Genomic DNA, 144,179 nt, shown 5'->3' on the forward strand with positions numbered 1-144,179 from the left:
TCTAGGACTAGCTGTGAATATTTGAGTATTTTATTAATAATTATATGTTTGTGCTTAAGGATAGGCACTGAATCTTAATCATTTTTGTATTCCTAGCTCTTTTTACAGAACCTGACACTTGACACACATTCAATAAATGGTAACTAAATTAAAGCGCGATAAAGACTAATACTGGCACATGCACTAATTCCCAGTTGACAATTCAATTGCTTTCATATTTATTATCGTCTTACTTGATGATGAAGATAGTCCTCATAGGAGGGCTATGCATCTTATTACCCCACTTTAAAGATAAGATAGCTGAGGCTCAGAGAGGATAGGCAGCAGTCCAAAGTATGTAATTAAAAGCAACAAAAGTGGGACATGAGCACTAAATCACATTATCTCTCGCCATGATTCGAAACTACATTTCCCACAAATGTCTTTCCTATGGTTAGTTCCTGAGCTAACCCTGAACTCTGTCAGTCTGTATCTCAGGATTAATTCCAGCTAGACTCTATCTACCACCATCTCATGCACATGAAATGGCTGAAAGTCAATGCATATAAGAAACATCCTCTGGGTTTAGAAACAACTGCGTGGAATAAAAGTCTCTGTCAATTTTCAGATGTTAGCAACACATATTTTTCACCTTTAATATGTTAAAACAAGGATCGTTCAGCATTAACTGAGCACAGTAGACACTGAATGAAGACTCTGATAGAACAGACTGCCAACTACCCAGGGTATTTATATACATATGCAATAACCTAGAACTGTGAAAAGGCTTTCGAATTTAGTGGCAGGTAAGAGACTTAATTACTTGTCAGTTTCTTGACTGTTCATTCTACTATGGCAAAACTGTAATTTTTTTTCCTCTATGGCTTTTGTCACTCTACCAGACACCAATTGTTGACCAATTTTCATTCAAAGAGAACGTGTTAGTTTCTCTCAATGGAAACATACCCTGCCTCTTAATAGATTTTGCAAAGTGCCAAACTTGCTTTTGGCTCACAGTTGAGACCCTGGGAAGTCAGACTCATTATGGAATGAAGGTTTAAGCAGCTTTTTAACTACTGGAAGTCTCTAGAGGCAGAGCCATCACTCCATCTAATCTCCTCCCATCATCAGTGACTCATGGGGTCTCATTATCTTGTTTAGTACTTCAAATCTGAAGCAATTGTGCTCATACCAAGGACATTGCTCTTTGCCACCAAGTAAAAAAGATAGCAAAAAAAATGTGCTAGTGTTAGCAGGCAATGCAGTTGTACAAAGAAAACTGACACACAAATCATTTATCATCATCAATAGGACCTGTCAAAATGGAGTGAAAGGGAAAATCTTTAGAAATTTCTTCCAATGTGCTAATGATACTTCTGTCCAAGATTGAAGGGGAGCCTAATGCTCCTAATATTAATTCGATTTTGAAATTTGATGCAATTTGGTTAACCACTCAACTCAAAGGTTCAGAGAAGGTGAGGTTTTACAAATTTGCTAAGCACACACAGATAATTTACTATGTGCCCTACCCTACAGTATGGAATTTAGAAAAATTTAAAGTATTTAAATTCAGAAATTCTTCATCCCTTTCTTTTCTTACAGTTTCTTCACCTTCTCTTTCTCCTTTCTTGTCTTTATTTTTTTTTACATAATATTTATATAAATCTCCAATATTCAGTTTTTACTATAAACAGTACTTTACAACCCTACCCTTACTCTAGGGGATGTTTAGGGAAAAAATCCAAAACGTATTTATTTTTTATCAAAACTTTAACAAAATCGATTCTAAACGTGTTGCCATAAAATATTATTCATTGAAATATATTAATTTCTGCAGAGAGGCAATTATTTCAACTTTCAATCAATTTTAGAGTTCTTCCTTTATATATGACACATCTTTATTGGTATGTTTTCTGTACTATCAATGAGAGGGAAAAGAGTTGCTGAAACAACCATTATAAAAATAGTTTAAAACAGTTTATGTATTTGAAAGAGTCCTGCTTATTAGAAGAAGAAGAAGGCATTAAATACCCTTTTCCTCCAATAAGTGATTCTTCCAGGCACCTGTGAGGAGATAAAGAAAATGATTTGTGTTTTTCCTTTTCATCTATTGACATCATCCTTTTTTCTGACTGGTAAATATAAACAAGTTGGAAAGCAAGGACGAATTATAAGAAGGCTGGTCTAAGCCTGCTCCCCAAACTGCAGAAAAAGAGCTTGATACTGAAATGAAACTATAAATCAAGGAGGGACAGTGTTCTCTTTTTTGGAAGACTTAGCTTCTCAGATAATATGTCCTGTTGTGATGAAATTTGAATATGACAAAGTGACTATTATTCCTGCTATTTCTAAGGGAAGATGTCAGGGTGGAGGGGAAAGGGTGAGAGTTTGTAACGCTGTACCACTGTAGCGGATACTCCTGTCTTCTTGTACGTGAATGTATTGAATTGTAGTGACACAGCTGACAAAAAGAGTTATGTCTTTTCATGAGCTTGTATGTTTTATTGCTCACATTGCTCTTGAAGAAGAAGAAAATACAGGTGAATTCAATAAGCTATAAATTTTCCCTAGCATACAGTATGATACTGTCTTCTGCTGGAAGAGAAGGCAAAGGGGGCACAAAGTGCCTCCGTACTATGAATGGAACATGTATCTGGGAGAGAAAGCGAGTGTTAAAATACCTAGACTTCTATCTGTCCTCCCCAAAATGAGACTCTCCCTTTACAGTTCCAAAACATGCCAGCAATCTACAGAAATAATGATGGCCACCAATATCACTGAACCAATAACTCTTTCTTCCTAAGATGTCAATTTTGTTTCCAAGTAAGCCAGCCACACTAGGAAAAGTGTGCAACGTCATGTTTACATTATTTTTAAAGAAGACAAAAACAGCATCCAAAAGTATTGGAAAATAAATCTAGTTTAATACAGAAGCACACATATTTCTCAATACACCCGCCTATAAATTGCCTTTAATATACTCACAAAGATATAAAAAAGGGCAAAAGCTAACAACTAGACTATAAATGAAAAAATAAGACCATAATGCAAGGTGTAAGGGGAAATCTCGAATAACAACATAATCAATAAAGATGAATTTAGAAGAATATTTTAAAATTATACATGCAAAAACTATGCATGTGTATATATATATATATATATATATATATATATATATATATATGTGTGTGTGTGTGTGTGTATATATATGAGTTTTGAGCCAGAATAGCCCAGATGGCCATAAGAAGCTCTAAAAGTAGTTTTATTCACTGTCCTCCCCCACAATTCTGCACTTCCCTAAAACAAATTTATATATCTATATCTATAATATATCTACCTACCTAACTATCTACACACACACCGCATACACACACATTACATACACACACAGGTCTATACACAGATACACATATATGCATATATACCCATATATATTTATTTTTCTGTTGTGTGGAAAGTAATTTCTGAATAGCCAGGTGTATTTCATTCTGTCACTTGCTCCAGACTACTTTTCCTATTTCCCATAGGTTCCTGTCTTACTATGTACATCTATTAAGAGACTATGTATTTATAAACTTTGCTTTAGTAACAAATGGCCACAAAATCCCACTGGCCTAGAACAACAAAGATTTATTTCTCACACATGTTACATGTCAGCTGCAAGTTGATGATGGCTCAGCTGCAGCTCTTTTCAACTCAGCTGTATTCCAGAGATTTTCTTTATAATAGGATCTTGCTGAAGAAGCAGCTTCAGTATGGAGGATAATATTCTTGTGGCACAGGAAAAGGGTGAGAGTTGAGAAGATTTAGCACTGACCTTCAATTGACATATTGCAATATGAAGATGGCATATTTTTTTCTCTACTAAGCCCCTGAGATTTTGAAATCACTTGTCAATATTTTAAAAATTGACTAAATAAAAGTTTGTTCTTAGATATGGGAACCTGTTAAAAAATAATTCCCAAAATATGTAACATTGGCTTCAGCGCTGGATGTTGAACAGGGAGGAAATTGTTAATGAAGATTAGCAAAATTATTTGTGTTGGACTCTATTCCTTTCTGTCCCCAACTTAGAGTGTTATGCAATGGAAAAATATTTTACATGATTTCCTAAGATAATTGGGAAGGCAAATAGCATTTCATAGCTTTAGGCAAAGGAATAGCAAAACTGAATTTTTCCAGTTTTCCTTAATTTTTATTAGGTGCACTTGTTATTCAGCACTAGAAGACTAACAGTAACAGAAGGCATTATAATATTTATATGTAATTTGTAAAATGTACTGAGCTTGGGAAAAAAAATTTGTGTAAGCAAAGGACAGACTCAGAGTACTCAAGGAATAATGTATGAAAACAGGTTCATGCCCTGAACATAATGTCAAAGAGACCAAGTATCATTTCTTTGAAACTCCTTTACACACAGAACGCTGTATTTTCCAGCCTCCCTTGCATTTAGATGTGGCCATGTGACTAACTTTAAGCCAATGGGATTTTGAAGGAAATGATTTACAACACTTTAATGCTTGGCCTCTAAAGCCTCCCCATGGATGACCTGTGTCATCCATGAATGACTGATCCTGAATGACTACAGAGAGCAGCATCCCTTGTCAATGCCTGCTGATCAAATTTCATATCAAGATAGATAGACTTCTATTAAATGAAATTATGGAGACTAAGAGTTGTAGCACATAGCAATACCTTATCTAATGTTCATATTGGAAACATTATAATTGCCTAAGTACTTCACAAGTGACTGGGCAGTTGACTATTTTTAACTAATAACAAAATCAAAGTGTGGGAGGTTCTTAAAGGAGCAAGAAGTATTAAACTTAGATTTTTCCTTCAATGTTAACTAGAGTAAAAGGGAAAAAAGTGTACATTAATTTTATGTGATTCTCTACAAAAAAGATCCTGAAGCCAAGAAATTTGTAAAAGATGGCCTCTCTGTGAGCTGTCTTAAAGATTAAACACTCTAAGAATCCAGGTGCTCAAAACAAAACCAGGTATCTGCAAACTACAGCACAAGAACCAAGTCTGGCCCACTGCCTGTTTTTGTAAACAAAGCTTTATTAGAACACAATCATACTTATTTATTTATGTACTTGCCTATGATTGCTTTCACACTACAACAACAGAGGTGAAGAAGTTACAACAGTCTGCATACGTCGGAAAGCCAAAAATATTTACTATCTGGACCTTTATGGAAAAGTTTGCTGATTCCCAAATACAACAAAACAAAACCAACAATCTGATTAATATCCTACCTTATTTGTCCGTGAAATATGTTATTTTATGTTAAATATGCTTGTTTTTACAAGAAGGGCATTATTTAAAAATCCCTATCTTTTGAGGGGGAAAACGCTTTGATTTAAGAAACGTAAACCCAAGTAAGTTTCTACTTCTTTGTGAAGGTAAGAAAAAGTTGTCATCTGATATTTTATGTGTCTGATAATTGCAAAAACTCCTGAGGAAAAAAAAACTTGATGTATCACAGGAAAGAAATAATGTAGTATTTTGGTTATATACATAGGATTTAGAGATAGCCTGACTTTGTAGTACAGATTACTCCATCAGCTCTATAGTTCCTCGATGTCTTCATGTCCAAAATAGGTTTAATAATAAAGAAACAATGTGTATTAAAGTAGGTAATTCATAAAAGATACTTAGAACAGTGCATATCAAAGAAGAAATGATCAATATATTTGTTATTTTTTTAAGAGAGCAAGAAAAAATAATGCACATCAAAATTCGAAAGCCACAAATCATAACATGAAAATTTTTAAGAGCAGTGAAACATAGTACTCAATATGCAGTTTATCATTAATAACCTAGGTAACATTGGGTAGAAGACTGAATGCAAAAACAGTTCTAAATCAGAAGTATTTGATATATAATATAAATAATAAAATCATTCCGTAAGCTTTAAAACAATTAAATTGTAATATAATGTGATAATAGAAAACAGAGAAAGGAAAAATGCCTGAAACTATTTTTAAAATTCTGTGTCTTTCTTTCTCTCCCTCTCTATCTATCAATCTATCTTAAGCAAACATTTTTTTCTAAAACAATATTCAGTGCTGATGGCATGTTGATAAAGACATATTAATTAATATATATTTATTAATTTATTAACAATTACATTTAAGTCTGTAATCCACCTTGAGTTAATTTTTGTATAACATGTAAGGAAGGGGTCCAGCTTCAGTTTTCTGTATATGGCTAGCCAATTTTCCCAGCACTATTTATTAGATAGGGAATCCTTTCCCCATTGCTTGCTTTTGTCAGGCTTGTCAAAGTTCAGATGGTTGTAGATGTGTGGTGTTATTTCTGAGGTCTCTGTTTTGTTCCATTGGTCTGTATGTCTGTTTTTGTACCAGTACCATGCTGTTTTGGTTACTGTAGACTCGTAGTATAGTTTGAAGTCAGGTAGTGTGATGCCTCCAGCCTTGCTCTTTTTGCTTAGGATTGTCTTGGCTATACAGGGTCTTCTTTGATTCCATATGAAATTATAGTAGTTTTTTCTAATTCTGTGAAGAAAGTCAATGGTAGTTTGATGGGAATAGCATTGAATCTATAAATTACTTTGGGCAGTATAGCCATTCCCATGACAACAACGATATAAATATTTATATATTTTTAATTCTTACATATATAAGATATGTATACATTCAATTGAATACATATATTCAATTCTTACATATATATGTGTATATAGATACACTATATATATGTGGGCATATATATATATATGTATAAAATACATAAATATTTGTGTTTTCTGGTGCTGCTCTGAAGAAATTATTTTCCAATTACCATGGCAATGACTGGCTAACTTTATAGCTGGGTATGAGATTATTTAGAGAATGGTTGCACTGATATTTATCTTGAGCTGAATAGCTGAATAATTGGAATATGCCGTTTTGAGTAGTTCAAGCCAGCTGACTACAACTTCTCTTCTTATTTTTCACTAAAAGTCTTGGGTATTTCATACTATCATTGTTATTTTATTTTTAAACCAAATGATTTTGCAAAATGTCTGGCACATCTCTTCTCCCATCTGGAATCAAGAGACACTCAAAGGTTAAAAATTAATCCTACTTGAGCAAAAGATGGGTTTGTTATTCTGGTTACTCAATCTTCCTGATGAAGATGTTTTTTTCTGGACAGCTAGATCATAAGATAAAAATAGCCATGAGATGGTATTGACCAGACTTTTTTCTCTCCTTTGAGAAAAAGTTGATTTTACTTTTAGAAGAAGCCTATTCAGGGACTCTACAACTGCGTTGTTTTTCTAATTCAGTATCCTTTTTTGTTACTTTGATGTAAAATTTTTCTGCAAGAGGACTATCCATAATTTAATTATTATTTTTTTCTTCTTATATCTAATTATATTCAGCAGGAAGGAATCTGCCGGCAGAAATAAGCATAGTAACCTTCTCATCTGAGCTGAGAATTGGGAGTATTGGGAAACATACTCTAAACATACTTTCTTTCATAGATTCCTCAGCCTCCACGGTATGCGGCTACTACATTTATATTTTATGTGTATAGATGTATGTTGTTTAATAATGTATAGAGGTGGATACACTTGCAACAAGGCAATGCGATGTTCTCATTTGATCTACTTTGGTAGACTCACTCTCTGTCAGGAAATTTACTGCGATAATGTGCACAATAAATATTTAATAGCATTGGAGACATCAGAGTCTATTTTTCTTTGAAGAGTGCTTAATTATGTCAATTTCCCGTGATGAGATGCTAAAGTCAGTATTATTTGAATTTGGAGTAACTAGGTAGAGATGACGAAATCCTTGCTTGTGGCTCCCCTTCCACAAAAAGTCAATGTGCGTATAAGTTTAAGCAGGCAATATAGCAGAACCACAATCTCGTTAATTTGGGTCACACTAATTAAATATTTGTGATACTTCAGCTGTGCTTGAGCTAAAGTTTACTAGTACTATCAACGAAGAGAGGGTTGGTTAAGCTAAACATGAGAATAAACAACACAGGATTTTAAAAGTTACATCTATTTTTACTGTGTCCTCTATATTCATGTAATTTGATAGCTTTTTATTTGCCTATATAAATTTAGATATATAGATTATTTGCCTCCATGTTAGGTTGAATCATAGGTTGACATTTGATAATTTTGGCCTAAATATGGGCAATTTTATATGGGTCAATTTATAAGCTTTAATCCTCTCAGTACAGAAGATCTGATGACAGACAAAGCAATATTTCTGTCAATTCCTTGTAGATGATGACAGACCATGCTATATTCTTGCTACGTTTTTCTTACATTATCACTAGAACATTCTAAGCCAAGACCTTAGATGATGGAAAAGTTGATAGGATAAGCAACAGAGTTCCACTTGGCTTTCCAAATAGTTGCATGCATTTGGCCTTAATCTTGAGAGTTATAACTTGTAACTCTCAGTAAAGTCAGAACATATGGCATCACTATGAAGAAGAAACTACAACGTGGCTCTCTGTGCATGATGACAGTTTTGACTCAAATATCTCATTGCAATGTTATTTTTACATCCTCCAAAGAACAAACTTTTTAAAGTATGTATTTTCTACTGGACAAAATAAACAATATTAGACTTTCAGGAGAACTTTTCTTTGGAAAAGTCTTTTTACAGAAATGTAGTAATGATTAGAATAGAAAGCAAAATATATAAACTATGTATAAAAAGAACCGCTTATATTACTGAATACCAAACATGTCTTATTTTAATAATAATAATTCGACACAAGATTTTCACAGAGTTATGAAGTTTCGCTTGAAGATTTCATGAGGTATACCAAGTAAAAGATTTTTTAAATCCCTAGAGTAAAGAAGTGGATACTATCAAATTTAACCCATGCATATCTGAGTGTTACAGGTAATGATTTTTACCTGGTGGTAGATTCTTTGAAGACAGAGAAGATATCATACACATCTGCAGATCCCCCAGAATATCTTATAGACCATCGGACACAAAATCTGTGCTTTAAAACACATTTATCAAATTGTATCCTTCTCTGTATCATGTCTCAGAGACATACCTGGCCCATCTGTGTGTTTCATCCCCTATTCACAATGTTGGTGCAATGATAGACAAGTGAGTCATACCAGGTCAGTGGTACCTAATAATGGGACTTTTGCTCAAATTATTGGCAAACATGGAAGAAGAAATATTCTTCCATATTTTTAATAATACAGCTCATCATCCCTCATCCTTTCAAATAATATCTGCGGACACCCATCGTGTATCAGACTCTACAAACCACAAGTGAAAAATCTCCCCAGAAGAAAACTGAGAGAAAATGAGAGCATGACAACATCATTTGAGTATCAGAATGTAGTTCTAACTGAAAGCTATTACTAAAGTTTATAGTTTATTTAATTTAAGGCAGTATTTTAGATTGCCAGCGGCAACAAAGAAGACACCTGAATAGCATAAAACGTTTTCCAAATTGAGGTTTCTTGGGTTCAGATATCATTTAGACAATGTTAGTATACCTTACACCCAACTCATATAGTTCTGGGGAGATAAAAATTAGTAGTCACATTACACATGCATCCTTACATTTAAGTAATACAAATCAAATTATTGGCACATAGACATACCCCTACAGACATAAAAGCACATGTAAATTTTATACATATATACATACATGCATCAGTGTATATACATGCAGGTATGTATACAATTTAAATTGTTCGGATACTTCTCTCTGTACTTCTGCTATTTCCTCAGATGATTTTAGTATGTGTATTCTTTTCATACTGTAGTTTATGCTGACATTTATAAGTTTAAATGAGTATTTTTTATATAATAGACATAGTTTCCTAGGGAATTGTAATTTTAAAAATACCCCGAGTCACTGAAATGTTGTTTATAACAGTTAAAGAATGCAGATCTATAAATTCCCACTGCATTAGTGTTAAATTACAGTAACTCTGTAATACAGAATATTATAAAGTAATTAAAAATGAGAAAGGGTTACAAAAATTAAAAATATTTCATGAATAAAACCTACATGTTAGTATGTTTTTAAAATCTCATATTTCTGAAAAATAGAAGATATATGTATATTTATAGTCATAATATTCACATATGAATTAACATCACATAAATTCACACACACATACACACACACACACACACACAGGTCCAAGAGTCACTATATACATCTTTTCATAGTGATTAGGCATGGGAGCCTAACTGTTCAATATTTTAAAAAGTAAGCAATTGGAATTTGCTGTAGTACTCACTTAATTTACCCTTTAATAACAAGAAGAAGAAAATCCAAGAGACCTGACCTTACCGGTCAAAATCCACTGACCATCAATTAATAATCATCAGTGCAAATTGGCTGCCTATTTTGTGTTGTGTCATTATCTTCTGCATGTGACACTTTCAACTTTTATTATATCGACAGTAATTAAAGTCCACCTATAGCAGGCCATCTGCAAAATGTGGGCAGTAGAGGCAGTGAAATAAGACATTTGGTTATGTTCAAAGTGTGTCCCTTTTCTCATTGTTTAGACAAAACTCTTACATGTCTTGGCCCTAAATTTTTATTATGACCCCAGTTTAATTCAGGCTTAATTCATCCTGCCCTTGGCTCTATTCTGTCTTTTTGTGATTGTATGTGGCCCTATTTTAAAATATTATTTTAAATTGATAAATAATAATGTAATTTATGTAGTACAATGTGATATTTTGTTATACATATACAATGTGGAGTGATTATATCAAGCTAATCAATCAAGCTAAACACATCAATCACTTCTCTTACATGGACATTTTTTGTAATGATATATTTGAAATGTACTCTCAGTTATTTTAAAATATACAATATGTTATTTTTGACTAAAGTCACCCTACTGTACAATGAGTCTCAAAACTTACTCTTCCAGTCTAGCTGAAATGCCGTACACTTTGACCAGTCACTCCCCATTCCATCACCCTCCCACCTCCATCCTCAGTCTCTAGTAACCACTATTCTACTCCTACTTCTATGAATTCAACATTTTTAGATTCCACATATAAGTGGGATCATGCAGTATTGGTCTTTCCATGCCTGGATTCTTTTATTTAGCTTAATGTCCCTGTTTTGATCTCTGCAGCCATTGTAATGTTAGAACAGTCTCGTTCATTCTATTCATTGTAAGTACTCCAAGATTCCCATCTTTGGGGGCTGCAAATAAAGCCCTATGTAACAAATAATCTGTTTCAGGAAGAATTTTCTAGCACTAAGAAATGAGACTATGGAAGCAACTATTTATTCCATCTATGCACAAGGTTTTAAGTGCTTCCAAGAAATCTAAATTTGGCCTCCTCATTTAAAAGATAAACAACTCCACTACCATCTATGTTTAAAAGCACCCATAAATCTGAATCACCATCTGGTCCTTCTTCAGTAAAAGAGCTAATTATTCAACTGCTACCTGAACATCTCTACTTTAGAAAGATGCCTCCCCCATCTACAACTCAAATGCCAAACTGAACTCATGCTTCCTCTTATTGCAAATTAGCCCAATCCTTTCTTGTGTTAGATATTCCAATTAATGATGTGCCATTAATTCTGTCACCAAACCTAGAATCTGAAAGGTGGCCTCTTCTAGGTGCCCTTTCCCCTCATAGACCGCACTATGCTGAGTCCTGTTGATTCATCCTCCCTTGACATATCTCAAGCCAGTCTTCTACTCTTCATTTTCACTTTACTTACTTTCTTTCAGAAATGCACCATCCTTCACTTTTATGTTTGCCAGTGTTCACTCCACTCCATTTACCCTTCATATTGTCACCAACTCATCTTCCTCAAATAGAAAATCTACATTATTACCATCTTAAAATCAATCGGTTGCTTGATGATTCCAAGATAAGTGGTCTATGATTTTTTTTTTTTTTTGGAGTTTTGCTCTTGTTGCCCAGGCTGGAGTACGATAGCCCTGTCTCAGCTCATTGCAACCTCCGCCTCTTGGGTTCAAGCGATTCTCCTGCCTCAACCTCCCAAGTAGCTGGAATTACAGGCACCTGCCACCATGCCCGGCTAATTTTTGTGTTTTTAGTAGAGATGGGGTTTCACCATGTTGGCCAGGCTGGTCTCGAACTCCTGACCTCAGGTGATCTGCTCGCCTTGGCCTCCCAAAGTGCTGGGATTACAGGTGTGAGCCACCTCACCAGGCAATAGTCTATGATTTTTTTGTTGTGTACACCATAAGTTAAAAATAAAGAGTAATTGCTCCTAGGAGTCTATTACTTAATTATAAATGATATATCTCTGTATTATGTATACTGTGTGTGCTATAAATCGTACACAAACAAAAATAAATAATACAAGATAACAATAAATGTGTATAGCTGTTCTCTATTTTCCTCTAGTATCCCAGTGAATTGTTCTGAACATCCCTGATGCTGGCTCACTTTCGTTTGAAGTTTATTGTTTCAGTGAATAAAATCCACTCGTTTTCTTTGGTCATTTCTTCCTTTGGCCCACTTTGAATCCTGTTCTTCCTTCTACCATAGACCTTATAATGAAGAGTTGTGATTTATAGTTTATGTGTGATAGGGATAAGATATAGGTAGGGTTAAGATTAGGTTTAAGGTTACAGGCTGAGCTTCTTGACAGCTGAATATAATACGGTCTTTGTTTTCACAAACTGAGTACTCAGCACATTACTTGGAGTATGTTTGCTAAATAAATTAATGAATTAATGTAAATAAGTGTTAACATATGAATTAGTTTAGATTGAGCTTTCTAAATATAAAATGGATTTGATTGGATTGGCCCTGGTCTGAAGTTTACTTTTGCACTTTAATACAATATACACTATAATAATTGATATTATCTTAAAAATTTCTGCTTGAAAGGATAAAAAATTATCTAGCATTTAGGAGACACCTGCTACCTAAAAATGCCCTAATTATAGGTGACTGTTATCTATTTATTTGTCAGGTCCCTTGGAATCTCGAATCAGAAATATTTTCTATACAAGCAATACATACAACCGTGTGTATTTAGAAAAGTAATAAAATGGAATTTTATTATAATTCTATGTTTTGGATTCTGGTTGTCTTCAAAGTAATATGTTTTCATTTGTTTATGCTCTTAAGTTTCTGGGAAATAGATGCTGGCAGGAATTATCATATTTTAAGAAAGATTACTGTTGTGTTTTCAACAGCTTAAATTGCTTGAGTTAGAAATATTGAAGGACTTGAAAGCACGTTTTCATGATTTCCTTCAGACACATTTCTTTTATCTGGATGCCTACTGATTAACTGCCTTCGCAGAGATAAATAAGAGCCTTCAACCCCGGTTTCAGCACTGATTCCACTGGAAGACACAAGAGGCTATGCATTTTGCAAATTTACATTAGCTGCACAGTTTCAAAAAATGTCCTCCTGAGGCAAGCTACAAAAAGTTCTCAAGATAGAGGTAAGATTTTTATCATCATACATTTATGATCGTGAATTTTTTAATTGGCTTTAGAAAGAAAAAAATGTTCATTAAGCATGAAAAGGAGGTAAGCATGGAAAAAGAAAAAACACTAACATAAATCTAAATTAATTGCTCTAATATTTTTGAAAGCAAGCCAAAATTAAACCGAGATACGAACTTTTTAATATAATTTGTTTCTCTTCCCCAAAGCAGATGTCACTGCCACTTTGGCCAGAGTTCTACAAGGAAAAATCATTATCCTTAGGGATAACCTCAGAACCAAAGGAGACTTTGCCATTTAAAAATTTCAATACCAGTTTCTACTTTCCAAGTTTCCGAGTGTGCCACACAGGATCTCTGGTTGCCGTTAGTTCTCTAAGACATTTTCCATGAAAGTAAATCATTAATAATAGCAATTAATATGTTCAGGGAGATTTTTCCTTTCCAAAGTGCTTTACAAACATTCTTTAATCCCACAAGCTAAAAGCACACTTTATTCACCTGAAGTTTACAGTAAGGTTTGGAATTTGTTCGAAGATGACATTGTTTACTGACCCCCAATGGGGGCTTGATTATCAGCATGTAAAACAGACAAAAGAGGCAAAAAAGGGGATGAGGATCACAAAAAGAGAGAAGTGAAAATAAATCATATTCAATAAAATGTGATGTGTATTACTGAGAAGCTTTTATGCATCAGACGTTGATTCAGACATAGATGACCAATACAAGATGACTATTATTAGGACCAAGCTGGAAGGCTTTGCCAAATTGAAATTTTCTATACCTATGGTTAGATAATGGAAGTGCAGGGTCTTATGAGACTTTATAGACTGGAGATATTTTATCCATATTTGGTGTGAAAAAGCATAATTGAGAAGGTAGTATTTGAAGAGTTCTGAAGGATGGACAACATTTCAGTAAGCACAGTTGGAAGCACAGAAGGCATTCTCCATAGAAAGGCAGATGTGAGCCCAGGTATGGATCAATATTCAGGAAAGTCTGTCCTGGAAAAGAATACAAGGAACCGTTTGGCTGAAAGTATTAAAGTGCTTGGGGTATGAAGTGGAGGCGATACTGAAAAACATGTGTCTGGCTAGATTGTAGTAGACTGTACTGTAGCAAAAGAAGGCAAGGCACAATTCAGTAGGTGGTGAGAGTCCTTGAATGTGTTTTAGCCCAGGAGGAAAGTGATCAGATTTTTGCATTGTTAACAGCATTCTGCTAAAAACAGAACTTTACAGCAGTGTTGAGAAATGTTGAGGTTTCATGTAAATGTAACATGTATCCTTCCTAAGGCCTGTAAAAAAAAAAAAGTCCAACGGAGGTGTAATACAAATGTATCCAATTCTGCCCCGGAGCCATGGAGAAAGCCCAGTAAGGGGTTTCATTCAAGACCCTCTGTCTATAGTGAGGGAGATGGTGGGGCTTGCTCTCTCTGGAAGCTTTTTGAATGACTGATGTTGCTGAGGCATCTAATTTAAACTTACTTGGATTTATCTGGCCTAAGGGAGTTGCTGAAATCTTTTAACTGGCAAGGTGGGAATTAACTATTAAAGAATGATAGAAAAATCAGTCAGGCGTCTTGCCTGAGAGGCACCAGGGCTTCAAGCTGGTGAAGGGAGAAGCATCAGTCATGGCTCTTAGAGTACATTCCTTAGGGCCCCTACTCCTTCCGACGGCCTAATCAGAAAGCAGTAGACTTCCTACCTTAGAGGGACTATTAGAGTGACTGCAGCCATCAATGGACTGGTGCTCTGTGCTTTGACAGATCTGATCTCAAGTCACCTTCCCACTGCCCTTTCCTTAAGATGCAGGTACTGTGTAATTGGAATAAAACAGCCCAGTCTACAAGACCTGCTCCACTTTGAGATCAGACCATATCTCTGAAAGGGCTTTTGGGAAATTCTGGAACTGCCCCATCCATTAGCTGTCTATGACTTTACATGCTTGGCTGATTCAAATCTCCTCTTCAAGTACCACCCCCATGTCTGCTGTCGACTCTCATTGAATTGGCTTTTCTGTCCAAGCATTTCAGTAATGATTCTAACTCTGGTGCTTTCTAACTTAGCCTTTTTTCCTCAATAAAAGAACCCAACTTTCCCACTAAGTGCTGCTAGAGAGATTTCGATTCAGTAAGCAAATGTGGGTCCAGATTTCTACATTTTTGACAAATGCTTTACCTTATCATGATGCAGCTATTCACAAAACAACTGCCCTAGACTGCAAATCACATATAGATAAGTATCAGGCCTGTTTTTTTTAATTTTAATTTTTATTTTTTTGCCACCATGATCCAATGTCTAACACAGTGCTTCTTACAAAGAAGAGACTCAGTATATGTTTACTGAGACCCTGAATGAGTGGGGGAATGAACACACCGGCTGCAGAGCTCTCTGCCACTTCTCAGATCTTACATATTAGAGATCCTAGCCTGAAACTAATTGAAGTTTCAGACCTATCTGTGTATATCTAGTAAAATGAATGGATAGACATTTAGAATTTGGTTGGCTTAGGATGCTTTTGTCAATGTGAGAAGAGAGCGATGGTCAATTCTTGCCTAAAAGGAAGAAACAGTAAAGGGCAAGGGGCAGTGAACCAGGCCTGTGGTCAGCGGGGTCTGAAAGAGAAGGCGAAAGTGCTGTTTGTATAATGGGCATAAGCAAAAGGTGAGAAAGAGGAAAGAAACCCTTAGTTTTCTGCAGTAGTTAGCGTGACTCCATAAGAGGAAAACTGCAGCGAACGTAGGTTACTTCAGCATCACGCAATTAAAAGTTGGAAACATCAGAGATTAGCAACTTGGGAATGAACATAAATGAGATAATAGATAACAACAGTAGTAGTGGTAGCAATGAGATACAAAATGGCCAAGCAAAGTTAGGCAATGATATCAGGCAAGAGTAACATAATAGAGGATTCCCCCAGGAGACCCTTAAGGCAATTCATTGGGGATTTTTGGTGGACTTCAGTTAATCAAATAGGGGTCATGTCATTAACCTGAGTTAATCAAATAGGGGTCATGTCATGATTTATGTGTTTTATTGTACAGCATCATTAGCATTCGTAGCAGGTGTGGCCTGGTAATATGTGGGTTATGTATGTAGTCATTGGAGAACAACTATCTCTCTCACTTTCCTTGACTTCTTCAACTATTGCCGTTTCAATCTCCACTCAGTAGCTCATGAGCTTAGTTTAAGTAGTAAATGTGCAAAAATCCCTACGTATCTTATATATACATACTCATTTTCCCACATATACCCCTAAGTCTTCAAGATTTAGGGAGAGGTCTACAGTTCTATGTCAGGCTCCCCCCAACAGTCTTCAGGACTGTAAAAATTCCTTCAGTCAATCTGCTCATTTGTTTCTATGCTATAAATAGTTTTCTGCAAACCACAGTGTTTTGTTAATCTCCTGGGTAGGAGGGAATAAAAATCATAGCATTGTGACGTTTTGAGGCATAAAAACAAAAGAAATTTTACTAATCAGTCTCAGTGCTACAGTCTCTATGGGTACTTATTTTTCTCAATTCAGGTTTTAGAGTAGGCACATAGCTAGGAATCGTATTATTACTTAACATTACTACCACTTGCAGTTGTCTTCAGAAACAGCTTGTTTGATTGCCTCCTTTTCGCCCTGTTAGAGAGAGGGCTGTCCACCTGACTCCCAACACTGATGAGATCGAGAATAGTTTATTAGTCTTTTAAACTCATAGCCCAGGAAAGCTGGACACCATATGCCATACAAGGCCACACACAGGGAGTTACACTCAGGAACACAGAGAACAATCAGGGGCTGTGGGAGGCAAACTTTATAGTAACAAGGGGATGAGATGACCCCTGCTTCCCATGAGAGGATGTGAGTGACTTATTTGAATCATTCTGCAGTGAAAAACCCACTACTCAGTGATAAGCAGCCACTGTACATGGTCTATACATGATCTATGTTGATAAAGAGACTACACATCGTCTCTGTGATAAAGAAAGTTGATTGGTTAGGGAACCTTATCTGCAGGAATAGAGTTAAGGAGAAGAGCTTGCAGTTAGGCCATTTGAGAGACTCTTAGTTTCAGATGTCAAGGCAGCATGTAACATCGAAACTTTATTTCAGGCCTTGCGCCATACAGTTGACATTTAACGAATGCTTACTCTGTTACATGCTGGTAAAGAGCTACAAAGAGATTTCTCATTTTGTCTCTACATTTTTCCCCACAGCAACACTATACCTATGAGAAAGTGCTATGAATTCTCTCCTTTTTCACACATGTGGCAATGGTATTTAAGCTCCCACAGTTAGGGATAGAGCCAAGATTGGAGGCCCTTCTGAATGCTATGTGCATTGCCTTCTATTAATATCAATAATTGTGCCAAGTTCATTAGGGCTTTTAAATACAAATTTAATTTTAGGATCCTTGAATTTTAGAAGTATAATGGGTCACAGAGATCTCAGTTTACCCTGGGAAAATTAAATACATACATCTTTTGAAATGGAAAATTAGGACAAGATGTAGAATAAAGCCATCATAGACCAAAATTGAGCTAATGTTAATTAAATGCATGTATTTTTTAAGGACCTAGGGAGTAGTGATATTGCCAACATGAAAATCACATGAACTGTCAAGAAGATGTCCTACAAGGCAATTAAGATGCACCTAGATGGTACACTTTAAGATTTACGTAGCTCAAGCTTTGCTGACCTCAACCATCTATGGTATCAATGCAGTCACATTAATATGAATAACCCATGTTTACGTATCTCTTGTTCCCATTTATTTAGTCATCTGTAAAAACAATTTCCCCAAATACTCATGATATTACTCAGGGGATGTCTCAAGTGTTTTCATGAACAAATCTTCTTTGTCAGAGTAGTTTATTGAGCACTACTTCCCCTGCCATTTAGTCCCGGGTTTCCTGCATTCACCTACAAGGGACTAACCTTCTGTCAGAACCTAAGTCACTCCTTGCTGAGCACTTCCTCATTTCTGCTGCTTCTCCAAGCAGAACACCAGTGATTCTCTAGTCCAAAGTGTTCCCTAGCTGCTATGCGAGGTGTGCGAATAGGGGAAGAAAACGACCCTATTTTTTTAGATTTTATTCATTTGGGATGATTCTAGATTGGTACCATTTCTTTAAGTTTGTCATGAAGTGAATCTAATGGCTGGTTTCTGTTGTTTCTGTTTCTTGTCCTTTCTTAAGAGGGTAGGTGCTTCTTTTATGTTTTCTTTATAATCAAAAGTCAAAAGAAATGACTCCTTCTAAATTCAGGTTTCCACCAGGGTCTCCTAGCCTCACTACTTAAAAAAAACGAGGTATAATTTTCATAAAGTAAAATCCACTTTTTGGTGCAAGGTTCTGGGAGCTCTGACAAGTACATACAGTCATGTAGCCGACATCATGATCAAGGTATAGAACAAGTTCATCATCTTCAAAAATTCCCTTGTTCTCCCCTCATTCATCTTCAGCCTCTGGCAGTTACTAATCTGTGTTCTGTCGGTATATTCTTTCTTTCTTTGAATGTCATATAAATATGCATTCTGGTCAAAAATATATATATTTGTTTTTATTTGTGACAAAGTTGAATATGGTCCCCATTTGTCTGGGACTATTTCAGTTTATGCATAATTATCAATAAAAACCACTTTTATTCTCAGGTGTTTTTCAATCTGGATAATAAATTAGAGGATTCTGCTATTTATTGTAGTATGCAGACACACACACACACACACACACACACACACACACACACACACATCTCCATGGAGGATGGGTTTGAGGCCACATGTCAGAAAAAAAATAAATCGCCACCCTTTTCTCAACTATTTCCCTAATCCCTTCATCTTCACACAAAAAAGAAGAATAAACACAGACAACTCAGCAAATTGGAATCTTTAACTTTTGAATACAGTTATTTTTCCCAACTTGATTTTCAAGTGCACGACCCGGTAACACTGGCTATCCAGATATTTAGCAAATAATCCAGATAAGATACATATACATAAATGCATCACATTTCATAACTTAAAAATTGCTGCTATAATATGCTAATTTTCCTAATATATGAATATATAAAGAGCTTGTCACTGGAAGTGTCCGTACATAGGCAGGTCAACCACTTGTCACGCAGGACTATAAAAGAGATAATTCAGGACTCAAAATGGACACAAAGAGCATTGGACTTCCTGCTATCTGAGATACATTCCAGCCTAAGACAGTGGAGCACCATTGTTTAAAAGAATGCAAACTTTTGATTACGATAACCCTACATACCAATTCTAGATTTGCCACTTCTTTCCTCAGCTTATGTTTTCTGATGTGTCAAATGGGAGTAACACTTAATATAGTTGTTAAAATTAAATAGAACAGTGTAATTTGTTAGCATAGTGTCCAGCATGTACTAAGAGTTCAAAAAAGGTATTTATTATTAAATTAAACCAGAGGTTTTTAATTAGTTGCTTTTTAGAGTTTATTAGCGCTTAGGGTAACATAAGCCAAAATGGTCAGTTGAATCAGGCTTGATGAAACATAGCAATTAAATTTGTATTTTGTCTAATAGAAGGTAGCTATTTTAAGTTTCCCCTTCCTCTTAGAAGCATGCAAGGTGAAGCATAAAATCACACTGGTTGTCCACTGTGGCAGACACTGCTAGAGCTCAACACAAGGAGCTTCTCCAATATTTTGGGGGCCCAGGCCAAGGGTACCCGTGGATGGCCGCCTACAACACATCTCAGTGTTTAAGAATAGTGAATCAAGCTGGTAACCTGCTAAATGAAATATATTCCAGCTTTCCACATTGTCCAATACATTCATAGCAACATGGAAAAACACATTTAAATTTAGATTGCTTAGGCTCCTTGGAGTTCATACTAGAAAATGGCAGCAGGGGAAGACCTGAGTCCAGGCCCCTACTCCTCTAGTGTGGCCTTTCTCTTCTCACTCCACTTCCAGCTCCATCTTGCGCTATGAATTACATCATGCACATCCAGCCTGCTCAAGCAAGTTTTGTGCCAATTATTCACAAACATCCAGCCTTTGGACACCTTTGGGACTGAGCAATTCATATACAGGAGGTACCTTCGACCTTTTTGGAAGATGAACCTATGGACGAGCACCAAGCTGCACCTGGAAATAATCACAATAGCATTTTTTTTTTTTTTTTTTTCCAGTAAATTTCAGTATCCAAGGCATCCCTGGACTTTAACCTTATATTCTCATTTCTTGTTGGGGATGGTATATCTGAAAGAAAGACTGAAAGTATCTGTCTAAAAGAATAGGCCCACAGCAGGGGCTTCTCTCACTCAGGGTCTGAGGGCGGCACTCCTCTTTTTTACTTTCTGAGTGAGTGTCTGCATAGGTTTTATACCGTAACCTCCAGGCAAGCTTAGGTGCTTCTATGTTACAGAGTACTGAGCCATGGAATGTGGGAAGAAGTGAAGCATGCCATCTTAGACCCTGGCTTTAAAAGTTGTCAGGAGATCCTTTCATTCTCTTTCATCATTCATCAGATGGCCAGATGCAGAGGATCCCGCAAAACACTCTGGGGTGTAAGGAATGGCACTGGGGTCTAAGGAATGGCAGGAATCATTTGATAGAAAAAGCCCAAGTTATTCAGTATCTGTGTGAAACCAAACTCCTTCCTATGCCCAATCTAAATAGGATTCTAATAGATAAGAATAAAGAGATTTTTATTTTAAACCATTGTAGAGAGTGTCTCTGTGTGTGTGTGTGTGTGTGTGTGTGTGTGTGTGTGTGTGTGTATTTATGTGTTAGCAATTAGCATACTCTGCCCACATCATTCACTAACCTTGAGATTTACCCTGGATACATTTCTTGCTTCCATGCTCCTATCTGCTTCTAATTCTGTATCCCATAAATAAATAAATAAATAAATAAATAAATAAATAAATAAATACATACATAAATACATAAATAAATACATAAGACTTTCAGAATGAATGAACAGATGAATGGGTGAATGAATGAATAAACAGAGGAAAGATGAAATTAATTAATTAACATTAAATAAGTCTCCGGATATTCTTCCAGATAGACTAATGCCACATTCAAGCATATATTGCTTGACATAAGAAATTAACTATTGAGTCTTATGCCTAAAATATTACTTCCTATGCGCTTCTTGTTTTTCAGACTATTAGTTCACAATCATGACACAATTTGTCATACGGGTACTTATTGCTTTGTCTCTAACTCCCTGCTTTCCAGCACCTACTTTTCAGATAATTGTCCTGATTATTTTTCTTTATTTTTCTTCTTCGCCTTAGCCACATAATTGAAATGGGAATTGTCATCATTTTTCAGCTTAACTTTCACTCCTGGACACAATTTATAGACAATCGAAAGACAATAGACACTCCAGAATAGATTAATCACAAGTCTTTCCTGGAAATTTAAAATTGAGAAAACATAAGAGTGTCAGTCTGGCTGAGCGCTAAAGTTATAAGCCTACTTATCTTTGTCTGGGCCACTATAACAAAATACTATAAACTGGGTGACTTTAAATAGCCAAAGTTTATTTCTCACAATTATGGAGTGTAGGAAGTCTAAGATTAATTTGTGTCTAATGAGGGGCCCTTTCTCCTTCCCAGATGGCACTTTCTGTGTCCTCACATGGTGGTAGGGTCAAGGCAGTTCTCTGGGCACTTTTCTGTAGGAACACTAATCCAAGTCTTCAGAGCTATGCCCTTGAGACCTAATCACTTGTCAAAGGCCCCCGCCTCCTAATAGTATCACCTTGGGAGTTAGAATTTTTATTTTTCTTTTTCTTTTTGAGATGGATTTTTGTTCTTGTCACCTAGGCTAGAGTACAACGGCACGATCTTGGCTCACTGCAGCCTCTGCCTCCCGGGTTCAAGTGATTCTCCTGCCTCAGCCTCCTGAGTAGCTGGGATTATAGGCACCTGCCACCACACCCAGCTAATTTCTGTATTTTTTGTAGAGATGGGGTTTCGTCATGTTGGCCAGGCTGGTCTCGAACTCCTGACCTCAGCTGATCCGCCCACCTCAGCCTCCCAAAGTGGTAGGATTATAGGCGTGAGCCACCGTGCCTGACCTAGAATTTCAAAATAAGAATTTTGGAGGGCCATAAACATTCACACCATAACTCTATTTTGGCTGGTAGTCACGCCCCATCATGAAGAAAGGGAAAAAGTAACCTGGTAAGACAAAGAAAAATTAAAGCAACAACAGATGTGCAAAGACAAAGACAGATGAGAGATTAAGAAGAGGTCTTCCTTGGCTTCCTATCATTTCAGAGTCCTTGGCATCAGCCTATTCTGGATGTTCATTTTTATCCTTCTCCTATCTGAGGTTTGTGAAAACAACTTGTACTTTTATGGAAGAGCACTCTTTTGAATAACCTAAATGCATACATTTTATGTTACCAGCAACCAAAATAGGCCTATAGGCAAGAGTACATGACATCTGAAGGGGTGATACCCCACATTCCTTATCCTGGACCTTTTCTATGCCAATTTTGGTCCCAAACCTTCATGTCACCTTGAAACTATTCAAAGCACTCAGCCCCTTTTGTCAGAGACAAGAAAGGCAGAGCACTCTGTTTGAAGTTATACTGCTTTTACCATTAAAAAAAATACATCTACTAAAGATTTTTTTTTCCAACAGAGCAACACAATAAAAGAGTAAGTGGCTTTGTAGTAAAAAATAATATAAAAAGATAATTAAATCTCAGGGGTATTTTTTGGTCTAATGCAGTTTTTCCTCAGAAAAAAAAAAAAAAAAAAAAAACAAGCATCAAGGCTGCCCCTAAAGGCACTTTTTGACTCACCGTTGCCACTAACATGAAGTTGAGTGTGAAAAATCTCTGCTTGATTTGTTCTTTCTTTTCAAGAAAAAAGAGGCTTAATATTCATTGCAGAGGGTGAGTAGAAAAAAAAATCTGTGCTGTTATTTTTGAGGGGTTGAAATGCTTGTTCTCACCACTGAAGGTGTTCATCTTTACAAAAAATGGTTGCTAGGGAGCTAGCCAATTTGAGGGAATATTTTTGAATGTTTATAAAACTAAAGAGCGGCATCATTGGCAATACATTTATTGGCAGAACTGAACCAATTAGTCAGTGCTGCTAAAGTGACTGCATACAGCTGATTTCACAGAAAGGGCAAATATATAATGATGCATGCTACTGGAGTACTTTTTTTTAAAACTACAGATTTAAGTCTCAGATAAAGGCAATAACACTCCTTCTACTTCAGGAAATTTTGAGTGTTCAAATATGTGGTTATAAAAACACATAAGAGAGCATTTTTAGGCCATTCTGACACATTCCACACTCATTCTTAAATAAAATAAATCACATGATCAGCTCTCCTTGAGGCTGGAGATTGGTTTTTGTAATAAGGAAAGGCCTAGCAATGTCTCCTCATTTCATTCATTCCAACTATGCAATTCAACTACAATTCTCGTTTTAATTTCCTTTCATGTATTTCTATCTGTAATTTTTAAAGACAACTATGATTTATATTTATAAGGATAATGAGAATAAAAAAGGAGAGCAATACCCTTTTAGACAAAGACAATCCAACAAACAAGCAAAACAAAACCAACAAAAACTTTTCGTGATGTGCAAATATAAGGTTCACTAAGTCCTGCTGGTTGTCACTTTTGATTGTCTCTCCTCTCATTTCATGTATATCCTCTGCTCCCCTCATGAGTGGAGAAAAAAAATGTGTGATTAGTGAATGTCAGCAGTTGGACTCTCTGAGATTCAGACTGAGGAGTTTAGAGTGTAGGAGGTTTTGTAGAGCACGGTCTTGGGATTCATATCTGCAGAAGAGAAAAGAAAGAAGCAGGGTTGGACAGAGGGAGAACTTGGGCTGCCAGGAAGTCTTAATGGAGGTCATAAGTAACTCTACAAAAGACTTGGAAGAATGCATGACGCTTCTGAGTTCTGAGTGGAGCAAAGGTGCCGGACTTTAATGCTGCCCTATAAACTAGTCACGGATGCTGGCAACTCAGGAAGGGGAACCCAATCTTGAGCAAGGTGGCTCTCTTCAATAGAGGCATTTTCTGAAATGGGACAGTAGGGCATAGCACTTTGTCCACTGCATTCTCAGCAGCTGAGGGAAGAAGTTCATCATTCCTGAATAAGGATCCAGATACCACATCACAGCATCTTTCACACTAACAATGAATAATTGTTTTTTATTTAAAAACAATGAATTGCATGAGGCAGTATAGGTAGCTATTAGTGTATTATTTACCTATAACCTGTTGACTGCCTAATACTGGAACAGAGCTAATGGGAAAAAATGCCCAACTTGTACAGAACATTTTGTTCAAGAGGGAAATTGAATCCATGCAACACTACTAACTTAAAGGCAGGCAGAACATTATAAACTGGTAACTGGGGAAAAGAAAATTAGTACCACAAACTCATAGAGAAGATGCTAATGAATATTAAGGGAATCAACAGGGATAAAGGGCCTGGATATAGGTTGTATCTTTGAGAGCAGTGTTAGGTAAAACAGGCAAGTGGGAATAAGATGGTTGTTGCCGAAGACAGAAGCTTGTGCATGCTATGGATAAAACAGGCAGAAGAGTGTTTCCCCTAAAGCAGAGGGAGGCAAGTTTGAATAGATTAAGAGGCATAAAATGTCAGAATGAATTGGATGCCAGATTGAAGAGACTGAATGCCACTGAAAATGAAATACAAAACTAAATATCTCAGTATGGAAGTCATACAATAAAAGGGGAGCTTTCAAATATTAACACGGTGGGGGGATATAAGATATTTTTTAGAAGATAAGACTGTAAATCACCATCTTCTTGGTTAGTTTGCCAGAATGGGAAAGGTAAAATTTCTGAAGTTCCCATGACACACACACACAAAATGAGAACTGAAAGATACACTGTAACATAACCTGTCCAAAGTCACGATGCAAAGAAATGATTGAGCTGGCAATCAAACCCATAGCTGTCTTCAAAGTCCCTTTTCTGCCACCATTCCACGCTGCCAGAATGTTAGAAAACCTGCCTGCAAGCTGCTTTTCCTACCCAGGATTGTTCTGAAAGTAAGAAAATCAAAACACTGGCATTGATTTGGAGTACAATATAGGTTTCACATCTTGACACTATTTGGGAAATTAAATGGGATCTGTCACCATTTTATGATTAGCATAAGACAGAGCCCCATTTTGCATCTAAGAACACTTTCTGAGACAAATTGCTATGTCTTTAAATAATGGATTCAATAAACATTTAACAACTGCCTATTCTGTGCCAGGGAGTAGTCCTGGTGTGGTGGACAAAGCAGAAAATAAGACAAAGTCCTTTTGTCATGAAATTTATATTTTACTAGACAGAAACAAGTAATAAATATAAGAAGAAATAAAAATTTAAATATATTAATATGATAATTTCAGAAAAGTAAATATTTTAGGAAGAAAAGCACAGGATAATTTTATGGATAGTTATTGATAAATGATAGGAAATGTGTTCATTGGTTTTGTTTTTGTTTTTAATGTTCCACCACTTAACTAGCTGCACACTCTTGGTTAATCGGTCTGTGACTCAGTTTTCTCACCTATCTTAGAGATCTGATGCTGTGATTAAAAGATTAAATACACAAAACGTGCTTTCACCAGTGAATAGAATAAGAGTTCAATAAATGTCAATGCATTATTAAATGTTATTCATATTTCTGAGAATGAGAACTTCACGTTTCCCATCTCTTCTTTCCTGTGCAGAAGTAAGAAGTCCCAACTGCACAGAATGCTTCCTGAACGTAAAATTTCCTGTTTCAGATTATTTATGCCCCATAACCTTGATATGATTTGTCCTCCCCTCACTCAATAACCACTTATTAAATGGCCACAGCTTGCTAGACATTGGCTTTCTTAAGGTGAATTTAATTCAGAAATTACTAAATTCAATTCTGTGGGTTTGTTTTGTTTCTCCATAATCCCTTACACTGGTTTATCAGCCTGCCAGAGAAGCAGAAAGATAGCCTCCAGGGCTATGTCAGCCAGGCCCAGCCCAGACATCAAAGAATATTATGAATGTGTAAAATTGCCTTTGGCAAAGACTATTTACAGACCCTCTGGCACAGTTATGCTGAAATGATAAGAAATGTCACTGCAGCCTACTGCATTGAATAATAAACATTTCCTGCCTTTAATATCAACTACCCACTTATCCGGAACCCAGAATGGCTCGCAATTACAATCAAGGAAAAAAGGAAAGGTTAGGTGTTTTTTTTTTTGTTTTTGCTTTTGCTTTTTATTAATATGCCGCAATGCTTACTATTAATTAAATCAGCAGTATAGCCAGGAGTGGAACTTAGTGAGATTATCTATATTATGCACTCGAAATATAGTTTATCCATTTTAATTAAATGAGTTCTAAATATAACCATTTTTAATTCTTCTACACCCTACAACTAATTAAAAATAAAATTAGTTAACATTTCTATGTGACATCATTAAAAAATTGTTCATATAAAGATGCAAATATCCCTATAGTATCCTGTGTATTTACTTGCATCCCTCTATGCTGTTGATGACAAGAGTATTAAAGCTTTGCATGAATACAAACCTGTGGGCAAGGCTTTTTTTTTTTTTTTTTTTTTTTTTCTCAAATTTCTCCCCATGTCTAGTCATCTGCCTTCTGCTTGTCTCATCTTGGCATGTTCTGGATACTGGTTATAGCTTTGGGAAGCCTATTAAATTTCACCTCCTTGGATGTTCTGTTTCAGAGAAACTTCATGTTAGGCTGACATGAACACATCCACATCTACTCTTTATTTCTTTTTATTTCTTTATGTAGCATATTAGGGCCTTCTTAGTGTGCTAAGAGGTCTCAGTCGTAAGAAAATACCATTGTACAAAGTGACTAAAGAAACCACCATGAGAACTAGAAATGAGGTAGAAAAACCTGAACAAATTGCTGGAGGCTCAGTGTGGACAAGTCAGAGAGTTAAAAACTCCATAGGGACTCAGTCTTAGCAGCCCTCCAGACTTTTGTAAATTTTACCCTCTGGAGCTTGACCAGGTTCTCATAGCAAATATCAGAAGAAAATCTCCACGTGCTTCTGGCAGCTGGAGAGGAAAGGACACATTTTGAAATACGCCAGAGCACTCTTTTCTTCTTAACAAGGCTGGCTCTCAGGACAAACTATTTAACCAAAGCCTATCATGCCAGGATTTTATCAGAGCCTAACTGACCAGAGGAAAACGAATACCCAACTCTAGTCCACTCTCATCATGTTGTCCCACCTAAGAGGTTGGGAGGACTGAGAAATACTTGTGAATTTCACAGTCCAGAGGCATAGGTTCACTAAGACCTAGTCATAGGACTTCAGAACTCTTCCCTTCCCTCAACACCTTGCAACCACATGACTAAATGCCTATTTACAGCAGTTCTTTTTACCCAGTACATCCTGTCAAGCTATTAAGGAAAATTACAAGACATATTGAAAGGTATACCTTGGAACAAACAGAGAAAGCATTAGAAGCAGACATGACAGGAATGTTGGAATATCAGACTAGGAATTAAAGCAACAATGATTAATATGCTAAGGGCCTAATATGTAAAGGAGACAACATGCAGGAACAGAGAGGTATTGTGAGCAGAGAGATGGAAATACTAAGAAAGGACCAAAAATAAATGCCAGACAAAAACACTAACAAAACGAAAAATGTCTTTGATGAGCTTGTTAGTAAACTGGACATGGCTGAGAAAATAATATTTGAGCTTGAGATTACATCAATAGAAATTTCCCAAACTGATTTCATTCAATGGTGTTTTGTAGTTAGCAGTGTACAGATCTTACAAATATTTTACCAGATTTATAAATAACTTTTATATTTTTTGGTATTGTAAATGGCACTACTTTTTAAAAATTTAAGTTTCCAATTGTTTTATTGCTGATAACTAAAAAACAAATTGATCTTAAATTTTGTGACCTTGCTAAAATATCCTATGAGTTGTAGTAGTATTGGTTTTTAGATTTGGGGGGATTTTTTTTCTTCATCTTTTATTTTAAGTTCAGGGGTACATGTGAAGGACATGCAGGTTTCTTACATAGATAAATGTGTGCCATGATGGTTTGCTGCACAGATCATCCCATCACCTAGGTATTAAGCCCAGCATCTGTTAGCTAATCTTCCTGATGCCTTCCCTTCCACCATCCCACCTCTGACAAGTCTTAGTGTGTGTTGTTCTCCCTAGTGTGTCCATGTGTTCTCATCATTCAGCTCCCACTTACAAGTGAGAACATGCGGTGTTTGGATTTCTGCTCTTGCATCAGTTTGCTGAGGATAATGGCTTCTAACTCCACCTGTGTCCCTGCAAAGGACATGATCTCATTCATTTTTATGGCTGCATACTATTCCATGGTGTATATGTACCACATTTTCTTTATCCAGTCTATCATTGAAGGACATTTAGGTTGATTCCATGTCTTTGCTATTGTGAATAGTATAGCAATGAACATACACGTGCATGAATCTTTATAATAATGAGACAAGAGGGACAGCATTAGGAGATATACCTACTGTAAATGACGAGTGAATGGGTGCACCACACCAACATGGCACATATATACATATGTAACAAACCTGCACGTTGTGCACATGTATCCTAAAACTTAAAGTATAATAAAAATAAATAAATAAATAAATAACGAGACAAGACTGAAAACAAATGAATTAGAATATCCAGGAACTGCAGGACAACTACAGAAGGTGTAACACATTCACAACGAGATACAAGAAGGATAAGAAAAAGAAAGAGAAAAAGTATTTCAAACGCTATAACTGAGAATTGCCTCAAATTAATGTCAGACACAAAATCATAGGTGGAGGAAACTCAGACAACATCAAGCAGGACAAATGCCAAAAAAACTGTAGCTAGGTTCAGTATTTTCAAACATAGAAAATTGGAGATAAAACAAATAATTCAATTAAAAAAAGGGCAAAGGATTTGAATAGACAGTTCTCAAAGGTAGACATCCAAATGGCCAATAGGTATATGAAACAATGCTCAATGTCACAAATCATCAAGGAAATAGAAATTAAAACTACAATGAGATATTACCATATACGTGTTAGAATGGCTATTAGCAAAACAATGAAAGATAAGTGTTGGCAAGGCTGTGGAGAAAAGGGAATTTTCTGCACTGTTCATTGGTGAGGACGTAAATTAGTAAAGCCAATGTAGAAAACTGTATGGAAGCTTCTCAAAATATTACAAATGGAACTACTGTATGATACAGCAATCCCACATCTGGGCATATATCCAAAGGAAATAAAATCAGTACGTTGAAGAGATTTCTACACTTTTATGTTCATTGTAGCATTATTCACAATAGGCAAGATATTGAATTAACCTAAGTGTTAAATGTCCATTGACAAATAAATAAAAAATAATTAGTGCACATACACATACACACACACACACACACACACAAACACACACACACACACAATGGTACACAATGGGTTGCTATTCAGACTTATAAAAGAAGGAAATTCTGTCATTGTGACAACATGCATAAACCTAGAGAACATGATGCTTATTGAGATAAGCCAGGCAAGAAATACAAATACTGCATTTACTTATATATGAAATCTACAAATGTTGAATTTACAGAAACAGAGAGTAGAGTGATAGTTGCCAAAGGCCGGGGGTTGGGGAAGTGGTTGGAGAGATGCCAGTTAAAGGGTACAAAGTTTCAGGAAAACAGGATGAATAATCTCTGGAGATCTAGTGTACAGCAGGGTGACTATAGTTGAGCTTGTGTTTTATATTACTAAGTATAAACTTGCTAAAATATTAAAATTTAAATGTCCTCACCACACAAAAAAGATAAGTATGCGTATTAGTCCATTCTCATGCTGCTATAAAGAACTGCCTGAGATTGTGTAATTTATAAAGGAAAGAGGTGTAATTGACTCACAGTTCTGCATGGATGTGGAGACCTCAGGAAACTTACAATCATGTCCTTTTTCACATGGCAGCAATAAAGAGAAGTGCTGAGAAAAAAGGAGAAGATACCCTTATAAAAACATCAGATCTCATGAGAACTCACTCACTATTATGAAAACAGCATGAGGGTAACTGCATCTATGAATAAATTACTTCCCATCAGGTCCCTCCCATGACACATGGGGATTATGGGAATGACAATTCAAGGTGAGATTTGGGGGGGGGACATGGAGCCAACTATATCATTCTGCCCCTGGCCCCTCCCAAATCTCATGTCCTTCTCACATTTCATAACACAATCATGCCCTTCCAACAGTCCCCTAAAGTCTTAACTCAGTCTACCATTAACCCAAAAGTCCAAAGTCCAAAGTCTCATCTGAGACAAGGTAAGTCCCTTCTGCCTATGAGCCTGTAAAATCAAAAGCAAGCTAGTTACCTTCTAGATACAAGGGGTACAGGCATTGGGTAAATACACCCATTCCAAATGGGAGAAATTGGCCAAAATAAAGGGGCTACAGGCCCCAGGCAAGTCTGAAATACAATAGGATAGTCATTAAACCTTAAAGTTCCAAAATGATCTCTTTTGACTCCATGTCTCACATCTGGGGCATGCTGATGCAAGAAGTGGGCTCCAGTGGCCTTGAGCAGCTCTGCCCCTGTGGATTTTCAGGTATAGCCCCCCTCCCAGTTGCTTTTATGGGCTAGTGTTGAGTATCTGCAGCTTTTCCAGAAACATGGTGCAAGCTGTCAGTGGATCTACCATTCTGGGGTCTGGAGGACAGTGGCCCTCTTCTCACAGCTCCACTAGGCAGTGCCCCAATGAGGACTCTGTGTGGGAGCTCCAACCCCACATTTCCCTTCTGCATTGCCCTGGCAGACATTCTCCATGAGGGCTTCACTACAGCAGCACACCTCTGCCTGGGAATCTAGGTATTTCCGTAACATCCTACGAAATCTAGGCAGAGGTTCCCAAACCTTAATTCTTGACTTCTGTGCACCCACAGGCCCAACACCATGTGTAAGCTGCCAAAGCTTGGAGCTTGCAACCTCTAAAGCAATGGCCTGAGCTGTACGTTGGCCTCTTAGCCACAACTGGGACACAGGGTACCAAGTCCCAAGACTGTGCAAAGCAGCAAGGCCCTGGGCATGGCCTGCAAAACTATTTTATCTTCTTAGGCCTCTGGGCCTGTGATAGGAGGGGCTGCCGTAAAGACCTCTGACATGCCCTGGAGATATTTTTCCCATTGTCTTGGCAATTAACATTTGGCTCCTCATTACTTATGCAAATTTCTGCAGCTGGCTTTAACTTCTACTGGCTGCAAACTTTGTGAATTTTTATGCTGATTCTCTTTTAAACATAAGTTCCAATTCCAAATCATATCTTTGTGAATACATAAAACTGAATGTTTTTAACAGCACCTGAGTCATCTCTTGAATGCTTTACTGCTTAGAATTTTTTTCCACTAGATACTCTAAATCATCTCTCAATTTCAAAGTTCCACAAATCTCCAGGCCAGAGGCAAAATGCTGCCAGTCACTTTGATGTAACATAGCAAGAGTCACCTTTATTACAGTTCCCAACAAGTTCCTCATCTCTATTGGAGACCACCTCAGCCTGGACTTCATTGTCCATATCACTATTAGCTTTTTGGTCAAAGCCATTCAAGTCTCTAGAAAGTTCCAAACTTTCCCACATTTTTTTGTCTTCTTCTAAGCCCTCCAAACTGTTTCAACCTCTGCCCGTTACCCAGTCCCAAAGTCACTTCCACGTTTTCAAGTATCTTTACAGCAGCACCACACTACCTGGTACCAATTTATTGTGTTAGTCTGTTCTCACACTACTATAAATAACTGTCCAAGACTGGGTAATTTATAAAGGAAAGAGGTTTAATTGACTTACAGTTCGACATAGCTGAGGAGGCCTTAGAAAACTTACAATCATGGCAGAAGGGGAAGAAAATACACTCTTCTTCACATAGCAGCAGGAAGGAGAAGTGCTGAGCAAAAGGGGGGAAAGTCCCTTATAAAACCATCAGATCTTGTGAGAACTCATCCACTATCACAGGAACAACATGAGGATAACCAGCCCCATTATTAAATTACCTCCCACTGCGTCCCTCCCATGACACTTGGGGATTATAGGAACCCAGTTCAAGGTGAGATCTGCATGGGGACACAGAGCGAAACCATATCAGTAAGTGATGTTATGGATATGTTAACTAGATCGATTTAACAATTTCATCATGTATTCATGTATCAAAACATCATGTTGTACATTATACATACATACACTATTTATTATATGTTAATAAAGCTGAGGTGATTGAGAAAAAGAGAGATAAAAGAAGGTTTAAAAATAGAAAATAATATTTAAAAAAAAATTCTGAAAGAAGGTAGAGGAAAACATATCCATAGAGGACAAAGATAAAAATTACATTTGATGTCACCTGAGAAACCATGCAAACACAGAGTGGAGTGAAATATTTAAAATCTTGTGAGGAAAAAATAACACCAAGTAGAATTCTGTACCCTGAGAAATTATCCTTCAACATGAAGAAGAAATACTTTCTAGAACAAATAACAATTGAGAGAATTTGTTGTCAGTTTGTTTATAAAGAAGGAAAATAATATAGGTCAGAAACATGAGTCTTCCTAGAGAAAGGAAGAGCATCAAAGATAGAAAAAGTGAAAGTAAAATAAACATTTTTATTTTCTTGTTCTAATAATATGTATGCACTGAAAATAAAATTTTCAAATTATATGAGGCAAAAACTGGTAGAACTGCAAGAAGAAATAGATGAATTTGTTATTATTGTTTGAGACTTTAATAGCTCTCTAAAAGAAGTGGATGTATCCAGCAGACAGAGAATCAGTAAGAACATATTAGAGCTCAACAGCACCATACTGAATATAATTAATATCTACAGAGTATTTTGTCAGATGAAATACATAGAACATACATTCTTCTTAAGCTTACATGGAACATTCATCAAGATACACCATATTCTGTGATATAAAACACAACTTAACAAATCTAAAGAAATAAAAATCATACCAGGTCTGCTTTCACATCACAGTGGAATTAAGTTAGAAATCATTAAATGAAAAATAGCTGGAAAATTTCAAAATATTTGAATATTAAACAATTACCTCTAAATAAAATATAGGTCAAAGAACAAATATTAAGAACAATGAAAATATTTGGAACTAAATGGGAATGAAAATACAACTTACCAAAATATGTGGAATGCAGTAAATGGAGCACTTAAAGGAAAATATATGGCATTAAACATGTATATTAGAAAAGAAGGGTGTTCTAAAGTCAGTAATGTAAGTTTTAATCTTAAGGAAGTAGAAAAAGACAAATTAAATTTAAAGTAAGCACAAGAAAAGATAAAAATTTAAGCATACATCAATGAAATTGAAAACAGGGAAGCAATAGAGAAAATTAATAAAACCAACAGCTGGTTCTTAAAAAGATCAATAAAATCTATAAGGCTCTAGTCAGGCTAAGAAAAATAAAATATAGAGGACATAATTACTAATATCAGAAATGAAAGAGAGGATATGACATCACTACAGATCCAAGGGACATTGAGAGTGTAAATTAAGGATTATTAAGAACAACTCTTATGCCCACATATTTGATCATCTAAATGAAATGGACTGTTTTCTTGAAAGACACAATCTGGTAAAACTCACACAAGAAGAATTAGACAATTTGAATGGGCCTATATCTCTGAAATAAGCTGAATCAATAATTAATAACTTCCCCAAATATAAATCATCAGGCTTAAATCAGTTCACTGTTGAGTTTTACCAAGCATTTAAAGAATAAATGGTATGAGTTCTTTACAATCTACAATCTCTTTCATAAGACAGAAGAAGCAGGCATACTGTCTAACTTCTTCCATGGACCAGAATTATTCTAATACCAAACTAAACAAGTATATTACAAGAAAAGAAATCTATAGACCAATCTCTTATGAACATACATATAAAAATCCAAAAACAACAACAAAAATACTTTATCAAATCAAACCCAATTACGTATAAAAATAATTATACACCATGTACAAGTGAGATTTATCCTAGGTATGAAAGGCTGTTTCAACATACAAATAATTTTTTAATAATAATTTTATTATTTAATAATAATGTTAAAAAATCCTAGGTAAACTAGAAATAGAAGAGAATTTTCTTAACTTGATAAATATTTATCTACCAAAAATCTACAGCTAATATAATACTTAATGGTGAGAAACTAGAAGCTTTCCCACTAAGATCAGGAATAAGATAAGTATATTCTCTCTCACTGATCCTTTAGAACATATCACTAGAGGTTCTGGGTAATGCAATAAGACAAGACAAGAAAAGAACATGTATACATATATGGAAGGAGAAAGCAAAATGAGTTTTGCTTGCAGATGACATGATTGTTTATTTACAAAATCCTAAAAAATTAATGGAAACGTTCCCAGAAATAAGTGACTATAGGAAGGTTGCAGGAAACAAGGTTAATATATATTAAAAAAAAACTCTTTCCTATATACCAGCAATAAACAAGAGGAACTTGAAATTAAAAACACAATAGGCCGAGCGTGGTGGCTCATGCCTGTAATCCCAGCACTTTGGGAGGTCAAGGCGGGTGGATCACAAGGTCAGAAGATCGAGACCATCCTGGCTAACACAGTGAAACCCTGTCTCTAGTAAAAATACAAAAAAAAAATTTAGCTGGGCCTGGCGATGTGCGCCTGTAGTCCCAGCTGCTGAGGAGGCTGAGGCAGGAGAATGGCGTGAACCCGGGGGGTTACGCCTTCACAAATTAATTAGTCCTTCACAAATTAATCTATAGATTTGGCCTGATCTTAAAGCTCAGCAAGTTATTTTGTGGACATTGACAATCTAATTCTAAAGTTTGTATGAACAGGCAAAAGACCTATAAGATAATGCAATAGTAAAGGAGAAGAACAAAGTTTGAGGACTCACACTATCCAACTTCCAGATTAGTTACAAAACTACAGAAATCATGACAGTGTGATGTTGACTTAAGAACTAACAAATAGAGCAATGGAACAGAATAGAGAGCCCAAAGATAGACCCACATAAATGTAGCCAAGTAATCTTTCACGAAGAAACAATAGCAGTACAATGGAGCAAAGACAGGCTTTTCAACAAATAGGCTGTCAAAACTGAACCTACATTTCCAAAAAGTGAATCTAGACACAGACTTTACATGTTTCATAAAAATTAACTCAAAATGAATCATAGTCCTAGATATTAAAACACAAAATCATAAATTTCTAGAACATAACACAGAAGAAAACCTAGATAACCTTGAGTGTGGCAACAACTTTTTAGCTATAGTAACAAAGCCAAAATTCATAAAGGAAAAAATGACTTTATTAAAATTAAATACAAACAAACTTCTGATTTGCAAAAGACACTGTCAAGAGAATGAAAGGACAAGCCAGACTGGAAGAAAATATTTGCAAAAGACGTATCTGATAAAGGAGTCTCATCCAAAATATATGAAAATCTCTTAAAATTCAACAGTAAGAAAATGAACAACCTGATTAAAAAATGGGCAAAAGTCTTGATCAGACATTTCATCAAAGAAGATATACAGATGGCAAATGAACATATGAAAAGATGTCCAACATCACATGTCATTAATAAATTGCAAATGAAGACAATAAATTTCTTCTACATACTTATTAAAATGGCCAAAATATACAACACTGACAACAGCAAGCGCTGGTGAGGATGTGGAGGAACAGGAAAACTCATTCATTGCCAGTGGCAATGCAAAAATGTGCAGCCACTTTGGAAGTTTCTTACAAAACTGAACATACTCTTAGCATAATATCTAGCAATCATGCTTTTTAATGTGTATCCAAAAAAGTAGAAAACCTATGACCACACAAAAACTTGCATGGGATTCTTTACAGAAGCTTTGTTCATAACTGTCACAACTTGGAAACAAACAAGATGCTTTGAAGCATTATGTGAATGGATAAACTGTTGTATATATAGACAATGAAATAGTCATTGCTAAAAATAAATAAGCTACAAAGCCATTAAAAACATAAAGGAATGTTAAATGCATATTACAAAAGGAAAGAAGCAAATCCAAAAAGAATACATATAATAATGTATAATTCCATTTATATGCGTTTTTAGAAAAGGCAAAACTATAAAGGAAATAAAAAGATCAGTGGTTTCCAGGGATTGGGGACAGAGGATGGACAAAGCATAGCCCAGAGGATTTTCACAGCATTTGAAACACTCTGTAGGATGCTATAGTGGTGTATACATGGCATTACACGTTTGTCCAAACCTGTAGAATGACTACACTGAGTGAACCCTAATATAAACTATAGACCTTGGGTGATGATGATATGTTAATGTAGGTTCATTCATTGTAAGAAATGAACTACTCTTAGGAGGATGTTGCTAATGAAGAAGGCTATGCATATGTGGGGGAAGGACGTATATGATAAATCTTTGCACATTTCTCTTAATTTTGCCATGGACCTAAAGCAGCTCCAGAAAATGAAGTCTTCAAAAAGAATGGCTTTATAAAAACGTGGAGATAATGAACAGTCAAACATACTGTATCTGAATAACATTTCTCCAATTATACTGATACTTCAGTCTTACATCTGATGCCATGAAGTGTTTAGTTCAACACATTCCATAATGATCTTTCTTAATTTTATTGAAAATATTCATTCAAAATTATTCATAAATTTAATAAATATTTATTGAACATCTATTACATACGAGTTATTGTCCAAGATACAGGGAATAAACCAGCGAACAAAACAAACATTTCTATTCTCATAGAGTTTATATTCCAGTGGATGAGGAAGACATACAATAAATAAAACAATTAAATCACATAATTCATTAAGAAGAATCAAGCCCAGGAGGCATTCAGAGAGAGTGAGGGGTGCATACGTACAATTCTTAATTAGATGGTCAGAAATGCCCTCATTGCCCTCATTGAGAGGTGACATTGAACAAAGACTTTAAGATGATGCGGGAGAAAGTCAAGCAGATGTCTAAGGAATATAACACCAGGCAAAAGGAATCGCCAGTGCAAAGGCCCCTAAAACTTGAATGTTTCTAGTGCAGTAAAAGAACAAGCAGGTGGTCAGTGAAGCTGAAAGTTGACTGAGTAGGAAATGGAGTCAGTAAAGTAATTGGCAGCTATCTCTAAGGGCATCTAGTGGTCCTTGGTGATGGTTACAAGAGAAAAAAATAAAAAGAATCATTTGTTTATTATTCTGTAGATAATAATAGAACTAGAAACTAGAGGAGACTAATATTGATTTGAAAAATGTATGACAGAGATTGTGTCCAGGCATCCTCTATGCATTTCTTAATTTAGCACTTAAAATTTCTTATGCATGTATTATTATTTCCATTTATAGATGTAGGAACTGAGATTCAGAGCGTTTAATAAATTGCCTAATTTCATTGAGAATACACAGTTATCTCAGCATTTAAAATCAGTACTCTTGATTCCAAAGTTACATTCTTTTGACAATATGTTATGTCAGCCAAGTTTTAGCAACAAGTGATATGACTTATCTTCAACCTTGAGCATTGCAACCATCTCTTCTTTAATAAACAGCTAACTACTTAAAAAAAAACTTGATGCTTATAAGCACGTAAAAGGTGTGTGTGTGTGTGTGTGTGTGTTCTTTCTACTTTTACAATGGGATTAAAAGTTGCTTTTGGTTGAAAGCAAGCATAGCAGAGTGGTTAAAAGCATGGTCTGTAGCATCAGATGAGGCCTTGTTTCTTGCCATTGCTTGCTTATGGATGTCTTTGGACATGGTACTGAAATTCTCTAGGCTTCTGTTTTCATGTGTGTCAAGTGGGCATGCAAATAACATATGCATATGCACATAATATAGGCAAATAACTTATTACAGTGATAATTAAGTGACAGAATGAATGTATATTACTTAATCTGGTCTGTATGTAATACGGGTTCAATAGGTTTTAGCCACCATAATTTATATTTCCTAACTCACTACAAGTGGCTGTCAGCTCCTACAGTCAAGGAATGTGATTTTTCTAGTATTGATAGGGCCCTACGCACCCACCCACCCCTGCCAAAGTGCAAAGCAAAAACTATTGCTCTAGTGGGATTTTAAAAATTATTTTCACCTATAATGTACTGCAGTGAAAACTTCAACCCACTCCCAGAAGCACTGCTTAGAGTGTGGCATAATTAAAATAAGGGAACAATCAACAGCAGGAATGTTAGCATAGAACCAAGGAAATTATTAAGAAACCAAACTGAACATCATCATTAAGAATCACCAGAGGCTTCTATAAATATGTAAGTAGTGTAGGAGTTGAAATAATACAGAAGGGAAACACACTATAAAAATATGTTTGTGTCTATAGGCACTGCCTGCCTAAGCCTTCAGGGTGTGTAACTCTAACTTCTTCAGTGAGGGTGACTTATGATGCAGATACTATTATACATTAGAGAGCATCAAGGCCTGGATTTTAACAGGTGTTAAAGCACAATTTATATTTGTTTCTATGCTTAAAAGTAGTAGCTAAGCCATAAAAACCACACTCTGCCCTACTTTTGAAAAAATAAGAACCCTATAAAAGTAACCCATACTTTGTATCCAAAGTCTATACTTTTATTGAGCTACCAGATTTGATACAAGGTATAATACAAGTCTTAAATTATTACTAACATGTAAGGAGTCATATTTAAACTACTCTGTTAGGGTAGTGAATCCAAGAACTTAGCAGAGCCATATCTCTGGTATCGAAGTGGTAGAAACTAGGTTAGTTAATGCAGGAATGCAAGAGAGATTTCAAGTCTAAATTTTAGTGCCTGATTTTGGTATGCAGGACTTCCTCTCCAGTTACACACCAAGTTAGACCTCCAATCTCAACTTGGAGAAATATTCACTATTTCACTCAGGGCTATGGGAAAAAAAAATTTGATCTTGATTTAAAGAATAAGCAAATGTTTAACCAGGAAAAACTAATGGCATAAACTTGCCTAAAAAAACAGCTTTAATGCCAGAGAAAACATTGCTGTGTTTGAGGAAATGAAAGCACAGGGTGACTGGAGTGTGGCATATAGAGGGGAAACTGGCCAGAAGGTAATTTAAAGAAGCAGCAAAAGTCAAATCACCATCAGTTATATGTTAAAGAATCTGGGTGTTAGTCTACATGAAATGAAAAGACATTGATAGTCTGTTGCGAAGAAAGAGGGTGAATCTGTGCTATGATTTATAAGAAGCAGTCTGGCTGCTGTAAGGGGATGATGGGAGTGGGAGAAAAAGTGTGACAGCTAGAGAGGCTGCAATGGTGACATGAACTGAGGCTGAAAGTGAAAATGGAGAGAATGGATAGCTCCTAGATCTATCCTTGAGGTAGAATCAAAAAGACTTGCAGATAACTGGGATGTTAGGTGCTTACAAAAGACTTGTCAAAAACTTCACAGTTTCCTGCTTAAGTGATAATGAGAATACCTGCTTTTATAGAGTGACTACAATGCTAGAAGTGTAGATCAAGAATTCAATGTTTAGCCTCCTGCTAATCTGAATTGTATGAGACATTCAGGTGGAGATTCCTAGTAGACCATTAGATATAAGAGTTTGCAGGTTAGAAGAGACCTCGGGATTGTCCTAGTACATATACAGGTTTGTACCTTATAAGCATTTCTTTGTAAAGCTTTACATACCTAATTATTTCCCTAGGTCCAAGGAATGATGAGAAAATTACTACTAAAAGCAACATTTCTCAAAATTCAAATGCCCAGGAGACTGTTGCAATGAAAAAAATTTGATAAACTGTGTAGGCTGCTCTAAAAATCCAACCAACAAACCAAAGAAACAAAAAACAATGCAAATAAAGTTTTGCAAAAGTAAAACATGGGGTATGAGTTGCCTGAGGATCTTGAACATTAGAAGTGTGCTATTCTCAACTCTTACAGGGATTTTGTTACCTTGGTCCAATCCCTGCCCATTGAGTTTTCTTAGTCAAAAATGAACTCTCTTTTGTACTATGTGTACCACAAGGCTAACAAAGCTAGAAAAATGCCTATAGTAAAGAAAAACACGCCTTCTTTTCCTATAGACCCAATGAGAAATGAGCTGAGCTCAGTTTTTTTAAGAGCCATGCTAATTAAACAGTATGGTCTTAAGAGACTGCTAAATCATGACCCCGCCTAAACTGTTTATCTTCAAGCACAGGATAATAGCATAATAATTGGTGAAATGAAGCCATTTCTGATCAAATTGCTCTTTTCTTTAGCCTCTGTGCCCAATATAAGTGACTTTTCCCCAGCTCCAACCCCAGCAGTTGAGACTCTGCTGACATTACAACATGAAAATCTTCAGTAATTGATTCCAACTGTTGCAGCTGCAAAGAATTGCTTTGCTAAGTAAAGGGATTTATGGATTTGGCCACATTTTGTTGTTTGCTGCCTTCGATTACTACAAATTCATTCTTCTCTCAGTTTTCCAAAATAAGAGTGGATAGAACTGATATGGAAATGGTTTTAGCAATGTGTTAGATTAAAAAAAGTTCTCTGTAGGTTCTTTTAAAAATAAAACATTTCTTTTTCTCTCAGCAGTAAAATATTTTCATTGATGAAAATTTTGGAAACATACAAATTTTTAAAAAGTAAGAACTATTTATAATCATTCAACCATGATAACCACTACTGTTTTTAGTTTTTATAAAAGTTATCTTTCAACATATATATGGTTATGTTTATTTTTAATCAAATTATAATGAAATAATTTTTTCATCTTTCTTTTTTCCCATGTTTTAAAAATTTTTTCAAAAACATGATTTTTAATCTCTGAAAAATACTTTAATATATGTTTAATAGCTTATGAGATACATTCTGTTATCTAACTAATATTAAATTTGTTCCTGAAGAGCTTTCAAAAGTAAGTTTCTGTACCTGGCTTAGAATAGTGCTTATACACTCACATTTCAATAATTCATAATTTATTGTAGAGTCTTCCAATGATACATTTTCTACTAAGAATAATAAGAAAAGAAACAGAAGTCCTGACTGCTAGAATTATTTCAGTATAATATACATGTGCAAACCAGAATCTTATATGTCAAAAAGATGAGCAGATTTAAAGACAGTGGGCTCATTTATATTCTTCTCCCTGTACTATCATTTTGCTGGATAAGCCAAACACACCATAGCACATTTGCTATATTAAAATGGCCATGTGAAATGCTTACTTGCTGGGAGGACCATAGGCTTCATAAACATTTGAAGATACTTGCTTTGTAGGTTTTTGTATTGCAATGCAACTGATGACAGCGAAGAACACATATCTATTTTCTAAAACTAAAGTTTTCTTTCTTCCCTCAACTGTCCATTGGCATCAACTCATAAAGTTCCCTTATTTATCTATCTTCATATGACTTGAGAATACAGGACCAAGGAGTTTCTTACTTCTAAAGATGATAATTTTTGATGCTAACCTCAGTGAGGCTGGTTGTGGAGTTGAATCAGTTAGGGGTTGCTTTAGGAGTTGTTCTTATAGGTCACAGCTGTCAGCATCTCATCTTTATATTTAGTGTAAAATCCTGCCTCCTCTCACTTGCTTTCTTTTTACATTTTAGTTTCTGCAAAATACACAAGAAAAACTCCTTTCTCCTATATACTGAAAAATTCTGGAATTAGTTTGTAATTTTAATGCTATGCTCAGGAGTTGGAATATGAAACTGGGGAGATTCCTTTTCTTCTTCTTTTTATTTATTTATTTATTTTTAGACAGGGTTTCTGTCAGCCAGGCTAGAGCCCAGTGGTGAAGCCATGGCTCACTGCAGCCTCAAACTCCCTTGTCTCAAGCAGTCCCCCTACCTCAGCCTCCCAAGTAGCTGAAATACAGGTATGTGCCACCACAACCAGCTAATTTGCAAATCTTTTGCAGAGATGAGGTCTCACCATGTTGCCCAGTGGTCTCGAACTCCTGGCCTCAAGCAGTCTTCCTATCTTGGCCTCTCAAAGCACTGAGATTACAGGTGTGAGCCACCACACCAGGAAGATTTTTGAAAAACACTTAAGAATAGGATTTCTCAAATTTAGCGCTTCTGAAATTTCGGACTGGAAAATTCTTTGTTGTAGTTCTGCCCTGTACACTCTATGTGTTTAGCAGCATCCCTGTCCCTGGTCTCTTCCCACTTCTGGAGTAGCCCTCCAGTAGTAATAACCGAAACCAAAACAAAAACAGAAACAGAAACAAAAACAAAAACAAAACAAAACAAAAACCTACGGTCATTGCCACGTGTTCCCACAGGATTCAAAACTTTTCTGGTTGAGAACCACTGCTCTTAATTCTGCCCATGACTCTCCTCCAGCCTATACTTTTTAGCATTTTCTCCAGAGACCAAGTAAACACTGTAATTATTTCTGCTATAGTATTTTACAGGATTGTTATTCCTTTAGATTGACTTTACACAGAGACTGGACTTTATTGGGTGCCAGTTATATTTAGTATACTGCCATGTAGACCTTGATTTTCAAATTAATGAGTTGATATGTAACATCTATCTCTCTTTTGGCTGTTAGCAACAGCTGGGCAAAGAGGAAGAAAAAAGAGGGTGAGAGAACTGAAGGTTAGTAGATACTGGTTTAAATCCTCCAATTTCTCAATTATTAGAAGAAGCTAGTTGTATTTATAGGTTTTGACAGCTCTAGCATCGGGTAATAGTTCAGGTGATTATAGTATATTTGATTATACTATAGTTTTATTACAAACACTGTAACACAAAGAAATGATTTTCTCAGTGTTGCATATGTGAGGTAAGCATACTTCTAAATAATAAAGAAAAATAATGTCTATGGTAGGAAAGTCAAGAGTTGGGAGGAAATTTGGTGGACAGGAAATCACTTATTAGTAAGAGTGCTTAGAAACCTTTCAGTTATTGAAGATTTGATACGTTGACCTAAACTCTGTTCTTACCTCCATCTTATCAGAAGTTATCAACTCAGTCTTTTGTGTATTCCTTTTCCTACATCAATGTATCTCAAATTTGACCATTAAGCTCAAAGTAGAATAAGATTCATTCTGTGGGTTTCTATTTCTGTAGAATAAAAGATATGCCTGTCAATATTGGGGAATTGCATGGGTGTTAGCACAAAAAGAAAGGGAAGTTTTCTGTCTTTAATATGTATAGTCAGGACCCAAGCTTCAAGAGTTATGAATGCCCTTATTCTCCTCTTCATTTGTCACCTATTGATGGCAGCAGATTTAACAAGTAGGCCAAACACCTCAGGAGCATTTTAAAAGCTATTTTGTTATTCCAGGATTTCGGGCAAGAATCCCTGCGGACTTGCAAGATCAGGAAGGAGAAAAATGGTCTGAAGTCATAGAGGATGGGTGTTGTAAACTGTCACTGTTAAATCTAAGATCCGTACTTCATTTAGACACTGAGTTTGAAAGCTTTTTTACATCATGACAAAAACATGTTTCCTATATATTAAGTGTCTGTCGATGAAGAGTGTTGAATGCAGATGCGATTTTGACCCTTGTTTGGGCTTTCTAATGACTACAGCACAATTGGAAGAAGGAGGTGAAAACAATTCAGAACTTTCTATTTATAATTTTAGAGACATGAGGAACATAAAAACCCTTTAACATTGTCTTATAATTTAGCAAATGATTTAATTAAAGGAATTTGTTTTCTTTTAAAATAATCTTCATGTTATAGTTTCCCTGCATCTTTAAAATGCAGAGATATTCTGCAGGTTCTGAAAAGTACTCTTGGTCAAGGGAAGAATAATCATTATTTTTTATATTGGATCATTAGTGATTCAGAGTTTTGCAATCATTCAGGGAACAACACAGGATTAGCAAGATATGAATTCAGCAGGGGATTAAGCAGAAAGCCTAATCACTTGCCAGAGTTGAATGAATCTTGAATCTTTCTGGAGGTTGAAAACTATTTGATTAACTCATTAAAAATTATTTTCAGCCCTTGCAGATGTTTCCCAAGAGGAAGCATTATGATTCCATTATAAGCTAGAGTCTCTATGTTAGAAATTCTATTTTGTTATCCTGTTAGCCAGGTGCCTACTATCATAGGTATCAAATATTTCTTGTTGGGAAGGTTTGGATACAACAAGCAAACAATCTAAATTCCAATAACTACAGTATCTGGCAAGAAGAATTATCAAGTTAGACAGAAGGAGATCATGAATGATAGACAAAATATTTCATTCTTTTCTTTTTTCCAAAATGGAAATTGTTAATTTACTCTAATAATTAGAAAAGTATTTTATTCTCATTGTAAACAATTAATTCATTACAGAAAAAATAGAATAAGGTGTATAAAAATGGGCTGTTTTACATAAAGTTAGACATGCTTAACAAGTTGGTTTCTAAAAATACAGACAAGTAAATATTAATTAAAAAACTGAGGGTCCCAATATACATTCTTAGTTGCCACCTTCTTTTTTTAACCAAATAATTTTTCTAAATACCTCTTCAGCCTTATAGATTTACACAATTGTTGTAAATCATGGGATATTTTGTCATTGATCGAATACATAACGATATACCATAGTGTTTAAATGCATGCATTTTGGAGTCAGATAAACCCAAATTTGAGTCTGGACTCTGCTAATTAAAAACTAGATATTCTTGCATTTAGCTTTATCGCTTTAAGTCACAGTCTGTCGTTTATGTATCTGTTTTGTTTTATTGTTTTTAACTGCAGAAGAAGACAAGAGAGATAATAGCAATAACACCTAATTTGTATGTTTTTTATTGTGAGGATGGAATGAGATAAATAAGTGCCATGAATAGTGTGCCCAACATTTGACTCATTGCATGGGCTCAACAAATGTTACGTATTATCATTGTCATAATTCATTTAGCTAATCCTCTATTGCTTAATGTTTGGATTGTTTTCTATTTTCTCTGTTCTAATACTTTGAAGAATCCCTGTGAAATCAAATTTATGAAGTCATTATTTCTCTAGAATCAATTATTGAAAGTGAATTCCAAGGTGTCAGGATTTTTTTTTTTGTTTTTAGAATTTTTATTATTTAGCCAAATTTTCTGCATCCTATAAAGGTGAAACAATTAAAAATCCTATTAGCATTATAGGAGAGAAGGATTTGTTTTACTCCATTTGAAGAGTTAAGATGGTAATTTTTTGATGATGAGCTGTGTAGGTGAGAAAAATCTTCAGGACATTTCAAGCCACTAAAATACTCCTTTAATGGCCTTAAAAGATTTTGAAATCCCTTTGAAAACATTTAAAAACACAACAAAAGTCATGCTCCTTGCTAAACAATTTCCAGAGAAACAGATATTTTATATCCCTCCAACAAAATAATCATTTTTACAATTCAGTAGTGCTATTTTGAGTTCTGTTACTGAATTGAATATAATAATTCTAATGTTTGTAAAGAAAAGCTATATCCCTTACAAGGGTCTATGAATATCACAGTGGTGCAAGGCTTACAGCAGAAAGAGAACAAATTGGAACCAGATGAAATTGGGCTCATATTCTGGGCTAATATGTATTTATTAGTTGTGCAAACATTAAAAGCACTATCAAATATTTCTGATATCTCATATACTCATCCCTACGTAAAGATAATTACACCCTCATGAACATTTCTTTACATTTGCTGATTCAATAGCTCTCCTCTGTTTTTTAACAGAATTCCTCTTTCTTTGGGAAAGTGCTCCTTCCCACTTAACATGGTCTCCAAGGGTCTGTCTATTGCCATACTCTTCTAGTCCAGGGGTATAGAATTTTTCATGCCGCTTAGATTTCATTAATCTTAGTGTCTATCTCCCTAGCCACAAAGTTTCTCACAGTGATGGTACATGGCTCAAGCCAGGCCAACCAGCATCTTCCTAGTTTTTCAGATGATTTAAGCCTGTAACTCCAAGTTGTCCATTCTATTCTGCAGTGTAAGAAATAAGGAATAATGCTACATCATGAAGAGAAAGAGAGGTTGAGGAAGACAGAAACAAAAGTTTCTGAGACTCACATTCTTTAAGGGGTATTAACATTCCTAGAATTCTCAACTATATGAGGCTCTCAATGCTCATTTATGTTTAAAACACTGTCTTCATCTATTTTCTGTTGCTTATTTCAGAATACCTGAAACTAGGTAGTTTATAGGTTAAAGGGATTTATTTCTTATGGAGGCAGAAATGTGGTCAAGGGGCCACATTTGATGAGGGCCTTCTTGCTGGTAGTATCTCCGTAGACAGTCCTGAGATGACACAGGGCATCACATGGTGAGGGGACTGAGTGTGCTAACATGCTATGCTCAGTTCTCTTTTTCTTCTTATAAATCCACCATGATACTCCATTAATCCACTAATGCTTTAAATCATTAATCCATAAGTGGATTAATCCATTCATGAAGGCAGAGTCCTTATGATCTAATCATCTCTTAAAGATCTTACTTCTCAATACTGCCACATTGGGGATTAAGTTTCAACATGAGTTTAGAGGGAACATTGAAACCATAGCACATGGCTTGTGTTATGACTTTGTCACTTGCAACATAAAGGGTCTTAGTAAAAAAATCTATCCCATGGGGTGCTGTATGTGTTGATTGAGATATAGTATTTAAAGTAGCCAGCATAGGACCTTCCATATAAAAGTCCCTTTCTTTTCTTATTAAAATTCTTATTTATTTTTAACAGCTGTCAATGTCCAATGAGAATGTGGGTGTAGGATGAAGAATAAATAGTTCAGCACCCTTCCTTTAAGTTCTTTCTAAAACTCTCGGATGGCTTAGACAACAATTAAATGTTGACTTGACTTGGTAAGAAAATCTAGTCTTTATTTTCCCCTCCTCAGTTCTCAATGATTTAGCAATTAAAGCTTTACTACTTTCATATTATATCCTGGCAATGTTAAGTATACTTAGAATTTAAAGAAAAGGCTGGACTTGAGTAGAAATATTCATTAAAGAAACCAAAGGAACAATAACTACAAGTGACAGCAAAGGGAAGTCGAATGATATAACGAATTTCCCCTAGAATTCCAGTGCTGATGCTGCCCTTAGTGGGATGATCTCAACAAACCTCATTTAACCTCCCTGGACTACAGTTGTAGAAGGAGAGAATTGATAAATGATCCTTTCTGGTGCCAACACTTAATGTTATGATTTTGTGTAGCAGCAAACCATGTGGACCTTCCAACTTGCTGTGTCATTAAAAGGTTGGTATATTTTCACTCTTCAGACATCCGACAAGATATAATTACAAAAGAACTACATTTCCATGTATTCCTATGGTGATTATAGGTGAATGAAGAAAGGCAACTAAGTCTAGCCAGGAGCTTAAGTTGTGAGTTGCTAAGTGACTTTGGACAAATCACTTCCTTCTTGGGCCTTTATTTGTTTTGATTGAAAACAGTGGTCTTTATTATATTTCTACCAAAGAACCCTCTGCAAATGACATGACTGTAGATTCTGCTGGTTCTAACAGGAATGGAGGGTGAAAGCCTCACCCACTCAGACTCTCCCTGTTCCTGGCTAAGGTCTCTGAGTCATCCCACAGAGAGGAGGATCTCTCAGAAATGTGTTTTCACAAATAGAGAGTCACTTCCATTATACAATTCCATAACATCATGAGTAAAAAACTGATTTGGCTCATTTTATTCTTGTGTTCTTTATTAGAATAAGGCAGCCTACAAAAAATTTAAATGTAGTACTTTCTCAAAATTGAGCTTAAATAGATTATTTTTAAATAGGGATGTCTAAGAGTATCTTATTTATATTATAATGTCCTAGGCCAAAGTTTTAAAGCTATAATAATCAAAGATTAGTTTTGCTTATTTGTATTTTCTTTTTATTGCTGTTTATACTAAACATTCTCACTTAAGAATCGCTTTTGGAATGAATAACGTATGATGCCATGTTTAGGGTAACCAACAATTCCAGTTTCCCTGGGACTGCCCTGGTTTTAGTGCTGAAAGTCCCTAATCCCAGGAAATTTTTTAGTTCTGGGATAACCGGAAGAGTAGGTCACCATTGTCAATCATCTTGTTGGACTAGAAAGCAATTTTTGAAAATTGATTGACCACATTGTAATTGAAAAATAATGAAGGTGATGACCCAAAGAAAAAAAAAAGGGATATGTACCCTCTTCTGGCTTAACCTGGCACATGAGCCAAACCCACTCATTCTGTCTTACTGCTGGGCTGCACCTCTATCTTGCACTCTGCTCTGGGCTCACCCTCAGGGCATTGGGTACCATCACAAGTCCTAGGATTCTTCTGCCTAGGACTCATCCACTTCTACTTGCCTGTATTACGGTCAAGGCAAAACTGTAACTCTGGATTAATTTTCCATTGCTGCTGCCACAAATTACACCAAATGTAGTTGCTTAAAACAGTGCAAAAGTATTATCTTACCATTCCGGAGATCAGAGGTTTATCATGGACATCACAGGGTTAAAATCAAGGTGTTAGCAGGGCTACATTCCTTCTGGAGGCTCTAGGAAAGGCTCTGCCCTCTTACATTCACCAGTTTCTTGATATCACCTGTTATTTCTGACTTGTGGTGTCCTACTCCATCTTCAAAGCCAGCACTGTTGCATCTCTCTGTGTCTTTCTTCCATGGTCACCTTTCCCTTCTACTTCCCTCTTTCCCCTTTAAGAACTCTTGTAACTATTACATTGGACCTACCTGGATAATCCAAGGTAAACTTCCTATTTTAAGGTCAACTGATTAGGAACCTTAATTTCATCTACAACCTTAATGCCTCTATGCTATATAGTATAATATATTCACAGGCTCCACGGGATTAGAATGTGGATATGTTTGAGGGCGCCATTAATCTGCTTACCACACTATGTATCAAATTATTTAATGCTCACTCGTTAAGATTAGGAAGCAAGGTTTACAGTTATCACTGAGATCAACCCACAATACTTGGTATATATTTAGGAAAATTAAATAATTTATCTTTCAAACCAGAATACTTTTTTTTTTTTCTTTTTTTGAGATGTAGTCTCACTCTGTCACCCAGGCTGGAGTGCAATGGCGTGATCTCGGCTCACTGCACCCTCCGCCTCCCAGGTTCAAGCAATTTTCCTGCCTCAGCTTCCCAAGTAGCTGGGACTACAACCATGCCTGGCTAGTTCTTTTGTCTTAGTAGAGACGAAGTGGCACCATGCTGGCCAGGCTGGTCTCAAATTCCTGACCTCAGGTGATCCACCCGCCTCGGCCTCCCAAAGTGCTGGGATTACAGGCATGAGCCACCTCGCCCAGCCCGAATACTTTTTGGAGTGAAAGAGGTACTCTTAGTAATTCCTACAAGAAGGTAGGCATAAATTGTTCTAGTCCAGGAAAAGTAGGACACTGCATATAACATTCCACAAATATATGTTGAACTTAATATAGTTTATAGATCTTTCATCAAATAATCAGTTACATGCTAGGTGGCTTGAGAATCCAGGAGATACACTCTGTTGGGCAGAAATGATTCCTGAATGAAAAACTGTAAGTGAGATAAATTTTGTGATATACTTTATAAAGCATAGTTTAGAGAAGACAGAGTATCAGTGAAGGCTGATGTTTACTAGAAAGTCACACGGAAGAGTTGGGAAACTGAAAATAACATAATAGTACAGCAAAATTTAAATAAAAATGCTGATAATTTCCCACAAATTAAATCACATTTCATTTTCTTCTAGCCATATTCAAATACATAAATATTACAAGGCTGATGATAGTATTTTGTGTCCTGCTTTCTTTACTGAAAATATAAGCGTCTTCATGTTCTGTCACGATTTTCATAATTATTTCAACAACCATTACATAGTCTCTAGTTGAACAATATTGATGTGGCTTCCAAAATTCACCAAGCATAAATGATACTGAAAAACATCTGAACCATGGCTCTTCATTTTTTAATGCTGGCTATATTATTAATCCAGTTTCAGAAGTGAGTAGATGGATGTCCTTTAGGTAAATTGAAGTATGGTTGCCTGGGGAAGTCAAAGGAACAAAATGAGACCATATGCAGGTCTGTAGTGGCTGAATGATGGCTCCCCAAAGATGTCAACGTCCTAATTCCCAAACTGTGGATGTGACCGTATATGGCCAAAAAGACTTTGCAGACATAATTAAATTAAGGATCTTGAGATAGGGAGATTATCATAAATTATCTGGGTGGGTCCAATGTAGTCACAAGTCTCCTTAGAAACTGGAGGCAGGGGAGTCAGTCCAAGGAAATGATGTGATTTCAGGGGCAGAGTCTGTTAACAGAAGGCGACAACACTGTGCAGCCGCCTTTGAAGATGGACAAAGGGGGCACTAGCCAAGAAATGCATATGACTCCTAGAAATTGGCAAAGGCAAGGAAATGAATTCTCCTCTAGAGCCTTCAGAAGGAAAAAGCCTGTTAGCATCTTTTTGGCCCAGTGAGACTGATTTTAGACTTCTCACACCTAGAACTTTGAAACAATAAATTTGTGTTGCTTTAAGCCACTAAGTTTGTGGTAACGTATCATAGTGGCAACTGGAAACTAATAAAAGGCCATATACCAGGCCATAGAGTTAGGAATGAGAATGGCATCATTTGGATATTGAAGAGCAGCCCTCTCTGAGCAGGGTATTCACATTGAAGAAGTAGGTTCACAGAAGGTAAAGGTGAGGTGGAAGCAGTGGGTGAATATTTGGCAACAGACTGATGGTCTCAAGTCCAAACTCTGCTATAAACTCAAGTAACTTAATAAGTTGTTTTGCAAAAGAGGAAAAATGCAATTAACCTTCTGGACATTTTTGAAAATTAGAATATTACAATAGTTAAAAGCATGGATCTTGTAGCTTTAGCAAGCTTAGCTCAAGTCCTTTGGTTCAACTGTCAATTACTAATTATGTGGATTTGACTGTGTTACTTACCTCTCAAAGTTATTTCCACATTTCTAAAATAATGTTACTAATTGAGCCTCCTTCATGTGGTTGTTAGGAAGATTGTATGTAGATAGTGCAATATCATGTATGCAGTGCAATAAATAAATGTGTATATTGAATCGATGGTCAATACATGCCAAGTCCCAACATCTGGGAGTGTGCACAAGTGTTCATTCATTTATTCAGGAGTTATTTATTAAATTTCCACCCTGTATTAGGCACTTTAAAAGGTCTCAGGCTGCAATGAGACATAATAGACAGGTCCCCTGCCCTTGTAGAACATATGTAATGGTTTCCTTTCTTTCTTTTTTGAAAATGAGTGAGATTTTCAGCATTTTCCAATGATCTCACCTTACTGAAGTCACTACTTCAATCTGAAGTGAGAAGCTCCTCTATGATAAATTCTATTTATGGTTTTGGGGAGCTGTCACGGTAACAAGCCACCCTTTTAGGCTGCATGGTGTCACTGCTCCTTGATAATATAACTACCACCTCCAGTTGGCACTAGGTTAATGACATATTAGAGAAAATGACTTTCAAGAATTTCTCATTTATGATGTAAGCCAGAAAAAAATATTTCCTTTGCTGAAGTTCCTGGCACTTCCCTAAAACACTTAATAATTAACCTTTCTTACAAAAAATAACGTGGCAGTTAGAAAAGCACAGAGATATTTATTTTCACTCCCCATAGGACTAAGAAAGGTAGTGATCAGGCTGGCCTGAAGAGATCATACTGTTATAATGAAAGAAGGCTCAACTAGTAGGGGGTATAATAAATGTAAGCCCGAAGTAAATGAATCATTATAAAATATACACTCCATCTCCACAATGAGTCTATTTCATTAAAATAATCTCTGGAATAATGTCGTCCTCTCTTGGCTTTCTCCTACTGTGAATCTATCCATGATTTCACCATTACAAATCTTGTACCCTGAGGACATATTTGTAATAAGAATGAAGGGTTTGGTTATTTGCTTTTAATAACTATGCCTCTCAAATCCTCCTTAATGCAGCAGAGATTCTGTTTGGAAGAACATGCCAGAATTATTGAAGGATCAATCAATATTGGCAATTAATCATAATCACAGCTGGTAATCATAGCTGCAATTACCAATTGATTAATTAGGACAGCTCTTGAAATGCCAGCAGAAATTTAGTTTCATATTAGATTCAGCCCAATAACCATAAACTTCTACAATTACTTTTCAGCTTACCATTATTTATGTCATATTTCTTTCTATTATTAGCTGCTATATTTATTTATTCATCATTTTATTTGAGCAGGCCAAACTCTTTTACTGTCTTTTTATGGTAGAAATCTATTAAAATATGTTTAAGTCATAGCATTAAATAAATCTAGTGTCAGTGCTAAGCAAATATTTGCAAATTTAGGACATCTATTTGCATTGCTTTCCAGGCCAAGAATTATTTTTTTGCCAAAAAACAGAATTCAAATATATTCTCCATATTGTAAATTGGATAACATCAGTACATTAAATTTATGTGTGCAAAGAGTTATGTGGTTTATTAACCCACTTTTGCAGGCTTCATAGAAGAAATTTTACACAGCTTTTTTTTTTAATGATAAGCCTATGATCCAGATGAACCACAACCCCCTAATCTGATCTTCAATTATGACATGCTAAGAATATACGTTAAGGAAATTAGGAAAAATCTAATGTAAATAGAGCAGGGGATCTGCTTAAGAAATTCAGCGTATGTTCACTTATTTGTTTTAAAATTGTGAATTGTATAAAGCCAGTGTAAATCACCACTACTTCACTCATACTTTGATTCAACAAACAGCTTTTAAATACTCACTATATGCAAAACAACATGCTAGGCACTGAAGGAGATAAGAGAGAAATGAAGCTTGTTTTCTTATCTTGAGTCCATGGTCCAATAAAGGAGATGAGATATGGACCCCTGCATAAGAACAAGAGTCACTCATGCAGATGAACAGAAAGAACAGAATTTTAAAAAGTAAAATATGGAAAAAAAGACATTTATCAAGATTTACCATTTTTATAGGCCTTCTGTTTCTTTAAATCTATTTGCAGAATCAAAGATACAGTTTTACTCATCTGCATTTCAAATTTATCTTTATTCAAAGATTTACTCTCTTTTCCAAGTCTCTGTGTTCAAATCCTTCTAATTTGTCAGCATTAATTTGTTATTAACTTGATCTTGTATTTCATTCACAATTTCTTAACTGCTAATTGCAAAAATTGATGGAATAAAATAATCCTACTTTCATCAGACGCATAAAACCCAGGAACATCTAACCATATATGCTCAACAGATTAAGTTGATAATCATTAAACTGAAGTAAATAATAAACAAGTTTTTAGTTGCATATGTTCTATTTTGTTGTTGAGCTTCCAATAGTTAATGAAGAGACATATTTTGTGTGGCTCACACTGTCTGGATTTGTACCATATGTTCATCCATGTGATGAAGGCATGCTCTATGTAAGTAACTAATTCTCCCTCAACCCCACTCCATTTGCAGCTAGCTACAAACTGCTGTGCTGTGCAGAAAATGTTCACTCATCTTCAAAGAGGTTAATTCAAACTGGGAAACAGGAGCTGTTGCTAACTAATAGACATTTATGAAGGCTACATTAGGGTGGAAATTTTGATAGCATTTTGTATTACATCCATATTAATAGCAAATTACCTTAGCATGGATAATAGCATTCCACAATGAACACCCAAGGAATTAGGTACTATTAGTTTTGTCCTCAAAAGCACTGTCTGCTTCTAAAGAAGTGAATTCTGAAAAATGGACGCCATGGGACTCATACATCCTTAGATATTCCAGTGCTCCCAACCCACTCTGAGTTCTATCATTACAGCCTCCAGTCTGCTAGGCCATGCAAATCCCTATGCTCCTGGGAGAAGAGTAATAGGAGTCATACATTGTGTAAGTGCTGCTGATTCAACTCCCATTTCCCTCAATACAACTCAAGGAAATGTCCATTCAGTGAAACAATCTTTCAAAAAGAAAAGGAGAAGTGGCTGTTTTTAAACATCATCTTTTTAACAGATGAGATGTCACAGTCTCCTGGCAAGTGAATACTTCAGTGGCATAGTTCTTTGATTTGTAACAGTTATAAAACAGCTATTCCTAGAGCAGATTTAATTACGAGAGTAAGCAGTTTGGAGGGACTAATTCATATTGCAATGCTTTGGTTGGCACAAAAAATAAGGCTGTCATAACTAGCCCTACCTGCTCCCTCCAATTATGTTGTTGCATATTCCACAGCAAGAGTTCCATTAGGTTATTAACTTCAGATAAAGCCAAAAAAAATGATCTGGGTAGACCTTGGCTGACCTGAACAGGTCTGAATTGTGAGTATGATGCACATATCAAAGACAGCTAAAGATGGGAGCTGAATATGTTAAGAAAGTTTGAGTGGCCCTGTCAATATGTCATATATTCCAAGTGTCATGGGAAAACACTGTGAGTATTATCTACAGATTAAAGCTTTTGATTTTAAAAAATTTATGTTGCAATAAACCAGAACAATTCATAACATCCCTTTAATAGCACATTTATCAATGACATTAATGGTAATAATGATGGTAATAGCACAGCAAGGATGTTGGAGAAAAAATTTACCCCAAAGAGCTGGGAATACAAATTTTATCATTTGAGCCATCATAAAATACTTGTGTAGGTATCTTCCTTTCCTAGTAGAGAACACATAATTCTTAAAGAGCAAAGGCAGAAAAATTCTTGTTATCTCTTTATCCCAACATTTTTTTCCCTGTTTTGCTGAAGGATGGAGTGGATTATAATTCCTCTTTTACAGGTAGTCCCTTTGATGTACAAAGAAGTGCTCTACTCACCTCTTATGAGGCCTTTGACTTTAGAAGAAAAAAAGGTGCCTTTATTAAAGTTCAAACTTCACTTTCTGACCATATTGATCTCTCTCTCCTTCTGTCCTCCTAGCTACTGTCTTTCCTTGGCCTAATCCAACTGTAAGCCAGAGGCCAAAGACTTCAAGTAAAACAGTCTTCAGGGACCAGTCCCCTTGAGACCTCTACGGCACAGAACAGGATAGAGAAAGGTGAAGAATGGGCCGGGTGCGGTATCTCATGCCTGTAATCCCAGCACTTTGGGAGGGGGAGGCGGGTGGATCACGAGGTCAGGAGATCGACACCATCCTGGCTAACATGGTGAAACCCCGTTTCTACTAAAAATACAAAAAAATTAGCCGGGCATGGTGGCGGGTGCCTGTAGTCCCAGCTACTGAGGAGGCTGAGGCAGGAGAATGGTGTGAACCTGGGAGGTGGAGGTTGCAGTGAGCCAAGATTGTGCCACTGCACTTCAGCCTAGGCAACAGAGCGAGACTCCGTCTCAAAAAAAAAAAAAAAAAAAAAAGAAAAGAAAAAAGAAAAAAAGAAAAAAAAAGGTGAAGAATGGATGGTGTTGGAGGTGAGAACATTCAGTGACTGTACCACCCAGGAGAAAGTGTGTAAATAGGGAGACACCAACATTAGTTATTTTATTGTTCTTAAAAGTATTTTTGTCATCATCATCATCATACAAAAAGGAAAAGGTCTTGATAACAAGTCATATTTTGTATGCCAACTTTAAATTTTTTTAAAATGTCAGGTCATATCGGCTGTCAGAATGAGTAAGAGTTCTTTATGATTTAGTAAGTTTGGTGTTTTGCTTGACAGGGCTGATACAGACACTTGGAAAGGACATCCAGGATTAATTACATATTATTTATTTATTTAGAGGCAGAGTCTCACCTAGTTGACCAGGCTAGAGTTCAGTGGCACCATTATACCTCACTGTGGCCTCAAACTCCTGGGCTCAAGTGATTCTCCCACCTGCCAAGTAGCTGGGACTACAGTTGTGTACCACAGTAGCCAGCTCCCAGATTCGTTATATTTCTATACCTTTGCATAACTATTTGACCCACACCACTTCTCACTTCTCCACTTCTCCACTTCCTTCATTTGGCCTCATTCATTCACAAATATGCTGCTATTTAGTTGGCCTGGTACCATTCCTAGTTTCCAAACGGGTTCCCAGATAGTAAAGGAGCAAAGCTGTATAATTGGCAGGTGGATTCCATCAGATACTGAGCAGAGAGCCTACTTTTTTAATAAAAGTTGGATCAAGAGTCTTAAATTTGACATTCTTTAGGAGCCACCAATGCATTGGTCTTTCTTAAAACAAGATCTCCCTCCTCCATTTCTCCCATTCTAGATTTTCTTTCTGTGATCTTTTGTCTCTGTTCCCTCCTTCCTTTCCTCTTACAATTTATCAAATCTTGAAATTTCATAACAGATTGGGGTTTGCTTTAAAATCAAGCCCCTTTTCGGTTTTCTCTTGCTCTCTTATCCCAAAAAGAAAAGTTATATCTGTAGAGAAATGCAGTGTATCAGTCCTGATGAAGCAAACAATCTAGCAAAGCATATCTATATTATCCACTGGGATTATAGATTGAGTTTATGTCTCTGGTTGGGTCCACGTGTCCATATATCATTAAAAGAAAAAACTCTTCAGTTATCCTTTAAATGTTTTGCATGCCTAAAATAGACTATTAGGATAAGCTAAACTACTGGAACAAATGATACAAAATGTAAGAAGTCAAGAGCAATGAGATTATTTGTCCTTCACATAAAAATCTAGCAAATTTCCAAGTCAGTGTGGTTCAAGGCAGGGGGCTAGGGATCTGGAAGAGATTGCTTCATGCTGTTAGGAACAGATTTTGGTGGTTCTGCCGTCATCAGCCGTGGGTGTGTAAAGTCTCTGTGACTGCAATCATTACCTCTGTAGCTCATGAGAAAGGGGGAAGGCCACGTAGAAAGATTTTCATGAAAAAGGTTGAAAGTGATATACATCCTTCAGCTCAAATCCTATTGGAAAGAATTCAGTCACATGGTCACCTTTCACACAAAGGATGCTTGGAAATGTTCTACAGGTGGCATATGGCTTCCCAGGTCTCTAGGGAAAAAGAGTCTTTGTGTTTTATACACAAAACTGTTGATTGATTTAATGTTTTAAATTTATTCATTATAGTAAAATCTTGAGACAAATAAGTGTGGAAAAGGCTGCGGAAGTTCTCCCTGTTTCCATTGTTTCTATTTTGCTTTCCATCTCCTTTTCTCTCTGTCTCCCCCACTTCCTTCCTCCTTCTTTGTGTGTAATACACACATAAACACACACATGCACACACACACACTTCTATTCACTCAAGGATAAATTTCTAAGATTATGAGATCAGATTATATTTTGCTTTAATCAGTGGTGTGACGCTTAATGTTTAACATCTAGATCTCACACACACACACATGAGAAAACCCCAGAGTTCACCTTGACTTGTAGCATTTGCCAATTTATGTGGTGTACTCTTCCCACAATGGCCTATTTTAGGTTATCAACATGATGCCACTACACGTGGAGTTGGAAAGGATGCGTAGTAGCACACCATTATATATGTGGTCTATAATATGGGTTCAGTAGATATAAATAGCTTTAAAAGCAGTAAAATAATTGGAACATGAGAAGCTTTGAGTATTTATTACCTTTGCTTTTAATAAAAGTTTATATAATTTAAATTTTAATACTGGCTGTTTTTAACAACCAGCTCACACAATCTTGAAAATTTAATAATCAGCTCTCAGGCACAATTAAGTCCAGCACAACACTGCCTTTACTATATCCTCCTAGTGTTCAACCATATTTTCTCATTCCCACATCTCTTCCTAACTTATATATTTCCCCTGTGTAGCATTCCCTAATCTCTCTGGCCAAGTTGAACAACTCTTATCCCTCAGGCTTTTTTCCTCTAAATTCTGAATTCTCACTATTATTATTTTTAATTAAATTACTCCATGAAAACTACACTAACAAGTTAATTCTCATATTTGTTGGTATACAGAGGATGGGTAACAATAGTGATCTTTCCATCACTGTTAAGAAAGCCACAGTCCAGATTACACATCCTAGGGCTATGATGGAGGTAGGAGCTGGAAAATGTTTCCAGCTCAGAGTAGGCGCTTGCCAACAACAGTAACAACAACAACAAAAAGACAGAGTAAATATAAATCTGCAAACAGAATCTTAATTGAAATATTTTATAGCATTACTATACCAGCAGATTCTTTTCAGACCAACACACATGCACGCACACATACATACACACCTACCCCTGGTGGAACATAATTACCAAACTGCTTGACCAAAGGAAACACACTCCCTAGAAATAAACAAAATTTCTAATGTGGATTTTGCTACTTCAGAACAAAGACCTCCTCATTCTGATATTTGGAAATCCTGCATCATGATAGCAGTCCTTTCACCTACTTGCCCTAAAGCAAGGACTAGCAGTTAACATTTTCTATTCCTAGGAAGGTGGTGTATCAGGAAATGGACCAACCTATATATGATATTTATTATGGCAGATCATATCATTGTTCTTGACTATTCATATTTCTTAGGAGAAACATAAATCCCCTATTGTCATGAGATTTATTGGACTTCCACTGGGAGGAATATACATACACCCCATCCCATTGATATTGGACTTGATCTGTGTGACTAACTTAGACAAATGGGATGTGAGTGGATGTGATTTAAGCATGACTAAGTGTAAGCTTTAGGAGCCAGTAAAGAGTTAAGAGCCAGTCATCTTGCTCTGCCAAAAAAAAAAAAAAAAAAAAAAAAAAAAAAGTCATCTCCCAAATACAGGCTGCTTCTTCAGCCTGACTCTTGGAATAAAGACAACCCACGAAGCAGAGAAGAGCTGAGCTGTAGCTGGTCTGCAGCCACCAACATGTGACAAGAGTGAGAAATAAATTGTGTTTTGGTATGCCTATAAGATTTTTAAATTGATACTGCTGCATAAGTTAGCAAAACTTAGAATAAAACACATTTAAAATGTGTAATCGTTTTTAGATAATTTTTCTAAAATTCATTTTGTACCCGTTTCATTTGAAGTATTACCAGATTCTTGAATCATTACTTTTCCTCCTGTTGCTCTATGAGTTTTACTCTACTTCTTGCTGTATTGGTCCTCTTCCTCCCCCATGGCTTTATCTTTAGAACCAAGAAAAATTTAGCCTCTGAGCATTTTATCAATCTTATCTATATCTATTAATCATATCAGTTGTCTTATATTTCTCCTATTACAGGGCTGTAGGGTTCTATTGGAGCAAGACACAAAACTTTAGGGTGGGAGGATGGGAGAGGGGTGAAGGACGAGAAAGTACATAATGAGTACACTGCACATTATTCAGGTGATGGTTACAAGAAAAGCCAAGACTTCACCACTGTGCAATACATCCATGTCACAAACCTGTACTTGTAACCTTTACATTTATATAAACAAAAAAACTTTAACAATTATATATATGTGTATATATATGTGTGTGTGTGTGTGTGTGTGTGTATATATACATATATACACACACATACATATATATTTTTTTCTTTTTAGATGGAGTCTGGCTCTGTTGCCCAGGCTGAAGTGCAGTGGTGAGATCTCGGCTCACTGTAACCTGCGCCTCCTGAGTTCAAGCGATTCTCCTGCCTCAGCCTCCTGAGTAGCTGGGATTACAGGTGCATACCACCATGCCCAGCTAATTTTTTTATTTTTTAGTAGAGACGGAGTTTCACCATGTTGGCCAGGCATGATGGCTCATGCCTGTAATCCTAGCACTTAGGGAAGCCGAGGTGGGCAGATCTCCTGGGGTCAGGAGTTCAAGACCAGCCTGGCCAAAAATTATAAATTCTTTGTGTTTAGATAAACAATAGTGCTAGATGTTTTTTACATTATCTTACTATGTTTTTATTCTAAAAAACATAGTTCTTTCCAAAATTTACTGTCAACAAGTAACTCTGGGACAAACTTCAAATTATTTAATGGATGTTTTCCCACACATCTGCTTTTCCATGTAGATAATTCAGTTCATTACTTTTTTAGCTAAGCTTCAAATTTTCTATTCATCTCAGAAAAAGTTAATTATTCTACAATTAAATTTCATCCTAGTATTTTATTTTATCTTACTAAATCCTTTATTTTATCTTACATAAAATAAAATAAACCTTAGATTTGAGGTTTCAAGAGGTTCATTAATACATCAGTTTATAAAAACTATTGTTATTGTCCTTTGGGGGGTTCCCTTCCTTGTTGTGTTCTATTTCATCTTTTTTCTTTATATGCTATTCCTTACCCTCCCCACAGCGTTTATTATAATGTGTTTAATATGTGTCTTTTAAAAGTTAAAATCACTGCTCAACAAAATAAAAGAGGACACAAACAAATAGAAGAACATTCCATGCTCATGGAAAGGCAGAATCAATATCGTGAAAATGGCCATACTGCCCAAGGTAATTTATAGATTCAATGACATCCCCATCAAGCTACCAATGACTTTCTTCACAGAATTGGAAAAAACTACTTTAAAGTTCATATGGAACCAAAAAAGAGCCTGCATTACCAAGTCAATCCTAAGCCAAAAGAACAAAACTTGGAGGCATCACGCTACCTGACTTCAAATTATGCTACAAGGCTACAGTAACCAAAACAGCATGGTGCTGGTACCAAAACAGAGATACAGACCAATGGAACAGAACAGAGCCCTCAGAAATAATACTACACATCTACAACCATCTGATCTTTGACAAACCTGACAAAAACAAGAAATGAGGAAAGGATTCCCTATTTAATAAATGGTGCTGGGAAAACTGGCTAGCCATATGGAGAAAGCTGAAACTGGATCCCTTCCATACACCTTATACAAAAATTAATTCAAGATGGATTAAAGACTTACATGTTAGACCTAAAACCATAAAAACCCTAGAAGAAAACCTAGGCAATACCATTCAGGACATAGACATGGGCAAGGACTTCATGTCTAAAACACCAAAAGCAATGGCAACAAAAGCCAAAATTGACAAATGGGATCTCATTAAACTAAAGAGCTTCGGCACAGCAAAAGAAACTACCATCAGAGTGAACAGGCAACCTACAGAATGGGAGAAAATTTTTGCAGTCTACTCATCTGACAAAGGGCTAATATCCAGAATCTGCAAAGAACTCAAACAAATTTACAAGAAAAAAAACAAACAACTCCATCAACAAGTGGGTGAAGGATATGAACAGACACTTCTCAAAAGAAGACATTTATGCAGCCAACAGACACATGAAAAAATGCTCATCATCACTGGCCATCAGAGAAATGCAAATCAAAACCACAATGAGATACCATCTCACACCAGTTAGAATGGCGATCATTAAAAAGTCAGGAAACAACAGGTGCTGGAGAGGATGTGGAGAAATAGGAACACTTTTACACTGTTTGTGGGATGGTAAACTAGTTCAACCATTGTGGAAGACAGTGTGGTGATTCCTCAAGGATCTAGAACTAGAAATACCATTTGACCCAGCAATCTTATTACTGTGTATATACTCAAAGGATTATAAATCATGCTGCTATAAAGACACATGCACACATATGTTTATTGCAGCACTATTCACAATAGCAAAGACTTGGAACCAACTCAAATGTCCATCAATGATAGACTGGATTAAGAAAATGTGGCACCTATATACCATGGAATCCTATGCAGCCATAAAAAAGGATGAGTTCATGTCCTTTGCAGGGACATGGATGAAGCTGGAAACCATCATTCTCAGCAAACTATCACAAGGACAAAAAACCAAACACCACATGTTCTCACTCATAGATGGAAATTGAACAATGAGAACACTTGGACACAGGGTGAGGAACATCACACACCATGGCCTGTTGTGAGGTGGGGAGGGATAGCATTAGGAGATATATCTAATGTAAATGACAAGTTAATGGGTGCAGCACACCAGCATAGCACATGTATACATATGTAACAAACCTGCACATTGTGCACATGTATCCTAGAACTTAAAGTATATAAAAAAAAATAAAAGTTAAAATCATTATTTTTTATTTACATATGTTTTTGATTTACATATAATGTGTTAGGTATCTTATGTTTTAAAGATATATTCATGTTGGCTGATACATCTGATTTACTGTTCATAACTATTACAATGTATTCCATGCCATGTATCCATCTCATTTTACTAGTCTATTTTCTTTATGAATATGCATAAGGTACCACAGTGTCCTACTATCAAAAATAAAAGCAAGAAGCACTAGCTACTTCATTAGCTTTTAAATCTGTGTGAAAGGAGGTGATATATATTCAGCAATGAAAATTTCTGTCATTAGGTGTACTAAGTTCTGCTCAATTAATCTACGGAATTTTTGTATGAATGTATGCTCTTCAATCTACCTATACGCTTGCTAGCACTTAAAATTATATGACTTTCTATTTTGGACTGCTATGTAAGTATAAAATGATGTAAAGTGTTGTTTTATTATATTTTTCTCTTAACTAATTAGGTCAGACATTGTTGATTCCTATTTTAAATTCCTTTTATGATTTCTTGCTTAATCTAAAAGTTATTTAGTCATAGGTTTTTATCATTTCCAGATATACAGTTGTTGTTTTTAATTATTTCCCTCCCTCCAGTTTACATTTTGTTTCTCTACTTTGGGAGAAATGGAAGTTTAATACTTCTACTCTTCTCCATATCTTTTAATGTTTTGTACATTTTCTATCTCTTTATCTCTGTCTTATCCCTTTTATTATTATTTGCTTAAAAGTAGTGTTATGGGCTGAATGTTTTCCCCTCAGAATTCATATGTTGAAGTCTTAGCCTTCAGCGTGTGTGTATTTGGAGATAGGGCATCTAAGGAAGTAATTAAGATTAAATAAGGTGATAAGGGTGGGACCCTGATCCATAGGATTAGAAAAGATCAGAGGGCTTGAACTCTTTTTTTGTGCATGTATAAATACGCCATGTGAGCATAGGGAGCATAAGGCAAGACCACAGTGTCTACAACCCAAGTCAAGAGGCCGCATCAGACACTGACTCTGCTGGCACCTTGAACTTGGACTTCTATCCTCCAAAACTGTGAAAAAAAAATACATTTATCTTGTTTAATTAAGCCACCTAGTCTGTGATATTTTGTTACGTCAGCACAAACAGATTAATACAAGTAAATAATTGTTTATAATCAAGATCTTATTTCGACTGGAAATACTTATGTGAACAAATGGTATAAAATGAAGACTATTTTATCATCTAAGGTACATTCGTTAGGGTGCAAACTTGGCAGCAAGAGGCAGGTGTACATGGTAGATATAAATGATTAACACAATGAATGTGTATCCTTATTTGTTTCAGCAAAAATTGCTACAAACCAAAATGCTTCCTCCCTGACCCTGTCTATCCAAATGTCATCTATAACAAAATATTTTATTTGTAATACTCTTTTTCAAAAAGATTTTTCTAAATCCTCCACAACTTGGTATGTATAATACTTCTCTAATTGGTTGATGTATTATCTTGATTGCAATATTCATAAATCCTTAGATTCATGTCAAATATGTATTTACTTTTCTCAGTAACTGGATCAATTCTTGATATAAAATAGGTATTTGATGTACAATACTATATAACTGTCTGACTACCATTAATCCATACCATAGGCATATCAATATATAAATTGCAATTTACCAGCATATAATAATTTAATTGGAAGTTATATACTTTTATTCTGAGGTGCATAAAGTCAATATTCAGTTTTTTATGTGATTATTTTTATAATAAATATTCTTGACTTAACTAGACTTAATGATCTGGGTCTAGGGCTTTTATTGCAATGATTTCAAAGCAAAATTTTTTGTTCCTGACTTAAAATGGAGATTAGATAGTGTGTTCATTATTATGGGTAAGTGTTATTACTTTTAAACAAAACCTTAGCAGAAACACCAATCTTCTTGAGATTACATAAACCGAGGCAAAGAAATGATCCCAGAAAATTCTTAGGGCCAAATTATTAGGAAGGATTACATATTTTTTTAAATAGATTGGCAAAAGAGCATCAAAGTATCCATTACACTGAACTTGCATGCAAAAACATACATGTAAGTACCTACATGCGTTTTGCTGAAGAGGAGTTTCATGGCTCTGTAAGACTGTTCCAAATGGTTTCTCACTTGATTAAAAGTGAAGAACTCCTATTTCAGGTTTTTCACAGAATTGTTTAGTATCATAGTTTGAGAAGCTAATAAAGAACACAATCTTGAAACTAAGTGTGAAAGAACATTTGATCAAAATGAGGCCCAAATATTAAGTTTATAATTTAAGCTGCACTCAAACTTGGTGTTGTTAGACCACCTCTGGTGAAGTGAAAGCTTAAACAAATAATCTTCCTTCAACTTCACTATAATCCATTAATAAAACTCCTCTAAAAGCTCTATAAAAGCTAGCAACATTATATACATAGAGGAATCCAGCTGGCATCTAACGATGGGCAACAGCTGTCATAAAAGGTTATCACAAATAGATAAAGAAAGATACATCAGTAATCACAACCAAAGAAGAAGGAATCTATGCACATGGTAGAAATAAATCCTGTCTTTCTATTCTATAATTGCTGATAGCTAACTTAATTATTCTGGAGAATTCAGAAAGAAAATTTTAAGTATAGGTCTGCTCATTTATAGGAATTACATTTACTCAATTTACAGGAATTAGGAAACCTGTTTAAACATTTCAGAAGTGAGCAAATATTTTTATTTTTATTTGTTAAAATCCAAAATCACCAATAGTTGAATCTCTGTCACTGAGATAGCCATAACTTGTTAGCCAATATTTCCATGCACCGAAGACTCCATAAAATAAGGAGAGTGTCTATACAAATACAGTGTTTCTCTCTAAAAATAAATTTTTCTAGCTCCATTATTAATTCTGATTCATTCTTTGCATATGCTTTGAACAAATTTCTGCGTGAGCAGATGTCTAAATGCAAAGAAGAAGCAGCTCCATATATTAAAAAGTTCAGCCTATAATCAAATTTAGTTTTCAAACTCAAAACTCAAGCTCCCCCTATGTGTATTGCATCAAAGGAAACTGAGCACGGATAAGTGGTTACTCTTTCATTTTTCTGGCCTTCATTGATTAATCATGGTGACTCTCTGTGGTGATTCAGGGGTTGTGTGAAATGCAATTCCAAAGAAGAGACATAAAGATCTGTCAGCTGGAAACACAGTGCATACTCAAGGCAAAAGAAAAAAAAAGGAAGAAAGAAAAAGGAAAAAAAAAAGCAAAGGATTAAACGTACCTTGACTTCAAATATCACTTGAGATTTGCTCCTCAGGGAGAAGCAAAATTTCTTGACATAAAATTTCAAGTGTAAAATGGATACTCTCCTGAAGTTTTTAAACATCTCCAATCAAATACTAATTTTATAGTAGCCTCACTACAAATCCCCTTCCCAAGGGATGTAGGCAGCTTGTCAGAAATCTGAGGAATTGCACTAGTGACTCGATGAAAAACACGGCAATCTTGTATGTTTTCCTTACTTTTCCATTTAGCATATCACATATCCTGAGGTGTTTGTTTTAAACATACTCACCCACATGGATGCACCTAACACAGAAAGATACAACAGCAAGTTACTCATCCAAATTTCGACAGCTAATCAACAGGTTTATTCAAGACAAAGAGGAAAAGTGCAGTGTTATGAGTTGAACTGTGTTCCCCAATATTCATATGTTGAAGTTGTAACCCCTCATGCTGCAGAATCTAACCATATTTAGGGGTGAGATCTTTAAAGATGTGATTAAGTTAGAAATAAGGCTGTTAGGGTGAGCTCAAATCCAATCTGACTGGTGTCCTTATAAGAAAAGGAAATCTGAACACTCTGAGAGACACCAGGGATAGGCACACACACAGGAAAAACCAGGTGAAGACATACTGAGAAGTCAGTTACCTGCAAACCAGGGAGAGAGGCTTCGGGAGAAACCAGACCTGCCAACACCTTGAGCTTGTAGCCTCCAGAGATGTGAGAAAATTAATCTCTGTTGTTTAAGCCACACAGTCCATGGCATTTTGTTATGGCAGCCCGAGCAAACTAATACAGGCAGAAATAAAAGTTAATAAAAAACCGAGCTTTTGTATCCAACATTCAAATTATTCTCTAAGGTACTATGCTGTGCCTAGGTGATATGTAATTACCCGTGAATGTGACACTATTGTGTTGTTCAGTAAAACTTAGTATATTGTTATAAATTTAGGGTGCTAATTAGTTTATCTGCTTATTCAATCACAGTAATTGTACATAAACTCTGCACATTTTTTTCTAAGCCATGTTACCTGCTCTGAAGGAGCTTACAGGGTAATTCTGTGAATAAAACATAACTATTTAATTATTATATTTATTTAAGCTGACAGTATATGAGCAATATAACATGGGTAAGGTAAAAAGGCTATGTGACACCAAGGTAATACACACACACCTCATCGATTTAATAATCAATACTATGTTTAATTGGTTATACCATGACACATGATGAGTTGAACTATTTATATTCATGCTCAGTAATCACAAAAATTCTGGGAGCTAGGCATTAATGTCCCCTATTCTCCAATAATTTAAACTGAAGCTCAGAAATTAAGGAAATTGCTCAAGTCCATATAACTAGTAAGTGGCAAACAGGACGTGAATTTAGGTTAATCTGTCAACAAAGCCTGTGTGTTTAAATGACATGCTATGTAAAGATCTGGTCTCCTAATGTTTTAAATAGGATATATATATATATATATATATATATATATATATATATATCCTATATATATATATATATCCTATATATATATATAATGTATATATACTATATATATATATTATATATATATAATCCTATGGCTATTTAATTATATATATATAATTTATATACATATATAATTTTTCCAGACATTTTTCAGTACTATAATGTGAAAAATGAAAGACATGTATTAACTTTCTTAGTTTGCCACTGTATGTCATATATGTTAATTCCTATATAACTTATTACCATTAAATGATGCTAAGAGCTGAAAAAGATGTTCAAGGAATTCTCATTCAAGTCTCTTATTTTCAGTCGAAGAACTGTTATTTAGGAAAGTTGTAGGACTCATTGAGTTTTAAGAAGCCAGAGAGTATAGGACAGTACACTCCAAGTTTAACCAGTCCATGAAATGTTGCTGGTTTATGATGATATAAGTAGCTTGCCACAGTATATTTAAAAAATAATACTATTAATAGTTGACTGATTCCTTCATTGAGAAAGTTTTGCCATGGAAATTGTCACCAGGACTATAATGATCCTCTCAGAGGCTTTGTTCATTTACATTTAAAGCAAGATTCTCATTCCATTGTGGAAAATTAAGTCTCAAATCAGAAGCCCTTTACAGATCTCACTTGGAGTATCAATGGAAGACAGGACTGGTATCTTTAGTGCCTGGCCTAGATTTTCTTTTTTATGCCATACTAGAAAAAGAGACAGAAAGCCTTGAGTTCAGATTATAGCTCCTTGTCTTATTAGCTATGTAAGCCACGTAAGTTAATTTAATGGTTTAAATAAAACATTTTCCATCTCTGCAGTGAAATAAATAATACCTCCTTTAATATACAAGCTATCAGGTAAATTAGAGATCACTGATATAAATGGGACACATAACAGGTACCCAGGTACCCAATAAATAGTAACTAATATTAATATGTAAAACCTACAGAGGAAAGTTTGTTTAAAGCACCCATATCTCTAAAATAATTTATAATGAAGAGAATTTACTAAGCAACACAAATTTTGTCTAGAAATTATAATGGAATTTCCTAAAATACTTAGTCTTCTAAGAGCAGCACCAGCAGCAGGGCAATGTCAGAAACAATACCAATATGGATAGCTGTTAAAGCTACCAGAACAAAATGCATCCCACTTTTGTAACTCATAAAAGAAGCAACAGTAATGATGGGAATTCTATTCTCAGCCACCACGGAATAAGTTGGACTGGACTTATACTGTAAAAAATTTAAAACAAAGAAATTACAATATATTTTTAAAAAGTTGTTTTCAGACAGTAGATGGCATGTAGTACAAAACTGTGTTTCCTGAGAGTAGGAAAGAAAACAAGATGAGCCTTAAATTTGACACAGATTTTTGCCCGGAAGCAATATCTGGACAGTGATGCAGTGAGAGCCATCCTAACCAGAAAATGGCAGTCTCACTGAGTTGATGAGACAGAATAAGAGTTCAGAGAAAATGAGGTAGCTGGAATTTGCAGAATAGATTTCTAGAAAAGAGGGAGCCATAGGGGAAAACAGCCCCCCTGAGAGGCCCCTTAAGCCTTGGCTGTGAAACTCCATGAGGCTGGGCAAAAAACAACCAAGTACAATAAAACCTTAACAATTCCGGAAACTCACATAGAGCTTGAAAGCATTTGAATTTCACCCTGGTAAAATGGCCAGTCATTATTGAATACTAAGGGCATTCAGGAGAGACCCTAAAGAGGCATTCAAACCAGAGCGACTCCATCTTGAGTGAGGACTAGGAAAATGAAGCTGGGACCTGCTGGGCTGCATTCCCAGAGTTAGATATTCCCAGCTTCTCGATGTTTATGTTTAAGGTAACAGATTGATAATGTTTACTAAACAGACCCGGACTTGGGAGTGTCTTGATATACTGATAACCTGAGAACAAAGACATTCCTAATTTTGCCTTAAAGATAATAATATCGAGTCTTACAAAATATAGCAATTAAGAAAATTAATCATTTATCACAAACCCTTATAGAGGAGTACATCTGTGCATGCTCTTTTTTTTTTTTTATCCTATATATATTTATGAGCATTATACCTAGGGTGGACGCATTCCTCCTCTCATTTACAGGAACGCCCTACTCTATCTATGGAGTAGCTGTTCTTTCCCCACTTTACTTTCTTAATAAACTTGCTTTTGCTTTGCACTGCGGACTCGCCCTGAATTCTTTCTTGTGCGAGATCCAAGAACCCTCTTTTGGGATCTGGATCGGGACCCCTTTCCTGTAACAGAAATGTCATGCCTTTACTACATGCTGTAGCTAAATTATATCCAAAGTAAAGACTTCACTAGAATTTCTTTTAACTTAAAAACAAGCTTGAAAATATTGAGCCAGTATGCAAATGTTTTAACTACCTGATGGAAAAATGCCCCACGTTCTTTAAAACAATACAATTAAATGGAACATCCAACAGTATAATATATATTGCCATGTTCAGCAGTCAGTGAAAATAACCATTTCAAGAAGCAAGCAAATGTGACTCATACCCAGAAGAAAAAGTAGGAAACAAATACAGATCTAGAAAACTTAGAGGTGATAGAACAGGCAGATTTGCATTTTAAAACAGCTAAACATTATGTTCAGTTGTTTAGAAAACAACATAAAGGTAAGAGAAATAAAGGGAAATTCTAGAATAAAAATATGGTATTTTATTAATTGTAATGAGTAAAATTTGATAAATGAATTTAATAAATTCAATAAATTTTATTAATAAATTTATTAAATTTATTTAATAAAAATAATAATTTTAATTTAATAAAAATCTCACTGGATGAAATTGACCTCTAATTAGAGATTGTACAAGAACACATTAGTGAACTTGAAAACATAAAAATAGAAACTGTAAAACTGAAACACAAAGAGAAAAAATAAAGACTGAAACCAACTTTTCAAATTCAAAAAATGCTGGGAAAGGATGTTAGTTTGGCTTGACCTATAAGCCTATTCCTGGAACACTCACAGTGTCTATGGAGATGGGATACTTAATTAGCCTATGATGAGTTTCCTAGTCTATTAATCAGGCTAAGCTAGGCTATGTTGAGGTAACAAATAGCTCCAAACTGTTAGTGGTCTAAAATAATAATGATTCATTTCTTACTCATACCAGAGTAAGACATTGAGGCTGCAGCTCTTCTCTGTGTCGTCTTTAATCTAAGATCCACACTTACTGAATAGACTCAATTTGGACTAATACCAGTATGATAGATAGAGAAAATAAGTATAGCACACCATACGTTGGCTCACTACGTGGGATACACATTACTTCTGCTCACATGGAATTGGCCAAATAAGCCCCATTGATACAGAGGAGGGGAAGGGAAGGGCTGCGAAAGGAAGGGCATGGTCCCTTTAAATGACACAGAAGTGGGGAAGGGCGTGGTCCCTGGCTAGGGCTCCCTTCTGTGCCTCTGCCCACGGACCTAGGTGAGGACAGGCATTTTTATTTTCCTGCCCAAATGTTGCATTTCCCAGGACAATCCTGGCCTGCCACGCCCCTATCCCGTGCCTGTGAAAACCCGAGACCCTAACGGGCACACACACAAATGGCTGGACGTCGAGAGAAACACACTGGTGGAAGAAGACACAAGCAGCTGGACGTTGCGGGGAGCACGCCAGCAGAAGAGCACATGACAGACACCAGCACGCTGGCAGGCCGTTGACTGGTGGAACGACATGGAGTTTGGCTGAGGCAGTCAGAGATGAGTCAGCAGCCAAGCAGCCAGACTCCAGGGGAAAACCATCTCCCTTCTGGCTCCCCCATCTGCTGAGAGCTTCTTCCTCTCAATGAAGCCTAGCAGTCATTCTCCAAGCCCACGCGTGATCTGATTCTTCCGGTACACCAAGGCAAGAACCCCGGCATACAGAAAGCCCTCTGTCCTTGCAATAAGGCAGGGGTTGAGCTAACACAAGCCACTTACGGATGGCTAAATTAAAAGAGCACCCTGTAACACACACCCACTGGGGCTTCAGCTGTAAACATCCACCCCTAGACACTGTCACGGGGTTGGAGCCTCACAGCCTCCCTGTCTGTATGCTCCCCTAGAGGTGTGAGCAGCGGGGCGCTGAAGAAGTGAGCCACACCTCATCGCACAGCCCTGCGAGGAGGACAAGGGAACTTTTCCCGTTTCACCATGACCGTGCTTGATATTATTGAGAAAGAGAAATGTAATCCTTCTACAGGGAAAAGTAGAAAATAGTTTTAAACAGTAATACAGTCTACTAGTGTACCTTTTCAATCATTGATATTCGCCCTTATTTTTCTCCCTCATTCAGAACATGTCTATCACTATTTTGGCTGACAGAGTAGCTTCGATATAGAACATTTCTCATCTCGTAGAAGAAGAATGAGTACCACATATTGATTCTACAAAGCTCTTCCAGGAAATTTCACTCAGATTTTATTGGCCAGAGCAGGTTACAAGAGCATGCCTAACAACAGGTGAATAGAGAAAATTAATCTTCATCCTGGGAGGGATATGAATATTTTTTATCAAAGCTATAGTTTATCGCATTTGGCCTCTCATTTGAGAAGGGAGTAGACATGATGTGTGGCAGCTCCAACAAGACTGCCGTTTGGATAAATATTTGTCTTAGTGATAATATGTTTAAATGAATTCTATGGTAAATTGAATTTGGGAACTGCTGAAGACAGGATCTTTTTGTTGGTAATTTACAATGTACATTAGCATATTAAACAGTGTGAGCAGAGCTGCAATAATAATTTTATTATTATTGGACTTACATAATCTTATTATTATTGGGCTTATATAATCAATTTAACCCCAAATACCCCAAATTGTTGACTTTGAGACCTATTTTCATGCTGAGAAATACTGTGATAGTGATATTAGTTCCAGGAAGTTTTGTGCCAAAATTGACTCATAACATTTACCAGAAATCTCTCTTGAAAAGTCTGCAAATCTTTAAATTTGGAAGTAAAATAGCTCTCACCAAGTTTCTTCCCTTATTCTATTCCCAAGATTTGTCATGCATTTCCTTTGCCACAGTCTAACGCCCCTTCAAATTTATCCAAAATTTCATTTTTCAGAAAACATTCTCTTCTTTTTCTGTTTAAAAAAAACCCATTTTATATTATTTTGTGAGAGTTACTACATTTGGCCCTAGAAGAGAATAAAAAGTCACATTGTTATTTTTTTCTATCTTTTCAAAATTATAATAAACTATCCAAAACATAAAATTTGCTATTTTGACACTTTTTAAATATACAATTTAGATGCACTAATTACATTCACAATGTCATGCAATCATCACCACTATCAATTTCCAAAAGCTTTTATCGCCCCAAACAAAAATTTAATAACTCATTAAGCAATAACTTCCGGTTTTTGTCTTCTCTTAGCCCCTTGTTTAATCTCCTTTCTGCCTCTATGAATTTGCTTATTCTACATATTTTATATAAATGGAATTATACAATATTTGTTCTTTTGTGTCTGACCTATTTCACTTAGCATAATTTTTAAAGATTCATCCAGGTTATAGCATGTATCAGAGCTTCATTCCTCTTTATAGATGAATAATATTCCATTGTATGTATATATCACATTTTCTTTATCCATTAATTTTTTTGATGGACTTTTAAGATTTTTTCAGCTTTTGGCTATTGTAAATAATACCTCAGTAAATATTAGCATACAAATATCTGTTTGAGTCCCTGTTTTTGATTTTTTTATATGTATCTAGGAGCATATGGCTGGGTCATATGGTAATTCTGTGTTTAGCTTTTTGAGGAACTGTCAAACTGTTTCCCATAGTGGTTCGATTATTTGCCACTCCCTCCAGCTACGTACAAGGGTTCCAATTTTTTCACATTCTTAGGTTGCTTATTTTTCCATAGCTATAAGTCTTACCATGAATACTGGATCAAATAACATTCATTACAAATACCACGAATTTCGATCTTGCATGGCAAGATCCAAATTCACATCTTAGAAATGTTAGAATGTTACACCATTACTCACTTATGCATCTTTGTATATTCTCGTACTATTTTCATTAATGATGATGACACTGATAATAAACATCAAGGATCTACTCTAATCAGAAACATTGAAAAAGTAGCTTACCTTGTTGAGAGAGACTGACTCTGACAAAATAATTCCTTAATAAGTTTTTCTCGATCACATCTCATGATTGTATCAAGTAACTGATCATGTTTTGTTTTGTTTTTTTCAAATAGATTTCCTGCCAAGGAAAGAGATATTCACCCATTGTAAACCATTAAATGAATTCTCTACTACGAGTGAGCACCTTGAGAGCTGGACAAGACAAGGTGACTGTTTTTTAGTTCTTGTTCCCCCAGCATATTCAAGGACTACAAATTCAAGAAGAAGGAAAAGAAGTGAGGTCATATCTATTGAGTTCCTAGTATAAGAAGTTTTTCACTTAATATTCACAATGGCACAATAAGCCAGGAAGACAATGTAAAGAAGTAGTTAAGCATCTAGATTATGGGTTCAGATTACTTGGGTTTAACTCCTAATTCCGATCCTGAATAGCTACATCACTTTTAGCAACTTTCTTGCATTCATTCATACACTCTTTCATTCAACAAATATTTACTGAGCATTACATGATGTGTGTCTGTATTGACCTAAACAGACACAATCTGTCTTTTGGAAATTATACATTACTTGGAAATATAACCATTAAAAAGCCATAAACAAAAATAAAGCCTGGGAAGAGGTTAGATAATAATCTGTTTTCTCATCTAAAATGGAAATAATAATAACTACCCCAAAGGTCTGTTGTGACAACTGGAATGATATAATCCATATAAAGTACTTAGCAGAGTGCTTGGCTTTTAGGCAGTGTTATAAAGGGATGAAGAAACTAATGTCCACCTAGGTTAAGTATCCAACCAAGAGTCACTCAGCTAGGAAGTGGCAGAGCTAGAATTGAAATATAATTTGCCTGCCCATACTTAGTTTTTCATCCAAAGAGTCTACATGCTGAGAGATACAAAGAGAGAGGGAGAGAGAGAGAGAGACAGACAGAGAGAGAGAGACCAACACAGATGCATTTCCTGGAAAGTAGTTTTGGTCTATCATTACCAAAGGCACGTTTCCCATAAATCCTGTAACTATCATGAAAAAGGAGTTGAGATGAGTGAGTCACTTCCATATTTGGGGTCATGATGGACATTGTTCCCAAAGAAAGTGTTCAAGATAGGGAATCTGTAAAGTCCCATTTCTTTCTTTCCTTCCCTGGAACAATAATGTCATATGATCTTGGGGCTAAGGTTTTAAGAAAAAGTTATCTATCCGTAAAATTCAAACACCTTCTTAGGCCACTGTAAATTATGGCCAGAATGAGAATTTGGGGGTGCTCACACACTCTTCTGTCACCAACAAGACCAACAGAGCTTTTTTTTTTTTTTCCCCAAGTTCTAAGGAATTGGTTAAAGTTAGAATCCACACCCACTGCTAAAGTTGGCGATGGGTGTGGATATATGCTTGATCCCGTAACTTCCTTGGATTTCTATATAAATTGGGTGATAGCATGTCCCAGTTTGCCTGACAGTTCACATGTATGCTGATTGCATTACCATATTATTAATATTCTTTCCTTTTCTTATAACAACCATCCCTCTTTGTAAAATAAATTACATGTCCACCTTATCTATGTGCATTTAGAGGCATAGAGTGCCTAACAGTTGCTAGTGGTAGAACTTCTGAATGAAGGAAACATTGGGTTGTTTAATCGCAGCCTGGAAGACATTCAAAAATTCATTCTTATAGGGTACTTTTTCCTTTGACATGATGCTGTTCAATTTGAGATTTACATCTGTTGGCTAATAATGAAACTGCTAATAGTACTTGCTCGTTATTTTCTGTGCTCAACTTTACATACCTGCATTTCAAGTGAATAAGTGGATGTCCAAACAAACAGGATAACCCAACTGTCTCTGTGGTGATGTTTCAGGTTATTAGTGAAAGTTTCATATATAAGGTTTTTATCCCTCTCCTTAAATAGAAACAAAAAACAATTAAACTTGTTCAATAGAAGCGATACTGATCTAAGAGAGAGGTGAGGATTATGGTGCTTTCAGACTTAATGTGCCTTTAGTTGCTTTGTTTTCTAACTGAAAATTGGTAAGCAGATTAAAAAGACATAAAAAATAAACACAATCTTGTGGCAGGTGTTCCTTGGCCATACGAAAATGTTTCAGAGGAGGTTCAACTCACATTATCCTCTTCTCTGGTATCCAGTGAAAAAGCAAACCGCCCCCGACTGCCTCCAAAAAGAAAAAACCAACACAAAATCTCTTAAAATATCCCTCTGGCTTTGCATCAAGGGATGGACCATTATCCTGAGTAAAAATATACATTAAGTACTTTCCAAAATCTGATTGTTTTCTTACCCAAAACAGTTTTAGAAATTGGAATGTTGTCACGCCTGTAATCCCAGCACTTTGGGAGGCCGAGGTGGGTGGATCACCATAGATCAGGAGTTCGAGACCAGCCTGGCCAACGTGGTGAAACCCCATCTCTACTAAAAATACAAAAATTAGCTGGGCGAGATGGTGGATGATTGTAATCCCAGCTACTTGGGAGGCTGAGGCAGGAGAATCACTTGAACCCGGAGAAGTGGAGGTTTCAGTGAGCCGAGATCGTGCCACTGTACTTCAACCTGGGTGACAAGAGCAATACTTCGTCTCAAATTAAAAAAAAGAAAAGAAAAGAAAAAAAAAGAAATTGGAACTTTGAGCTGTGAGCAAAAATTAAAGCCTAAACTTCTTAATTTGGCATTCAGAGTTCATCACCTGGCTCCCATCTACATTGTCCTCCCCCTAACTTTTTCTTTGCTACAAACAAATTGAACTACCTGAATACCAGAAAACCTACTCCTTCCTGTCTTCACAGATTTGTTCACACTGTTCCTTCCATCTAAGGTGGTTTTTCCTTCCGTTGCAACAAGTCTGAAATCCATTTCAAAGTCTAGTTCAGCTGTCAAAAATTTCTAATAAATACAATTTCTTTCACCCTTGAATATCTATAGAATAGTACCTCTTATGTTATAGGCATTTATGCATTCATCTGATTTTCTGTAAAACATTGTAGGTTCCTAGGAGGCAGGTTTTATATGATCTTTTATACCTTATTAAATACCATCATGGGGTTCATCATAAATTTGTTACCCAATACCAGTTTGTTAAATAATAAATCAATATATAAAGGAAGCAAAAGAAATGAGGGAAAGGAGAATGGGAGAAAAATAAATTGTAAGCACAATCTTTCCAGGATATTAGAGTGTCTCTCATTGTTGTATATTGTGAGGCCCAAAGTATATGACACACCTCACCCCAAATGATGATAAAGACATACACTCTTGGGTTTTATATTAACTATGTAAAGTACTTGAAATACTGGCACACAGTAAGTGCTTTTTATGATTGTTATTTTTACATAATTTGCCAACATCTCAACTCAAGCCTACAGAAGATATAGTGGCTTAGTGTAATGGAATGGGGACACAATTTGACTCAAAGCATTCAAACTTTAGCTCACTCATGTACAAAAAGTGTCCACTGGTTAAGGGTGTTTAATCTCCCTGATCCAAAATTTTTCTTAAGTATAAAATAAGGATTATAATAGAACTAATGTCATAAGGTTGTGCTAAGCATTAAATGAAATAGTGTCTGGAACTTAGTAGTCATTTAATGAATGGCAGCCACAGTAGTAGTCAGAGACTCAATTTCTTAATCAATTTATTGTTTGTAATTTGTTTCATAAGCAGTACTCTAGAGTTATTAAGCTGTTAATTGTAATCTTTTTAATGGTTCGTAATTTTAGTATATACTGCTCATACATTAGCTAGATGCACTCACCTCCTTTTATACATTTCTGGGAAATTATCATGCACATCTTTTGTTTTTTTCTCTAACTGTCTACACCTGTGTCTCTCTTACAAGGACTTACAAAGACTTCTCTTAAATTACTGAGGCAGCTTTCTGATTTGCTTTTGCATGCAGTGAGTTGGCAGTGCCTGTACCCTTGTCTCAAGTAAGGATAAAGTTTAGAGTACAATTACAACATGGATGTTCATATGAGATTCAGCTATCTCTGAGATTTTGCCTTAAATTGCCCCTTTAAAATTGCAATTGGCTTTTTCCTTTCCTCTGCCCAGATTTTCCTCAGAGCATTTCCATAATGAATTTTTTGCACTTGAATCCTTGTCTTAGGGTTGGCTTCTGGGGAAACCAATCTAAGAAAATGACATATTACAAAGGAAAGTAGAATTGAAAACTTTGGCATGAAACATCAATCTTTATTGAGTTGAAGACACTTTTACTGCAGCAGTATAACCATCCCTCCCATCCCCAAATTGATTTATTTTTACCTTGCCAGACTTCTATAGTACTTACTGTCTATGCCGTATTTGGCATTTAACTTGACCTACTAGTTTTCTAGTACTGTGTAACAAATTACCACAAATTTAGAGGCTTAAAATAATATACACTTATTATTTCACAGTTTGTATGGGCTAGGAGTCTAGGCATAGCTGTCCTGGATCCTCTACTCATGGTCTCACTGGGCTGAAGTCAAAGTGTCAGTCAAGACTCTAATCTCATTGGAAGCTCAGGGTCCACTTCCAAGCTGTGTGGTTGTTGTCAGAATTTAGTTTCTTGCTGTTATCAGAGTAAGTCACACCCTTTCTTGTTGACTATTGGTGAGAGACTGCCCTCAGCAACTAGAGGCCATCCTTGGTTCTTTGCAATGGGACCCCATCCATACTTAGTTCACAATAGAGCTGTTTTCTTCTTCGGTGCAAGCAGCAGTAATCTCCCACTTTGAATCCATCTGATTTCTTTTAAGCATTCATCTAATTAGATCAGGCCAACCCAAGATAATCTCTATTTTATTAACTCAAAGTCAACTGATTAGGGACATTAATTAAATCTGATATTTCCATTCTGCTAAATAACGTTACGTGATCACAGACATAATGACCCATTATATTTATAAATTTCATTCACACTTCAGGGAAGAGGATTATATTGGGGATATTTAAGCAGAGGGGCAGAATTTTGGAGACCATCTTAGAATTTTGCTTACTAAATTTGTCTTCTATGCTTACTTACTGTATATAGAGCCCTTTGCTGGGGGGTTGATGCTCCAAAATCTAAAATTAATGAGTATTTTAGGAAGTGATTTTGATAGTGATGGTGTTATTATAATTTTTTTTCTAAAAGGGAGATAATAGGACTGTATCATATGGTTTCCACAATCCAGATGTCAAATCAGAAAACATTCTCCCCACCAAAAAAATTAAAACAAATACAGAGGTAAATGTAGGTATAATTTATGTAGCAATAATTTGATTTCTATGATTCTTTTTTTTCCTGATGTGGAAAATGGGTATAAGATTCCCCCTCTCATTGGGTTGCTAAAAGGATTAAAGAAAATTATTAGAGAAATACCTGACAGATAATAGGTGCCTAACAATTGGAAGGTACTTTATCTTATTCCCCACACAGAATGACTTAACTAAATTTTGTAGAAAGAAAAGCTATTTTTAAGAACGTGTGGAACATGTTCTTTTGAAAAGCAACAGATGCTTTGGGAAGTAATTAACTAGTGCACATAGAAGAGGACATTTATCAGTCACAGAAAGCATTTTACATAAAAAGGCAGTTTAAAAGAGGTAAAGAGAATGAGAAAAAAATGGCCATTGCAAGCTGATTTCTTCCCCCAGGAGAGAGTTTAGGGAGGGAATTGTGGTATGGGAAGTTATCAATTAAGTTCCATATTTTGCAAGTGGTAAGATATTAAAAGTCCAGAGGTCTGGAAACTTGATGGAATTTATGGGCCCTATCCCATAAATTACCCACAAATTACATGTTTCCTAGAATATGTCTTATCTTGGTGTCTGGGGACTTCAGGGCTTCAGCACAGGTGCATAGTAAGACTTTGAAAAACATTACTCAATGAAGTATTTAGAATGCTTGTCAATACATTACTTCTATATGCAAACAGTCAAAAAAGTATATAATTGTGATAGAGTTGTTTTTGTCTTGGTTTTTAAGTAACATTTATTGACAGCTTACTGTGGACCAGGTGTTGTGCCAAGCATTTTGTATCTATGACCTAATGCAATCCATGGTGAATGTGTATCACAATTATTTCTCTTTTACAAACAAGGAAACTGAGACTCAAAGAAATTAACTTGCCCATAAAAGCTAGCACAAAAAATAGGCACAAATCAGGTCTGGAATCCTGTTTTGTATAAGTCCTAAGCTGTGCCCTTAAGCTCTCTGCCACCATGTAATTAAAATAATATGCCCTTAGCATTCTTTTGTATGAATCTTGGTTGTCAATTAGGAATCACCCTGCTAAGATCTCTTCAGGGGACCTTTTCCACAGGGTTTCCTGCTTTGAATTCACTGATGTATTTCTATTTTGTGTCCCTTGTGGGCTGGTTGGCAAATGAAAGTCAAGAGCAAACTGAATGAAATTCTAGCAGGAAGGAACCTCCAGTGAATGCTTCATTTACAAGGATGGAGGCATGCTTATTGGTTTCACCCATGCTCTCTAAAGCATTCACACTTGCTAGTGTGTTAACAGCAAAGTCCATCACAAATGACTATTTCCACTTTCAAATCATCTCTTATTATCTCTGCTCAGTGACTGTGAGCAGGTTTAATCTATTCCTCTCCATTCAAACCATTTTATTCTAACTACCAAATAACATTTCCCATTTTCCATATTCAGGGAAAGGCTGACTCATTTAAATAGAGTTTTGCATGACTTACTTAAAGCTGACAGTTTGCATGTGTGGAATTTAAACTCTCTAGAAATCTGGCGAATTCCCTTAGATTTTATTAGTTTGTAATTTTTTGAAAAATGCAGTAACATCCTAGCTTGAAAAGATATTGGTGATACAAAAGAGCTCTCTTAATATCAAAACAAATCTCCTGAGTCGGGGTCAGTACTGTATCTAAATGGTAATTCTCCTGAATCCAGGTGTAGAATTGTGGATTCTATACTCCTTTCTTGTTCCAAATCACTTTTACATAACTTTGAACTAATTTTCCCTCAGGACTTTAGGAATCTTCTATAACATAGGGGCCATATTTATATGAAAGCTAACAGATGTGATTGGGAAGAGTTTACATATGTGGGTATACATATGTGAGTATTGTCACAGAAAATAGTTTAATGTGCTACTAAAATTGTAAACTAAACTATATTTTTACGAAGAAGTTTCTTGACAACACTTTACTCTGCCCTATTTGGGTAGATAAAACACAAACGTTTTACACAGTCTCTAAGAGAAAACAAATAGAAAGTTAATCAGAAATAGTTGCCCATGTAGAATGGCCACACTATCTTACACATGAAAGGCATACACTGGTTATCAAATGTAAATGGGGATCCAAGTCATAAAATCAGAGAAATTCTAAGTTTTACTTTTTCTATTTGGTGACTATTGGAAAGGTTACCTAACGAAGATAATGCTTTAAGTTTACTTACCTGTAATGTGGAGATAATGACAATATTTCACAGACTTATAAAGATTAAATAAGATAGAAACGTAGCCTCTCAAAATATAACTGTACTATGTTCTTCCGTTTCCTTCCTAAGTATGCTCCAATTTCATTAACAACTTGCTTACAACCAAATCTCGAATCTAAAACTGGAATAAGCCCTTGAATGTACTTAGCTGTTTCAAAATATTAACTATGAATTGAACCATGAGCAAAATCAATTTAAATTGTAACTTCTTTTTGTGTTCATAATTAATTGAACTAGGTCAGAACCAAAGCATCAAAATACTATCCTAATAGAACCTTAATCAAATTATATTTGATCAGTTTAGTTTCATTACCAGCTCACTGTTCCATCTTGTAGATGGAACACTCTTTAATATCTAAGATATCTCTTATTTCACTTCTTGTACACTCTTTAATATCTTAAATATATCTTATTTCACTCCTTGTCACCCAGCCTGAATAAATAGCTCATACGATTAATTTTTTTTTTTTTTTTTTTGAGGCAGTCTCGCTCTGTCGCCCAGGCTGGAGTGCAGTGGCGCGATCTCGGCTCACTGCAAGCTCCGCCTCCCCTGTTCACGCCATTCTCCTGCCTCAGCCTCCTGAGATTAATTTGCTTTAAAAATAAATAAGGCCATTTAACCCCTGCCACAGTTTTTTTCATCTCTATATGGTAGTAACAAAGAATATTCTACCTTTCTAACCAGATATTTGAAATACTAAGTCAGATAATCGACATACAATTGCACTGATAAAATACTATAAGTTCAAAAATTATTGTTTAACATAGAGATATCCAATATATTATGCTAAATTTTTAATGTTAGTAAAATTTAAACACTGCTGCCATTGAAATCCACCAATTTATGATTATTACCCCAAATATAATCATGCCTTTCCTAATTATGTTCTAAAAGAATGGTTGTAAAACATCGATAGGGATCGTGTGTACTCTGGATATAAAACAAAGTCACATAATCAAGACCTCAAAGTGTCTCTCACCAGTCTTCACAATGCAAATTATGAAGTAGAATAAAGCAAAAAAGTAGCTTAGATTGACAAAATGTCTTCAACTTTCTTCACTCTCAAAGTACCCTCCTATTCTGGGTTTTACTAAACTTAAGTCTGTCTACATACTTGAGACCAGATCATCATTTTGTTTTACAGTGAGACTGTCCTTGTACCAGCCTAAGAGATATTGCTGATTTGATAACCCTACCAAATGCGTGCTGTAGTAATATGTGAATATTTTAAGAAGGTAGTATACTGAGGTAGTGAAGAATTTGGTCTCAAGAGATAAACTGCCTGGATTCCCCAAAGCCCTGGCTTTGAATCTCTGAACAGATCATTTGACCTCTCCTTAACTGCTTTTCCTGATTTAAAAAATAGAAATAATTATAACAATCTAATTTGTAGGATTTTAGGAGGGCTAAATCGGATAATAAAGTATACTTAAAACTACTTCTTAAGTAACTATCCAAATTTACTGAAGCTGAGAATTAGCATTGTTTGTTAGATTATCTCATAGAAAGATAAATGTAAGAGTGATTTTTCACAATGCGTGCAGCTCATTCACCTGAGAAACAACCAGGTGATTATTCTAGCTGAAGTGAAGGTGTTTTTGGTCATATTTATAGACTTTCTCATATAGACATTGGGAAGCAATAGTGACCAAAACATGACTTTCATTTAATGAGATACAAAGGTAATTGTTTTAAATTTTTACAGAAAATTAACAAGTACTATCTTCCTTCTACATATGAGATGACACTTCTCATTCCCCTTGTGATTTGGTGGGGTCATGTGACTATAGCTAGTCAATGGAGTCTGAGAGTTACTGTCACGTGTCACTTTCATGTTGAGGCAGTGAAAAAGTTTGTGCAACATTCCAACAGTCTCTTCCTCTTCTGAAGTTGAGTGTGAAGGCAAAAATGGAGAGCCATGATCTAGCAGCCTGGATGTATTGCATCTGTGCATCTGTGCTAGCAAGTTGTCAGCAGAATTTGTGTGAGTGAGAAACAAACTTTGTGTTATGTCCCAAGAATTTTAGGATTATTTGTTGCCTCAGCATAAACTTAGTCCATCTTACAAATACATGTTTTGTTAAAAAAGTCATTTTTGTATTTACAGATATTCTGTTTTCTTATAAATCTGCTCCTAGTAAGTGACCCATACTCTTGACCTATTTGTTTTAAGACTAGTAGAAAATAGTCACAATTGATAAACACAACCATTTTCCCATTGAGAATGAAAAAACTAAACATGATGATCTCATGAAGAGTCAGCTTCCACATTTGACATTGAATATTATAAGTGTAATTTTTCATGCTCACTACAAATACAGTCACTATCACAAAAAAGTACAAGGTATAAATATAGTAGAAAAATAAAAATATTTACTACTATGATTATGCCCAACCTCTGTCAAAAACTCTGAAGGGTCTGAGATTTTATCTTATTTGCAAACTAAAAACTTAATAGACACAGTTTTATGGCAGATGGCAGAATACATAAGACTCCTGGGTCAGAGAGAAACAGCTTTGTTACTTATTGCAATAGTAGTATGTAGAGTATCAGCATTTGTGTTGGTTCTCAGAGCCTCAAATTCCATGGAATGTTACAAACAAAAAGACTACCTGCTATGTAGAAATGTGATATGTGTTTATAGGAAAAGGACCCAAGCTTAGAGAACTCAAATCCTTGATGATAGACAGTGAAACTGCCTGGTCATTGCCTAGCATGGAATGTCATCTTTACTATGCTGTACATTAAACAAACCTACACTTTTCTCTGGAGGGAGATATTATTGCTATCTTCCAAAGCTATTTGCTGTACAAACATCCTTGAAAAGATAAGACAGAACAAAATGAGGCAGTGTCTTTGCTTGTAAGACATACAGAAATGTGAGGAACTTGGGAAAAATTGTCAAAACATATACTCCTCATTCCTACATTGTCTTTGCTTCTAACAAATTTTTCTATGAGTATGATACTTCCTTGACCACTCTAATGAATCTGAGCAATATAGGGTGAAAATAAATCATTTTGTTTTGTCTCCTGTAGTATTGAAAGGCTTATATTGACAGTGATTCACATAGCAGAATGAAGTCAACCTACAGTGCTGACCTCAACAGTGCTTCCTATGGTCCTGAAATCAACAAGTTGAATGAGTTGAAATTATTAGGGTATAACTTAGAAATCCATGTAGATTTCTGCTAAAGCGTCTACATCGACATTTTCATTTGGCCTATGGCATTAATCCAGGTACAGAAGGACATCTTAGTTATTGCACAAAGCTGGTTTGCAGGAAGAAAGTCTAGGGTAATTTAATCATCCATAACAACCCTGGACAGTGAACCTGACCTGCATGTATTTCAGGGCCAAGGTGTTGTCATTGGTTGCTTCATCAAGAGTCAGAAACAAATTTTGATCAGTTTTTCTAATTGAATGACCTCTATTAGGACACTAAATGATATCCATTGGAATAACTATTTGAAAAGCACACAAAAATAATACATTAGTTTTCCCTCCAAGAAGTAATCTGAGTAACCAATGGTAACCTTACTTTAGAGCAATCTCTGTAGTCACCTGAGGGCTACATGGCCTATTGGTACTATTTTCTTAAATACTGGAAGGTCTCTATAGCTACTTCTAAAGTGAAGTCACCATGTTCTTAGGAGGAATGCATGCTCTTATCCAAATTCCACTCACAAATTGCAGTCTCAAGGGTACACATGGTACCTCTGGAAAAAAAGTGATTTATTTTTTACCCTACATGTGGAATCTGCACGAATCGGAGGATACAGATTGATGGTACCTTCGTCATAGACTCAGATGACTGGTGGCCATCGGGTACCTAGTTCAGTTTGAATAATTGAATCTAATCTTTCTTTCTGAAGAGATTGCTTGAGGAAAATCAGTTTAACTGGTTCTGTTTGTTTATACCAACAGAACAAACAGTTTGAGTGACATGCACCTGCCCCACAGAAAGACGGAGTGTCAAGTACGTGAATGAGGATGCGGAAGACATCTGGATCTTTTGATAGATATTTTGCATTAGGGAGATCAAGAGTTGGGACTATCTCTTATTTTCAATGGACTTTTCCTAAGGTTAAAGGAAACATGTTCAAATCATGATCAGCCTAAATAATTCTATGCATTATTCTTCTAAGTCTTATAATTTTTTTATAAATAGTGTCCATTTCTGTCTTGTTTTATGTGATTATTAAAGACATTCTTCCCTTAATTTGTAGCCTTATAAGTTAAAAGTTCATATTGAATCATTTGAGAATAGATAACTATACTCAAAGTTGCTAAATCATAGACTATTTGATAAGACTACCTAACAGCCTTTAGGGTATTTTGCTGCTGTTAATACTGCTGATAATGATGAAAAATAATGATTAAAATTTATTGAACATTTTTCTATGCTGAAATTTTGTGAGATATTTTTGTAGTTTCAACAACTCTTATTGTATGCACTTTGCCCCATTCCATATTTACTTCCAGAGGATAGGCTAAAATTAAAAACAAAGGGATGTATTGAGACTAGTTTTGACATGATGAGAGTTTTTTTTTTTTGAGATGGAGTCTCACTCTGTCACCTAGGCTGGAGTGCGGTGGTGTGATCTTGGCTCACTGCAACCTCCGCCTGACAGATTCAAACAATTCTCCTGCCTCAGCCTCCCGAGTATGTGGGACTACAGGCGTGCACCACCATGCCCGGCTAATTTTTTGTATTTTTAGTAGAGATTGGGTTTCACCATGCTGGTCAGGCTGGTCTCAAACTCCTGACCTCATGATCTCCCCTCCTCAGCCTCCCAAAGTGCTGGGATTACAGGCATGAGCCACTGAGCCCAGCCTACATGATGAGAGATTTTATCTCTTAGAATTTGTATTTTTCCTGGCCACCCTGGGAGCTCAGGCCTTACATGTTGCCAGAATCTCTATGTTAAATGAGATTTAAGCCTATCTCTCAATTAAAAGTTGGCTTTGTCTGGAAGGTCCAAGGAGAAAGGGCTAATCATAAATTTTTTAATTTAAGCCTTAGGTCAGATGCATTGTATTAATGTTTTGGGCTGCACATGATTTAGCTACATTTAGAAAATGAAGAGTTCTTTATAGATTGTAGAAACCATGCTAGGTTTTGTATTAGGCTGTTCTTGTATTGCTATAAAGAAATACCTGAGACTGGGTAATTTCAAAAGAGAAGACATTTAATTGACTTATGATTCTGTGGGCTTTACAGGAAGACTAGTGCCTGCATTTGCTCAGCTTCTGCAGAAGACTCAAGAAGCTTACAATTATGGCAGAAGGTGAAGGTCGAACAGCCATATCACATGGACAGAGAAGGAGTAACAGGAGACAGAGGTGTGCCACACACTTGTAAACAGCTAGATCTTGCAAGCACTATCACAAGGACAGCACCAAGCACTCATGAGAAATCCACCCCCACATGATCCAATCACCTCCCAGCAGTTTCCACCTCCAATACTGGGAATGACCACTCAACATAGGATTTGGGCAAATATACAAATTGCATCAATATTTCTCACTGTACAGCAATCCTTTTGCCTTGGTTTTCTATATCAAACCCATCAACATTTAATGATTTATGAATAAAGCACTGATAGCTACTGGGAACATCTAGAACTCATGTGCTCTATCTCTATTCCATGGAATATCACCCTCTGCTATACTGGCTTAAATAAATATTTCACATTAGCAGACATAAATTCAGTTTGTCAGATCATGTTCAGCCCAGACATCATTTCCCTTTCTTTTATTTCCTAAATCGTTAAGGTCTAAAGTCAAAGCTGTTATATGTTCCCAAAGTAGTATAAAATATGTATGAAGCATTTAAGACATTCCAAACGTTTCTCTTTATGGTTTGGGACCAATGTATCCATTAATTTGCTCTTTGGTCTGAGCTTTTGCCATAAAAGTCTTAGGCCAGGTAAACATCAATGTTTTCCATTTTTCTTCAATTTATTTATTTTTATTATTTTTTTTTTTAGCAAACAGTGACTGCTGGAAGCCCCTAGAAATGAATGCCAACCTAGTTTACAAAAGACAGTGATGATGTCAGTCAATATGCAGAATTGTTCAACTTCCTTTATCTTTGCAGAGCCACCTAGTGTAACTGAAATGGTTAACCTGAATAGGCCTTTAATTGGATTGAGCTATTGTGGATCCTAGAGCTAGCAATGCAGACTGAAAATAGTGTGTTCTTTGTCTTCACCAAGATAAAGTGTGCTTCAAAGGCAAAAATGAAGTTGCTTGAAGTCAGTTATTAGCTCAGCCAGATTCATTTTCAATAGCATGTCTCAGTGTGTTGCTTGTCTTCTCAAAGGTGGTCCTTTCTGGCCATTAAGAAAAAGCAGTGAAGCAACCCTCCTGTCTTCCACACAGGTTAATTGTTAAATGTAACCAAGGAGACTGTAAAAGGCTTCTAAATGGGAGAAAAAAACTCAGCCTGAATGCCTCGGATTAATCCTTGATGTCCCAGTTTTCTCACCTATAAATTGGAGAACCTAATTTCTGTTGGAACCACTGCATTGTGGTTGCTGTGAGAATTAAATGGTATAATGTCTGTGAGAGTGCTTTGCAAAGTGGAACTCCCTCTATAAATGTATGGATTATTATACTGTTTACCCTCCATAAATGTATGGATTATTATACTGTTCACTGTCATTTTTTAAAACAAATCTTCCAAATATCTTCACACCTCGAAGAAAGATTTGAAAGAGTTCCCATTCTTTTAAAATCCTCTTAGATCATTTTCCCCTTTAATTTCACTTTTGATATGAACTTACTCAATTCCGGTCCTGATAGCCATTCAAGCAGTAATCTTAGCATAGCCATCAGCAAAACTTCATAGACAACCTTGTGTAAAATTCTGTAACCTTGAAATTTTATTCCCATCTTATCTTGATAGAGACATGAATATATAAAAATTTTATCTGAAACTTAAAAATTAGTATGAAATTCCTCATTGTATCACTGTTACAGATTTTTTTGTCTGTGGAAAAAATAGGTAATTACTCTGTCCAGTTAAAATACACTTTGGCAGGTGATGAATGTTGACAGTATGCTGACTGGAGCTGAACCATAGATTATTACTGATATGTGTATGTATATTCATATCTGTGCATATGTGCATGCTCACACATGTGTATGTATGTGTGTGTGAGAGAGAAAAAAGGAAGTAAGAAATAAACATCTTGGATAAGTTAATATAGCGCATAAATTGATTTTTCAGGTACTGAGTACCTGAAATGCACTAGGCATAGAAAATATAAGAGTAAGAAATTTTCCTGGCTCTTAAGCAGCTTTTAACCTAGGGGTCAAATCAGAGAATTCCTTTGACATTTCCAGTTTCATTAAATGAGATGTTTAGATCATGTGATAAAGTTACTCAAAAAGCTAAAATGGTGAGATTCTACTTAATTTTTACATTTAAATCTTATTTAAGAGAAGAAATCTGTTATCTTAAAGACTGGATTCAGCAGACTTGACCCTCAAAGAGGGGATATTTTCATGAAGAAAAAGGGGCACTGCCCTTTTTCTTGAAAGGATCAGATTAACCAAAGGAAAATTTCAGTTCTTTGGGGCTAGAATGTGTCTTTTCCATCATTAGAAATCAGTGAGTAAATACTTTAGTGGGAAAAGAATAATAGATATAATTTTCATCCGTTTTTCCTTTAGTTATTTGTCCACCATTTATTCACAGTCCTAAATCATAGCTAGATCCAGGTGGACAACCCAGGACCCTGCCCCAGTGTGGGCCAGCCATTTGGCAGAAGTCGGTGGACAAGTTTTGGAGAGTTAATCCTTGATATATACTTAATCTTAGTTAATCTAAGACGCTTGAAGAGTATCTTGCTGATGAGGTCACTTGTTCTTTTTCTTTGCAGAATAATTAGTGTCACTTTATTCCACACCTAGGATAGTTCATCCTTTCACCTCTTAAATAAAATGTATGAGAGGCCTTCATTTTGGACTGAGGTCCTGCACTAGGCTATAAAAGACCAGATCAAAAAAGAATAGAGTAACTCCAGAATGGAGTCACTGATGCCATGTGCCAGATAATCAAAGGGAACTTAGAAAGGGGCCAGTTTAAAAACAAAAAACAGAAAACAAAAAACAAAAACAAAATAAAACAAAACAAAAAAAAACAAACAGAAGATTCACTGCAATCAATTTAAAGGGGCACAGTTAACCTGAGCCAGCATGATAAAGAAGTCGTCGCTTTCACCCTATAAGAAAAGTGACTTTCAACAATCAATCTGTTTTCTTTTCTTTATTTCTGCTTTCTTCAGCCTTTTCTGCCTGTAAAGCTCACTTCTTCTGCTCAGTTTAGTTGAGTGCCTTTCTGTAATATTTTGTAGAATGAATGCTACTGGACTTACGAATTGCTAATAAAAGCCATTTAGATCTTTAAAATTCAACTCGTTAAAATTTTGTTCCTTGACACACTCAAGGAACACACACTGCCCTTCTTCTTATGTTTTTTATCTTGGATAACTTAATCTTTATTCCAGCACTATCATTTCATGAGCAACTTTTGATTTTCCTTCTTTTCACCCTGAAATGTTTACCAAACTCTGAAATGTAATTGTTTAATTATTGCCAAATTTGACTTAATTTTCACAACATATTACATCCGAGGTTTGTCGTCTTCTACCCTCCTCACCAAGACTACTTATTTTTAAAATATATAACCCATGTATAATGAGACTGACTGGTGAAAGTGAAGATATTGATCTCAAAGCCCTGCCACTCATTCCTTTGTATCCTGTAGGTTATAGTTGGAAAACTAGCAAACCAGACGTTTTAATATCCTCCTGCTTCCATCTGATTGGCCTTTCCTCTGGATCAAGCATTCTGGATGGTTTATCAGAATTCAGAGTAAAGTATTTTATCATATCATTCTACACTTTTAAATACATTTAACATTAAACCTCAAATCTCCCCAAATCTGATGCTTCAGTCACAAGATGACTCACTCTTCTTAAAACATGTCCTATATGCTCTAACTACCAAATCATGCTGGAGGGCAAAGGCAGTGTCGCCTTCAGAATTTTTATCCTTCATAGCACCTAAAGTTCTGCATCTACTCACTTCTTACTAAATAAATGTTGCACTATCGTTTGTCATCATAATGGTCTGTATCACTAATCTATGCATTTTATTATTAAATGCATACTTACTGAATGGTCACTGTATGACAGGATTATTTCTATGTACCATAAAGAGCTTGTTCTCTAGAAATGTAAATTATCTGTTACAAGTTAGATTTTGTAAGAGAATGTGGTATGTGAAATAATGCTGTCTTTATTGGTGCAATTCTATAACCTCCATGGAAACAATATCCCATATTGTCCTAATGATATCTCTGGTGATGTGTTAAGTTTTACTTTTGCCTTCTTAAAAAGGGCAGAACTTTTTTTCAAAAAATAGTTAAATTAGTAGCTACAATTTTGGAGCACCTCTTGTGTATTAGAAACAATATACTACATACCTTATAGAGTCGTATCTTTATTCTCATTTTATGAAGGTGCAATGTAAAGGTTCAATAACTCAACATTTTGAATCCAAGGTTTGAACCTTATTCTTATTGCTCCATTCTTCTGGTGTTTCCCCACTCTACAAGCTTCCTTTTAATAGTTGTACTCTGAAGCAGCCCCTGGCGAGTACTAATTCCAGGAGAACACTTTGTTCCCCTTCCACCTCCCTTCATGTTCCCCTTCGCGGGACACCACAAGAGACCTTGAAGGTTGGGACATTGTGGGGGTTCCTCTTTTAAAATGAGAAGCTTGCTGCGAAATCTAGCATAGCAGCTGAAAGATACTAGTAAATGTTTTCCAAACAAAAATCCCTCAGTGAATCAAAGAAAAAAAGGTATAATTTTCTGTTGGTAAATGCAACATGCACAAGTTATTTGAAACAGCTGGTTCGAGTGGAAATGAATGACTTCCCCAGGGTCAAAATCTGACAGTAAGTGCTTGCTGCTTACATGTGTGGAAGAGGGAACGGGGACAGATTTTGTAACAGAGCAGAACAATTTCTCCGCCTCATCAGTTCATGAATATTTGAATGGAGAGGGTATGATTGGCAGAGCTTCTCATGGCTTTGCTTTTTATTTTTCCTCCAGCATTCTTCTTATCTAGTGAGTATCCATCATATACCTACTACAACGTAGGGATGATGCTAGGCACTGTGGCCACGGAGCTCAATGTGACACATTTCCTTGCTTCTTTGTATTATTCTTAAAATTATGGTACAACTGTATTAGGCAAAGGAGGGCAGGTGTCATTGTTTATACAGTGAGAGAGTGAAGAAATAAGGACATCTCAGCTTTCCCACTCTCTATGACTGTACTCTGTGCTACTTGAATAGAGGGATGACAGCTTTTGGAAAGAGCCCCTGAGCTGGATCTCCATATAGTTTTCCAAGGGCTTTAACTCATTTGCTGTCTTATGCAATCCAATAAATAGTTTTAAGCACCTATATGAGATGTAACCCTCTCTATTCGTGTGCATTTTCAGGTAAGGCATTTTATTCTTCTGCATCTCAGGCTATCTTTTGCTAAATGAGAACACTTAAGTACCGCAGCTAAGAAATATTTACCACAAATATTCAAAAGCTCTACATTGGTCATGATTCTGGTGAACGAGAACTCTACAGATATCAAGTATGGTAGTTGTAGCTGTTCTTATGCCTACTTTCTACAACCTTTCTCAGAGACAGTCAATTGCATGGGCCAGCAGAAATCTGATCTGTTTATGCTTACATACAAAGCTGCCAGAAAGTCAGGGTCACCGATTTCAGTTTCTGTGAATGGGACACAGTGATAACTTGGCTCTATCTAGCTGAAGAATACAAAGGTGTATACAGTCAGGCTTCATGTAATTACGGGAATGCATTCTGAGAAATGTGTCATTAGGCAATTTCAATTTTGTGTAAACATCGCAGAATGTGCTTATTCACACCTAGGTGGTATAGCCTACAATATACCTAAGTTATATGGTATAGCCTATTGCTACTAGGCTACAAAACTGTGAGGCATGGTCCTGTACTAAATATTGTAGAAAATTATCTAAATATATCTAAATATAGAAAGGGTACAGTAAAATATGATATTGTAATTTTATAGGACTCCCATCATTTATGTGGTCTGTTGTTGATAGAAACAACACCATTATGCAACATATGACTGTATAAAAAGAAACCAAAAAGGAGGAAAAGAAATCACCAATTTTGAAATCACCAAAAAGAAAGGGGGCTGAAGACTAATGTAGGAGGTAAAGAGAAAATTGAAGTAGGAGAATCCCACTTGCTAAGGACTTTATAATGCCAACATGATTCGTTCACAGATGGGAATCCAGAAAATAACACAAAATAAGCTAGAGGAGATTATAAGAAGAGACAATCACTTCTAGCACGGTGTGTAAATGAGAGGGAGGGAAGACATTCTTAGTTCAGAGCTTAGGGTGATAGTAAAGTCTCAATGAGATGGATTTGTTATTGATGATAGCCTCTAATATGTAGCAGCAGCTCCTTCAGTTTCATTAGAGTGCTGAGAAATACGTGATTTCTGAGAATGCATTGTGACACCAAGAAGCAAACTAGAATCTTGGAGGAAAATATCCAAATGCACTTTTCCTTGATCCTCTATATGCCATATATAATGCTGTCTAAAGAGTGTGTTGTTTGTTTGTTTTTTGTTTTTAAAGGAAGTTGGAAACCTGCAGTTGTTTGGAAGAAATAAGCCATGTATAGACCAGGAAATCAACTGATGACTAGGAAAGGATGGGAAAGATGATAAGGTCTCAGTTCTCATGTGGAGGAGTGGGAGATTGGAGAACTCCACATCCATTTGAAGTAAAAGAGCTGCAGATTACCTTGAGAACTGGTGGTTATTCCATTGTCTTGCCTAATTTCTGGAAAAGGGACTTATTTACAGCCAAGCATCAGTAAAGGGAAATTTATGGTAAAGACAAGCAGAGTGTATAAGATTCAAATGGTTAGAATTGCAGCCCACATTTGGCCCCCTGAAAATGGGAACAGGAAGCACAGCAATTGTAATGATGCTCCGTACATGTACTATTGTTTTCTATTTTCCAACTTCCTTAACTAACTCACTGTTTATCTTCCTCAAAACATAAGACAGCCACCCCTCCTAAACCAGCAGTGAGTAGAGATAACTTGTGATTAATTAATTTCCAAGAAACTACTAGAATGTCAATTAACCCAGAAGTATTGCAATAAATAGTAGAGTTTAATAAACAGTAGAGTTGAATTCAAATATCTCTGAAGCTGGACAATGTGAGTAGCAAATTATGATAAAAGAGGGATCAGTAGGCTGATGAACCAGTTGTGGTGTCAGTAAGAGACATAGCACTATATGTGCTCTTAGATTTCCATTGACATGTGGTGTTTGGCAATGAGTTTGTGGTTGGTGGGCAACAGGAATATGAATATAAACTTCAAGTCCCTTGAAAACTGTCCTCTAAATCTCAGAAACAAATCAGATTTTAGGAAATCCTAGGAGATTGACAATATGGGTCAACAGTTTATGACCTACTCATATATACACAGAAACTGGTACAAAGGAAGAAAGGCAAAATTATGACAAAGGTAACCCCACCGGGTTAGACATTTTAAATGATATTTGTTATAGATACATGAGGGGCTGAGCCACAACAGTCAGGGAATGTCATAATCCCTTGGGCTACCTGAGTCTATTTCTGGCCCAAATAAACCATAACAGATTGTGACTTTATACAGACTTATTCTTTACACGGGGACACAAGACATTACAAACTGTCACCAGTAGGCCAGTTCTGGTCCTTGATTTAGCTGCACAAAAGAATTTGAGAGTGAGTCAAAAGTTAGAATGAGCAAAGAAGTTTATTGCAAGGCAAAAGTATGTTCTAAGAGGAAAAGAAGGCTGCTCAAAGAGAGAGACAGCAACTAGTGCCTTAAGAGGAATTTTTTTTTATGGGAGTTTTACATACACATAAAATACTGGTGAGGTCAAGTATGCAGAGGTGAATCTGCAGTTGGCGCATGCGCTCAGAATCTTCGTGCACTAATGCACATTGCAAGTATCATTGGCGTGTAAAATCTCCACCTAGGAGTGTGTTTTTACTATTAAAATGATGAAAAGTTTGCTATACATTAACTTTGAGCCTAGCTGTGCATGTGGGATCCTGGAGAAGTCCCTTGCCCTCTCCTCCAGGAAGGAATTTGTAGCTAATAGCTTCTTGGGCTTTTAGTGCTGATTAATTGGCTGGAGATTGAGCCAATCTACATCAGGAATAAGGGGCTTTTGTTCTCTTTCCCAGGCTGTACTAGGTATCGGGAACCTGTAGCCATCTGATATTCTGCTGGTGTTCTATACAACCACTTATCTTATAAGAGAGTTAGGTGTTGATGCATGAAGGTGCAAGCTAAAAGAGCTAATTGTGAAAGGGGCCCGCTGGGCTTCACTCAAAGAGACATGTCAGTACGGCCTCCTAACTTTACTTATACTGCTTCATAACCACTATGCCCAACATTTTAAATGGGCTATGGAGGCCACAATGATTTAACTGCAGACCTAGAACATTATCATGTATTTTTTAGCTAGACCATACAGTGAACCAACGTCATGTAGACCAATGGTTTCCAAAATATGTTGCCCAAACCAGCAGACTAACCTTCACTTCTAAGCTTGTTAGAAACGTAAATCATGAGCCCATCCCAATTGAATGAATCAAAACCTCTAGCTGGAGGAGATGGAGGCAAGGATGTTTTTATATATGCTAAAGATTAAGATGCATTGATATAAAAATAGCTTTCTTAGCATTTCACTCTTCATTCAACAAGGATGTATTTTGTATAAAGCACTTTTCTGAAAACTAGACAGTCAGTGGTGAACAAGGTAGACATGGCTCTGCCTTTATGAAGCTGAGCAAACTTTAGTGGTGGAGAAAACTGTTAAGCAATGACTTTTTCAATTAATGATTTCATTGCAATTCTGGTTAATGTGGTAAAAAATAACGATTTTTGAGGTATTTGAGAACATACAATGGGAAAACAATATCTTTGGTACATCTTGGCATTGTGATGGTGTATATAAAATAAACACACAATTTTCAGATAAAAACCGTGAAGATATAATAAAATGACTTCATGTGATGCCAGTGTAACCCAGGGGATGACCTTTCATAGACAGCAAACTAAAGACGAGAAGACCTATGTGGAATTGTAATAGTGGCTCCAAGACATTTCTCACACTTAAACTCCTCTCTCTTTAAATAATATTAAGTGATTCAGTGTAGCAGATATGTGAATCTATTCTAACATCAAGGGATAAATTAACTCCTGCCTGGTGCTCAATGCAATGATTCTTAAATCGACTTGGCATTCACACATCACAACAGAAATATAAGGATGCCGGGGCTTGGTGGTTAGCACAGGACATGTGCAAAGGCACAATGGGATAGAGATTAGATTCCATCATTGAGCGAGGTACAATCCCCGCTCCTGTGGCCCCCAGTGAGCACTCCACAATTCTATCCTGTTAAGCTAAAGGAACTCTTTAGATGAGATAGATAAAGAATAATGAACTGAAATAAATTGAAATGTACTTGCCAAATATATTTTTATAGATTCATTTTTTCTATGAACCCTTCAGTTCTTCAAATGTACTATTGAAAATAGTGAAAAGAAGAGTCTTTTTTTGCATCCTGATATTTTTCTCTTTTTGGAGGGAGGGGGAATTCCTTCAAAGCTGAAATTTCCTATTCTTCCATATTCCGGGGGACTTCCTCTCTTTTGTCATCCTCTTCTATTTAGATCAACATTTCATTTTCTGTTATGTTCTATTTGATTACATACTGTATGGTGCCAGTATAATATTTTAATCATTTTTATTTTGTAACACAGTACCTGATACATGCTAGATTCTTAATAATGTTTTATTTGGCATATGAATGAATTAACACATGAATGTGTGTTGCTTAACCTACCATTCGGCAAGTTTTTAGAAAGAGTTGGAGTGGTGGAGATGAACTATTTATAAGGGTGGATTCAGACCTGGATTATGAAATGGGATTGGGATTGTGATGAATCCAAGGGATTTATTATTTTTTTAATTAGCATTGCATTGCCCTGGTGTCACCTCCTTTCTCCTCATAGCTCATAACACAATTTAAGTTAAATAATTACTGACAAGATGAATCTCCTTTTCCTCCACTAAAGTATTAGCTCCACGAGAATAGAGACAGCTTACTTTACATTGTTTTATTCCAGAAATACAGTACTCCTACAACAATGTTCTGAATCTAGAAAATTCTGAGTAAATATTAGTCGGATGATACCTTATCTTGGTTTCTTTGAGAAGTTGACACTGAGGCAAGGATTCAAGTACAAATATTTCATTTGGGAGCTGAAGGAGACATCTGTAGAAAATTTAGATAATCAAAAAAGGGAAAAAAAACAGTTAATAGAAGATATGCTATCAAGAGTGTACACTAGCCCCAACACACACCAGTTCATTTTGCTCCATTAAGGAAAGACACGGGTGGATGCTCAGCTCCCCACTGGAACCCTTTGACACAGCAATGAGGGTTCTATATTGAAGTAGAGGGCTAAGAAGCCCTGCCTCGAATTGCTTTGGTCATTCTCCTTGGTACCAGGTGGTTTTGGGGGGTTCCGCTCCCCACCAGCTCTCACTGACTACAAATATGAAAGAAAGTAGGATGCTGTCTTCCCCTGACTTGCACCCTTTGCCGCTGGGTGAGGGTGGACACTCAGCTAGCCACTGGACTCTGCTGACAACATACCCACTGACTGCTTCTGCTGAGTACTAGAAGAGAGACCAGCTCCCAGCTCAGACGCAGGTACACTACCTTCACTTGCTGGGGAAACAGAGTGCCACCCACTTGCATTGAGCCAGGGATGGAAGATTAGCTCATTGCTAGGCACCATTATCACAAGGCAGAAAAATTACAGCACTGTTGTCTGTTTTCCCCAGCTGCCGGTTGGTGGGGTGGGATATTGACAATTAAATCAGCCCTCCAGAAACCATGAGGGGTACAGGGTAATTTTCCATAGGTATTTGGACTGACTAGGCCAATATTTTGCTGAAAAGGTTTTTTGCTGTCTTAGGCCATCCCTTCTCCTGTCATTTAGCTAGGCTTAACAGGCTTTCTCAGAGCTGCTTTTGCTCTGTTGGCTGTTCTGGATTGGAGGCACCCAATATGAATATATGAGAGATAATAAGTAAACCCAGGGAATTCACCACTGTGCCACTGTGTCATTTCTCAACATCGCTAGACACCCCTCCTTCTTTGCCATTTTCCACTCTTCCAACTTCCTATGTTTATTTTTCTGTGTTATGTCACAGGTTTTTTAGTTGTAAGAAGGAGGACCTGGGACAAACGGACTATTTCGTTTGGGCCAGAACCAACAATCCCCTCAAATTATCTTTGAAGCCCAAATGATTATGGAAAACTTCAAGCATATATTCCATTGAGTTTAACACTTGTCTTCTATTTACATTATTTATTTTCCTATATGGTTAGAGAGTTAGGTGAGTGGAAAAAAAATTCTTTCATTTTAAATGATGCCACTGGTGGAAGTTCTTATACATGTTTCTCTTGCAATCTTCCTAGCTGGGATATTTTTTTTTTTATGAGGGAAGATAAAGAAAAGATATTACAGCATATTTCACATGGTAAGTTTTTTAAACTGTTCTTAATATTTTTTCTCGGTCTCTGGATTCAGGGTACACACAGGTGCCATGTACTCTATTTTTCAGCCTCATTTATTTAGAATTTAATCTCACACTCAAAATCCAAAATCACTTTCTCTTCCCAACTGCAGTGACCTAAAAAGTTTGCCTTAAATATGACTCCATAGACGTATTTATATTTAATCAAGCCTCTTTACTGACACTCCTGGCTACAGCTGCTGATTCTGTTGCTGACAAGGGCAGGAAGGACTTTGAGGAGAACGTTATGGGACCTAGCTAATTCAATGCATAAGCTTTTTTTTTTTTTTTTTTTAGAAAAACAACATCACACAGAAGTCAAATGATGATGATTTATCTATAGTATTATAGTTTCTAGCAATGTAGTATACAAAACAGAAATCCAAGAAAGAGAAAGAAATAAAAACAACCACAGCCACAAGAACACTGAAGAAAATGCATCCAGATTGTTTTAGTCTTGATTTTCTAAAGACACTCTTGTGAGTTAAACATTTATTTAGTTCTCTATAGGTTACAGGTAACATATAGAGTCAATGAGTACCCAGTGTATTTGGGTTCAAATCCTCATTGTCCCACTTACTGCATATGTAAATTTTGTCAAATCATTTAATGTGGCAGACTGTTTTCTAATCTGTAAGATGGTCATAATAACAGTGACTACTTCATAGATTGATATGAAGACAAATAATTAATAAATGTGAAGTGCAAAGAATGGTGCTTAGCAAGATATTTATGCTCCAGAAATGCTAGTTGTTTTCAGTAATCTTCGGGGCAATGATTTGCTATAATTTTGCGAACTCTGCAATTTTTTTGGAAATCTACCCCTACTTACGGAGTTATCAGAGATGTCAAAGACAAATAAATCATAGCCTGTGACACCAAAGAAGTTATTATCTATGAGAAATAAAATAAAGAGAAATGAAGAAGTAGACTAATATTGTGGAGTGAATACTATGTGCCAGTTGACAATAGTCAATACCATCCCCATTTTGCAATAAAATAAAGTAGAGGAACAAACTCAAAGTCACACAGTTAAATTCAGATATTCAAGTGCAGGTGTATCTGAAGTCACAGATTATAGAAAACTCTTTCTTTCAACATTAATTAATAACAAAATGATATGGTTTGGCAGTGTCCCCACCCAAATCTCACTGTGAATTGTAACTCCCACAATTCCCATGTGTCATGGGAGGAACCTAGTGAGAGGTGACTGAATTACGGGGGCAGGTCTTTCGTGTGCTGTTCTCATGATAGTGAATGAGTCTTATGAGATCTGATGGTTTGATAAGGGGAAACCTGTTTCACTTGGCTCTCATCATTCTCTCTCTTGCCTGCTGTGATGTAAGACATGCCTTTCATCTTGTACCATGATTGTGAGGCCTCCCCAGCCATGTGGAACTGTAAGTCCAATCAAGCCTCTTTCTTTTGTAAATTGCCCAGTCTTGGGTATGTCTTTATCAGAGGAGTGAAAATGGGCTAATGCAGTAAATTGATACTAGTAGAGTGGGACATTGCTGAAAAAATATGTGAAAATGTGGCAGTGACTTTGGATCTGGGTAACAAGCAGAGGTTGGAACACTTTGGAGGGCTCAGGAGAAGGCAGGAAAATGTGGAAAAGTTTGAAACTTCCTAGAGACTTGTTGAGTAGCTTTGACAAAAATGCTGATAGTGTTATGAACATTAAGCTCCAGGCTGAGGTGGTCTCAGATGGAGATGAGAAACTTGTTGGAAGCTGGAGCAAATGAGACTCTTGTTATGTTTTAGCAGAGACTGGTGGCATTTTCCCTTGCCCTAGAGATTTGGGGAACTTGGAACTTGAGAGAGATGATTTAGGGTATCTGGCAGAAGATATTTCTAAGCAGCAAAGCATTGAAGAAGTGACTTGGGTGCTGTTAAAGGCATTCAGTTTTATAAGGGAAGAAGAACATAAAAGTTCAGAAAATTTGCAGCCTGGCAATGCAATAGAAAAGAAAATCCTATTTTCTGAGAAGGAATTTAAGCCAGTTGCGAAATCTGCATAAGTCACAAGGAGCTGAATGTTAATCACCAAGACAATGGGGAAAATGTCTCCAGGGCACGTCTGAGATTTTTGCTGCAGCCCCTCCCATCACATGCCCAGAAGTTCGGGAGGAAAAAATGGTTTCATGGGTCAGGACCAGGGTCCCTCTGCTCTGTGCAGTCTAGGGACTTGGTTTCCTGCATCCCAGCCATTCCAGCTGTGACTAAAAGAGGCCAAGGTACTGCTTGGGCTGCTGCTTCAGAGGGTAGCCAAGCCTTGGCAACTTCCTCATGGTGTTGAGCCTACAAGTGCACAGAAGTCAAGAATTGGGATTTTGGAACATCCACCTAGATTTTGGAAGATGTATGGAAACACCTGGATTCCCAGGCAGAAGTTTGCTGCAGAGGTGGGCCCCTCAGTAAGAACCTCTGCTAGGGCAGTGCAGAAGGGAAGTGTGGGGTGGGAGCACCTACACAGAGTCCCTACTGGGGCACTGCCTGGTGGAACTGTGAGAAGAGGCCCACCATCCTCCAGACCCTAGAATGGTAGATCCTTCGACAGCTTGCACCATGCACCTGGAAAAGCCGCAGACACTCAACACCAGCCCATGAAAGTAGCTGGCAGGGAGGCTGTACCCTGCAAACCCACAGGGGTGGAGCTTCCCAAGACCATGGAAACCCACCTCTTGCACCAACATGACCTGGATGTGAGACACAGAGTTAAAGGAGATCATTTTGGAGCTTTAAGATTTGACTGCCTCACTGGATTTTGGATTGGCATGGGGCCTGTAGCCTCTTTGTTTTGGCCAATTTCTCCCATTTAGAATGGCTGTATTTACCCAATGACTATGCCCTCATTGTATCTAGGAAGTAACTAACTTGTTTTTTAATTTACAGGTTCATAGGCAGAAGGGACTTGCCTTGTCTCAGATGAGACATTGGACTGTGGACTTTTGAGTCAATGCTGAAATAAGTTAAGACGTTGGGGGATTGTTGGGATGGTGTGATTGGTTCGGAAATGTGTGGACATGAGATTTGGAAGGGGCCGGGGTGGAATGACATGGTTTGGCTGTATCATCACCAAAATCTCATCTTGAATTGTAACTCCCGCAATTCCCATGTGTCATGGGAGGAACCCAGTAAGAGGTGATTGAATTGTGTGGGCAGGTCTTTCCTGCACTGTTCTCATGATAGTGAAAGAGTCTCACGAGATCTGATGATTTGATCAGGGCAAACTCACTTTGCCTGGGTCTTATCATTCTACTCTCTTACCTGCTGTGATGTAAGACATGCCTTTCTCCTTCCACCATGATTGTGAGGCCTCCCCAGCCATGTGGAACTATAAATCCAATAAAACCTCTTTCTTTTGTAAATTGCCCAGTCTTGTATATGTCTTTATCAGCAGTGTGAAAATGGACTAATACACACAAAAAAGGATACATTATGGTCTGAAGGTGATTCCAAACTCACCATGAACCGATGTCAGTCTTACCTTGTACATGGCCAGTGTCTTGCCTGAATGACAACTCCCAGAAGAAGAAGAATTTGATCATCACAGTCTCCTCCTCTGTAAAATGAGGTGGGCAGAGGAAATATCTCTAAGGCCCATTCCCATTCTAGCAATCTGCAAACCTATAAATGTTTATGTTCTGGAACCTTATTTTTATATTATTAATGACAATTTTGGGTACTATTTGATAAACAGAAATAAAATTTAGCAGATAGGTTTGTAACCTGCTGTGAAGCAGGTTGGTGCTATTGAAGAAATTGTTTTAAAAACTTTTATAACATAAGGTAAGAAGAAACCAAATAATTATAGAGATTAGGGGTTAACTAGGAAAACCAAAAGGATGTACAGGTGTGATGTGCTTGGAGGCCCCATGAGATTCTATACTCATTTAATGACTCACTAAAACACCAAGGCATACTTAATGCATATTATCTTATTGAATCCTTACAAAATCCCTGTAAAATTGGGTTATTAAATCCCCAATTTTAAGTGACTGATGGAACCTCAAAGAGGTTAAGTAATTGCCCCCACAAGGTCATACTGCTTTACTGAGGGAATGCTGGAATTAAAATTCAAGTCTCCATGTGGCAATGTCCATTGTCCTTCTACTGTTTTAGAAAGCCTCCCAAAGTTTTCTGTGCATAACAAATGCTTTTCTTCTCATGTATTAATATAAATAACAGTACAGGTCATTACTGTTATTATTTACATAAATAAAAGTATGGGTCATTGCTATATTTATGGTAGTTATTTACAATAAGTACTGACTTTTTAACTATTCTGAACATTGAAATAAAATGCTATTTTCATTCACTGATGGAGCTGGACCTATTAAACACCAAAGCCTTTCACTGTAATTTTCTTAGAAAGTATTTTCAGGAATGGAAGAGCAAAGGGACTGACATTTTGTAATAAATTACTCTGATCCAATCACTTAACATGTCTTATTTAAACATTGCAATGTTTGGGGAAAATATTATCTTCCTTGTCTAACAGATGAAGAAGCTAAGGCTTAGAGAGTTTAAATAAGAAGCTACAGGGCCTTGTGATTCAAAAGCCCCTCTTTTACAATATTGCCTCCCAGAGCTAATTTCCAAATCAGGCTTTATTTTTCTTATGTTCCTTTAAACTTTTGGCTGGTATTTTCTTTAAGTTTTTATTTTAGTGCATCTCTAAAAGTTCAGAAATATATATTGACATTAGTAGTATAAACATAAACAGAAAGTCTATGTTGTTCAGACAGTGATCAAATCAAAGTCTCAGTACTCACATTGTTGGTGAGTGACTTATGCTTTTAATGAACATAAAGGTATATAAGTTAAGAAATTATTGATCATTTTAGGCCCTCAGTTTGCATTTGCTCAATCAGGGAATCAGTAATTTTTATGGCTGAATAACAACCAGCATTTCTGGAGTACTTGTGCCTCACCACCATGTCGAATCAGGTTAATAAGTTGTGCTGATTCTTTTATTTTTTCCCAAATAAATCTTTTTTCCCCCTTAGGGATCTTATCTTCAGCCATCTAAAATTTCTTCAAGTCAAAGAATACTCAACCCTTGACACATATGTCTAAATTTTTGTAATTTTTAAGCAAGAGCTTGATTTGCTGTATGCCATAAGCTAAATGGACAATTTGAGGCACACATTTGTCTGGAGAAAAAGTCTTGCTCTCAGCAACAGTTTAAAATGTTTCAGTGAGTAGCTATTGAAAGTGATATATTATGCAAGCAATTTCTTTGTAGTTATTTGTAGAAACAGCTCAGCTACTTAGACACAAATAAGTGGTGAAGCCAAGGTGAAGTGTTCCCCAAATTCCCATGCTGAGTTGTTTGTTCTGTCCTTTGTGCTCCCACAGCACTTCCTTCTTACTTCTGAAATAGCACTCACCAGCTTCTACTTATTTGTTTACATACAATTCTCCTGCCACATTTGACTATTAACTCTTCAAGGTCAAGGACCAAGTCTTAGTCCTCATTATACCTCGACTACCTACCACAGTGGCATATACATAATAAGAGCTCAATTATAGTCCTGAAGCGAGTGAATGAAGGAAAGAACAAAGGTCTCTATATTCTTCTCAATATTAAGATTTGTGGGGACCAAGATTGTGTGCCACCTGGATTCTCCTTCAACTTCTTGTTCTAGCTTCTGGGAATGTTGTCAGCAGCCAGACTTCAGTTCTCAACACCTGCAGAGATTGTCTCATCTGCAAAGAGCTGCCTTGCTGAAGGTCAAACTCATTTACCTGGTAGGCCATATCCACTGACTGTTCCACATAACACAATAAAGCACTTGCTAACTCATCCAAGAGGGAAGAAATTTGAAAAGCTGATCAAACTCCAGAGTTCTCTTAGGATTGTAAAGGTTGCCATTGATCCTACATATCAATATAGCATTTTCTTCTTCCCAATCCTGTTTCCCTACTTTCTCTTCCATGAATGTTGATCACAAAGACACTCCTTAGTGAACATACTGCAAATTAATCTCTGTCTTAGAATCTACTTTCCAAAGAACTCAGCTTACAATGTTTTAAGAAGTATAATTATGAACAAATATAGTAAGAATCTGCTTTAGTGTGTCACTTCCACCCTTACTTCTCCAGTGGAAATCTATGCTGATTTACAGATTACATGCCAGGAAGTGTTATGTGGTTTCACCTACATGATGTAATATAATTATTACTTCAGCCCTGCATATTAGGCATTCTGTTCTAATTCCAAACTTTATATGTGGCTCAAAGAGTTCAAGAAATATACCAAGTTCTTACAGGTCATCTGAAGCTGGAAGTTAAATTTTCTTCAAAACCTGATAATATAATAAAAGCAAAAACCAAATTGGAAGTCTGGGAGATTTTATTTTACCTTCTACACTTACTAAAAGACCACAGGCTGGCATGATATGTCACTTTTAATAGCTGTTCATTGAAATGTTCTATAGATGGTTGTTTCTCCTTTTCACTGCCTTCTCTATTTTTCTTCAAAATAGGGATTGAAAGCCAGGTGCCTAATTTGTTTGTATAAATCCTCATTGTGTTTTCAGGGATCTTAGATTGGGTTCTTTAGAAATAGAGCTTAAACTGCTGAGGTCTCTGATTCAAGTGATTTATTAGAAAAGGAGAGCAAGGAGAAGGAGAGTGGAGAGACCAGGATGGAGAAAGGAACAATGCTAAGTTAGCTTATGTTTTCAGCTGAAGATTACCTTCAGACTGATTCCAGTGTCTGGACAATAAATGTACCACAAAGTTAGTCTTTTCTGGAGGCAAGGAGGCAAACTTTTGTACCATTATGTAAGTTATTCATTGGTTATGGGTATAGCTATATGGCTATACATTGGCTCCCCCAGGTAGGTATAATCAACCAGGTACCACCTGGGAGGTGAAGGTCAATAATTCAGAGAAGGAACTATATGTGTGCCATTAACAGTGGACTCACAGCAGCAGTCATATAAGTGCACTGGTTCAGAGATGGGGACCTGTGAGAAGCATCAGAATATTCGCTACATCACTTTTATGGTCTGTATGTATTCAATGGATATTTATTCAACCAAGTTCTGGGCTTATACTACATACTAGAAAAACAGAAATGAATAAAACAAAAAGTCATGTCCTATTAGAACTTGCTTTCTAGTAGAGGGAGACAGGTAATAAATAAATAAATAAACTATTCAATATGACAATGACCATTAAGGAGTGTGAAGAAAAATACAGAAGGGAAATGGTTGACATTTTTAATAAAATAGCTAGGGAATGCTTTACTGAGAAGATGACCCTGGAGCAAAATCCTTAGAGGAGATAAGTAGACAAGTCATATGAACATTGTGAGAAGGAATCTTCCAGCAGAAAGAACTGCAGGTGCAAAGTCCTCAAGATGGGAGTTCTTTTCATTTGCAAGAAGAAACAAGGATGCCAACATAGCTGAAATAGAGAGATCTATGGAAAGAGTAATAGAGAAAAGATATGAAAGGGGTAAAGGCCGGCCAGGTAGAATCTTATAAGTTACTAAAAGTACTTGACTTTTACTTTGCATGAGATAGAAAGTCACTGGGAGGATTCTCAGTAAAAGAATGGCATCATCTGAATCATATCATGAAAATATCTGTCTGCAGGTTTGAGAAGAGGTGAATGAACAAGGAGAATAGGAACACTAGCGGGAAAGCTATTACAGTATCTAGCAGAGAGTTGTCTGTGGCTAGAATCAGAATGAGATAGTGAAGATGGGTGAGATTTTATCTGATTCTGAATATATTTTGAAGATACAGCCAACAAGACTTTTTGACTGATTATATACGTGGGATGAGAGAAGGAAGAGTGGAACATGATTCTAAACTATAATAACACTTGACCAGCAAGGTTGGTCTTAGTTTCTGATTGATGGCCAAATTCATTCGATACAATAATTTTTATAAGTATCATGTTTACTTAGCTTTAAGAAAGTATGCAGGACAAGATTTTTTTAACTTCTATTTTAAGTTCGGGGGTACAAGTGTAGGTTTGTTGCATAGGTAAACTTGTGTTACGTCAGTTTGCTGTATAGATTATTTCATCCCCCAGGTATTAAGCCTAGTACCCTGTAGTTGTTTTTCTTGATCATCTTCTTCCTCCTACCCTCCACTCTCCAAAAGGCCTCAGTATGTTCTGTTCTGGTCTACATGTCCATGTGTTCTCATCATTTAGCTCCCACTTCTAAGTGAGAACATGTGGTATTTGGTTTACTGTTCCTGTGTTATGGCAATGGCATAGCAGAAATCTTGACTTACATGAGCAATTTCTGAAATCCCCAAATCACTATATATTCCACATGCACAAGTTAATAAGGAAAGAAGCTGAGTGGGAAAGATTGATGTCGGCCCAGGAAAGCCAGTAGCTTTGAGGTCCCTTCAGTTCTTTAACTCAGTGCCCATTTTCTGGTGCTGCTGTGTCTTATAAACTCTGGTTAGTCAATCTCAATACACAATCTCAACAACTAATAACAGGTGTTTACTCCTGTACATAATAACCTTGGCTATAATCTCTGAATGTATCATACTCCTATACATTTCATGAGTTATTATAGTGGGGGAAGATTTGATCAAGATCTGGATAATCAAGTGATGGAGAAAGGCCACAGTTTGGCCACTGGCACCTATTTTTTTTATAAATGTTTGGCTCCAGCAACTGGAATAATGCAACTGTCATCTTATAGAATTAGTGACTTTGTAGGGCATATAATAATGGATATCAGGACTTCAGTTTTTGCACATATGAAGTTTAAGACACATTTTACATATCCAAGAAGAGAAGCAGAGTAGAAAATCTGATGGACAAATCAGAATTTCAGGAGGGAAGTTGGGTATAGAGACATATATTTGAGGAGCAGCAACAGATAAGTGATATTTAGATTCATGAGTCAACATGAGAACAACGAGATCCAGGAAGAGTAAATGTAGACACAGAGGTCTAACAATTGAGAATTTTAATTGTTTGGGTGATAAAAGATGACTAGAAAAAGACACTGAAATCAAGAGGCCAGTAAAATAAGAGAGAACCAAGAGTCTCTAATGCCCTATAAGCCAATGGAAGATAGCATTACAAGTGCATCAATCAACTGCATCAAATTCTGGTAATATGATAACTAAAATGAGGATTTTGGGGTTTAGTCACAAGTTAAATGCTGACATTTACAGAAACAATTCTGTGAAGTGGTATGAAGATATTGTAACAAGGACTGGAGAGATTAAAGCCAACAGGGAGGTTTTCATTTTTGTTCCTTAAGATGGGAAATCTTATTCCAGTTTGGTAAGCATGGGAAAATGAGGAAAATTAATAATGGAGGAGAGATGGGAGAGTTACTGAAATGAGGTTCTTAAACAAATAAGACAGGACGGGCCTAGTGCACAAGTGGAGGTATGGACCTCAGAGAAGAGCGCAAACAGTTCTTCCTGTTGAACAGGAGGAAAGGAATGGCAAAGATGCAGGTAGCTGGATGGAAATTTGTGGAAGTTATTTCCTTAGCTTATATCTTCTCAGTCAAATAGAATGTAAAGCAAACATCTGGGAATGAGGAGGGAAGAGGAACTGTTGGATTTTTAAGGAAAGAAGGAAAGAAGTTAACTAATCATGTAGGAGAGTGAACAGACACTGCAATGTAGTTGGGACTGCTGGACAAAACTAAGAGTCTACCAGAGATTAGTGGTCATAGTCGTTCACCTGAGAATAATGGTCTCTTGTCTTAAAGTAAGACAGGGCAGGATAGCTGTATGTTGCTTCTCCAGCTATGTTCAGGTGTGAGGCTTAACTAAGGTGTGGTAAGATAGATGTAATCCAGGTTAGAATTTTGTCAGAGTATATCCAATGATAAAATAGCCAGATAATTGTGGATGAATACAGGGAGTTTTTACAATCATGGATCACAAAATCCAAACCATTAAGGAGGAATCAACGTAAGAACACAGATAGAAAACAAAGGACATCGGAAAGGAGGTAGGGTCAAAAGACTGAAGGCACTGGCAGCATAGAAAATGTGTTAGAATCAGTTGCTCTGAGGAGCAACTTGAAAAGATGACAGGTGATGGTGTAAGTGTGGGGTGCATGAAATTTTGAGGAATTGCATTTATAGGTAGCAACTAGTCACGAGATGTGACTATGGCAGTGAGTGGTAAATGTAGGGTGGAGGACATGGTTATTGGGTCAGAGAAAGCCAACAACTGAAATTCTGAGCTAGTGGAAATAATATCTAGATGGGTGTTAACATCACCAATAGTTATGATGGGGGTAATGTTGAAGAGTAAAACAGTCAACCAAGGACTAAAATCTTCAAGGAATGAGGAGATGATTTTTGAGTATGAAGGTGAGGAGAGCAAAGCTGGTTAGTGGAAATTTTTATGAAGGTAGGAGGAAGATTGGTTTGAAAGCAGCAATTGTGAGCAGGGAGAGTACATATCCTCCCTCCACGACCAATATTTTGGCTGCAGGGAATGCAATGTCCCAGGGGAGCATGCATATTACAGATTTAATGACACCAAGACTACTTCATTCACAAGCAATTCCAAGGAAGGGAGAGCCACAGAAGACCAACATGGCAGCCAGGGCCTTCTGTTATATTGTAGATCTTTACATGTACTTCCTAACTAACTCCTTACCATCAAAGAAGAGTCACTTCCTAAAATAACATTAACTTTTCTTTTATAGTCTACCTGCCTTCCCATCTGTCCACCCACCATCGCTTTCTTTCTTTCCTTTTTTTCTTTTTTTCCTTTTCTTTCTTCCCTCCCTCCCTTCTTTACTTCCTTTCTTCCTTCCTTGTTTCTTTCTTTCCCTCTCCCTTTTTCTTCCCTTTTTTCCTCTTTATTTGTCTTTTCAAAACTTAAAATCTGGCAATTTTCCACTTATTCAGAATGAGCTAAGTCAATGGTCAGGCAATGGTCCACATTTATGAATTCCAATAGGACATCCTAAAACCACCAACCATAATAACATTGCTATGGTACAAGCAGAAACTTCTCAGCTTGGAATGAGCTCAGTAAGAAGCCGTAACAACTTACATGGCGTTGGTAAAGTTTATTGTTGTGCAAGCAATCCCACTTGGCACAGGACATCTTGATTTGTGTTAACACTCAAATGCACTAATCTTCCTAATACCCCCTATATTTATATATGACATAAATCAAATCCTGCTCAGAACTAAGTTGTTGCTGCTTTTTTTTTTCCTGCTACTCTCCTGCTAGGTGTATTTATGTTATGCTGTGTTGCGTTGCTACCCTTGCTGCAAATTTATCTGAGCTTCGACTTTTACTGCTGATTTAGCAAACATTTTATATTCTGCAATGAACTGTAAACATTTTTTCTTCTGACAGATCCATTATGACAAGTGTTATAAACTCTTCACTGCAGACTGTATCTCTTCTATTGAGCTGCTCTTTATATCAGTTTTACTATGCACAGAAAATGACGCTGGTAATATTGCACCTGTCTGAGTTCGCCTGGGATGATCAGTAAGTTCTGCAACATGGAGCATCTATATACTTAGTTTTATTACATCTGTTTCTGACTTATACAACATGTTAGTGGAAATTAAGTTTTAAGAGTAATCAGATGAGCTGAAAGTAGCCTATGAACCCCAATTTCTTTCCACTTAAAAGTTTGACTGTGTATACACATACCAAACATTTTAAAGTAGCTGATAAAGTTAGCCATTTCCTATCAGGTCTAAAACATCATAATGGGTCTACATTAAACATAGATTACATCTGAGAATAAATGCTGATCCCAAAGAAGAATAATCATGCTGTCAAGTCATGCCGTTATTCTTCCTTAGCTTTGGCGTGAGGGACTCTTTTACTTCTCTGTGGCTTTCAATGACTTGGACCATCAAAATTCTACAAAAAATTGTGATGGGAACATAAGAAAGGAAACTATGTTTTTACGGGCTGAATTGTGACTCCTTTAAACTCGTATTTTGATGTCTTAAAGCCCAGTTTTTCAAAATGTGACTCTATTTAAACGTATTGTCTTTAATGAAGTAATTAAGTTAAACTGAAGCCATTAACATAGCCCTAATACAATATTACTTTATAAAAGAAGAGATTAGAATACAAACCCACACAAAGGGAAGTCCATGTGAAAAAACAGGGAAAAGATGGGCATCTACAGGCCAAGGACGGAGGCCTCTGAAGAAACTAATGGTACTGACACTTTGGTCTCTGACTTCTAGCATCCAGAATTGTGAAAAAATATTGTTTTTCTCTAAGCCAATCAATATGTGGAACTTTGTTATGGGTGCCCTAGGAACCTAATACATCATATTTATTATGTCTAACTTTTGTAGATATTTTCATATATTATTTAATTTTCAAAATAACCCTCTAATGTTTCTACTACCATCAATTCCAGAAGATAGAGAGCTATGGTTAAATTATTTGCTTTTCCAACTCAAAATCTATGCTCCTCCTTCTCTACATGTTATCTGTTTGATATGTTCATTCCTCCACACCATTGGTGCTATAATGAAAAAATCACCTGCTATAAGCAGGTCTTCAAAGAAGTTTTCCACCTGCCAGTACTCTCCCATCTATGCTGAATGCAGCATGTGTTTAGTGAGATTTTACTTTTCAAATATAAGAACTGCCCATTTAAAAAACTGGGCACAGTGGCTCACACCTGTAATCTCAGCACTGTGGGAGGCCGAGGCGGACAGATCACCTGAGGTTGACCAGCCTGGCCAACATGGTGAAACTCCTCCTCTACTAAAAATACAAAAATCAGTGGAGTGTGGTGGTGCGCACCTGTAATCCAAGCTACTTGGAAGGCTGAGGCAGAAGAATCACTTGAACCCTGGAGGCGGAGGTTGCAGTGAGCCAAGATTGTGCCATTGCACTTCAGCCTGGGTGACAGAGCAAGACTCCATCTCCAATAAAAAAAAAAAATTAACATTCACAGAATTACCTCTAAGAACTTAAAACTAGTAATCCATATTTCATTTGAATAAGGCATTTTGTTTCACAATACTGTGTAATTTGATAGTACTTCTAGAGCTTCACTTATCTTTAATTAACTTAAAATGGAAGAAATAGCTGTTGGTTGCCTTCTGCATTTGGGGCACTACATTTGGAACAAGGGATGCAGAAGTGGATAAAGCAGACATGATTTCTGCCTTCATAGATATTTTATTATAATAAGTACACTGAATTTTGGTGGTTTTTTAATGCTTGCTTATGTTTTGCTTTATTATTATTATTATTATTTTTTAAAGCATGCCAGCTGGGCGCAGTGGCTAATGCCTGTAATCCCAGCACTTTGGGAGGCTGAGGTGGGCGGATCACCTGAGGTCGGGAGTTCGAGACCAGCCTGACCAACATGGAGAAAACCTATCTCTATTAAAAATACAAAATTAGCCAGGTGGGGTGGCACACACCTGTAATCCCAGCTACTCAGGAGGGTGAGGCAGGAGAATTGCTTGAATCCAGGAGGTGGAGGTTGCAGTGAGCCGAGATTGCACCATCACACTCCAGCCTGGGTACCAAGAATGAAAATCCATCTCCAAAAAAAAAAAAAAACAAAACAAAAACAAACAAACAAACAAAAAAAAAACATTCCTCTCCTCGTTTAAATGGAAAGCCATGAGGTCACAGACTATGTCTTGCTTGTCTTTGTGTCTCCGATGCCTGGCAAAGCTCCTGGCACATATTAAGGTCTCAATAAATACTTTTAAATTGAATTGCAATTCCAAATTTATAGCTGATGAAGATGAATGAATATCCTGTTACTTGACAGGAGTTCAAGCAACATTTTGAAAACTGCTGATGGCAGCTCAGTCTTTGTGTACAACACCAACTGTTTGGATTGTTCATAAAGCTGCACTAATGGGAAAAGGCAGTCTTAGGACCCAGATCACCAATTGTTGTCTTCATTTTCTTACTTCTCCCATTCCTATTTTTATGCCATAATGTGATTTTTATGACATGTTTATCATTGATTTTAAAATACAAATTATAGAAAACATGAATATGTGCAAAGTATAAGATGACTCATTTTTGTCTCATAACCTAGAAATAACCACTGTTACAATTTGTTTATTTATTCTTCTACTCTTCTATGCCTATAGTTATCTTCAATATATTCTTTTATGTACTGGAATTACACTCTGCAGGAAGTTATATAACCTGTCTCTTTCATAAGATATTTATTGAAAATATTGACACATATTGTTACATTTTCAAGTATGGCTGTGCGCTGTGGCTCATGCCTGTAATCCCAGCATTTTGGGAGGCCGTGCTGGTTGGATCACTTGAGGCCAGCAGTTCAAGACCAGCCTGGCCAACATGGTGAAGCCCCCAACTCTACTAAAATTACAAAAATTAGCCAGGCATGGTGGTGCATGTTTGTAATCCCAGCTGCTCAGGAGGCTGTGGCATGAGAATCACTTGAACCCAGGAGGCAGAGGTTGCAGTAAAGTGAGATCATGCCACCGTACTCCAGCCCAAGCAACAGAGTGGGGTTCTACCTCAGAAAAAACAAACAAAATAAACAAATAAATATTCAAGTATGACTTAATGGCCTTAATGGGTATATGAGTAGTATTTATTTTACACTTACTCATTCACTATATATTTACTGCTATCCAGATACTGTGGAAATTCATTCACTGTATATTTACTGCTTTCCAGATACGGTGGCAGACTTTAGAGCTACAAAGATAATAAGGCACAGACTTACTGTTTACTTAAAATTGTAAATAAATAAGTTGTAATTGTTTTAACTTAAGTTCAGGGGTACATGTGAAAGTTTGTTATATAGGTGAACTTATGTCATGAAGGTTTGTTATACAGATTATTTTGTCACCCAGGTATTCAGCCTAGTGCCCATTAGTTATTTTTCCTGATTGTCTCTCTTCTCCAACCCTCCACCCATATGCACACGTATGTTCACTGTGGCACTATTCACAATAACAAAGACATGGAATCAACCTAAATGCCTATCAATGGTAGACTGGGTGAAGAAAATATGGAACACGTATGCCATGGAATACTATGCAGCCATATAAAAGAATGAGGTCATGTCCTTTGCAGGAACACTGATGGAGCTGGAGGCCATTATCCTTAACAAACTAACACAGAAACAGAAAACCAAATACTGCATGTTCTCACTTATAGGTAGGAGTAAATGATGAGAACACATGGACACACAGAGGGAAACAACAACAGACAGTGGGAGAATTTATAATTGTATAACTTTATGAGATGTAGAATCATTTATATAAAGTGGAATAATTAAATCAACTAGTTAACACGTCCATCACCTCAAATACTTGCTATTTTATTTTTCTTTTCTTCCACAGGTGTTGATCAAATACTTGTTCTTAAAGGTTATTTTATGATCTTTGCTTATTTTCTCTCCACTGCATTGCATTATCCATTATGAATGTATTGCTTTTCTTAATATTAATTCATTTTGTTAACATTATTTATAGAATATAGCTTATGTGCTAATTTCTACTCTTTCAGTGCATTTTTTCATTCAAAAATAGGTATTGAGTATCCAATATATGGCACTCTCTATTTTAGGCAATGGTAAGATATCAGTAATTAATTAAATAAGTAATTAATTAAATAATTATTCTCTTGGAAGATAACAATGAATAAGACTGTTAATGTTTTTGTCCTCATAAAGTTTATTTACTAGTGGTGGACAGAGACATTAAACAGGATAGAGAATGTAGATAGTGTGTTTAGATGTAAGTGGTATGGGAAAAAATGAAGCAGGGTTGGGAGAATATAAGGTTGTGGAGAGAAATGGTAATATACAAGGCAACCAGGGCTGACTTTAGATATAAGGTAGCTGCTCAGCTGTGACCTGAATGATGTGAAAGGTCAAGTGCTTCAAATAAATGGGGAAGGAATTTCAGGTATAGGGAACAGTAAGTACCATAGCCATGAGGCAGGATTATATGCCTTGTTCGTTGGAGAAACACTGAGGAGGCCCATGTGCCTACAGGGGAGAATATGGTAGGGAGAACAATAGGGGAGGAGATTGGATAGGTATCAAAGGATCACAGGGTCTTAGAGCCGAAGGTAGATAGAATGGTGTCAGAAACTTCTAGAGTTCTTTGCTAGGTGTCTTTTATTTTCTTGGTGAAACAGAAATTAAAGTCATCATTTTAAAGTGGAGAGCAGAAGAAAAGGTTTTGGAGACTTAGGAAAAGATGCAGGAAGAAACTAGGCTTTGAAGACAGAAGGATCTTGAATGGATGACTAGGGCTGTGTTGAGGGCTGCAGAAAAGCACTAAGATCTCATCTTGGAGGTTCAGCTCCATGTCACAGATCACTTCTTCAGTGGAGCTTTTGTCCCTGCCCTTGTCACTATTCATTGGTTCTTCCTATGTCACCCCACAGTTCTTTGTGCATCACTCATTCACAGCACTTCACACACGTTATTGTCCTTAGTCACTTACATGATTTTTCTTTAGATATAATGTAAGCTCTTCAGAGGTGCAGGCATACTCTATTCACCAGAGCAACCATGGCAGTTTTGAGCCCACAGTAATAATAAATCTCTGTGGAATGACTGTGTTTGATGAATGAATGTTTTGAATGACTTATGCTTATTTCACGTGTTAAGGCTCTCCAAATCCAACACAAACCATGGATACTAAGTTTTATTACCCAGCTTCATTAGGAAAATTTTGATATTTTGTAGAATGATTTTTTAAAATCTAGAATTATACATTTTATAAGCAGCAGCTTTTTTCATGCTTCCAAAAAAAAAGAAGTATTTATGGTGTCAACACATAGAAAAAGCCATGAATGTAAGTGAAACTTAAGGACATTAAGTTATTCATTTGGATTTTGTCTGTATAGTTCAAGATATAGAAGAAAAATAACTTTTATCTCACATGCCAACTCCAGATGGTTGATAGTGACTACATGTTTAGAAGGATTGTAAAGCCCCATTGGCTTCAACATAGAAAAGCGGCATCATCAGTTAGGGATACCTACTCTGTGTGTAGCATTGATGGATGGTGGCATGCCTGCTGTGAAATGCCAAATATGGCTTAAAGTCTTGTCTAGTTTTTGTGAAATCCAAGACAATGTTTTATTTTTCAATTACTTAGTTATTCAATACTATTTATTGAAAACTTTTCTGCTTAGCACACTATATTTTGAGAAGACATTGATAAATGGGTCAGAATGCTTCATGTCATCTTATAGTTTGTGGATGAGAAGTTAATAAATATAATTATAATACAATATGAGTGGACTTTTAAGGGATCTTTAGGGTGCACTAGGGACACATATAATAAAGCACCTGAATCTAAATTGTGAGAGACAAAGTATTTACGTGAACAAGTAACTTCTGATATTTCAGTTTGAGGAAATGAAAAAAAGCCAGTGAGGCTGGAGTTAGAAGCAAGGAGAGTAGTGAGAAACAATACTTCGGAAATAAGTAAGGTCCAGGTTATAACAGTCTTAAAAACAGGTTAATAAAATTAGACTTTCTTCTAAGAGCACTGGAGAACCTTTGAAGAGTTTTAATAAGGAGAATGACAAAATTAATTATACATGTTGAAATTACCATTCTACTTACATTACGCAAGGTGAATTGTCAGGAGCCAGATCTGGTGATAGGAGGACAAGTAAGCAAGTGTTGCAATGATCAGATAAGAGGTGATGGTGACCTAGAATGAAGTAATGTCAAGGAAGATAAAAATAAGTGAATGCAATTGCAGGGTATTTAGCAAATGAAATCAACAAGACTTAGTGCATGATTAGAAGTTAACAATAAAAAAAGAAGATACACAAACACATCATTTAATGTTTAGCTATCTAAATGAATTAAAAGAACATCAATTGAGAGAGAGGAAATGAAAAGCAGGTTTGAAGGAGACGGATTATGATTTCAATTTTGCAGGATGAATTTTTGGTGTTTGTAGAACATTTAAGATGAGACGGTCTCTAGGCCATTAGATATATGGGTTTGTAGCTCAAAAGCAAGGTATAGATGGGAAGTATATATTTCAGAGTCATAATCATAAACAGTAATTAAAATTATGTATAATGATGAGATGATCCAAGGTAAGGACATAGAATGAAATAAAAATTGATTTTTTTGGTAGACATCTGCCTGGTTTCACTAGCCCCACTGAAGTTCCTGATTCTAAAATAGTTCTCTTATGAATTGCTTTTAAATTTCAAGCCTATGGTTTCTCCTTGGCCTTTGGTCTCTGGCTGCTTTCTTACATCTGGTCCTATTCTTATGTCCATTCATTATCAGCAAGCTTCTGCATTTCCTGCTTCACTTATAGTTCTTAGGCTACCAAGACAAACGATATTGGTGCTGTCATCTAGTATTTTTAATGAACTATTAGAGTGACCAGCAATGGAAGATTAGTGCACTCTAATAGTGAACTATTAGAGTGACCAGCAACGGAAGATTAGTCTCTTTCAGAGACTTGATTTGGCCCTCGAATTTTCTGGTAACTCTTAGGCTACAGTCCCAGCAAAACTGCTCACGCCAAGGGCAAGAGGTCCTTCATTATCAAATATTTTAGGCATTCTTAATCAATGAATGTATTGACCTATTCTCATTCAATATTTATTAGTGTTGACCATTCTCACCAACTTGAAACAACTCCTTTCCTTAATTTTGTGCTGCCACATACACCACAATTTACTACTATGTCCCCAGATACTCATCAATTCCTTTATGGTTTCCTCTTCCCTTGCCTGGAACTTAAGTTGATGTTACTCAGGGTGTTTTACAAAATTCATTTTTCTGTAATTCTGTATTATTTCTTTGAGTCATCTTATCAATTTGCATATTCGCTTCTCTTTCATTGCTAATCTTTGGTCATGTCCCAAGTTCTGTTGATTTTCCCTAATAAAATACTACTTAGTTCCATTCGTTTTTCTTGACATTATCTCATTCTAGCCACCACCACATCTTGTCTTATCATTGTAACATCAGCTAGATTATCTGCCATCTGCAGTGTATTTGTGATGCTATTCTATCAGCTGGTGACAGGGCTGCTGTGGCACCAAGCATCATATCTACAAATAATGAAAGAAAGTGATGGGGGAAAAGTATCTCCTCTCTATGGCTCTCTTTTTTCATTGGGAGATTTTTTTTTTTTTCTCCAGAAGCCTCTAGATGGTTAGCTCTTCTATACTGGTTAGAATTAGGTTTCACTCCCTCTCATCACAGAAAGAAAGGAATAGAATTCCCACAATTGTCCAATCAATATAATTTATCCTATGAAGGTGGGCATAGATTACTTTTTAAAATATCAGGAGTTGGTTACTAATGAAGATGACAAAATTAACTGTAGGACAAGCCACCAACAGCTTCTGTCATGTTGAATAACAGAGAAGCTCAGTTCATGTCAGAGGCTTTGGTGTTATGTATAATGTATTAGCATATCAAATATTTATACTTCAGCCACTGAGTTTTGCTGTGACTCCTGTTGAAACACTATACAATTCTAATCCATCAGTTGGGAACAGGTCACTAAAACTAACTGAATGATATAATGAGAGTATGAGAAAATAAATTTCTATATTAGGTCTGTAAGGCATTGAGAACAGAAGCTCCTAACTTCATATATACTTCATTAAAATGGTTACATTCTTTTTGCTCCAATTTAATAATATATTAATTAATGAGTAAATAAATTTCAAAAAATAATTTGGGGGCTTTCCAATTGCTAGTTATATTCTATTTTATATTTTCTCAGAGAGATGATTTTATTAATAAGATGCATCACAAAAACAGCTCAGAAGTGTATTATGAGTAATTATATCTCGAGACAACTTGCACTCTGGCATACACAGTCTCTTGCTGCATTAAAGCCCCTTAGCAAAGGATTTCAATGTAATATTAATTTCATTTTATTAAGCGCTGGTAGATGTCAAAGAGATTATAGCCAACACTCTTCTTGTTAAATAATAAGTCATATTAAGTTGTGGATAAAGCATGTTTTAACAAGACTATACAATATTATTATTATCATTTATCGTGTCCCAGGAAGCTCTCAGCCTGTAGGAAATTAGCTTTAATATCACATTACAACTCCTATACATCCTGCTTTAATGGGTTTCCACACAAGAGCAGCCTGTTTTCACTCCTTCAGGATGGCTTAAGGAGTCTGACTGCTCCTGCTGGGCTGGTGTCTATGAAGTGTGAAGTTTTTAATCTGATCTCTGTTCAGCCTCAAGCATTTAATTTGCAGTTTAGGAATTAGTAGGGGTCTGCTATGCAGTTCAACAAGGGTAAAAGCTGTGAAGATTTGCCAATACATATTGAAGAAACCTGAGTGAGAAAGAGCAAGCAAATGCACTGGAAGAGACTGCACTGAGGTCTGAAGAACTGAGTCAGCTTCACATTTTCAGAATTTGAACTCTTCCTGCACTGCCCAGAGACACCACCATACTCTCTTCATGGATGATTGTCAGGTGGGGAATAAATGCAAAGACACATTAATTTTCTACAACTCAGGAAAATAAATTCAAGCAAACAAAAAAGCAACTAGACAAAACATAAGCGATTGAAATAAAACCCAAACAATAACAACAGCAAACTGGAGGAAAAACCACCTAAGTATTTGCCCAAGGATTACAGTTGTGAAGTTTGTCATTAAAGAATGAATACACCTTAGTAATTGTTGCCAGCCCTTACTTTCCGATGCAGCAAGAAAAGTCAAGTCATCCACCCCAATATCTCCACCAACACATCGTACTAATTTTATCCATAACCCTCTACCTAATCTCTCCCTCCACCTCTGACAGATCTAATTTCTACTCACCACCGTAATTCAGACTAAGTACTTACATAATTACCTCTCCTTAGGAGTTTTTCTGACTATTCCAAAACCATACCACCTCATGCTGTGCACATTTATCATTTATTATAATGATAAAGATATATGCATATATCTTATATATGTATTACATGTATATATTACAATGTAGGTATATATATAAAATCTATGTACATAATGCTATATGTACATTATATGTATGTATTATGATGTATGTATATATAAGCAATGTATATATCTCATATCTATATATTATATATTATATAATGCATATATTACAAATATATACATATCATATATAATATATGCATATCTTATATATGTATGCTATATATGACATATATGTATACATTTATAATATATACATATATAAGATATGCATATATCTTACATATTTGTTATATGTATATATTACAATGCATATATAATCTATGCATATTTATGTTCTGCATTATATATGCATGCATTATGCCATAGATAATATCTATATAGACATATATAATATGTATAATATAAGTTATATATCAATATTCCATAGACATGTGTAATACTATATAATATATAACATTTTTATAATTATGTATAATTTATACATTTAGTTGCAATATAAATATATCACATGTTTCACATATATAATATATATTAATTTATATTTACATAAGTCTATTTTCCTTTACAGTTCAGATTTTTATTTGATTTATGATTCTGTTTCTCATGGTTTTAATAAAAGTTATGTAATTTTGAATGCATTATAATCCTTCAAGAAATAAGTGAATTTAATTATAATACCTAGATGGTTGGATGGATAGATGAATAGATAAAAGGATATTTGAATGAGCTGTCTATTTGAAAGAATTTCATTTTTTCTGGCATCCAGTAAAATGTACAGATTGACTTACAACTGGATGTTCGCTTTACCCAACACAGAATGCTATGAGTGGAATCCCTGGAGACTCTTCCCTGCTGAAGACACCATAGGACATAAACTGTTTATCTCAGAAATGAATTTCTCTGGCCTGTTTTTTTGGAGTGCCAGTAATCCTCAGGCATTTCAAAAATACTGACCAATAATGAAAGACCGACCATTGGATTCTTACTCAGAAGATAGAAAAGAAACCCCATTCCAATTCATTGTTTTTTTAAAAAAGAAAAGGCACCCACTATTCCCCAGTCAGTTTGCACATAATGAAAATGTCTCCCAGTCACATCAGAGTCAATTACAACTCATAACCCCTAAGTTCATTTTTCACCCCGTTGCTGTCTGGTTCATTTTTCACTTTGCCTTAGTCTTTTGACAAGTCTTATAAAAGAAAGGGTGAGAGAATAGCTCTGGGGTCAAAGCCTGCCTCTCTCTCTCTGGAGCACACCATGTCATGTAGGCAGTGAGAAATGACCCTATTATTGCTTCCAAGAACTAAGAATGGCCAAGTCTTTCCAACAGGGCTATTTTCCCTGAACAGGTCACTATCACATATGGATAGCATCTACTCAGCCTGTCCATGTGCAAAGTTACAGTCACATCATCCAGTAGAGAATAAATAAGAATAGCTAGCTTTGTGTGGTTGATAATGCTTCCACAATTTAGTCATTTATAATTTGTCATTATAATTTGTTAACTAATTGAGGAACCACAGCTTCATTTGTGAGGAATCTGTCTATATTGGTGCTTTCCAGATATGCTTCCTGTATTCTTATATTAACTTTTAATACCAAATAGAGTAGGATAAGGTAACCAACCACCACAGGGATTATCTGGGTTGTTTCTAGAGTGCTCCAGGTCTGTTTGCTGAAGAGCATCCTTATTTTCCCTTGATAGGATAGATAACCCAACAATGTAATAACTTTTTGTGTTATCTGTTTACTCACTGACAAGAGAAGCAAAACATGGCCAAAACCTAGTTGCCAATGTAATTGAACCTGTGTCCGGAATAGTATTGTGTCCTCTGATGGAAGCATTTTTACTGTGAACATTAAAGTTTCTGACTCTATAGAGTCCAGAGTCATAGTCTGAAAGCTAAAATGTCACCAGCAGGTAATTAGGAGTAATTATAAATGGAGCAACCTCTATTTCTGTTCCTTGGTTTCTAAATCTATGTATCTATCCAGGAATGCATGCTATACATCCTATACCATAACACCTCAACATGATAAAAACATTCCCTCTAAGCTGAAGCCTACATGAGCTTTTCTTGCCATTTTGCCATTCTGCAAGTCTATCTTCTTCAGTGATGAAATACACAATAAGACCAATGATCTCTATAAATATCATTGCTTCATCATTCTTTCCTTGAAAAGTGAGTATATGTTGAATAAGTTAACAAAATGATATGTAGGTCATTCAAAAAGTTTTCAGGTAACGTTTTAGGCAAATAAGTATGGGCTAGAAGAAGCAAATACCACCTGGGATATTTTTCAAGTTAGGATAAATTACTGTTTTCCACCTGATGAATGGTGGTTCACTGCAATCAACCTGTTGCAATGTGGATTCTTTCTTCAACTGTCATATTATCATTTGGAGGCCAAAAGTTGGTTGCTGCTGCTTCTAAGATTGCCAGTGGCAAGAGATAAGTCAACCTTGTGAAAGGAAGTTCTTATTACTAAACCTATGTATAGTTTTCATGACTATTTAATTCACAAGCCTATTGAGAAATTCCTGGAGAAGTGGTGAAGGAATCTGACTGTTACCTTGCCTACCTTTTCTTAACCTTTTCTCACAGGAAAGGTAGTGAGTAAACATTCATCTGGGAAACCACTATCAAATTCTGGGACCATCTTAAGAGATCAGTTTATATAAGTCTTCTGCAGGTGTCTTTGCCTGAGTGAATTCTAGCTCCATCCAAGTCCTTGACCATGCAGTCAAATTATTATTTCACCATTTGTAAATCATTGGCAGTTTTCCTTGCCCACATTTTCTCAGTGTCCACTTCTGATTCAGCTTGGAATGTGTTAGCAATCAACTTCCATTGGATGTCAATTTATCATGCCGATCTATATCTAAAATGCTCTTGTTATGGTTTTGCTTTTGCTTTTTTTTTCTGCTTAGACAACTACTGGTCATAGGTAACTCCTTATGAGGCTACAGTTACAGATTAAAGGAGAGGTGACATTGAATGAGAAGTAGCCCATTAAACATATGTACAATCCTGTGCCTTTAGTACCCTTTTGATTTAGATCTATCACTTTCATCTGATCTCACATGATTATGAAAGGTTGCTAGGCACGCCCATCCTCATACAACAATGGAATAAATAAATATTTTACTATGGACAGTTTGGGATGCAGAGTCATTGGTGCTTTAAAATTATGCATTTATTCTCTCTTAGCCATAGGTAGGATAGAAAAACTCTTCCTTAAATGATGGGAAGTTAATTACAGAAGATGGTATCGTTTTGCTTTAAAACCTCCATTGGGGCTCCGCAGAGGTTTTAAGATATTATATGATGGAGGATGTTATATGATGGATGCCTGATCATGTCACAAGTATAATATAACATCTTCATCTTTCCAAGATATTCAAAGTACTCCTGGGGCTATTCATCCGTAAGGACCAAGGTGGCACTGCTGCTTATACTTTTACCTACTGGAATAGATTCCCTTTTTATCCCCTACTCTTTCCCCCTTCAAACTGGAAGACTTTTCAGGTCATCTGGGAAATGGGCCAGAGTGGCCCACCAAAATGTGGTTTATTTTGCTCTCGATACTCAAGGATACACACCAAGCACTGACTGTATTTTTGTGTTTGTTCGTTTGGGGGTTAAGCAATGTTCTAGAATTTGCAGGTGATATCCCGACATGTACCAGATTATTAGGTCCACTAAAACTTCATGGAGGTGGCATATATCTAAAGGAGGTTTATCTCTAAACTTATTAAGTGCACATGTCATACTGAGCCATCTGTGATACCACTACTTTCTGCTTTCTAGGTCCTATGAACAGGATATCATCATTACAGTCAATTCACATAATGTCCTGTGGGTTAATTAGATACTCAAGGTTATTTTCAGACTAAGTTGTGATACAGAGCTAAAAAGACTACATAATCCTAATACATAACAGCAAAGGTGTACTTTTATTAGCCAAATAACTTTGGAATAATTTTTGTATTTTCAGTTTATTAGAATAAAATAAAAAAATAATATTCATCAGATCAATAGCAATGTCAAAATGTAAATGGCTATTTTGAATTTCTCAAATGAGGGGAGCATATTGGAACAGTCATGCTCTGGTAAGTATGAGAACTGTTAAGATGTTCTACTTAGGTTCTCCTTCAAATAGACTTGCTGCCCAGGTGTAAGCTGCCTGCCTCTGGCTAGTAGCACCTCCAGCTTCCATTTTCTCTCTGAAGCTGAGAGGTTACACTCCTCTTCTCAGGCTGGTCCCAGTAAATGTTTTACTAAAGTGGTGAGTTGCAACGTAGCCCAGACATTTTTGCCCAATGTAGGACTTCCCTAATGGGCCATCTTTGCCCTGGAGCTGCCTGTCAAGAGATTTGTCAGATCTGCATCATGGTTGTAGGAATTACCTTGCCCAACCCTGCTTCATCTTCCTTTCCTTTCACAGCTATTACAGCCCAATAAATCTTTTGTACTTCTAACTCTTCTGCTTCCAAAATAATCTAACCTATAACACTAAGCTTGCAATAATTTCCTGTTTTTTCCTCAAACTGTCTCTCCTCTGCTGTGTTTCCTGAGCTGGAGACTTAAAAGTTGTGTGTGTGTATGTTTTTTTATTTCTTTAATAGAAATTATTTTCTCTTTAAGTTTTTTGGTGGTGACACAAACTGACTTTTTTCAGGGATGAGATATTTGCTTCAGAGGTCTATTTTGGCAGAAAGGGTTGGCACCAGGAATCCTTCCTTAGCCTACCCTGCCATAATAATTTTCATTCTATGAGTTACAGCACTCTTTGGAGATGCTACAAGGTTCTGAGTCTACACCAATAACATTTTCAGGAGCTGTAAAGAAACAACAAGATTGTAGTGGTTGTTTTAAGTGTTTCTTTGCTTTACTCTCTGCATTGCCTATTTCTTCTTTTTTTTAACTTCTATTTTAGGTTCAGGGGTACCTGTGCAGGTTTGTTATATAGGTAAACTGCATGTCATGGGGATATAATGTGCAGATAATTTCTTCTGTGTCCTTTTTTGGTTTTTATTTGTTTTGAGCCTCTAGTGTTATAGGATCCTCTCAAATGTTTTGTGATACGTAGCACTCTCCTCCTATTTAAGACGAAACCACAAAAAGTTGACTAGTAATGTTTTATTTGTAGCCTGGGCTTGTCAAACTGTTCTCTTCAGGATAATCTTATTGAGTTGTTTCTTAGGAGGAGCATCTGTTTATTTCTACAGGTATTTTCTTTCAAGTTAGTCAGTTTACCTAAAGAAGAAACATCCATCCTCCTGCCTTAAAACTTTAAGCCTGGTTGCCAGCATTCTGGAAGCCTTAAGGGAAAAATAACTCAGTATTCTCATTTCTCATTTCTCATTTAGTTATGACAGCCCAGTCCTCAACTGTTCCTGATGCCACCAAGATCAGAGTCTCTCTGGCTCATCATCTATAAGGAATAACTCTCTAGTTTTCTTCTTAGGTGGGGAAGAAAAGATGAATGTCTAGTGAGTCTTCTATAATTTTTCAACTAATCATATGCTTTTCAGCGACTTTTCCAGCTTTGGTTTTCAGAGGTATTTTCCTTCCTCAATTCTTTATGCATTTTGCAGCTCTGTGGTGGTAATGCCCTCACTTTAGGAATTACCTATGCTAGTTTAGGTTTCATTGTTTTCTGGCCTTCTAAGTCAGTTACTATGCATTGGACATCTCTGTAGCTTCCAGGAAATTATTAGTGTCATCTTCTCTCGTTTTCTTTTTGCGCTTGCAGGTTATATTTTGATTCTTTCCAGCAGGGTTCAGATTATAAACATTAATGTCTAATTCACCATGTAAGTAGAAATGTTGTCTGCTTACTTCTATTACTCATATCAGAAATAAAGTTCCTTTTCCAAATCTCAAATTGTCCAAACCTAAGTATATTCTTGAACCCTAATGGCTGGAGTTCCCAGAGAGCAAATCAGGATGGGTTAGAAGAAAGCATTTTTCACCAACTGATACAACAACAGAAGCTTTAAATATCTGAAATTTCTGAAATTTCAAATGCTTTAGCAAAAGTGTGTATGTTTTGGGGGGTGGGTGTAGAGGGACATCTATTACACTGTGCCTGTGTTCCAATACTCCTCACACAGTGCAATGCCACGCACTCATGGAAGCCTGTGGTTAGTGAGTAGTTTCTTCCTCAGCTCAGTTCTCCATCAAAATGCACCCATTCAAAGCTTCAGTCTCTCAAAAACCTTGCCTTAGTAGGTATTATTAATTAAATATGATACTAATTTAAAAATGATAACAATTAGATTTTTATTCATCAGGGGATGGGATAATTTCTTTTTGTGAGGTTAACAAACATAGCATCAAAGAAGTGTCTCATTCTCAAATAAATTTGTCAGATTCTTTTAACATGTTATCATTAAGGTGGAAAATAAAAGGATATAACAAGAAATTATAGAAGAATAACTAAAAGAGGTTAATAGGGCTTGGCTGTGTCCCTACCCAAATCTCATCCTGCATTGTAGCTCACAGTATCCCCATAGTGTTATGGGAGGGACTCAGTGGGAGGTAATTAAATCATGGGGGCAGGTTTTTCCTGTGCTGTTCTCATGATTCTGAATATGTCTCACAAGATCTCACGGTTTTATAAAAGGCAGTTCCCCTACACATGCTGTCTTCCCTGCTGCTATGTAAGATGTGCCTTTGTTCCTCCTTCACCTTCCACCATGATTGTGAGGCCTCTGCAGCCATGTGGAACTGTGAGTCCATTAAACCTCTTTTTCTTTATAAATTACCCAGTCTTGGGTATTTCTTCATAGCAGTATGAAAATGGACTGATACAGAGATGTAAATGGTTTTAGCCTAAAACCCCAAGTTTATAATAATGTAACTCAGATCTACTATGGAAAATTGACTTGTATTGGGAAATGCAGCCAACTTTTGAAATTGTTAGACCAGACATACAGGACTTCTGAATTCAGAGAGGTGTTTCTGCCTTCTATTTAAAGGCTCTTTTGAATTTATGCTTCCTACCTTCAAGGAACTCATATATAAGATATATGTAAACTGCTGAAGGGTGATACCATTTTTGAAATGATGTGTGTATCTTTTCTAATATTTAGCAAATGAAAGTAAAAACATCAGTTTAGAAAATGGGTTTGGTTGGCTGACTCTCTTTTCGGACTCAGCCCGCCTGCACCCAGGTGAAATAAACAGCCATGTTGCTCACACAAAGCCTGTTTGGTGGTCTCTTCACACAGACGTGCATGAAATTTGGTGCCGTGACTCGGATCGGGGGACCTCCCTTGGGAGATCAATCCCCTGTCCTCCTGCTCTTTGCTCCATGAGAAAGATCCACCTACGATCTCAGGTCCTCAGTCCAACCAGCCCAGGAAACACCCCACCAATTTCGAATCCGGTAAGTGGCCTCTTTTTACTCTCTTCTCCAACCTCCCTCACTATCCCTCAACCTCTTTCTCCTTTCAATCTTGGCGCCACACTTCAGTCTCTCCCTTCTCTTAATTTCAATTCCTTTCATTTTCTGGTAGAGACAAAAGAAACATGTTTTATCCGTGAACCCAAAACTCCGGCGCCTGTCACGGACTGGGAAGGCAGCCTTCCCTTGGTGTTTAATCATTGCAGGGATGCCTCTCTGATTATACACTCATATTTCAAGGGTGTCAGACCACACAGGGACGCCCACCTTGGTCCTTCACCCTTAGCAGCAAGTCCCGCTTTCCTGGGGCAGGGGAAAGTACCCCTCAACCCCTTCTCCTTCAACCTCAGCAGCAAGTCCCACTTTCCTAGGGGGCAAGAAACCCCCAATCGCTTATTTCCGCACCCCAACCTCTTATCTCTGCACCCCAATCCCTTATTTCTGCACCCTGACCTCTTATCTCTGTGCCCCAATCCCTTATTTCCGTGTCCCAACCCCTTTTCTGCTTTTCTGGAGGGCAAGAACCCCCCCCCACCCCTTCTCCGTGTCTCTACTCTTTTTTCTGGGCTTGCCTCCTTCACTATGGGTAAGCTTCCACCTTCCATTCCTCCTTCTTCTCCTTTAGCCTGTGTTCTCAAAAACTTAAAACCTCTTCAACTCACACCTGACCTAAAACCAAAATGCCTTATTTTCTTCTGCAATGCCGCTTGACTCCAATACAAGCTCGACAGTAGTTCCAAATAGCCGGAAAATGGCACTTTCAATTTTTCCATCCTACAAGATCTAAATAATTCTTGTCGTAAAATGGGCAAATGGTCTGAGGTGCCTGAAGTCCAGGCATTCTTTTACACATCAGTCCCTTCCTAGTCTCTGTGCCCAGTGCAACTCGTCCCAAATCTTCCTTCTTTCCTCCCGCCTGTCCCCTCAGTCCCAACCCCAAGCGTCGCTGAGTCTTTCTAATCTTCCTTTTCTACAGACCCATCTGACCTCTCCCCTCGTCACCAGCCCAAGCTAGATCCCAATTCTTCCTCAGCCTCCACTCCTGCACCCTGTAATCTTTTTATCACCTCCCCTCCTCACACCTGGTCTGGCTTACAGTTTCGTTCTGTGACTAGCCCTCCCCCACCTGCCCAGCAATTTACTCTTAAAAAGGTGGCTGGAGCCAAAGGCATAGTCAAGGTTAATGCTCCTTTTTCTTTATCCCAAATCAGATAGTGTTTAGGCTCTTTTTCATCAAATATAAAAATCCAGCCCAGTTCATGACTTGTTTGGCAGCAACCCTGAGACACTTTACAGCCCTAGACCCTAAAAAGTCAAAAGACCATCTTATTCTCAAAATATATTTTATTATCCAATCTGCTCCCGACATTAAATAAAACTCCAAAAATTAAATTCCGGCCCTAAACCCCACAACAGGATTTAATTAACCTCGCCTTCAAGGTGTACAATAATAGAAAAAAGTTGCAATTCCTTGCCTCCACTGTGAGACAAACCCCAGCCACATCTCCAGCACACAAGAATTTCCAAATGCCTGAACCACAGCGGCCAGGCATTCCTCCAGAACCTCCTCCCACAGGAGCTTGCTACACATGCCGGAAATCTGGCCACTGGGCCAAGGAATGCCCACTGCCCGGGATTCCTCCTAAGCCGCGTCCCATCTGTGTGGGACCCCACTGAAAATCGGACTGTTCAACTCACCTGGCAGCCACTCCCAGAGCCCCTGGAACTCTGGCCCAAGACTCTCTGGCTGACTCCTTCCCAGATCTTCTCGGCTTAGCGGCTGAAGACTGACACTGCCCGATCACCTCGGAAGCCCCGTAGACCATCACAGATGCCAAGCTTTGGGTAACTCTCACAGTGGAAGGTAAGTCCGTCCCCTTCTTAATCAATATGGAGGCTACCCACTCCACATTACCTTCTTTTCAAGGGCCTGTTTCCCTTGCCTCCATAACTGTTGTGGGTATTGACGGCCAAGCTTCAAAACCCCTGAAAACTCCCCCACTCTGGTGCCAACTTGAACAACACTCTTTTATGCACTCTTTTTTAGTTATCCCAACCTGCCCAGTTCCCTTATTAGGCCGAGATATTTTAACCAAATTATCTGCTTCCCTGACTATTCCTGGACTACAGCCGCATCTCATTGCCGCCCTTCTCCCCAACCCAAAGCTTCCTACGCATCTTCCTCTCGTATCCCCCCACCTTAACCCACAAGTATGGGACATCTCTACTCCTTCCCTGGCAACTGATCACATGCCCATTACCATCCCATTAAAACCTAATCACCCTTACCCCGCTCAACGCCAATATCCCATCCCACAGCATGCTTTAAAACGATTAAAGCCTGTTATCACTCACCTGCTATAGCATGGGCTTCTAAAACCTATAAACTCTCCTTACAATTCCCCCATTTTACCTGTCCAAAAACCGGATAAGTCTTACAGATTAGTTCAGGATCTGCGTCTTATCAACCAAATTGTTTTGCCTATCCACCCTGTGGTGCCCAACCCTTACACTCTTTTGTCCTCAATACGTTCCTCCACAACTCACTATTCTGTTCTCCATCTTAAAGATGCTTTTTTCACTATTCCCCTGCACCACTCGTCCCAGCCTCTCTTTGCTTTCACTTAGACTGACCCTGACACCCATTAGGCTCAGCAAATTACCAAGGCTGTACTGCCGCAAAGCTTCACAGACAGCCCCCATTACTTCAATCAAGCCCAAATTTCTTCCTCATCTGTTACCTATCTTGGCATAATTCTCATAAAAACACACGTGCTTTCCCTGCCAATCGTGTCCGACTGATCTCTCAAACCCCAGCACCTTCTACAAAACAATAACTCCTTTCCTTCCTAGGCATGGTTAGCGTGGTCGGAATTCTTACACAAGAGCCAGGACCACACCCTGTAGCCTTTCTGTCCAAACAACTTGACCTTACTGTTTTAGCCTAGCCCTCATGTCTGCGTGCAGCAGCTGCTGCTGCTTTAATACTTTTAGAGGCCCTCAAAATCACAAACTTTATCAGTCCTCCAGGCCCAAGTTGACTCTTTAGCTGCAGTTGTCCTCCAAAACCGCCGAGGCCTTGACTTACTTACTGCCGAAAAAGGAGGACTCTGCATATTCTTAAATGAGGAGTGTTGTTTTTACCTAAATCAATCTGGCCTGGTGTATGACAACATAAAAAAACTCAAGGATAGAGCCCAAAAACTTGCCAACCAAGAAAGTAATTATGCTGAACCCCCTTGGGCACTCTCTAATTGGATGTCCTGGGTCCTCCCAATTCTTAGTCCTTTAATACCTATTTTTCTTCTCCTTTTATTCGGACCTTGTATCTTCCGTTTAGCTTCTCAATTCATCGAAAACCGTATCCAGGCCATCACCAATCATTCTATACGACAAATGTTTCTTCTAACATCCCCACAATATCACCCCTTACCACAAGACCTCCCTTCAGCTTAATCTCTCCCACTCTAGGTTCCCACGCCGCCCCTAATCCCACTTGAAGCAGCCCTGAGAAACATCGCCCTTTCTCTCTCCATACCACCCCCCAGAAATTTTCGCCGCTCCAACACTTCAACACTATTTTGTTTTATTTGTCTTATTAATATAAGAAGGCAGGAATGTCAGGCCTCTGAGCCCAGGCCAGGCCATCGCATCCCCTGTGACTTGCACGTATACATCCAGATGGCCTGAAGTAACTGCAGATCCACAAAAGAAGTAAAAACAGCCTTAACTGATGACATTCCACCATTGTGATTTGTTCCTGCCCCACCCTAACTGATCAATGTACTTTGTAATCTCCCCCACCCTTAAGAAAGTACTTTGTAGTCTTCCCCACCCTTAAGAAGTTTCTTTGTAATTCTCCCCACTCTTGAGAATGTACTTTGTGAGATCCTCCCCTGCCCACCAGAGAACAACACCCTTTGACTGTAATTTTCCATTACCTTCCCAAATCCTATAAAACGGCCCCACCCCTATCTCCTTTTGCTGACTCTTTTCGGACTCAGCCCGCCTGCACCCAGGTGAAATAAACAGCCATGTTGCACACACACACACACACACACACACACACACACACACACACACACAAAAAAAGAAAATGGGTTTGGTTTCAGAAGGAAATAATGCTGGTCACATTTAGATTCCACCAACAAATACCTAATAACAATGGACAAGTCATTTAATCTCCTTAAACACAAATGTTCTTGTCTGTAAAATAAAAATAAAACCAATTTTGTGAGTTTCTTATTAAGACCACATGGAATAATGTATAATATCTATGTAGAAATAACTACACATAATGATTATTTATTAAATTTTATATTTCTCAACAGTACTATTTTTATTACTAGTGTTATTTATGAAATAATGAAATAGTGCAAGTCATACTATAACAAAATATTTTATTGGTAGGCCTAGAGAATAAATCAGTCTCTATTACCCACACCCATAATAACGCCTTAATAATTCTAAGATTTATTTCACAGCTAAGCTTCTTGATAAAGAATGGATATATAATCTACATTTCTGTACTTTGCATTACTTTCAACCAGCTCCAGTGAGCTCTTACCTCTATTGTTCCCCCAAAAGCATGTTTGCTAAGGTCTTCAATGACCTCCCTGTTGGCAAACCCAGTAGAAATATTTTTCTTGCCATCTTACTTGATTTTTAGCAGCATTGAACACAGCTAGATCCTTCTTGTCTTTCTCTGTGTTTTTTATTTCTTTTTTCTTACTCCAACCCCAGCTGAAAGCAGTATTGCAATGATGTGCAGTTCAGGAGCAGAATGGAGGCCTGGCATAGTGGTTTGTAATCCTAGCATGTGGCACACTTGTAATCTCAGCCCTTTGGGAGCCTGAGGCATGAGGATAGTGTGAGGCCAGGAGTTTGACACCAACCTCAGCAACATACAGAAACTCTATCTCCACAAAAAAATAAAAAATAGCCAGGCACAGTGGCTTATGCTTGTAGTCTCAACTACTCAAGAGGCTGAGGTGGGAGGATTGCTTGAACCAAGGAGTTTGAGGCTGCAGTTAGTTATCAGCTTGCCACTGCACTCCAGTCTGGGTGACAGGACAAGACTTTGTCTCTAAAATATAAAATAAATTTAAATTTAAAAAGAGAGAGGATGAGGTTACTAAAAAAAGAAAGCTAGCATTCAAGATAAAATAGATTTAGATTCATATTTATCTACATCATCATTTGACAAAAAATTATTCATGATCTACCATGTACCAGACACTGTTCTAGCCACCCAGAGGTTTGTCCTTAGCCTCTTCTTTTCCCATACTACATCCCAGGAGATACCATTCATTTTAAAGGCTACAATTCTGAAATCCATATGTCCAGCCTTACCTGCTTTCTGAGCTTCTAACTCACGTGTCTATCTGGTTCCTGGACATCCTCATTTGGAAATTTTATAATTCAACTCAAAGTCAGCCTGTTGAAAAACAAATCATCATTTGTAAAACCATCGTCAGTCTGAATCTGCTTTTCTTCTGATTCCCTATCTTAGGGAATTTATGGCATCAGCAACCTCCCAGGAACTCAGGGCAAACATCTGGGAATTTTCTTTGACTTGTCTTCCTGGGAATCAGTTCAATGCAGCAAAAAGTTTAGTCTATTCTATTACCTTAGAGCATCTAAAATTTGGCAACTGCATTCACCTATTTATTCATACTGCATTTGTTCAATCCCTTTTTGGACCAGAACCTGTCCTAGATTCTAATATGTGAGGTGGTAGATATGTTAATTGGGTTGATTGTTGAAATCATTATGCAAGGTATACATATATCAAACATCAAGCTGTATACCATGTATTTTATACACACACATACACAAGCACACACATGTATATATACACACACATATATATACACACACACATATATACACACACATAATATATACACACACAATGTTTTCTTTATCAGTCATACCTCAATAAAGCCACAGATTAAAAAATAAATCGATAACTTCTCAAACTATTTGTGGTAAAGGATCTTGTTTCTTTTTCAAAATTTTTAATCAGTCATGGGTAGATTCTTTTGAAAACTACAATGAAAATCAATTACCAAACTAATAAAATGAAAAGGGACATACAAAATACAAGTTTAAATCTTTCATTATTAGACTCAGTAAATATAAAATTCCTCATCAAATTGTTATAAAAGGTTTAAAATGCTTCTCTCAATCTGTATGTATTATGTTGCAGACTGATAAAGTTTGTAAATTGGTGTCATCCATGGACTACACTTTGAATGGTACTGAGGAGAAAGAGCCTGATTTCTTTTCATTTTTTAAAACTATAGGTTAAACAACAATAAAATACCATTGTACACCTATTAAAATGGCCAAAATATGAAACACTCAGAACAACAAATGAATGAGTCACAGGAACTCTCATTCATTGCTGGTGGGAAAGAAAAATGGTACGGCCACTTTGAAAGACAGCTTGCCAGTTTTTTAATAAGCTAAACATATTCTTACCATGTGATCCAGCAACCATGCTCCTTGATATTTACCCAAAGGGGATGAAACCTCATGTCCACACAAAAACTTGTACATAGATGTTTATAGCAGCTTTATTCATAATTGCCAAATCTTGGAAGCAACCAAGATATCCTTCTGTAGGTGAATAGATAAATAAATTCTGGTACATCAGGAATACAGACAATGAAATATTATTCAGCACCAAAAAGAAATGAACCATGAAGCCATGAAAAAGTAACATAAAAAAGAAAACTTTAAAGTTATATTAATAAGTAAAAGAAGCTAATCTAAAAAGGGTACCTATGGTATGATTTCAACCATATGACATTCTGGGTAAGATAAAACTACTATAGTAAAAAAATCAGTGGTTGCCACTGTGTATGATACTACTATGACAGATTCATGTCATTACTCATTTGTCTAAACCCATACAATGTACAATACCAAGAATGAACTCTAACGTGAACTATGGACGTTGAGTGATTATCATATGTCAATGTAAGCGTACCCACTGTAACAAGTATGATATTCTGTTAGAAGATATTGATAACTGGGGAAGCAATTCATATGTAGGGGAAGAGAGTATATGGGAAATCTCTGTAACTTCGCTCCATTTTGCTGTGATCCTAAACCTGTTCTAAGGAAATAAAGTGTGTGTGTGTGTGTGTGTGTGTGTGTGTGTGTTGCCATGAATTAATGCTTAAACTGAGAAATCAAATAGTAGATGAGCATATAAATAGAAAAATCAGGATTCCTGTTTTCCCTATTCTCAAGTGTCTTTCAAGAGTTTGTGTATTATTTGTGTTACTTCAGAATTTTCCATATATTTTCAAGCATATTTATTTCTATATAAAAAGATGAGATTGTAGAATGCATATTCTTCTATAATTTGCTTTTTTATTTAATTAAACATTTTGATAACAGCTTTATAAAGACATAAAGATCTTCTTTCTTTTAAAATGCTGGACAATATTAGACTGACCCGCAGAAAATTGCCAATATTCAATTGCTTTTCACCTACAAAATGGCTATTTCAAATGGTTCAATGTTATATTTTATTATGTGACCACACTATGATTGGCTTGGACAATCCTATACTGATGGATATTTTGGTTGATTTCAGTATTTTATGTGTAACATCTTTACAAACTTTGAATTAATACCACTTCTGTCACATTCCTGGGCATGATAAAGAGAACAGTTTTTTTCTAAATGTTTACATTTTTATCAGAAACTAGAAACACAAATAGAATGGATTTAAATATGTACATAAGCATATATATATATGCTTAGGTTGATCATTAGCCTTGAGGAGCCTAGATCTTATCACTATTGAAAGAATAATATTAATATTATGCAGTTCTAAAGCACATTGTAGTCACAAACTAATTGTTTCACATGTATAAATGCAAATTACTTCAAGTATCAGAGGAAGTAGTCATAAAGTTCATCATCATCAGCTCATATAGAAGAAAGACTAAAAATATCTCTATGCAGGCAGCAAAACCTGGTAAATAACTAGCAATAAAGATTATCTGTAATATCAGCTTTAATATTTGTTTGCTACCAATGAAATGGTCCAAAATAAATATCTGAGAAAATGGCAAAACATGATATTTCCTATTTAAAAACAGCAGCTGGAAGAATGTGTTTATTATATGAGCAAAATTGAACTGAAGGAATTTATAAAGTTCATATCTTTCAAACTACAAGACCTAGATCTCAAGGCACTTGAGAAACACATGTCTAATCAGAACTTGATTTTTATTATCCCAACTTTTTCTCTCCACTTCATGGTGACATAGCTAACACTTGCTTTTTATTCTCTATGCAACAAGACAAAAATTAAAGTTTTAGTAAAATGGCTGGAAGTTAACCAGTTTCCAATTTTTTGAGGTTCCTTTTATTTTTTTGAAATCAAATAAGTCCTGGAAAAAATCATCTTTTTTGTTATGCGATTGTCTTAAGAAGAAAGCATCATTGAATCTACTTGGCACCTGATAGACTTTCTTTTGTAGGTAGATTTTAAGTAAAAATGAAAGACATTCGCAGGACCCAAAGTTCAGTATTTTCCATTTCCCATCGTTAAAAATGAAAAAAATCTATTTCGAAATTGTTAAAACATGTGCTGATTGTCTTGGGTCATAAATGTTTACGCTCTTAACCCAGCAGCTGCTAACTCAAGGCTTTGTTCACCCTATTTGCAATTTTTGCATTCAAATTATTCAGGACATTTTGAAGCTATATTGTGAAAATATTGTCACTGTGATGTTCAGTCATGATTCTAACAATCAGAAGACATTGAATTTTTGAATAATAGCTTGTTAAATAAAGAAAATTGAAAACTACATTGTTATTCAGAGTTACCAAAATTATTTTAAGAGTCACAGGAAATGCAGTTGGCTCTGGCAGATGAAGCTTTTTTTGCCTTTTTATTTTTATTTTTATTTTATTTTATTTTTACAGATTTAGGAGTTACAAGTGCAGTTTTGTCATAGGGATATATTGCGTAGTAATGAAGTCTGGGCTTTTAGTGTATGTATAACCCAAAGAGTGAACATTGTTCCAATAGGTAATTTTTCAACCTTCACCCCCTTCTTACCATCCCAGCTTTTGGAGTCTCCCATGTTCATTATACCACTCCATATGTCCATATGTACCCATTGTTTAGCTCCCACTGATAAGTGAGAACATACAGTTCTGGTTTATTTCACTGAAGATAATGGCTTCTGGTTCCATCCATGTTGCTGCAAAGAATATGATTTCATTCTTTTTTCTGGCTACGTAACATTTCATGGTGTATATATATATGTGTGTGTGTGTATATATATATGTGTGTATATATATATATGGCAATATACATAATGTGACATATATATGCAATGCTATATATATGTGTGTGTGCATGTGTGTGTGTGTGTGTGTATATATATATATATATATATATATAGCATTTTATTTATCCAGTCATCCATTAATGGAGACACTTAGATTGATTTCATGACTTTGCTATTGTGAATAGTGCTGCAAGGACATGAGTATAGGTGTGATTTTAAATATAATGATTTATTTTCCTTTGGCTAGATACCCAGTAGTAAGATTGTAAGATTGCTGGATTGAATGGCAGTTATATTTTTAGTTCTTTGACAAATCTCCATGCTATTTTCTACAGAGATTGGACTAATTTACATACCCACCAACAGTGTATCAGTGTTCCTTTTTCTCCACATTCTTGCCAATATGTGTTGTTTTTTTGACGTTTTAATGATAACTTCTGACTGCGGTAAAGAAGCTTTGAAATTGCTCTACATCTAGGACATTATTGGTGAAGTTTAGGGCTTGTGGATACTGAGAGTCATGGTCTGAGTGGTTCTTTCTCCTCCTCCTAGATCAGAGTGCAGATGCAGCAGCAGACACACTTTCTTTCACCCTTGTCTGTGGGGAAGAAAGCTTCCATGTTGTGAGAACGTCTATGGAGAGGGGGCCATGAGGTGAGGAACCACGGTGTCCTCTGGACCAGCTGCAGGTGGCCTCTAGGAAATGAGAGCAATCTTTCGTCACCATTCAAAAAACAATCCAGGGCTCTTAGTTTAACAGTCACAAGGAAATAAACTCTGCTTACAACCTGAATAAGTTTAAAAGTGTTTCATTGTCAGATGAGTCTACATGTTAGAACCAAGTCCTGGACAGCACCTGAATTACAGCTTTGCAAAGGACTCAATTAAGGATCAGGCAGAAACTGTGAGATAATAAATGTATATGACTTTTTTTTTGAGATGGAGTCTCACTTTTGTCCCCAGGCTGGAGTGCAATGGCGCAATCTTGGCTCACTGCAAGCTCTGCCTCCCGGGTTCAAGCAATTCTCCTGCCTCAGTCTCCCGAGTAGCTGGGATTAAATGCATGCACCACCACGCCCGGCTAATTTTGTATTTTTTAGTAAAGACGGAGTTTCTCCATGTTGGTCAGGCTGGTCTCAAACTCCCGACCTCAGGTGATCTGCCCGCCTTGGCCTCCCAAAGTGCTGAGAATAGAGGCATGAGCCACCATGCCCGGTCGTATATGATTTTTAAGCTGTGAGTTTGTACTAGCTTATTAGATGGCAGTAGAAAGCTTTTGATTTCCTTAAAGATAAATATTACAAGGAAATAATGTAGGGCATGCGATTATGGAAAAAAATAAGAAAAATAAAAAGAGGCACTAAAGATTGGGAAATGCTGATTCAATGCAAGTCCTAACTTTATTTATTTATAAAATATCTGAGGCCTATAAAAGTTACTTGTCATAATATATAACTAGATAGCAACAAAATTAGAAAAAGAACAAGATCTGCGGCATCTATCTTTGATTGTAAGCTTTATGTGGTCATGGTTGTTAACTATCTTTTGCAGGATCCAAAAGCACTACATTCATGATTAGCACTTATTGTTTTTATTTTCATTCAATAACTGCACTTTCCATATTTAAAGTTCAGATTATTCAAGGATTTCATGATGCAAAGCTTTATCTTTTAATTTTCTACATGTTTCAGACCATAGAGGAGAAGGTTGAAGGTAGCCAAGAGCAGTGTTAATTAGTCCCTTTATTTTAGTTAGAGGCAGAAAGGAAAATCAGTCCTAGACAGGCTATAACAGGATAATCGCATGGCATATAATTCTATGTATATTTTTCCCAGACCTGGGATAACGCAAAGAAAATGAGAGGAATAGAAGGTGGTATAGCTGCAATAAATCACAAAGGAATAAAAGTCAACGTATTTCACTTTTAATACTGGCTCTAACAAGTTGGACAAATGTTCTCTAGGTCTCCATTTTATTTTCTTTTAAATATAAAAAAAACGGAAAGGAGAAATGTAAGGTTCCATCATTTATTTCAATCTTAGAAGGTTTTGTCTATCATAAAAAGAGAAATATGAGAATTTTACTTATTTCTTTCTTATTTTTAGATCCTAGAGTATTGAAACAACATTAGATGTATAAACTAGTGGTCTCAAAGGATTGTGAAATTGAAGAGAGAGCAATAAAATTAGCAGATCAAAAAAGAGAAGATTTTAAATATTAAATAGAACCTCAGTAAGACAATATCAAAAGATGTAACATATTTATAAGTGATGTTCCAGAGGGAGAGAGGAAAAATAATTGGGTTGAATATTTTTTAAAACATGTGGCTGGATTTACCAAATGGGTAAAAAATATCTAATTACAAATCCAAGAACATCAAAAAATCATAGCAGAAAAATATTTTTTAGAATAACTACATCTAAGTACATTATAATCAAAACTCAAAATATCAAAATTTTTAAAAATCCTAAAAAGAATCAGAGAAAAAGGACATATCACATGCAGGAGAATAATAAAATAATTGTTACTATCTTCTTGTCACATGTTTTCCAGTTAGAAAAACATGAAACACCCCCTTTAATGTGTTGTGGGAAAGAAATATACAGACCCAGAATACTATGACCAGTGAAAAACATTCTTCAAAAATTAGGTAGAACGAGAGACATTTTCAGATAAATTTAAGTTAAAAAATTTGTTGCCAATAACTTAGCACTACAAAAAAATATGAAGTGAAAATTTCAGATAGAAAAGTATGGTACATTGAAAAAAAATCCTCAGATCTATATAGATTAAAGAGCACTGAAAATGATAAGTAGGTAAGCAAATAAAAAGATCACCTTTCTATGATTTCTTAAATTTCTCAAAAGATAACTGAATGTTTAAAACAAAAATAACATTTTATATGGACATGTATATGATAATATATAAAATATTGGCAACATATGATGACATATTACAAAACAGAGGGTTAAATTAAGAAGAATAATACAAAATGTAACATGACTGTAATGATCTAAAAATGATATTGTAAACCTTAAAGCCATCTAAGCATCATTACTAAAAACCAGTAAAGGAAATAAATGGATTATTTAAAAGTGCTTGATTACTTCAAAAGAATCCAAGAAAAAAAGAACAGAGAATGGCACAATTAGAAAGAAAATAGCAAAATTTGAAACTCAAAACCAGTCATTTCAAAAATTACATTGGATATTAAGTGATTAAATACATAAATAAAATATATAAAGAGCATAAATAATTTCATAGAAAAAATCTAATAATCTGATCAAAAATGGACAAAAGATTTGGATGACATTTCTCAAAGGAATACATACAAATGGCAAACAGGCATATCTATGAAAGATGCTCAACATCATTGATCACTAGAGAAATGCAAATCAAAACTACAATAAGGGATCACCTTATCCAAGTTAAAATGATTTATATCCAAAAGACAGGCAATACAAATGTTGGCAAGGATGTGGAGAAAATGAAACATTTGTACACTCTTGGTGGGAATGTAAATTAGTACAACCATTATGGAGAACAGTTTGGAGGTTCCTCAAAATACTAAAAATTGAGCTACAATATGATCTAGCAATCCCACTGCTGGGTATATACCCAAAAGAAAGGAAATCAGTATATCAGGGATATCTGCACTCCTATGTTTGTTGCATCACTGTTTATATTAGCTAAGATTTGGAAGCAACTTAAGTATCCTTCACCCAGTAAATGGATAAAGAAAATGTGTTACAAAAGTACTATTCAGCCATAAAAAAAAATGAGATCCAGTCATTTGCAACAACAAGGTTGGAATTGAAGATTATTATGTTAAGTGAAATAAGCAATACATAGACAGGTAAACATAGCATGTTCTGTGTATGGGATCTAAAAATCAAAACAACTGAACTCATGGACATATAGAATAGAAGGGTGTTTATCAGAAGCTGGGAAGGGTAGTGGGGGCCGAGGGGAAGGTGGGGATGGTTAGTGGGTACAAAAAATAGAATGAATAAAACCTACTATTTAGGCCGGGCGCGGTGGCTCACGCCTGTAATCCCAGCACTTTGGGAGGCCGAGGCGGGCGGATCACGAGGTCAGGAGATCGAGACCATCCCGGCTAAAACGGTGAAACCCCGTCTCTACTGAAAATACAAAAAATTAGCCGGGCGTAGTGGCAGGCGCCTGTAGTCCCAGCTACTTGGGAGGCTGAGGCAGGAGAATGGCGTGAACCCGGGAGGCGGAGCTTGCAGTGAGCCGAGATCCCGCCACTGCACTCCAGCCTGGGCGACAGAGCGAGACTCCGTCTCAAAAAAAAAAACCAAAAAAAAAAAAAAAAAAAAAAAACCTACTATTTAATAGTACAACAGTTGACTATAGTCAATAATAACTTAATCATACATTTAAAAATAACTTAAAATAACTTAAAGGGTATGATTGGATTGTTTGTAACTCAAAGGACAAATGTTTGAGAGAATAGACATCCTATTCTCCATGATGTGCTTATTTCACATTGCATGCCTGTATCAAAACATCTCATGTATCCCATAAGTATATATACCTACTATGTACTCAGAAAATTAAAAATTTTTTAAAAGAAATTATTTTTTAAAAAAACAATACTCCAAGAGAATGTAAATATATTCTTTGTAATGTTTGTTTCCTCCCGAGTAGCTGAGACTACAGGCGCCTGCCACCATGCCTGGCTAATTTTTTTGTATTTTTAGTAGAGAGGGGGTTTCACCGTGTTAGCCAGGATGGTCGTGATCTCCTGATCTTGTGATATGCCCGCCTCGGCCTCCCAAGGTGCTAGGATTACAGGCGTGAGCCACCACGCCCGGCTCCAAACTGTATTTTAACAAAAGTGATACAACTCTGTGTTGTCTACAAGAGACATAATATGCCTGTAGAAAGCATAAAGAAACTAGTGTAATTAACTTCAATCCAAGTAGACTTTAAATTAAAAAAATCATAGAGAAGGAATATATTTCATAATGAGAAAATTCCACAAGAAATATATAACAACACTGAAGATATATGCAAATGATAATATCACTTTAAAACACATAAAGAAAAACTGACTGAAAAATAAAGGTAGAAAGAGACATATTCAGTTGTAATTGGGAATTTTAACATCCCTCACTAAGTAGTTAGTAAAACAGCTAGACAAAAAAATTTAGTAATAGAATATTTGAAAAATACTATAAATCGACTTGTAATTACAATTTGTAGAACATGACATCCAATTATTGAAGAATACATAATTTAAATTTACATTGAATGATAACAAGGATACACCTTATGACCGGAAATAAAATGTGTCACTCAACCTTATATGACTAAAATTGTAGTATTTCTGATCACAACAGAATTAAAGTAGAAACCATTAGAAATATCCAGAAAATCTACAAATATTTAAAAGGTAACACAATTGAGTATAACTTATATGTCCAAAAAAACTAAATAGAAACCATAGTTTCAACTAAAAGACAATAAAGTTATACCATATCAAAATTTATAGAATACAGCTAAAACAGTGCTTACAGAGAAATGTGCAGCTTTATATCCTCATATTAGTAAAGAAGAAAGTCTCAAAAATAAATACCTACATCTGGCAAAATAAATGTAAGCTAAATTCATATTAAATTTAAGGAAGCAAATAACCATGGTCAGAGTAGAGAACAATAAATTAGAAAACAAACAGAAGAAAAAATTAGTGCTAAAAGTTGCTTACTTTATCAGATATGTAAAATTGAAAAAATAAAGAGAAGGTACTGCTAGACATTTTACACATATTAGAAGTACAACATGTAATACACAAACAAATGTATGCCAATAAATTTAACAATTTAGAAGACATGGATTAAATAACTGAAAAACAAAACTTTTCAAAACTCAGGAAAAATGAATAAATCTGAATATATTTATACATCATAAAGAAATGAAATTCTTAATCCAACATCCTTTCACAAAGAAAATTTCAAGCCCAGATTGTTTTTCAGGCTAGTTCTGTTACGCATTTTTTAAAGTGTAATCGTAAACTTTAATCTTTTATCAAATACTGGAGGATAAATCCCTCATTGATTTATTTTATGAAGGCAACATTACCCTAAAGCCAAAATACGATTAAAACATTACAAAAAATAGAGCAATACCCTTATGAATGTAGACACGTATATAATAAAGGGAATGATAAATAAATCAAATTCAGTAATACATAAATAGAATAATATAATATCACTAAGTAAAATTTAAAAACTTAAAAATCAGTGTAATTAATTAATAATATAAAAGAGAATACCCATAGGATCATTTCCATAGTTGCAAAAGATGTGTTTTTTTTTTTGAATTTTTATTTTTATTTTAAGTTCTTGGTTTCATGTGCAGGATGTGAAGCTTTGTTACATAGGTAAACATGTGCTATTGTGGTTTGCTGCACCTATCAACCCATCACCTAGGTATTGAGGCCAGAATACATTAGCTATTTTTCCTAATGCTCTCCCTCCCCTGACCCCGCACCCCACAACAGGCCCCAGCGTGTGTTGTTCCCCTCCCTGTGTCTATGTGTTCTCACTGTTCAGCTCCCACTTATAAGTGAAAACATTTGGTGTTTGATTTTCTGTTCCTGCATTAGTTTGCTGAGGATAATGGTTTCCAACTCCATCTATGTGTGGGATCTAATTAAACTAAAGAGCTTTTGCACAGCAAAAGAAACTATCATCAGAGCTGACAGGCAACCTACAAAGTGGGAGAAAATTTTTGCAATCTGTCCATCTGACAAAGGTCTAATATCAAGTATCTACAAGGAACTTAAACAAATTTACAAGAAACAAAAAATGAACCCATTAAAAAGTGGGCAAGGTATATGAATAGGCACTTCTCAAAAGACATTAATGTGGTCAACAAACCTATAAAAAATGCTCAACATCACTGATCATTAGAGAAGTGCAAATCAAAAACAAAATGAGATACCATCTCCTGCCAGTCAGATTGGTGACTATTAAAAAGTCAAGAAACAACAGATGCTGGTGAGGTTGCAGATAAATAGGAACACTTTTACACTGTTGGTGGGAGTGTAAATTAGTTCAATCATTGTGAAAGACAGTGTGGTGATTCCTCAAAGATCTAGAACCAGAAATACCATTTGACCCAGCAATCCCATAGAGGAATATAAATCATTCTATTACAAAGATACATGAACACACATGTTCACTGCAGCATTATTCACAATAGAAAAGACACGGAATCAACCCAAATGCCCATCAGAAGAAGAAACATAAAAGAAATATTTTGGCATTGTGGAATTGTTCTGTCTTTGTTGGTGTATTATACAGGTTATATATATACTTTTCTCTTTCTCTTTGAGACAGGGTCTTTCTCTGTCACCCAGGCTGGAGTGCAGTCATGCAATCTCGGCTCATTGCAACCTCTGACTCCTGGGTTCAAGCAATCCTCCCACCTCAGCCTCTCGAGTAACTGGGACTACAGGTATGCACCACCACACCTAGCTAATGGTTGAATTTTTTGTAGAGATGGAGTCTCGCCATGTTTCCCAGGCTGGACTTAAACTCCTGAGCTCAAGTGATCCACCCACCTTAGCGTCCCAAAGTGCTAGGATTACTAGTATGAGTCACCGCGCCTGGCCAAACATTTTATATTTTATAAATATTTAACAAATATTTTTGTCAAAACTCATTTGATTTTACTCCTAAAGTGAGTGCATTTTGTTGCATATAGATTTTATTTTAATTAAAAAATACTTTAAATATGTATTTCTCATTGCATACAATACAGGTTGGCTGGAATCTCAAACCTATGTTATGTTACTCTTTAACCCCAGCTGATAGAATAGGTGTCATTGGAATGTTGCTAATTGCTGGAGATAAGTAAAAAAAAAAAAAGATATAGCAAAACTTTCATGGCTCATAAAACTAACTTCATGGAAGAAAAACATATAATGTTTGTTCATATCTTGTTGAGCAAATGTGGTAGGTAGAATTTTAACCCCATTCCCAGGATTTCCCCTAAGATTTCTAAACTTAATCCTTGGGAATATAAATATGATGATACATCACATTTATGATTATGTCACATGACAAAAACGTATGTTGCCATGTGACATGAAATCCTACTATATGTCTAGAAACAGGAGGACCAGATTACTTGTCAACAATACTAATGACTATAAAACATCTTTATATAAAATATCTTCTCCAGATGACAACATGCATATATTTTCTCCATTTTGTTATTCATTTATTGGATTATGTATTCCTTTCTCCTTGAAAACCCTTTCTGCTGCTTCTAACAATTTAGTGTCATTATCTCCTCTCGGGGGAATTTGGTGCTCAATTGTTTAAAAAGGGCAGTCAGTGCTTCTTGGCAGCAGAAAAATTAGGAAGGCTATAACTCTGAATATTAAATTAGGACACTGAGGATATTTTTAACAAGTGTACTTTCCATTCAGCTAAGCCAAAGTTTGATGCATTTTTTTCTGTAAAGGTGCAGATAGTAAATATTTTATGCTTTGCAGGCCATATGGTCTTTGTTGTACCTACTCAGCTCTGCCATTGTAGCTTGAAAGCAGTCATAGACAATATGTTAACAAATGACCATGGCTGTGTTCTAATAAAACTTTATCTACAAAAGGAGACAGTGAACTAGATTTGGCTCTCTGCCATAGTTTAATTCCCTGAATTAAGCCATTAATTTCATAGACTCTTAGATTTCTATAAGACCACAAGATTAATCTCTAATACTTCATCTTTTGGAAATGGAAACTGGGTCTGAGGGAAAGAGAATTACTCTGCCCAAACTCACAATACTAATTAGGGAGTAACTCTGGTCTAGAAACTAGATATCGCAACTCACTGTTCAGTGAGTAGCCACTGCATTGTACTGAATTTACATTTTTCCTGATTGAGAAAAAAAAGCAGTTGCGTTAATGTTATTTTTCCATATCTCCTTTATATCCATCTTGAATGTTTAAATTCTTCTCTTTACTACAAAAGTAAATACTTTCTAGTTTACTCAGATGAGACTGGAAAATACATTTTGATGCCTGAATATAGGAATGAAAAACTCAAAACCTCTTAATTCAACTGGACACTGAGGTTTCCATTGCTTAGCGTTGCCTGCTTCATGGGTGATCTCTTAAAACAGATTCCACTTAAAGTCTCAGCGATTCATTTATATGAAGGTGTCAGCAAAACTATTTCATATATTTTTTAGTCTTTCTTGGAC

At 36.3% G+C, this 144,179-nt stretch overlaps 2 long non-coding RNA genes across 2 annotated transcripts; one reads left to right on the plus strand and one right to left on the minus strand.

The window, feature by feature from the left end:
• Window positions 1-6,072: 6,072 nt before the first annotated feature.
• Window positions 6,073-89,809, minus strand: LINC02745 (long intergenic non-protein coding RNA 2745). The gene is made up of 10 exons (NR_135065.1): window positions 89,740-89,809; window positions 74,885-74,998; window positions 73,099-73,216; window positions 71,966-72,081; window positions 66,147-66,287; window positions 65,496-65,803; window positions 43,356-43,476; window positions 30,338-30,413; window positions 10,241-10,435; window positions 6,073-6,503 (listed from the first exon to the last, which is right to left on the minus strand). It is a non-coding gene; the product is annotated as a long intergenic non-protein coding RNA 2745 (long non-coding RNA).
• LOC105376641 (uncharacterized) lies at window positions 71,288-84,531 on the plus strand. The gene is made up of 3 exons (XR_931220.3): window positions 71,288-71,453; window positions 73,212-73,304; window positions 84,479-84,531. It is a non-coding gene; the product is annotated as an uncharacterized LOC105376641 (long non-coding RNA).
• Window positions 89,810-144,179: the final 54,370 nt, after the last annotated feature.

The sequence above is a fragment of the Homo sapiens genome, chromosome 11 (assembly GCF_000001405.40).
Source record: "Homo sapiens chromosome 11, GRCh38.p14 Primary Assembly".
NCBI classification, from domain to species: Eukaryota; Metazoa; Chordata; class Mammalia; order Primates; family Hominidae; genus Homo; species Homo sapiens.